The 144,179-nt window shown below is 36.0% G+C and overlaps 1 protein-coding gene across 1 annotated transcript; it reads right to left on the bottom strand.

Moving 5' to 3' along the window:
* Positions 1 to 89,309: 89,309 nt before the first annotated feature.
* GABRG1 (gamma-aminobutyric acid type A receptor subunit gamma1) lies at positions 89,310 to 141,564 on the bottom strand. Its single transcript, XM_010710219.3, has 9 exons — positions 140,823 to 141,564; positions 123,700 to 123,848; positions 114,394 to 114,461; positions 101,550 to 101,770; positions 99,290 to 99,372; positions 97,923 to 98,060; positions 97,674 to 97,826; positions 94,714 to 94,925; positions 89,310 to 92,291 (listed from the first exon to the last, which is right to left on the bottom strand). Exons 1-9 carry the CDS (start codon positions 141,113 to 141,115, stop codon positions 92,013 to 92,015), a joined length of 1,596 nt encoding a protein of 531 aa, XP_010708521.2. The 5' UTR covers positions 141,116 to 141,564; the 3' UTR covers positions 89,310 to 92,012.
* Positions 141,565 to 144,179: the final 2,615 nt, after the last annotated feature.

Genomic DNA, 144,179 nt, shown 5'->3' with positions numbered 1-144,179 from the left:
CTACTCTGTAGTGCTTTATGATGCAAGTAACAGCAACATCAGTGAACAAGGTTCTACGATAATAAGGGATAAATGAATATATCTGAGTGGCAAGCATTCAGGTTTTTGTTTTGCTTTCCTTTTATGTTCCCCATAATATTGGTTACTCTCCTATTGATGATTTTGAAAACCTAGTCAAGTGCAAATGATTGTGTGATCATTTCTTAATCAGACTAGAGATAGTCCCTCAATCAGTACTACTTAGTTTCAGTGATTTAGCACTCTTCTCATAGTTTGGATGTAAGCACTCCAGCTATTCAACAAATAGTGCAATCATCCATAATCTTCTTTCTGGATTCAGTAGATCCGGTATAAGTATAAATAATTCTGCTGGCTTCAATGAGACTATTTCAGAGCATTCTTACCTCTGTCATTGTGTGATCAACATTTTTCTGGCCACAAAGAAGCTTTTCAAACTTTTATATAAATCTTATATTTTAGTTCTACCTTAAGTGATCATTAAAAAAATTAAAATAAATAGGGAAAAAATTACTGTTCATATATTTGAGGAATAAAACTTGAAAGCATAGTTACAGAAAAGTTATTGTGTTCAACAGTGGGAAGATCCTTTTTAAGAAGAATAGACAGTGAGAACTTTCAAACTTTCACTTTGTCTTATGCTGGTTGGACACTCAAAAAAGCAGTTATGCTTATTTGTTTTTAATTCATTAATAATCATACAGTAATCAATAAGTATCTTAATCATATAAGGACAGTCTCAGAAGAGTTCACCATCTGTTGTCACGTAACTTTTGGCACTTCACAGAGGCAATTGATGCATAATATTTAAGGCCTCTAGTAGATATCTACATGGACAGCAAATCAAGTACCAAATTCCAAAATATTCTGAGTAGAGCTCACAAAATCCTTTTTAATAAGCTCTTAATCATTCCATGAAATAACTCAATTGACCATATGGCAAAAGACAGGAGGGAAAATCATGGCAGTAAAACAAGTTGTTATTTCAGTCAGAAAGGGAAGGTTTCACTCTCAGTCCTATCTTGAGTGCAATTTAATATAAAGCCAAAAAATATAAACATTAACTAGCACAGGAATTAAAGCTATCATTAATACTATTAACTAATAATCTGGAATCTGATCTTTTCCAAGTATTGGAGTCCCAAAGCTGTTGGGCAGAAATAATTCTCCCTCTTTTACTCATTCATTACAGCTTCGCGGATCATTAATATAATTAATTTTATCTTGTTTGCCTGCCTCTTTTTGACAATGGTCTTTAACCCTATGACAAACTTTAGGCATTTTGCATAATGTAGTTAAATGTTTTGTTCCACTACCACCACACTTTTGCTGCAGCAAACTTGAAAGCTAGTCTGAATCAACTCTATGGCTGCTAAGAACACAACCATACTTTATGTGGCGGTTATGTAATTTTTTATTTCAGAAGTTAGTTCCAGCAATTAGAAAAGATGTCTTAAAGGTTAAGACTAATCTGCAAAGAAAAACAAAGAAAGAAAAGAAAAAAGCTATATCTATAAAACCCAACTAAACCAAAGGCAAATCTGAACAGCTAGAGGACATTTTGTGTTATGAAAGTCTGCTGCCTATATTTGAATGCATGGACATTTGAGTCATATTCAATGCAAGATGGCATGTTTTACATATATACATATATATATAAATTATCAAAATACCCTTAACTTCTTTTCAGCCTTCTACTTATACTGCTTCCCTATGAATAAAAAGAAATATATGTAGGTCACTCTGAAAGCAACGCTTCCTATTTATATCCATAGTAACCACAAGAGATACAATGAATTTAATAATACTGCTTGATAGAGCAAATTCTCAATCAGAAAACAATATCTTTCAATGTAGTCATCACTACTAGCTATGCATTTTCACCTGCAATGTGCAAGAGCCTGCACGCAAACGATCATAAAAATCTACACAATGGGAGGTGACCCACTGTTGTCACTGCTGAAATGCACTACCCACCACCTTGCTGTGCTCACATTCACTATTTGGTCTCCATAAATGTTCAGCAAACATCAATGAATGTCAGTGGTTGCCATTATTTCTACATAAAGACATTCAACGATAAATTTTTACTTCATATGCATACTTCCATGTAGATGCCATTTTGTCAAACTGTCTCTCTGCTGCCATCTGTCTAACAGCAAGAAAATGTAATGAAATACTGGTGGGAAGTTTCAGCTTCTACTGCCATACTACAAACATTTGCCACTGACATTGAGGGCCAACATAATAAAACAGGAGGCATTACCTTTAGAGCAGATCCATACACGTATGTACATAACACATTTTACTTCACTTGTACAGGTTTTTCACAAATGTGTATTTTGAGGCCATAATGCTAACTATAGGGTTACTACACAGTGATTATCTGTTATCTTCATTTATTAAATGGTTGTACGAAACACAGATATGCACAGTCACGTTCCTGAACAAATACATTGATATGGAGGGAAAGGCCATTTCTAGCAGCAACGTCTCCACTTAAAAAGTTGGCCATATATTATCTAAGTTTTCGTTCTGTACTGCAGTCTGTAAACACCTAGTAGACACTTTTTGAATCTGTAGTCTTCTCTAACTGCCTTACTGAAAAATGCAAGACACAGTCATATTTGTTACCATCAGCTGTACAGATTCAGACACAAAAGCAGAGGAAGAAAATAATGGATATTTGTGTTTGGGTGCAGGGTTCAGTCATACAGGCCCCCACATTCATTCATGGTCAAAAAATTTATATATGTTTTGCAAAAGACCTACTGAAGTGGGAAGGTTTATGGTTGCTTCCTCAATATTATGTGCTGTTCTATGCAGTCAGTTTCAGCAGTAAGAATGAAGTTTCTTATTGTTGCTTTAAGATTTTTGCACATGAATAAGATTCTTTTATAGTCTGGAAACACTGATAATTATATTTTGTACACTTTGCAGCAAATCCATAGCACTCATTTGACACACAAATTCTTCCATAGTAGTAATGAAGAATAACCCGAGCCATGATGCATTGAGAGGGTCATTTTTTCATGAATTAGGAATTACTGACTCTCTGAAACTACGTGCAGTAGACATAATAGCAGTGACAACCATCCGTCTTGTGAATGACAGTGACAAGCCTTGCTCAAAGCTTTAAGTAACATGAATGTCAAAGAACACTCAATCTCCTAAGAAGTGGTCAGGAATCATGCAATGGGGTGCATATATGACCCTGGAATAATCAATCATCATTCAAATGTATTTCTTCTACACGCCAAAAAGTCATTGAGAAAGCATGAGGTATATTTACCCTCAGACAGAAATCTGACATAGCTGAATAAAAAGTATGAAATACCTGAACAAGCCTAGCCACGCTATGCCAACTTTTGAATTTTTGCAGAAGCTAAACTCTCATTAGGAATGAAACTACCATCACTTTTACCACTGGAATTAATACGTTGTTGTGAATGCTATAAATTGTGGGAAAGCTTTGAAGATGTGTCAGACAAACACATGGAGTTTTATCATGTTTAAAATATTTGGTTTCTGAAACTGAGACAGGATTCCAAGTTTTTTTTAAATTCTTAATGGAATGTTACAAAATTCTTTTTCTACCTTCTACCACATATATTAAACAAAACTAAATTGTTGTACTAGATTCCTTACCCATGCATCTGCTTACTAATGTGCTGCTACATGAAACTACTGTGCAAGCTCAGTGCCCTGCAAGGTCATAAATAACAAAGATATGAAAGAAAAAATTATTCTCTTAGCATCTAAAAATCATAAAATTAGCAGTCTGTATTTTTATTTTCTAAGCAAGCCTTCTGTTCCAATCTGTAATATAGAATGTCTTCCAACTTATAGGATATAAAACATGTTTACAGTATATCCAAATTTCTGAAAGTATTCAGACAAATTTTTCCTATTTATGTCATAGAGCTGTGTGTATTTAAGTTGGATTACTCACGTGCCTGGTCCCTCCTACTCTAAGCAGTGTATTGAGACACATTTTTTAATGAAGATAAACTGCCCATGGTTATTTTCTTCTACTAGCAAGTATTTACCAAGGGAAAATAATTTCAAAAATTTCAGGACTATATTCTACAACACCTACCCAAACTCATTATTATATATAAACGTACATATTTCTTTTTCCAAGTAAGGTAGCTTATAAGGAAACTCATTTACACTGACAATACATTTTCTTCTTCAGAATTTCAGCCCACTATTAAAGCCGAATATTTGCAGTGTTACTTGCTCCAATTTAGTATTATATAAGCCTGACAGAACTTTTGAGTGCAGATCAAAACTAAGGCAACTTCATAACATTCTGGCAATGATAAGTCTGAAAATGAATATGAATGTGATGTATCCACTTTATTCTGTCAGAGTGATATAAAGTGGTCTCAGCATAAATGAGAAATCCAACAGAATTTGAACATTTCTGTACATAGCAACTCAAAGGCCAGTAGTTAAGTATTTCTAAGCATATTAAAGTATTTATAAAACAAGTATCATTGTGATACAAAAAAAAGAATCTGTAGCAAGAGCTTACAGGGTTTTATCAACCATATATATTTAGAAGGATAGGTTTAATTATTTTTCACTAAATTATTCTTAGACAAAAAATACAGAACAAATAAATACATTTTGAATTTTTTTTTAATACTCCAAATTATCAAAGAAAAAAAATAGAGAAAATATTGAATCCTTCACAGTATAAACAAGTCATCTATTAAAATGCTTTTATTATGAAAATCTATCAGTTTCTGACAAACTAAAACTCAATTATTATGGTGAATACAACAAATCTGTCTTGAAATTAGCAAAATTCTTCAGAGCTCTCTAATTCACGGAAACACTTTAATTCATTATAATCTATATGAACAGTCTCATTTTATTTGGAGGTATCTACTCTTATTACTGTAAATTCATGCACATAGTCAGTCAGAAGTTGTTTTGAAACATCATTGTCAAATGTTAACTTTTAAAGTTTCCCAAATTATTTGGTCTAAGTGCAGCTTCATCTAACAATGTTTCATAAAATACCATGATACATTTAGTCTGTATATGTGCCTTATTAGCAAATATCCTGCAATATTACTTGTATTACATTAATATAGGCTATGTACCCTAAGTATTTTAAAGAAAAATCATTTAATTATTTGTTACTCAAAATGCTCCAAAATCTGTCATATATATCATGAAAGTTAGTCCAGCTTGAGGACATTCATCCATTACTAAACTTCCTTTTGTTTACAATATTAACATAAAGAAAAAAAAAATCTCAAGATAATTAGATTTCTGTGTACAAGGATTAGATACCACAAGCCTAGAAAACACTGAGTTGGATTATTGGTAAATCAGAGTGACACCCGAGGACTGCTCTTGGATCACAGGTGAAGGCTAAACATTTTCTTGTCCTCATTTTTATTTGGGGAAATTATAGGTGCCTCCATGCTCAGTAGGAAATGAACAATATTTATGTCTTTAAGCTCTCTGTGCCATGTATGCTGTGGTAGTTGGCAGGTTTACTAACTGATTCCGACAAGAGGAGACCTATTTAGCAAACATGTCAGATTTTCACAGCTTTCACCCTTAGGAAGTTCCAGTATGGCTTTGCCAAATATCTCTGCTGCTTCTGTAGCATTCCTTGCTTCAACAGAGCACAAAAAGTTATTCTCCAGCACACACTGCTGGATAGCAGCCCACACTGAGGGCACTCTCAGGATAGTGTGAATGTACAAATGTGCATAAGCGTTCCCAGAGACTGGCTGGAAACTCCTTTACAGCCCACTGCCCTAAGGGGCAGCACTCTCTTTTTATTAAGATGTGTTCTCTGTAGTCTACTAAGAATAATTCCCAGGTTTTAGCAACCACTACCTCATACTTCATTTTCATCTGATTCCAAACGACAAAAAAATCACAGAATATCCCAAGTTGAAGGGACACACAAGGATCACTGAGTCTAACTCTCAGCTCCACAGGGGACCACTCAAAAATCAAACTTTAAGTCTGAGAACAATGTCCAAACACTCTCTAAACTCCAGTAGCTTGGGGTTGTGACCACTGTCTTGCGGATCCTGTTCTCTGGTGAAGAACCTTTTCCTAACACTCAACTTGATCCTGACACATCTCCATGCCATTCCCTCAAGCCCTGTCACCGGAGAGCAAAGATCAGTGCTGCTCTTCCACGCCCTTTCAGAAGTTGTAGGCTGCCATGCCTCCCCTCAGCCTACTCTGCTCTGAGCTGAGCAAAGCATGTGTTCTCAGCAGCTCCTCATGCATCTTGCCCTCTGGATTTTTCACCATCTTCATAATCCCCCTGTGGACACTCTCTAATAGTTTTATGTCCTTCTTATACTGTGGCACACAAACTTGTACACAGTGCTCAAGATGAGGCCGTGCAGTGCAGAGCAGAGACAATCTCTTCTCTTGACTGGCTGCAGCAGTACTGGGCCAAAGTACCCTAGGGAGAGGTAGGCTTATTGGCTGCCACAGAACATTTGCCATCTACTAGAGCTCCCAACTTTGCAACAAAGAATATTGCAGTGGTGATTTGTTATCAGCCCTGCTCCTTGCATTACTGTGGGTCGCTCTATAGGAAGTTTCCTGCTGACTGTTGTGAACAGAAGGCAACAAAAAAAGAAAACTAACATAGTATTTTTTGACAGCTGTTATGTGACAAAATGGAATGAAGTATGTCACAAAGGGATTGTATGAATTAAACAGTTTTTCAGTTACCATGAAAGAAAATAAAAGAACTGAACATGTAAGCCAGAGAAGGGATGTGCTGACTTAATGACATCTTGCACTAGAGTTCTTCTCACAGAATCTGTCAATTAGCCTATCACAATTTTAAAGATATAAAAGTTACTTAAAAGAAACACATTATGTATGTAGCCATGTAGCAGTTATTATCAGATCAACTCTGAGTTTAATAAAGGTGTTTGAGGTTTTTGGGGGGAAATTCAGAGGATTTTTTTATTATGGTTTTTTTTTAATACCAAGATCAGTCTGTTTGAAAATGATGTCTGTTAAAAGTTGGAAACTACAACAAATCAAGGTAACTGCTTTTATTTCAAACTACAAACCTGTGACTACAACCTTTCTCTCTGACAGTTAAAAAAAAATGCCTCCAAAAACTGTCTCCAGATTAAGACCCCCATTGAACAGATGACAACTCCACAAAATGCTAAACTAATGAGATAGTAACTTTTTAGAAGGTGTGTATTACTGTCCATTTAAAATAGAACTACAAACATTCAGTGCATTCCCAATGAAAAGAAACCAGTTAAGATTTAACTCTCATCATAGAGTTATCCTGCTATTTGTAAAGAACTGGTGATAGAATAAAAGAGAAATGCTTTTAGAAGTTCAGCTACTATACTTCCATATTACTTCTTGAATCCTGTACTCTTTTCTGCTGCTGCAGTTAATTTGACATTCATTTTCTACTCAAATCCCACACCAACAAAGACTTATCACATGGAAATAATAATAATATAAAACAATATCTGGATGGATTAGTAAGCTGTCATTCTATTCATAATTACTGTGTTTTTCATTCCTTTTAGGCTTAATTCATAGTGAAGTCCCTTAACAAAGTTTGCTCTAAGAAACACTGCAGATTTTCAACTCCCTGCCAGCTGCACGTTTTCACAGAAATTAACCATTTAATCTGTCTTTTTTCCTTTCTCCTAATTAAAGCATTACTTTCCTTCTTTAAAAAATCATGGGAAGCAAGAGTTACTGATCTTTACTTAGTAGCACTCATAATTTTCTAGCTTAGCCAGTATTTCATTTAACTTTATTATAACAATAAAAATAATCTAGCATTTTCAGTGAATTTACCTTACAGTTCTTCAAACTTCTTCCTGAGCTTTTGCCTTTCCTGTTTCTTGAGTTCAAGGGTTAGAACCAGGAAACAACACCATAAGGTATTTTTTAAATATATTGATATTCCCAACAATGCAGCAGACAATGAGAAAAGCAGATACAGATCTTCAGTCTAATAGAGAGACTTGTACTCATTGGTGCTATAATATTTTTGTAATAACATGCAAGTAAAATGAGCTGTAACGAAACTACGCAGAAAGTAAGCTATTTACAAATATGTTTTTTTGTTGTTTCAACAATGAATTCAAGATTTCTTGGACTTAGAAATAGTATGGAATGAACAAATGAACAATGAAAGTACAGCATAAATATGTTGGTTAAAACAAAATATTATTCACTAGAGAAACTATGCTGATACTGTACTGATTTTCCTACACAATATAATTCAGTACATGTTAAGAAAACATTCATGACTGAATGCTCACTCCTACATAATTGACTTCCACTGTCAACTATCTTTTCTCCAACATCTATTTCTTTACCATATTCTGTAATGATTCTTTCCCTATATCTTAAAAAGTATACTAATTATTCTCAAGAAAAGTAGCTTCATCTTATCCTCCACCTAAATTTGTCATAGTTATCCCCGCCAAGGGATATTTGCCCTCTATTCACTGAGATGCTTCATACTCGTGCAGGTACATCAGACTGACACCATCCCACCCAGAGGCAACATCTGGAAGATCCCATTACTAAAAGCTGCTCTATCAGAACAAGAGAGCTCAGTCAGAGATTCAAGACAGTAGCTCTAAGCTATTTCTCATAAAGTATTTCACAAAGAGTGATATGTATGGTAGTATTTTTTCCTAAAATTTCACAGATCCTACAGCTCAGCAGACTTTAGTAGGCCATTGGTATTGCCTGGAAGCAAAGATTTCTCATTATTTTACTGATTGTTAAGGAACTATCTCAGTGAATATGTTTATTTTTTTGCCACTAGCTTAATCTAAGTCCTATTCACTATTGCTGTCCACAAATATATCTATTTTCATTCCTTGAATGAGAAGTATTTAAAACTAAGATAAAAGTATCAGACAGATTCTAGCACATTCTATTTGCTTTAATTCCAGGCAAAAGTTGACTTATTTCTCAAGTGAAAAAAATAAAAATATTAAAATGTATTGGTAAAATACAAACATGCTCATTATTTTTCTGGAAATTTCTGAGACACAGTAATAAGTAAAAATAGGTTTGCAGACTTCAAACCATAATTGCTAAAACATTCCCTTTATTATTTTTTAATTTCTCTCAACCTTCTGTGTCAGGCATGACAGCTACCCTTGAGCATTCATGCCTCTATTGTTTACTTCGAAGTATTCTTCACTGCATTGAAGAGCCATATGGAATTTCTTTGTTTGTTTGTTTTTAAATAAACTTATCAGTACCTCCACTCTTGTACTGCATGAAAAAAAAAAAAATTGATAAAAAAGTTTTTCATTTCTTTTCCTATTTTAAACATTGTTCAAGATTGACTAACCACAATAAAAACTTAGCTAAGGCATCAGAAGTATGATCTTAATCAGACAGAAGTATTTCTCTTCAGTTGTAAGCCAAGTAATTTTAAAGGAGCAGTTCAGATGCACACTGGAAGGAACATGGATCAAGCTTTTCTGCTTGACAGTACAGAAAATATACTACTGGCAGTCAGAAACTGGCAGAGTATTTAAATGTAACATGTTCTGAATAAAAATGTTTGTGAAATGACATTAATAAACTTAGATCACAGTCCTGAGAATTAGCAATAGAAATGCTTCAATGTGGATACCAGACTGAGAATTATCTAGATGTTCTTTAGGTTCTTGGGATTGTGGCTGGCTTTTGAACTCACTCTAGTTTCCACCCTTAAAGTCTGTATTCTGTCACATTGCTTTGACAGAATTCCTGCTCAGAGAGGATAGAAACACTGTAGGGTTTGAGCTCCAGTGTCACCAGTGCTTCCACAAGTCAAAGAGGAAGACCAATCAAATTGCTTCCCATAACCTTACTCTTATGGCTCTGATCTTGCTTATCAGTTCCTGCGTGCGTTTTAACAGCACCAAACTTGTTCTTCAGCCAGCTCACAAAAAGCTATTCTACACCAAAGGTTACATGCTCAGTGTGAGAACCCAAGGGAGAACCCAAAGCCTGACCAAAATTTCCAGAGTCAAGCTGGACAGGCTTCTTTCTGCTTTCACAGTGTATGCACTTGCACAACAGTTCCTATAGCAGAAAAGGAAAATACCCTTTTACAGGGTAACCGCTGTTACCCTGTAAAACAGACATTGCTAGTAAAAAGACATCAAAACTACATACTTAGATTAGAAAACCAAGTTACATTAAAAAACAAAAATAAAAGAATTCAGTGGGAGTACTTTACTGGATGAACTAGAACTTGAGTAACATGAATACCATATACAGAGCTATCAGATTTTTAATACAGATACACTGTTTTGTTAGTGTATTTTTCACAGAAGACCAGTGGAAAAGAGACTGTTCAGAAGCTGATATGGATTTTTCTGACAACAGGCAAGACATACTTCTGTTTTATTTAAAATAATTCCTTCAGTTTCTTTTTTTTCTTCTTTTTATTAGTTGTATTGTAGAATTGCTTCCTCATGCTTTGAGAAATTATTAATTGTATTTCTCAACCACAAAATCTGGCATAAGTGAGTCCAATTCTCTTTTTGAAAAAGCTCTAGTTGAAATGTTGTGTCTTTAGTAGAGAAAAAAAGAATTCTAATGACTCGGTAAGACTATCATCATTATAAAGCAAATACTTTCAGCATTTGTTGAACATATTTTTATCTCCATGGTGGATTTTTACAAGATCCGAGAAGCAACAGCAACTTCAGGCAGTTATTTGCAAAATGATACAGACACATATCCTAGTGCTTCAGAAGCCTGTCACGAGTTCACTAGTTCTCTGCTATATTGGATGGAATAGGTTTTCATATTGTTAAACCAGAAAACATTTACTTGAACTCTAAAGTCAATGTCTCTGTGCATGTAATACATTTCCCAGACATTTTGTACATAAAATTTTTATCAATATTTTAGTCAATCTTATTTTAAGAGGCTCATAGAATTCAGTGAATAATATCCATTGGGATATATCTATACTGATATATTTTAAAGTGTTACATAATGTATTAAAAACAACCACCAAAAAATTCCCTATTGAGAATAAAAGAACAAAGACCTAATTAACACAATTAGCCTGCTTCTCCAGGAGTCTTGGACCTTCTTCATTTATTAAATCTTATTAGAAAAGGATCTGATCATGTATGCTTCGATCTGCAGTTAAGAAAGGCTGAAAGACATCAGCCAGTGGGAAGACAAAGAAAGCATGCTGGTTACTGCAGTGGTCTTGGGAAAAGATAAATAAAAATATATAGGTACACACAAAATGAAAGAACCTCTCTTGCTAAAGGAAAAAACCCTTAAAGATCATCCTTTCCTGGATTTGGAAGGCAGGATGGTAGCATAAACAAATTATTGGGGAGAAGAAAAAAAAAATCACACTGACAAAGGACCCAAAATACAGCAACAACAAAGGGGGATATTTAGTGATCAAACTAGATGAATCTTTGTTTTATTCTAGCTGGAGGAGTAAGATTCAGAAGCCAGTAGTAGAAAGTGTTAAAGCAAACATGAGAGAAAGAGTCACTGCTCATCCCAGGAAGTTTTGTAGACAGTATAACAGTTTGTTAGTTATTATCATAATGTAACAAAAGCTATGAAATAACCTTGTCAACCTTGTCATTTCAATTTTTTATGCATCGGCTTTGTTTTCCTGGATATGTCAGTAAATTCTTCTATCCATAACATATTGCCATAGGCTAAAAGCGCGTAAAAGAGCTCTGCAACAAAAGTGTCACATGCAATAACATTATACAATAAACAACACTGATCTAAGTTATTTCTTGAGGTCTAGATTTTACAGGTATTGCAGCACATGAATTACTTTAGCCTAGCTCCAGCTATCCCACATAGTTTTCCCTACTTTGGTCCTTCAGTGATGAGCATTCCATCGACAATGTTACCTCGATGTCTGGCTTACAGATGCAAATGGAACTAGAAGAAAAGCAGAGGGGAGGAAAAACAAAACAAAACCAACCTGCTGGCCATACATGTCCACTCAAGGATTTGTTGTTGCCTTGAAGGTTGTACAGCCACAGCTCCTTGAAAAATAGTTAAGGTAGTTAAAGGTTGAGACCAGCTCAGCTCTGCATCTGGGAAGGAAGTTAAGGAAGATCCAAAAATATCTTTGGGGACCATTCAGTATTTCCAGCTGTTTGGGTGGCATTGCGTCTACCCTAGTGTTCCCAGTTGTTCTTTTCAATGCTTCCTTGATACTGCTTTTTGGATTCATTAAACACATAATCATTTACGTCCTCTATTTATCCACCCTTTCAATTTCTCTTATAAGATTTACTTATCTGAGTTTATTTAATATAATTTTAAATATATTATATAGTTTATTTAATATAATTTTAAATATATATTTTATATATATATAGTTTAAATATGCATATATTTAAATTAAATACCCTTCTTCATTTTAGGCAGGAAATTTATGTTCAGCTTTAAATACTAGTAGCCAGATAATGCTGCATGTTTCTAAGATCTCACACAAAAGAAGCATACAGTTTGTTTGAACGTTAACTTCAGTATATCATACATACACATCAGCATAACTTGGAGAGTAAAAAATAGTTTCAATTTTATTGAGCCTCCATTTTAAGAACTTAAATAAGGAGAAATAATTCACAGTTAATACAACAACTAAAAGCATTTAAAAGCTGTCTTAAAATAAGTTTAAAAGCTTCACAATGGCTGCTAAAGAGAGACAAAAGAAATAACAGAGTGGGAGCAGAAGGGGAAAAAAAATATATAAGAAAAGAAATCCACTATTCACAGCATCAGTGGAATGAGGAAGTTCCAGTTCATTGGAACTTCATGTTCTTCATGCTTCAAGGGCTTCTGGAATAACAAAAAATTGTGCATGCTTTCTTTGCCAAAGAGACTTGAAAGGACAGATGTTATCCTAACTCACAACCAGGATTTTGGCTGCCCATTTCAGCAGCATATTCTAGCCAATTAAAAACTGACATCTGTAGAAGGAAGTAGCAATAATACAAGCATGGGCCCGATGCTACTTCTAACTGTTAATTCTGTAATTTCTATTTTAAAATATACACAATTTTAATAACAAAGAAATGCTCCATCAGTGATACTCCAGAGGCTGCATTTTGAATAAAATCATGTTTTAAAGATTGACCACTATCACTCCTTAACCAAAACAGCAGAAAGATAGGCCTGATCCCATTGAAATTAATGCAAGGCTGTTACTGAAGCAATTTTGTCAGGGACAGCACTATCACTGGGAATTTCATTTTCTTTGTAATAGACAAATTCAACAGTCTTCCTTAACACATTCCTACTGAGCAATCATATGGGTGCATTTTACCTTTGTAAATGCTTGACCTTTATATTAAATGTTAAATAGTCCTTATCATCTTAGCCTTTTGGTTCACAGTGACTTTGAAAGTGTTCCCTCAGTTAAATTACAATTCTTGGAAAAGCTATCCAGTAAAAGCTGTACGCGTTACCTCTCCTCCAAAAGTGAAAGGGAGAAAGATATTCCACTCTTTCCTCCCACTGGAGCCCTACTTTTATTGTAGTTAACATTTGATATTTGACACTCTGGGCTTAAAAGGAAAATTCCTTGAGAATGCTATTAATCGAAAACTTTCTAGTAGAGAAAATCTCAACCCTAGGGAAAACCTATAACAAAGTTGGTGGTTCTAGACCAATGGATCAGTCATACCTGAAGCCACTTTTAAGCTAGCCAGTTTGAATGCTGTAAGGAGTACAGCAGTTTTAATGCAGAACAATGACAACAAAAAGAACTAATAACAAAAAATAAAATACACAAGATGCCCTCCAAGAAGCTGCATTAGGCTACTACTACACTTTGTCTGAAATACTTCATCCAACAATAGCTCCAGGGTGCACATATGAATTGTTGTCCCATCTGCTGATGGGGTATAAAGAGCTCCTGTACAATTTGTACCTGTGAAGACACATCTGTACTTTTGTTCCAGATCTTGAATGAAGTTCTTCTGCCTCCACTGCTTACCCCACCCCTGTTGTTATTTGTCAAAGACTGCACAGGTTAACAAGCTTGTCATTGTTTTTGGCATTTAAATTGCTGTTTTCATCTCCTTTCTCCCATCTAATGATCTTCTCCTTTTTTTTTATAGGATTTGACATTTTTCTGACTTTCCCTTTCTATTCCTTACAGAGATGCTTCCAGAATAAAAGTAAATAAATCAAAATTGATGATGACATGAATGTGACAGCTTCAAAAATTGCAACTATCATTTTCCATTTTCTTCTATTAGCCTAATAACTGTTTGATGTGGACACAGAAACAATGTGATTAAGACAAAGCAGCAGACTTAAACAGGAAGTAAGCAAATTTATTTAAAGTCTGTTAGCTGGCAAAGGACCATTTCAAAGAAGTGAGACAGGCTCTGAATCTGATAGTGAGTTAAAGGTTCTACCTTTAGGCCTCTCTAAATATCTATCAGTCAGCCATAACTCACTTGTCTTCTTGCTAGAAACAGTAGAATTGATGAGCAGTAGGATTAGAGGAAACAAACTACCACCAGACTGCCTGCCAGGACAAATGCTGAGAAAATGTACTATCTCCAAGTTCATGGTTTAATTCGCCTTATACCCTGACTATGCTGATGAATCTACGTTTCAGTCATTTTTGCCTTCATTCACTGCAGTCATTTAAACTGTAAAACCAGACATCCTTAATAAGGTACACAAACAAAGACATACAAAACAAACAAACAAACACACAAAGCAAAAATCCACTTTGGGGGAAATCTTTCTGAAGGCCCCACAAACTATTAATCAGGTGCTTTTCATGTCTGCAGAGACTTAACATGATTACCTGATAAAACTTGTCTGCCTAAAATAGCCAAAGCACTTATGAAACATATCAACAGAGGTACTTCCCAGTTCAACAAAATGACAAAGGGCAATTGTGGCTAGTCATAGATGTCATTGCTAGCCCTTATTAGCATCTGCTTGATCTGCAAGTATATAGAAAACTATGGAAGATGATCTCTCTAGTACATAATGAGAATCAGTAGTGAAATGGTTTGAGAAACAGACTAAAGAGATCTAAATAGTATATTCCTCCATTGTTCAGAGTAATTATTTCCTCCTGGCTTCCAACCATCATTTTATACTTTACAAATTTACTTTCCGCCCCTTGCCACCGCAAATTCTAACATGAAATCTGTTATTGATTAACTGGAGAAAGAGCTGTAGATCTCAATTACGCCAGTGTTTCCTCACTACGCTATTTCTTCTTAGTCCTATCAACTGCCTGACATTTCTGTGTTTTTTTAAGGATTTCACAATATCAAAGATGCAAACTCTCTTACCAATCAGTAAAACTTATTCAGTGATTTATTGAATATAGAGCATTCAGTAAAATCTTCAGTAAAATCTTCAGACTGTTGGAGGTGAAGCCCGAGCCTTATGCAATAGGTACTCAGCTCATCGCATAATCCCTTCACTAATAGCCTACTAGATGTTGAGGTAGAAAAAGAGCAATCTGTTATGTTAGAAAAAGATCAATTTTTCAGTGATTGCAGTTCACAGTAATATTTTATATCTGAAAAGATTGTTATGGTACTGTGGATGATTGTTCAATACTTGTTGAAACCAAAAATAAATCAGAGTACAAACGAAGATATTTAATTACATTTCTACAACCCAACTAAGCTAGCAAAAGAGCTGAGAAACTGAGAGAGTCCAGGCCAATGCACCCTGTACTTAGTACTGGGATGTAGGAATGAAAGATTTTTATTTAATTAAAGGTATACAAATTTAATTCCAGATCAAAACTAGTTAATTATTACATAAAATAATCTACAGGCTTATGATTCAGAAAGGATTAAAAACAATCCATTATTTAGATAGTACATGTGGAAATGTATATCTCCTGGTTTGCCAGAAACTCAAGCCAGAAACATCTCACCGAACATTTAACTAAGAGAATGCTGCAACAGTGCATCTCAGAATATCTCTTATATTCTTGGAGTCCTCAGCTGAGACTGGTCAGGGAAATTTAGGCTCGTAAAGCTCTCAGGGCCCTGACAAACAAGTTCATTTGTTGGATATCAAGGTGAGTCTCAAATCCGGTGAGTCTCAATCAGCTGAGATTTGCACAGATAGAAATTAGGAACGTATTCCTGGAACATGCTTTGAACCTTCTACTGTGTTTGGTTTCAGTCTTCCATCTCAAATCCTGTTTGAATACTAACCCTGATAAATTAAATTAATTGAATGAAAGCAACTACTTAAGCTGTAATATTTATGTGTTCCTGGTTTTAAGTTCTGGGGAACTTTTCCGGAAATATCCGACCATACTCAGTGCATTAATTACTTGACCTACTGTCTTGCTCTGATTTATAGTAGGAAGAGGAGGTTCTTTTAACATCTGTATACCCAGCGTGAGATTATGAAACAACGGTTCAAATGTTGGTCCAACCAGTTTATTACAAATCTTAATTAGGGAGATGGGGAAGGGGAGGACGGAAACTTGCTTCCTGAGGCATTTCTTGTGATAAGACTCTGATTGATTTGTTGAGGAGGCAAGTGATGGGTGCTACCATGTGACAATCAACATCACTTTGGGAACATTTGAAAGCACCTTCCTCCAGAGCTGCTTGCCTCCAGAAGAGAGTGCTCAGGAGTGTTTACTGGCGGAAGATCTGGCCTGTGACTGAATAGCTCCAGCTTTGTATGGGAAAACTGGGGAATGATACCATCATATCCTGTGAAAAACAGGATGTAGATGGGCATCCCTGCTCCCTCTTATCTGCTGACAAGGCCTGGAAGGTGGGAACAAAGGAGTTTCTGCTGAGATCCCAGAACCAGAAGCTGCCACTCCAAGGAGAGCTGACTGAATCACTTTGGATTTGAGTTGTCACTCGACCACTTTGAAAGCATTGAAAAGGGGCCATCATCGCCATGGTCACCGTCGTCTTTTCCTCTTTGTCGTTGTTGCTGTCCCCCCTTGTTTTCGTCAACAGAACAACAATGCCCGACGATCCACCAATACTGAAGATCAATGACTGAACTACGAACCACCCTGGATCCATGGTGGTGACTATCTCCCTCTTGCTTCCTATAAAGATTCCTTGCTTTTTCTTTCCTATCTTTTCTATCCTCCTCCTTCCCTTCCCCGGTAACCTAATTCATAACAATGTCCATCCTCCCTTTCCTTATCTCCCTAATAAAGATTATAATAAACTCATCGGATCAACATTTGAGCCATTATTTCTTAATCTCATGCTGGGTATATAATATTAAAAGAACCTCATCTCCCTCCTGTAAATCGGAGCGAGACATATATTCTTGATGCAATGCATATCAACCTTAATAAGGATGCAATTATCTTTGACATAGAAGGATGAATTTTCCAACTTCCTTAAAATATGAGTGTGTAACTGGAATGGATATCCTTAATGTTTGGATCTACCAGCTTTATTTTTCTAAAATGACACTCCATAAATTCCTTAACTTTTACATCTTAATCTTAGAGTCAATAGTTTGCTTCTTTTTCATTCTTATTCTTTTCTACTACTCCCTTTACAAGATGAGAAATCCATCTTTTTTCTTTTTCTTTTTTTTTTTCCTCTAAGAACATTCTGTTTTTTTTTAGCTTACTTTTATTCCTGACTAGTTTATATCCATTTAGATATCATTTGTACATTTGCTTAAATTTATATCAGAAATTTTCATTAGAATAAAAATCCTTCATGCAAATAGAAGTCCTTTTCATTACTACTTCATTAAAATCTGCTAGTACCACTACTACTTCATTCACTCTTACTGCATTCCTTTGTATCATCTGATTCTGTGTGCAATCATGTATGCTGGTCTTGTCTGGTTAATAAAATATATATTACCCGATACTTCCAGTAAATTTTTCCTGTTCTCTTTGTTGTCATTTGGATTTTGTTTAGCTTTTTTCTTTTTCCTGTGAGAATGAAAATATTGCCATGCTACTCTGCCATTTTGTTATTGAGATTAAACACTAGAAAACACTGATAACCACAGGATGAGGCTCATTTGGAGAGGTAAATTGCCTACCTATGCCTTAACCATAGCTGCACACGTGAGTTAGGCTACCTTGTTTCATTTAATCTTTTTTTCAAAACATTAAGATATTTGATTGATTCATGTTTCACGATCTTTACCTATATTCTGTGCAAGCTAAACACCGTCTGCAATATACATTTAGAAAGAAGCACTAGCTGATGACTGACACATGGAATAACTGGAATCCCTCCACAAAAAAAAACATGCCAAATGTTGCCTTCCCTTTATTATCATCAGCACTCTCCCTATAGAACACAATGACTCCTTGTATTAGTCAGCCAAGGGGAGAAATTCCTGTATATATTATTACAAACTACCTTGTATCATAGTCTGATGCATGTCTCGTCTCTAGCTGGCAGCATTTTTCTTGTCAGAATAGAAGCAGAGTTATAAGAATTAATCCTAGTGCTGTGCCATCCTTCCCCTGAAATTAGAGGGAAGCGTGAACTTGGAATACACAGCTCATATCTATCTGTCATTCTCTTCAGGAGAAAATTATTCCAGGCACTCCTTATTAGTACAGATGCATGTGATATGATTCACGTTACAACAGACTCTGCTCATTAAAGAAGGTGGTCAGCTGTGTGCTGTGTTGTGGGAGCCTATTTAGGGATTTATGCTGGACTACCTCTCTATTAGCAGAAAGTTTTCAGCTGATCTATGGATGTTACCAATATGCTGCCTGCACAAGCTGGCATGGAGTTGTACATCAGTCCCTTTACTATTCCACACAGCTGAATTCTTTAATTGATCACAGAGCTGTCTTGTCAGTCATCTGCTCTTTCTCGCTGTGGATATTAACTCAATATCTAGCTGAGCAACCTTTACAAAAAAACAAACAAACAAACAAAAAAACCACTGCTGCCAAGCATTCTACGGGATTTTCAAGAGTTCTTTTTATAGTTTCCAGAGGGAAATTGCTGATTTATGACAGTAATTAAAATTACATGTTTAATTTAAGCCAACAGCTAAAGCTGTAGTTAATAATAATAAAAAAAAGAGTACTCACCTCACCCTGAAATTGAAGTCAGGTGGGATGAACAAGCTGCCAGGGCTGCCCGCACTGAGCACAGAAGAAGCCAAGATTAACAGTAGACATCTAAAGTTTTAACAACTAAAACTAGGGCAAACTCCACTCAGTGCCAATCAATTTGAAAATATGTATATAGTAACCTCACAGTGTTTATATGCGATACATCATATCAAAGTGATGTAAATATATCCCTTAACTAAAGACCTCTAATGATACTATGATACTATACTGTACCAACATCACTGGATATTCAGGTGTTGATTTAGCAGAATGTACTTCACAAAGAGCTGTGTTTAATTGGCCTACATTTACTTTACATTCAACAAAATGAACAGAGAGGTTGAAAGCAGGTGAAAACAGGCAAGACTAATCACATATAAACATATCCTATTTTGGTACATAAGGGAATTTCACTTCATCTCTTCTTGAAATCTTACATATACTTCATTTTTAATACTTTTTTCTCATCTGGGACCACATCCCTGTCTCCCAGGTTTTTTTATTTTCTTCTGCAAACTGTTTTTGTTTGTTTGTTTGTTGTTTGTTTGTTTGCCTTCACTGCTCCTTCTTGCAACTCATTTCCATTTTCTTTCTCTTACATTACTTCTGCACCTTGGAATTTTCTGTTCTCAGAAAGACTTTTTCTATCTTTGTTACTCTCTTCCCCTCACTAAGAATCCAGCTATTTCCATTGAAAGCCACGCATTCAAATAAAAATATTTGGAATCTTGAGATGTCAAAGTATGATGGTAATTTTTCAGACATATTCCTTAATTTCTGTGATCTACATTTTCACTAACAAAATGCTGCCTATATATAAATATATTTTTATTCCTTAAACTACTGAGGGTTATTTTTTGAAGCACTAAACTTCTGTCTGTCTTAGCAAAATGTTTCATTATTATTTTATTGAACTTGTGTAGCAAAAATAAGCAGAAATTGACCTTCTATATTCACAGTAACAGCTATATATTTCAAATGAGTTTTTTTTGTTTTTTTTTTTCCCCCCTCAATTCATTTCCTAAACATAATAAATGCATATAAGGCTATTTTGTATGAAATAACTTGCTTATTCTCTGCATAGCCCTGAATAACATCAGTAATTTGTATTTTCCTTTCTTCTATACTCAAACTATTTTACTTCTGGTAAATTTTAAAAATAAACATATTTAATCCCCTTGAGCAAACCACAATAAGCAGCTGAAGTGTATAACATGCTGCTTTTAACTTGTAATACATGTGCTATTTTACATTTTCAATAATGAAAATTGGTCATGAATGTATATCTAGGGCTAAATATCCACGCATCTTTCAATAAGGTAGCATCAGATTTATTTTTGGTTCTGAATCATTGTGAAAAAAAGAAGTGCAGTCACTCGTGAGCATGCTTGCTTCAAGAACACTGCATTTCTACATGCTCAGAATAATTTTATATTCATTTTGATTAGAGCAAACCGCTTACTCTCAAGGGGTTGACAAACGTTAAAGATTTCCACTTTAGTGGTTTACAATGACATCAAAGTGGCCTTACATCTTTGAAAAGATCTGTTTCCTTGGCAACGTGAGGAAAGCTGTTCATTTCAGAGGTGCCTACAGAGATCAGATGAGGTTTTATTTTCATGTTAAATACCAAAACTTAATGCAGATAATGACATTGTACATAATATGCTACTGAGTTTAAAAGATGTTCGCTCTTCAAGTAAATCATACAAATAGCCACTTTTGATTATCAATAATTTCTAATTATATTTGGATGACTATTTATTGGAAGCCAAATTCGGATATATTTTCATGCCTATGAAATCAAGTTTAATTTAAAAAATAGTTTAATTACAAAAAAAAACCAACACACACACACACACAAAAAACAATCAAGCAGTGTAATAAATGTTTAAAACCACTCATATTTAGAAATATGTTATGGAAAATTATTCCCCAATAAAAAAATTTTAAAGAATTTGAAATAATTTCTCTGTCAGAATCACCTCTCTCTGCTACACACAAGCTTTGTGCACACAGCATTATGATGAAAAATAGGTTCAGTTTCATACAATCAATAAATGATTAAAACTTCTTACCTCTTCTCCATTTATTTATTACACTCTTTTGGTGTATCTTAACTTAGACCTTGAACTGGAAACACGTCTCAGCATGAGCTTAGCTTTGAAGCAATAAACATCCATATTGAAGTCTGATGAGCTTGTGAAGATTTGAAGAATAGACAAAACCTTTGAATTGCCATAAACACTGTAAAGTTATCACAGCTGAAATTATCACACCTGTATACATATAAATAAATGTACTTGTTCTGACAAAGCATCTAAATGTCTATCAGAACATTTCCACAAAGGAGACAAATGTAACAGTTAGGATAAATAATCTCTGATCTAAAGGGCTCATTATCAATGGAAAAACAATTAAACAGTTATCACTTTTTTGTTGATAGCACTGCAGATGGAAACTATAGTACTATACATTTCATTCATGAGAAAGAGGCAGGAAGATATTTCATGTAAAGTAGACACAGTAATTTAAACCATGAAAGACAGAAACTTTAACAAGATTCAAAATGGCTAGATACCCCGGACTATTTTCTACATAGAGAGCAGGGTAGCACAAGCAAAGATCAAATCTTAGTGAAGCTAGTACAGCTTAAAACTATAAAACTTTGTCAGCAAGGTGTTACCTTATCAAGGTGAATCTTTGCACAGGCATAAGTAACCATGAGAGGAAGCCCTACTTAACGGGTGATCTTGATGTGCAGCCAGTTGCCTGCCAGGAGATCTCAAAGAGATTCTTGGGCTGCTTGTTATTTATGGGGTAAGATGATTGACTTGAAGTCATAGTATTTAGTATTGGCATCTATTGATCCAGCTGTGTATAATCAGTTCTTTGACCAACCAGTCTGAGAATTGTGGTCATTACCTGTCTTGATGGACCTCCCAAGGGCAAGGTCTTTTGCAGCTCATTGAATGAGCAAGGCCTTGGGCATTACAGTGAGGGTAAAGGAGGAATAGGGAAGGGAAGCACACCATCACAGATGGAAAGAGAAAAAGCATGAGGAAGCAGAATATGTTCGGAGGGAGCAATGAGAAAGGAAATAGATCAGAATCCAGACAGAAAAGATTAATGGAGATAGAGAGAGCTTTCTGGAGACATGCTTTATAGTCAAGGAAATAGTAGACTATGTAGGAACAAAGTGCAATTTAAGAGTGATGAATAAAAACCTACTATCCATGAGGAGAAGGACTTGGGAGTCCAGGGTAACCAGAAGCTGGACGTGAGCCAGCAGTGTGCACCTGCAGCCCGGAAGGCCAACTGTGTTCTGGGCTGCATTAAAAAAGGGGTGTCCAACAAGGAGAGGGAGGTGATTGTCCCCCTCTACTCAGCTCTTGTGAGGCCCCACCTGGAGTACTGCATTCAAGCCTGGGACCACCAGTACAGGAAGGAGGTGGAGCTCTTGGAACAGATCCGGAGGAGGGCCATTAAGATGATCAGAGGGCTGGAGGACCTCTCCTATGAAGAAACGTAGAGGAAACTGGGATTACTTAGCTTGGAGAAGAGAAGGTTCTGGGGAGACCTCATTGTGGCCTTCCAATATTTGACAGGAGCATATAAACAGAAGAGGGAATGGCTGTCTGTGAGGGTGGATAGTGATAGGACAAGGGGCAGTATTTTTAAACTAAGACAGGGGAAGTTTAGGTTACATATTAGGAGGACAATTTTTCACACAGAAGGTGGTGACACACTGGAACAGGTTGCTCAGAGTGATTGTGGATGTCCCATCCCTGGAGGCATTCAAGGCCAGGCTGGATGTGGTTCTGGGCAGCCTGGTCTAGTGGTTGGTGATCCTGCACATAGCAGGGGGGTTGAAACTAGACGATCATTGTGGCCCTAATCAACCCAGGCCATTCTATGATTCTATGGTATGATTCTATATGCTCCTCAAAATTTTATCTTTTTTTTAAATGCTGGCATGTCTCTCTCATAACCTGTGATTATCTGGATGAGCCCTTTCGAATGGCCACATCATGTCAGCATTTATTACCTCACAAATCAAGCTGTAAACATACATAGTAACATCCTGAGACAAATTTTGTAGAGGTGAATTTAGTTCAAATAAATTATTTAGTGCACTTCTTCTAAAGAATAGGTTAGAGGATCAATTCCAAGAGTCTTCCCCACAACCAGTTTGGAATTTTACCAGATCACTGACAGGATACTATATTTAAAACTGAAATGTGCAATAAGGTCCTTATACTAGACTTGAGACACTTTCTTATAGGAAATGTCTTATTATAGGGGCTAACACAATATTATTATGCAATAATATCCACAATGGGGATAGAAAACATTATTTCCAGAGAGGCATTAGATCACTTTTATTTCTCTCACTAGTTTCCATGTAAATTTTTTGTTTTGTTTTGTTTGTTGTTTTCTGTGGTTTTTTTTTTTTTTTTTTATACATAAATCAAAAGTTATGATGAAGATCTTTAGATTCAGTTAAAACTTTAAGATAATGTTAAAACTTTATCTCAGGTGAAAACAGAAGATCCTTTTTGTGCAACACTGTGGTGGAAACAAAATGATTGAACAATTTGCCACATTATTTAGGAAAAGGCAAAGCATTTTGTTTTGGCCTTTCTGAAACACTGCCAAAGATCTCTAATATAAGCATGGATGCTTCAGAACACAGCCCTTACATTTGAGATGAAGTTTTTCATTATCTTTCAGTCTCTGGAGGACAATGTTGTCTTGGATCAAAACTTCATAAATATTGTGTCTTTTTGTCTTTTTTTTTTTTAATGATGAATCAATGCAGATATTAATATGAATATAAATGTCTGATTACAATCATCTATTTATATAATTATATGCATGATACACAAACTATTGGAATAATAAGCTCAAGTTGAGTGAAACTCTTTTCAATCGTGTTACTGATTGCCTCTGGTGTGGATCCATTTTCTAAGATAGAGTAACCCAGCATGATATTACCTGTTTTACTCCATTTCAGTTGAAAGATTTATAAACGAGTAATGGATAGGGTCCAGACTGGACTTGAGGTTATAGTACAAAAGCTACTTAAACTGCCTACAATTTCCATTGTCAAATATTGATTCATTTTGTCAGACTATTTTTTTATTTATATTTGTTTTTGTTGGAGTAAGTTAGTTTTGCAACACATTTGTCTACTGGCCAAAGCATCTACCATACAATGTAGTCTTCACTATTCTCAGGTCTTAACCTATAACAGTACATACTGTCATTAATTACTACAACTGTGAAGAAAAATAAGCACCAAAAGGTGAAATGTTATTTAACAATGTGTTACATAAGAAACAGGGACAGCATAGGATCATCCAGCAAGAAAAAAAGAAAAGAAAAAAAAAAAACAACACCTTCCTTCAAAGTAGAGTTGCAATCATGGAAAATATGATGCTTGTTTGGCAAAAGGAGTCACCAAGAAATAATTTGAGATGCTGGATAACGCAGACATGAGGAGATATCCACTCACACATCTGTGAAATCCATTAAACATAACACGATACAAGTCCTGACCTTAGTATAACAGTGGAAAATTTGCAATAAACAGCACTCATGTTTCTGCTCAACTTTTCCCAAGGTAGATGACCTTGAGAAAAAAAATTAAAATATTATTTTACCAAATATTTGCATTTGTTAACATTTTCTATTTCATGCATTCTGAAGGAAAAACAACAACAACAAGAACAGCCAAAAAACATGATTATTTGGAAATTAAAAGGCAGACTCCCAGAGATTTATTTAGCCTATTCCAGAAACATCCATGAGGGACAACCAAGGTTAGTTATCTATGTGTGGTACCAGTGTTATCAACTTGTCTAACTATAATAAAAGGACAGATTTCTCAGAAGCTTCTGTGCCCTGAACCTGGCTTCTTAGCTCATGGGCTTCACACAATTCTTGCTGATTTACAGTTCAAACAATTCCTTCTATGGGTTTTTTTGTCAATTAACTGACACATTAATATTATTCACTCATGGTTTCAGACTTAAGTCAGGAATCAGAACTGTAATAGAGTTTGTATAATGCTTCCATGTTTAACATGAAAGGAAACAGAATTCCCCTCTCTGAGAGAGTAGGTTGGGGTAGAGACCTTACCCATGAGCTGAACAGAAACAGTATGAACTCTGCTCAGTGGCATGGAGTAGTTTACTGGTAGCATCTGGATAAAGGACACCGTTTGGCAACAAAATTTATCATCACAGGCAAAGACCTTGGTCATCTGGTCATCTGTTATAAAAATGCCATCTTCAGAACTTTTAATTTTATGTATTCTGCAGAAATTGAGTAGCTTATATGGCATGATTGCAGCAATGGTGATGGATATTCAAAACAACACTTATAACAAGTAGAAAGTTAAATTTCCAGTATAGTCTATCAATAATGTTTCCTTTGAAATTGTCTAAACATCAGCAGGAGGCCACAATATCATTTTCTCTTTACAGGTAAACACAGTTTTTTTAAACAGTACTTTTTCTAGTGGGAGATTAATAAGAAAATGACATCTTAACAAGCAATTTTGTAGGAGCACAAGATTTTGCAAACATTTAACAAACGTGATTACAGTACATAGAACCACAACTTTGCAAAACAAGGATTTAGAAGACAAAAACTTTAGAATTTTTGTGTGCAAATAACACCTAATCATACATGAGTTTAAAAAGAAATCAATAATGCAGATACAATTTTTACTGATCAGTAGGGGAAAAATAATTTAGTCTAAAAGAGATTACAACATTAAATAATTATGAAATGTAATAGAAAATTAAAAAGAAACAACTGTTCAGAAACCATCCATAAACAGAATGTAAGAACCTTGAGTCATGTTATTATTATTCTTTTAATGGGAGTCGTAGCTGAGTAAAAGTCAAAGCAAAGGTTTAATTGTGTGTTTTCTGCAATTCTTTTTTTTTTTTTTTAAACTAGCTTATAATCCCTTTGAGTACTTCATTGGTTAATGAATGCATTTAACTTCAATATTTTTCTTCCTTATACTCTTTTACCTTATCTTTATGTAGTGATATTTTCCCAGTTTTTTCTTAAATAGAAGTATTGCTAAATAAAATGTCCTGTATAGACAGTTTTGTCCTTTCAAAACCACGGAGAAACTTACCATTTGAAAGCAAAAAAGCCACAGTAGCAAGCAGAATGATTTACTAGAAGTCAAATCCATAAAACGTCACTATTAGACCTCTGAGACTTTAATCTTTAGTGTCATGTAGTCGATTTGCACACAACTACCTACCTGTTCATGCATGTTTATTTTATTTTATGTTGGCTGCTTGTGCAGTTGCAATATATTTCATTTTGTTATTGAGAAATGTTGTAAAACAACTCCACAGTAATACTAACATACTATTTTCTGAGTAGCATACAACACACACACACATCATTGAACAATATTGCCAACAGGGTGTTTCAAAGCTTGCACTGCACCCTCAGCTCAATTTCTGGTAACACAAGTTGTTTGCCAAGAAGGCTATTGTCCAGCTTAATTTCTTTCCATCTGGAAAATATTAGTTCCCTTGTAGGGATTCTATGAAAATAAAATGCCTTGATAACCTTATAAATGCTGTATAAATATATCTTTGCTATTGGATATTTTGTCTTTTCCTTTCAGTCTATTACACTGTTTTTCAGCACAATTAATCATTTGAACCTCTGTGCAGCATTTTTGAAGGCATAGCACTGGGAATTCAGTATCTTTTTGCAGACATGCCAAGTGGCAGAAGAAAGATTCTGTCACAAACACAAAACATTTTTTTCTTCTAGATTTTTTACTCCAATACTCTTAGAACATTTTTTTAAAAAAAAAACTTTTTAATTTCTTTATTTTCCCTCTTCATAAAGAAATGACACCAAGCATTTTGTGTAGTTGCCTGCTTGCTCTGCACATCTGATAGCATCTCTGCTGAGGTCTTTATGTTAGAAGATTTCCTCTCACTTGAAGCTACTTACATCTTCAATTATTCTTTTTCTGCCAAATCCCAGAATGCTTCAGGAATTTTGAACTCATCACTGCCTCTTGAGCAGCAGTTTTCTGCCTCTATGTCCAAATTCTTACTGAAAATTCAGAATTCAAAGTCCTTCTTTTTATTCTTCCTTCTTGCTTCTTTTGTTCCAGCTCTACATTTCCTTGATACAATGCAATAACCACTTCTCTGTTCCTGTCATCCCTTACACATCCCTTACAAGGCTCTAAGAATGCATACTAAAGGAGGAAATTTTAAGGTTTTTGTCCTAACGGTCTGAACTGAGTTACCTGGTTAGTTCAGGTTAACTGAAAAAAAGTGTCAAACAAGTCAGTTTCAGTGTTTGTCAGGTCTCATGTACTAATTCTGGAAAATCCTTTATTTGTGAATCCTGTGCTTTAAGATTCTGAGTTAACAGTGGTAATAATTGTGATATTAAACTGTGGCTTGTGTTTATGTATGCACATTTTCCTATATAAAATACAATCATGCAGATGCAAATAACACCTAGAAGAGTTTCCAATTTCAGCTTCTGTGTAAAAGCATCTAAACAAATCACTGTTTGCCTTCTTTGGAATTTCAATCTAAGCATGTAATGGCTAGGTTAACAATATAACAACATAACTCGGCAATATACAATAATGCTAAAGTGATTTATATAGAATGCATTCTACATGTTAAATGTATCATCACTGCCGATAAAGTGATAATACCCTAGAATTGCTAATGAAAACTTAATTAGCCCTTAAATAAGCATATTATGGTTATGATGTGTGACATAAAGAGCAGTGATGAAGAAAATTAAGCAGTCTCCTAGCTCCAGAATCTGTATCAAAACTTTGTAGTTTCAAGTGGAAAGAGTAATCCTGGCTATATGCATTTAATGACTGTCTTGAGAATTTGTCCCTTATCAACAAATCAAGACAGGGAAGAGTTGCAAAATGCAAAGTGGATGTTCACATCTTAACCAAATTATAATATTTCATTAGTTTGTTTACTGAATGATCACATTAATCATATGAACTTGGAAAAAATCCTCAGTGTTATGCAAAATAATCGGCTTCAACAAATTTAAATAGTTCTGAACAAAATCACTGTCAGTAAGTAAATCAGACAAAGCATACTATGATGTTGCACTATGAAAATCCCTTCTCTCTGAGGATGAAAACTGAGAGCAGAGAACACAGGCTTTGGTCTTCAGGAGAGAGAAACACAGCTTTCTTCTAGAGCTGATGAAGACCATGCACTGCTAACGGCATTCACCACTGATGAGGGCTGTAGAATCTGAGGATATGTTGTGCTCTAACCCAGCAAATAACTAAGCATCACACAGTCATTCACTCTCAACACTCATCCCACTGGGATGATGGAGAGAACTTGGAAAAAATAACAAGGCAGAATTCATGAGTTGAGATAAAAAATATTCACTTAGACAGAAAAGGAAGAGGAAAAAAGATAATAGTAATTGTAATTTTACTATGAAGGAAAAATAAACTTTGCCCCAGCTGAAAACAGAACAGCATGAAAGCATGATGCAGCCCAACTCTGTCGATGTGTCCAAGACAGAATTTCTCTAGCCCGTGAAGAGAACAAGTATGACAGACTTCTTTCATTTTCCATGGGGCCATAGTTTAATGTTTGAGTAGGTAGAAGAATCACAGTTTATATGTTCCCAAGAAGATCGTAGCTGATGGCCTCCATTAATAAGAGAAAGAGCATGCTTTTAAATACAATTTCCCCTTCACTGGGCCCCTACCTCAGAACACATCACAGTAAACCTTAAATCTTTCCGGGTTAATGACTTACCATAAATACAAGTAGAAAAGGAAATGCTAGAATTAAACAGCATTGAAAACTGAGTAACAGAGTACAAGACAAAATTTAATCAGACACTTATACCAAGGTAATACATATACTGATGTGGGCTGGGCAAAGGAACACAATATAGCTAGAAAAAAAATAATTCAATAAACTCAAGCCTGTTGCCACTCTGAAAGGGTTGCCTACCTTCATGCTTGTTTTTAATTATAATAATTAATGGCATACACGCATTCACCCATTCAGAATTTTGTGTCAAGTATTTTTATTAAATATAGATTAGTATAAGACCCACATTGAAAGATATATCTTGAGTTATCAAAGATGGAGACTTGTCCCTCCAGAGAGAAAAGGCTGTCGTACATGGGAAATGACATCTAGTCTCTCAAGAAAACATTCACATCTTTGAGAATATGAACTAGCACTAATTAAAAGGAATGGTAAGACTGTCTTTTGACTAAGAGATATTTTCATGGAGGAAGATAAATTTACCTGAATGGATTGTGAGAATTGAAATTATTTAAGAGCTAGAATGTTCTTAAATAATAATAATAATAATAAATTATTATTAATAATAATTAATAATAAATAATAATAATAATTTTTAATAAGTTCTCTATTGCATAGAATCTGAGATCACAGGCTTGCAGAAAGAGTTCTTCTGATGAAGGAAATATCAGAAAAAAATCTTTAGGAAGCCACATGCATAAAGAAGGACTGAGAATTTTCATTTTATCATCTGTTTTTTGTAAACCCTCATAGCAAGATTGCCTATTCAGCTATTGTGAGTAAGTACTTCTTAGATGCATCCTTAGATGCATTTTACCTTGAGTCAGTTTGAATGAAGAGTGATTTCAAGGTAACTGAATAACAAAAAGACTTTTGTCTCCTGGAGATGATATGACACATCAGTTTGCCAAAGTATTAAAAACATCTTCAAAAAATAAAATAATTTTTAAAATACCTAGTTCGCAAAGTCTTGAAAGATAAAAACAATGCACAGCCTGAGCGCTGGATGGGCAGCTGACCTCTCTACACTCAGGAAATTAATATCTTACACTTTTACTGGAAAAAAAAAAATCTTTATTCCAGAAAGCCTTTATTTTTTCTCCTTAGTACCTCATACCATGGCACTGAAAACAAACTCAAATTACAGGTCAGCAAAATCATGGAACATGACAAGACTAAACTGACTACAACAATTTTCTTGTTAATATTGCGTATAATGGATGGACCAGGCTTCCCAAAGCTTGCATGATCTGCGGAAAAGTATCTCAGTCCTGGCTTATTCACAAAAAACAAAACAAAACAAAACAAAACAAAAAAAAAAAAACACAACCACCCAAAAACAACCTACTAGGCAAGTTCTACTATGAAATATGTTTCTGAATTATTTGAAGGCATGTAAAAGGGTATATTTGTTTTTAGTAACTTGTGAACTCAGATTTAACGTATTCTGATCATTCATAAATATGACATGTTTTTCACTTCATGAGCTGTTTTGATGGATGCTCACACTTTGGCCTACATCTCTGAAGTCATATGATTTTGTAAGGTGTATAGAAAAGAAATCAGAATTCCATTGCTCTGGTCCTGGAACATGCTTTTTTTCTATCGCAGGCCAGATTAAAACAATTTCTTCTGAAAAAAACTTTTATAACACAGCACAATGAAAAAAACAAAACACAACTTTTCATTCACATGAAGATGACTTGCAAGAGACTCCTCTACTTTCCAGCGGCAGCTATATCATGTACTCACAGAGTATGTAGAATTTGCAGCTTGTGCCCTTCCTTTTATTTTCCAAGCAATGACTTAATGCTACAGATCTTGAGACTAAAACATCTGAAGTATTAACAACTTTAATATTTTTCCATATCTACACTACCAAGAGACAGTAACGAATATACCAGTTAAGAATAATTTTATGCTGGTATTCTTCCAAATATATCTGAAAAGAAAGATAACAGACTATTTAGCATTACACAACAGATATCCCTCAGAATACTCCAGGGTCAGTAAGACGTTGCCTCTCACTCCATCAAGTTCCAGTCATGTCTGGACTACTTCCAGCCTACTTTTGTTCAGATCTGTGAGCAATACTACCTTCTTGTTACTCTGAAATAAATGGACAGCCTTGGTATATTTGGTGTCTAAGCACAATATTAGCCAATACCACAGTTTCTTGACCTAAATAAAGCATTATATGACTACAGTTCAACTGCTACTACCTCACTACTCCTACTGAGATCTAACTATAGCATACTACCAGACAATTTTGCTTTGTGCAGTAAACACGTGCCCTCAGTGTGCACAGCAAGTATCCAAGGAGAGTATCAATCTGAGATTGCTTTTGTGCTTAGAGGTGCTGGAATAGCTAGGCAAGCTGCCAAGAGAAACTCAGTTCCATAGAGAATATTTCTTTGCATGCCAGCTCTTAATGACTGTAAAATACAGAGCATTCCAACACTGAACTGTTTCCAACTTGCTAGCTGTTCTAGATGCATAGTCATTAATGAGGTTTAACCTAATTCTAGCTCTATAAAACTGCTTTGTAGAAAACAAAGATAAAAGCTAAGGAAATGTCCAAAAAAAAAAAAAAAAGCCAACTCTGTAGAGAAGGATGAATTGAAGACTTCATTTAGAGGTAATATTTTCCTCTAAAAGACTTAAATGTTTCTGATCAATCCACCTTCAGGAAGAAAGGTCTTCAGTACTGAAGTCCTAATTGAGTCAACTGAGTGAATGACTTGGATTTGAAGGGAACTCAAGAATCAACAAGTTTCAATCTCCCTGCCACAGGCAGGGTTGCCAGCCACCAGATCCTGTACTAGATCAGACTGCCCAGGGCCCCATCCAACCTGACACAATAGATTTAAAATTTATCTTCCTCAGATTTATGTATAAAAGTTTCACTAAACATGATGATCCTATGAAGATACACTTGTGTTCTTATTTCTTCAGCTCCAAGTTGTATTTTTTTGTTTGTTTGTTTTTACAATTATATTTAGTCTTGAAGATGAACAATTCATGATGGACATTCATAGGCATACATCCTGCTTATCCTGTTTTCACTGGTATTCCACATCATGACATCATGCCGCAAGCTATTAGTATCAGAATACAGTACTGGGGAACTGCACATCCTGGGTCTCCACTATTCTTACATGTGTTCTGTCTCTCCAAGAGGAAGATACATTGAGAAAAGAGAGACTACAATTCCCAGTACTCCCCATATGATTTCTGATTCTGGGCAAAAGAGGTAGAATAACATGGCAAAAGGAAAAAACATTCTCTTCCATTTCCAGGCAGCGTGGTAAGTAGCATGATCAGAAATCCCTTCTCCCCCATTTGTTTGATTTATTACCCATAATTCCCTTTTATATCCTATTATCTTATGTTCTTTTACCATTTGCAATAAATTAGCTATCTCTCCTTATCTCAATCAAGTAAACTTTACCTCTTTTTCCCAAAAATAGAGGAGAAAAGGGGTTAAAAAAAAAAAAAGAGGCCTCTGTTGTTTGTGATAATATCAAATAACAATGACAGCATGTTAATTTGAAGGACTGATCTTAACAAAATCTTGCTAGTGCAAGGACCTGAATGTCATGAAAATTTTTGTTAACTGACCTGAAAAAATCTGTGTACTAAATAATCTGAGAACACAGCTTGTTCCGAGTTTTCAGTCAAGTAGAGTGCTGAAGTACTTAAAGTTCACACAGATGATTTTAACAGAGATTCAGAACAGAAATTCACAAAGATCAGTAAATTAATTTTTATAAACTACATTTTCTGGGAAAAATGAAACCAAGTGTAAAAGAAAAGGAAGGGCATTTCATGGTCTTCCTTTACATTCAATAAATCATAGCTCAGGAGTTGAAAAATAAGAAGTAACATAAAATAAACATATATATTTCTTCTGTTGCTGCTTGAACTGCACTGTTAACTCTGGAGTGTACAAACATGTTGAGTGACAAAGGTACTGAGTAAATATAATATGAGCTTTCAGAAAGTTATCAAAACTTTATTATTTCTGCTCTCCCTGAAGTCAGTATCACTTTGAAACTATGCTGCCAGTGCCTGAGGTGACTATCCTAATGATTAAGAGAGCATAGATATTGGATGAATTCTTCACCCTTTTTTCCTTTGTAAGTATCAAATTTGCCATCCATCTCTCATTATTAATGTGAATCAAATCAATTAACTAATAAATATGTTCAAGGCATTTATTACTATGAGCCTACAAGATGACTTACAACTTCAGAGTTCAGAGTCCAGGATTACTTAAAGATCTCTCGGAGCTTAGGTTACTAAAGTTGTTAGGTAGACTGAAGTAATCTAACAATTATGGAGCCTCCTTCCCAAGACTTTTCAAGGTTGTAGGATAAATTCTTGCATGAAATAAAAGTGCACCACAAGTTTTCCATTTTTTAAATTTTTTTTTAATTCAAAGATTGAACCAGTGGTTTTTACCTTGCTCCAGATTATAAACCGATGAAATAGAGAATATCTTTTTACACTAACTAAAAAAAAACAAAAAAACAAAAAAAAAAACAAACAACATTAACAAAACAGTCTGCTGACAGTATTGTTTTATTTCTTCTAGAAAGTTGAGAGAAACAAAGAAGAAATTCTATGAGACTGGTATTAGGCACGGAGACATAAAACTACTGAAAAATATTCATATTTTTAATTATCTTTAAGAGCAGCACTTTCCTTTGTAGAAAAGAATAATATCCTGGGAAAAGTAAATGAAATCCAGAAAATTGTTTTGAAAGATTTTTAGGTTCTGCAATGAATCACAGTCTAGCTTCCAAAGGAGATATGTCAACACTATCCATGATTTGTATGATAATGTTATTGAATCTGTTATTAAAAAAAAAAAGTACTTGATTGCTAGAATCTTGAGTAGAAATTATGTAAGAAAATCATCTCTTGCACCGCTGCCACTGAAGTCAGTTAACTACATTATATCACTGCAGGGTTTTATGCTCTTCCACAGAGCAAAACTCATTGAAGCAATTTCACAGAAAAACTGAATGGCCCGGGTTGGAAGGAACCTCAAGGATCATGAATCTCCAACCCACCTGCCACATGCAGGGCCACCAACCTCCACATTTAATAGCAGACCAGGCTGCCCAGGGTCCCCATCCAATCTGGCCTTGAACACCTCCAGGGATGGTGCATCCACAACATCTCTGGGCAGCCTGTTCTAGCACCTCACCACTCTCTGCAAAGAACTTCCCCCTGACATCCAACCTAAGTCTTTCCTCCAAAACCATTTCCCCTTGTCCTACAGTTATCAACCCTTTCAAAGAGTTGACCCCCCTCCTGTCACCCTGCAGCCGCCTTTTCTTTAGGCTGAATAAGCCCAGCTCCCTCAGCCTGTCTTTGTAGGGGAGGTGCTCTAGCCCCCGATCATCTTCATGGCTCTCCTCTGGACCCTCTCCAATAGCTCTCTGTCTTTCTTGTACTGGGGCTCCAGACCTGGACACAGTACTCCAGATGGGGCCTCACAAGAGCAGAGCAGAGAAGGACAATCAACTCCCTATCCCTGCTGGCCACACCTCTTCTGATGGAGCCCAGGATACCATTTGCTGCAAGAACGCACTGCTGGCTCATGTTCAGTTTTTCATCCATCGGGACCCCCAGGTCCTTCTCTGCAGTGCTGCTCTCAAGGATTGCTCCTTCCAGTCTGTATAAATGCCTGGGATTCCTCCAGCCCAAGCTCAAAAATTTGCACTTTGCTGTGTTGAACCTCACTAGGTTCACCTGGGCCCACCTTTCAAGTCTGCTGATTCAGTAAGATGATGATCTAGCAGTTTTCAACATGCAGAGAATAATCAAAAACCACTATTAACTGGTGAATATGAGTTACAACACAGCTTTTAACCAACCAAACCAAAGACTATTCTTGATAAAAGAAGTCTCTTCCCCTCTTCCTCATTAACAGAGGTTAGAAACATGCCAGTCTTCAGCAGACAACAGTAGTGTAGAAAAGCTAACCTTTACCACTAAGCTAGATATTGAGAAGTACTAGTAACAACGCAAAAACATAAAAAAAAATAGATTAAAAATATTGAAGGACTACATGAGATAAAAACTAGCAGTCATAGATACATCGTGGTCTGTATCTCTAAAATATTAGCAAATGCTCAACAGCGTTCTTTATCCACATTTTGGAAAAATAACTATGCATATAATTTCTAATCAATTCTAGGAAGAAGCATGAAAAGAGAGAATTAGTCAGCACTGGACTTGACCTGCCTATTAGCATGATTAATAACATGTTGAGAAGATGTTGACTAGTTCTTCAAAGCTTTCAAATCGAGTTGCAAGAGTGTAAAGAAATATTTCAACTGAATTTTTATTTTTATTTTTTTTTTTCAGTAAAATTAATGTTGAACCTGACATCTTTGATGGGAAAAAGTGAACATTTCTGTGATAATCTCATAAAAAACTGGGCATACAATTTTGCATACAATTTAGTGGACGGTCACAGAGCCCAGAAAAGCCAAAGCCTGTGTGTTAATAATAGATCAGTTGCTGTTCAGTATAAGAAAGAGAATTTTTCCCCTTTCCCTAGGAGAAATGTATTTCTAGCTATGTACTTGGAAACCGTCCCTATCCTGTCTGTTGTGGAAATTAAAAAAAGGCTAGGAAATTCAATTCTATTGTCTGCTACCACCTTAAGCCATAGAGTTTCAAAATTATTTTCAAGATTTGTTATTGAAAATTTTGAAAATGTCATATCATGTTATTTTTTTTAAAAGAACAGAAAATAGTAATCACATTAAGAAAAGGAAAATGTAGGTTAAAAATAAATGGTTTGAACTTTTGCAAAGAGTCATTGGTTCCAAAAAAAGTGGACACATTGTTCCAATCCAGAGGAGGATTATTTTACTTCTAACTAGTTTTCCACCAAACAATCTCTTTTACACAGCAAAGTACATTCACCTAACATTATAATATTCTCTGGAAAATCAAGTCTCTTGTTACAGAATCGCTTTTTATCAGCCAAAATTTAAAAAAAAATTCAAACTATATCATTTATGCTAACATAGAATGGGCAATCTGTCTAGATGACTCTTTGTAATTTGTTGACAATTGGGTATTTTCCAGTAATTAGAAGTTATAGTTGAGGGTCCACATAATTTCAAAGTCCACATAAAATTTTGCAATTTTGCTTAGGTATTATGGGTACAAGAAATAACACTTCTGAAAATAGGTATTTATTATACAGTAATCTCACAGTTACGACAATCTAATCTAATTCAGAATGAAATGGAGGGAAAAATGCATTCATACAATGGCAAACAAAAGCTCAGAAATAGAGAGGCATTCTCTGTTCATAAACATTCTCCATTCCCCAAAACTAATTGTAATGAATAAAAAAAAAAATAAATCAAGAAGTCCTTAATAGATGCACATTAAGTCTTAGACTTGCTATCTTGATTTAAGAAAAATGGAATACTTTCATCAGTTTTAACCATCTCTGATCAAAAACAATAAAAAAGAAAAACAACCAGCTTTTCAATAAACATTTCAGTCTTAAATTTAGAACAAAGATTAAATACAAGTTGGTTTTGAGAAAGAGTTATTAAATTGTTGGCTCTTCTAGAAGAATTCTGGTATAATACTGTCTTTAAATCTGGTTTTCATACTATTTTAAAATAAATATTCAAAGACATTTATGTCCACTACTATCTCAAATGCAATTTTAGAAAGAATATTTTCTTTGTTTAAACAGCAGTAGACAGCTTTCTAAATATTGACTTTGCTAAAGAAAGCTTTAGAAGATCATTTTCTTTTACACTGTACATGCTTGCTTTTTAAAACCTGATAGATATTAAAGCTAATCATAGATGTCTCTTCAAACAATAAACTGTTGTTTATGATAATCAAATTCAGCATTTGAAGGAAAAGCTTATACTTGATAGAAAACTAAATGATGCATTAGGCACTTATTCGAAAGCATGATTCAGAAGGGATACACTGTGAATTCTCTTATTCCTGTTTATCCTCTTTCCAATATAAATTAACAGTCACATACACAGGATGAAGACAACCGGGGTTTAGTTCAAATGATTCTTATATATCCAAACAAGCTATTGACATTTCTCCTGCCTGACGATAGGAATCTATATTCAACCTACAAAAGGACTCCCTTACCTTTGATTTGTTTATTTATTTTAAAGGAAAGGAGTACCTATATTTCCACAACAGTACTTTGAATATATTCATTAGCTCAATTAAAGTTAACTAGGTCTTTGGTTTCCTGACGTAAGGAAAGTCACACAGAACTCACATGAAATTCAAAGTTGTTTCAACATTTGCATCACATCAAGCACACTAATGAAAATCAATAAAAAAAAAAAAAGAAAAGAAGTAAGAAAAGATTTTAAAACAAATATCATTGTGGTTCAGCAAGAAGCTCAGCACCACGTTTGCTCACTCCACCCCCAAATAGGTAGAAGAAGGAAACTAGAAAAAAAATAAAACTTGTGGTCTGAGATAAAAACTGTTTACAGAGACAGAAAAGGAGAGAGAACAAAATCACAATAATAAATATTTGTGTATATAAAGCTATATAAAGACAACTGGATACTTATCTCTACAATACAATTACTCACCAACATCCTGTTAGTAGTATACTTTCTCACTACTTGCCAACCACAGCTTTATGGCCTTCTGCACAATGTCAGGTGGTATGAAAGAACCCCTGGCCTAATTCAGGGCACCTGTCCTCGTCCTGCCCCACCCCATCATGGTGGTGGCTCTTCCATACCAAGTGGCCCAGGCCTTGGCACAAACCCACGGCTCAGCAACGACCAATACTTTGGTGTGCTACTAACACTCTTTCAGCTGAAAGCAGGACATGACTACTGAAATTCAGTGGAAGATCCTCAAACTAGTTTAACATAAAACTTGAATTTTGGACAGTCTAAGACTGGTAAGTTCAACAAATCTTCCTCTAATTTAATATTACGAATTACAATTCTTGTTTACCAGAGCGTGAGTGAAATAAGAATCAAATACTGACTCAAGCTAAAGAAATTACTTACTGTTTCAAGTGAAAAAAAAAGAAATCAGAGGAGAACAGGGAGAAAAACATGCAACACAGAAAACACTTTCACGTGTTCTTGCATTTGCTTACCCAGAGTTAACCAAGCACTCTGCTTCCTCCATCTCTTAGCATTATAGCTTTCCTAAGCTAAAAGAAGAAAGGATTTAGCTGAATAAAACAGTAGCAAAAAAAAAAAGAAAGAGAAGGAAGGAGTCATGCTAGAAAACAGCTTCTTCAAGAGCCTGCAAAAAAGCTGGTTAGCGAATACTCTTGCCTTTACTGACACTCTCCTGTAACACTACAATAAACAAATTGATCTCATATCAGTGAGCAACAGCACCTAAGAAGTTACTTGAAGCTGAGTAACACTGGTTTCTTTACTGATTGTGTTAACCGCAGATTTCTCCCAACCCAAAGGGCTCTCCTTTATCTCTTCAGTTTCACAAAATTCCGATTTATTAGTGGAGATTAATTGGATTAGGGCATGACTCGCTGCACATGAGTTGTTGCTTTTTTTTTTTCTTTGGTTTTGTTATTTTGTTTTTCCATGTATGATAAACTCAAGAGGCATAATTTCCTCAGGTAATTAGATAAAAAATAAATCAGACTGGTAGCGTGGAGTACTTCTGGTAGGTAGGAATGAGATGGCTATTACTAAGCCGGTGCAATCTTAAGCCTAGTACCTGTGGGAACTTTTGCTTACGTAGAAAAAAGGGCTGGCTCTGAAAGGTGGGTCAGTGTGGGGAGAGGAAACTGAGAAGTCCTGAAACCACAAATTCTTTTGCCTGCAAATGTTTCACCCTCTTAAAAAATGAATCTTGTCGCTGTGTTTGAAGTACAATCAACACCTCAGTGAATTAATTGAACAATCATTCCAGACAAACTATGAGGATAAAATAAAGATTGTAGGATCATAATAGCAGTAGAGACAGTGCAAAAACAAAAAAGCAGTGCAATATTCCTGCAGTGATAATTAGGGCTCATTCACACTGAAAATTTTTTTCAAGCACAAACAGAACTACACATATTCCAAATGAGATGTTGAATATGTGCTGAAAAAAAAAGCCAAAAGTACATACTTCTTAAACATTTTTATATGCTTTTGAAAGCAGAAGTAGAATCGTGGAATCATAGAATCCAAAGAGTTGGAAGGGCCCTCTGAAGGCCATCTAGTCCAACTCCCCTTCACTGAGCAGAGACATCCACAGCTAGATCATGTTGCCCAAGGCTTTATTCAGCTTCACCTTGAAAGTCTCCAGGGTGAGGAGAAATATAACTAGGATTACTGAGTAAGAACCGGAAAGTGATTTTCATTTCTCCTTATAGCATGATAAGACCAACAGAGGCATAATGAGTAGCAATGGGGGTTCATGCAACACAAAAACATTACTGCAAAATCACAAAGGGTGCAGAAAAGTATTCAAAGGCTAAAGAAAAAGCTTTCCTGTGGTAGATTTAAAGAATTCAATCACAACAATTTATGCAAAAGAAAGGTAATGACAGTGGCTTCACACTATTGTATAGAGAAAATTTCTGTTATTAAAGCACTTGGTGAGCTATAAGAGAAAAGAAAGGCAAAAACTGATGTCTTGCAGCTAAAACCAGACAAATCCAATATGAAAAGGCACATAGTTTTAATAGTGATTAATGAGTGGAAAAACAGCTATCAAAGGAACTGATAGATTTTCTTTCTTTTTTCACTTCTTTCCATTAAGACTGAGTGGATTTCTACAAATTCAGCTTTAGCCAAATCCAACTAACAAGCTCAGGAAAAACAAGATGCATAACCATTTACTGATCTTTTTCAGACTTAGACATTTTGAATCCTTAGACACACCTTAAATATGGGAGTTTAGAAGAGGGCATTCACTAGGACATGCTTTGCTGGTCTTTGGAAGAAGGAAAGAGAGTAAATTTCTCCCACTATCTGACAAAGAGCTTTCCTTAGTGGAGTCCTGCTGCCCATCATTTTATTTCAAAGCAGCAGGCAGCTGTAGTGCTCTTGTGTTTGACAAGAAAAAAGATTCACTTTGAAAATAATAACAGTATGGGAAAAGTTACTGTACTTTAGATGTGGAGTTCAGCACACCATTTCACAAAGGAGGAAGAAGCCCATGTCTTGTAAGCCTGAACTTTATATGGCTATAACAGAGACAATAATTATTTCTAGTTTTCTTTCTTCTAGAGTTAGCACAAGGTCCTTTAATTTGTAAGAAGTTTTATGTGGGTATGGACACATGAATTGTAAAAAGTATGTTTGTTTTTTTTTTTTTCTGAGAATTATGCCTAAGCAGAATGACCCATCTCTGGGTTCTAGAGCCTCAGATATCTGGGGCGCAGGTAACCAGATCATAATTAAGGACAAGAGGTGTTGTAATCATGATTACCTTTGTATTATCCATCTTAGAAAAGATGGATATGTGTTGCCTCTAATGCTGCCAAGTGATATCTTGATCTAATCTGGGCTTACTTGGAATACAAGCTGATCTGGGCCTGTGTTTCAGGATAAGCTTCTTTTGAGAGGCAGAGAAATGGGAGGGAGTAGTGGATTTTCTTCATACTATTTGTAAAAGTAGCTGCAGCAAGTTAGACTGTCAGAAAGAGTTTAAAAATACTCTGTTTACTAACCATTCTGCTGATTGTGTATTAGAGAACTACATGACTGGGAGTTTTCTAAGGAATGAAAAGAAACACTATAAAGCTAATGATAGAGAGCACCTGCCCTTATAATGGACTTCAAGGGCTTGAAAAGTTGATTTTTTACAATGTAGTTAACATAAAACACTAAAAATTAACATTTTAATAGTTGCTGTCTATCTTATTACTGATTTAATTGATTATACTCTCTGAGATATGAGAGGCATTTCAGCTGACAGAGTTCATGATAAATTCAGCTGCTGACAATGTGAGTATCCAGTCATTGATTCACATGTATGTATCTAAATAGTAAGATTTCAGTGTTTTTACAGATGTAGTAGCTAACTTTGTCTCATCCTTATATGGAGATATCAATGTTTCTTTTCATCTGTTTACTTATTTTACTCGAGATAATGATTGCGTGATAACTGAACTTTGTAAAATAGGAAAACTACATTCCTAAAATATGTTGTAGTACTGAAGAGTGGAAATTGGAGCAACTTGCGCTTTAAAATCATGCAACGATTAGGAGCAAAGGACAAATTTGTGTATTAACTATCAGGGTTTCTAGGAAAATAGCATATGAAATTGCTGGCATAATCAGTGGGGAGGAGGAGGGGGAGAGGGGGGGTGAAGGGGGGGGAAGTCAATTTGAATTTCACCAGTTATTTTTAAATATACATTTGCATTTTCAGATGAAAATAGAGAATAGACTTGTAAGTGCTTGCCTGCATGGGGTAGTTAGCACAGTGTTCTTACACTGCAGTGATTTATTTACACTGTCTCCCTGCCTGTACAATACTGTTTTATGTTTAATTCTGATCTGAATCACTCTCTTGAAAAAGCTACAGCCTTTCTCCAAGTATAAAAGAAGCCTCAGGAGTTTAGCCTTTCTAGGCTAAAGTTAACCTTTGTGGATTTAATATAGAAGTGCTTATGTGCTGTAATTTAGTAACTACCCATGAAGAAAATAATGCTATTTCTTTCATTTACTGTGAATTAACTAGTCTATGAAGATAAACTACGTCACCTATGTACCTTTGAAATCTATACTCACATTTTTAGCTTCACAGAACATCTACTTCCTCATCATAGTCAAACATAATAACAAAAAATTTGACTTCTATCAGAGTCTAGAAAGCAGCAGCTACTCAAAAGAAGTCCTTATATTACTCAATTTCATTTCATTTCATTTCTAACACTGCTTTAGTGTTGCTCTCCAGACTAAGACAACAGTGAATGTAATTCTAATCCATTATATATAGTGAAGTGTATATACATAATGAAGGCTTCTGGTCCAAGTACAGACAGAATCATAGAATCACAGAATTGTAGGGGTTGAAAGGGACCTCTAGAGATCATTGAGACCAACCCCCCTGCCAAAGCAGGTTCCCTACACCAGGTCGCACAGGTAGGCGTCCAGGCGAGACTTGAATATCTCCAGAGAAGGAGACTCCACAACCTCCCTGGGCAGCCTGTTCCAGTGCTCCGTCACCCTCACCGTGAAGAAGTTCTTACGCCCATTCGTGCGAAACTTCCTATGCTGCAGCTTATGTCCGTTTCCCCTTGTCCTGTCTCCACGTACCACTGAAAAGAGACTGGCCTCACCACTATGGCCGCCACACCTCAGATATTTATAAACCTGGATCAGGTCCCCTCTCAGTCGTCTTTTCTCAAGGCTAAACAGACCCAGTTCACTCAGCCTTTCTTCATAGGAGAGATGCTCCAGGCCCTTCACCATCTTTGTGGTCCTCCACTGGACTCTTTCCAAGAGATCCCTGTCTTTTTTGTACTGGGGAGCCCAGAACTGGACACAGTACTCCAGATGAGGCCTTACCAGGGCAGAGTAGAGGGGGAGGATCACCTCCCTCGACCTGCTGGACACACTCTTTTTAATGCACCCCAGAATGCCATTGGCCTTTTTGGCCACGAGGGCATACTGCTGGCTCATGGCCAACCTGTCGTCCACCAGGACGCCCAGGTCCCTCTCTGCAGAGCTCCTCTCCAGCAGCTCATCCCCCAGCCTGTATTGGTGCATGCAATTATTCCTCCCTAGGTGTAAGACCCTACACTTGCTTTTGTTGAACCTCATCTGGTTTCTTACTGCCCAGCTCTCCAGCCTGTCCAGGTCTCGCTGAATGGCAGCACAGCCTTCAGGCGTGTCAGCCAATCCTCCCAACTTCGTATCATCAGCAAACTTGCTGAGGGTGGCCACTATCCCCTCATCAAGGTCATTGATGAAGATGTTGAACAAGACCGGACCCAGCACAGACCCCTGGGGGACACCACTGGTTACAGGTCTCCAGCCAGACTCTGCACCACCAACAACGACCCTCTGCGCTCTGCCAGTCAGCCAGTTCTCAACCCACCTCACTGTCCACTCGTCTATCCCACACTTCCTCAGCTTTGTTATAAGGATGTCGTGGGAGACAGTATCAAACGCCTTTCTAAAATCAAGGTAGACTACACCTACCGCTCTTCCCCCATCCACCCAGCATGTGACAGCATCATAGAAGGCCACCAAGCACGACCTCCCCTTGGTGAACCCATGCTTACTACTCCTGATAACCTCCTTTTCTCCGAGTTGTCTGGAGATGGTATCCAGCACAAGCTGTTCCATCACCTTTCCAGGGACGGAGGTGAGGTTGACAGGCCTATAATTACTCAAATCTTCCTTCTTGCCCTTTTTGAAGACCGGATTGACATTGGCTATCCTCCAGTCTTCAGGGACCTCCCCTGTTATCCAAGATCTCTCAAAAATGACGGAGAGCGGTTTGGCAATGACCTCCGCCAGCTCCCTCAGCACACATGGATGCATCCCATCAGGTCCCATGGACTTGTGGACCTTAGTACTGCCTAGGCGCTCACGCACGTCCTCTTTCCTGACTAAAGGGAAGTCTCCCATTCCTCAGACCCTCTCACTAACCTCCAGGCTGTGGGAAACCTGAGGGAGAGCTTTTTCACTGAACACGGAAGTGCTTCCTTCTCAGCATCCCCCGTTACCAGAACCCCCCTCTCACTTAGTAAGGGGCCCACATTCTCTCTAGTTTTCCTTTTGCTGTTAACATACTTGAAGAAGCCTTTTTTATTATCCTTTATCACTTTAGCTAGATTCAATTCCAGACGGGCTTTAGCCTTCCTCGTCACATCCCTGCAGGCCCTGACTACATTCCTATATTCTTCCCAAGTGGTCAGACCCTTTTTCCACATTTCATGGACCTTCTTCTTTCCTTTGAGCTTGCGCATGAGCTCCTTGCTCATCCACACAGGTCTCCTGCCACCTTTTCCCAATTTCTTGCTCACAGGGACACACCGATCCCGAGCTTGGAAGAAGACTTTTCATTGGGAAGGTTAAGGATACTTTATTTGAACCATACATCTGATGCTGATTTGTTATGTGATAATTCTGAGTTTACCAGTCCTGTGGAAGCTTTACATAAAATCTGATAATTTATAAAGGGATGGAGGAGAGTGAAGGCAGACAAAAATAAGATGACCCACTCATCACAGTTATTATGTGTTATTATGTTATTATTCTGTCAAACTTATGGCTCCAGGTCTGAAGCTTAGAAAACTTCATAAGCTTACTGCTATCCCTATGGACTTCTGAATTAAGATGTGTAAGATAGAAGCAAATGCAATTCTTCAACAATTACCATAGCAACACTATTAATGTTAGATAAGACTGCTGTGATAGTTCTACTTTAAAAACAAACATACGAACAAATAAAACAACAGCAGTGTTCCCTCCTCTTTAGTAGTTCATGGAAAACAGAAAAAATACTGGATTCTGTCTTCTCTATTCTGGATAATGTCTTTTTCACAATGAAAGATTATCATCTCATGTAATGTTCCATCATTGCTGACATAGCATAGAAATTTTAGTGGTTGATTATGTGTTTTAGAGAGATTTAACATCCTAAAATAAGATATACAAATATTTGTGTTACATCTGATCTACAAACAATAATGAAAATTCCAATGAGTCTTGTCATTTGGAGCATAAATTCAGCATACTTTTCACCCATTCCTTCAATCTCTACTGTACACATGCACAGTGAATTTGCTAGGTAGAATTTCTAGTATTTGTCACAAATTACTTCAGCCTACAATTTAGGTACATCAGTATTTACTGCCTTCATAACAGCAGGACTCACAGAACAGCACTTTTAATTACTGTTTGCAGTTACTCAGATGTAACCAATGTGATCTTATTTCTGTATATGCTGTTTATTTCTGTATATATTATGTTCAGTAATGCATGACAGTTATATTTTCTCCTTATTCTGTTTTTTTTTTTTTTTAATAACTTTTCAGATGCTCCCTAGTATTGATACTTTCTTTCACTGGTAAATTATATATTTAAATATAAATCTATATTCTTTAATCATGAAAAGAGCAAGAGGAGAAATTCATTACTCAGGAGATTGCTTGGGGGCAGGAGAAATTCATATGCTCTTCTGAATCCTTTGTCTTTTCAGTATTACATCAACATTTTAAATAGGTGAAAAATTAATTTACATTAGAATAATATGCTAAAGGATAGTTAGACGACAACTTGGTACTAGAAAACAAGCAGAGCTCACAGTGAATTACAATCACAGTTCCTCATAGTGCTCTCATCTGCACAGTGCTTGGATAACTTTCTGTTGCAGATAACTGTTTGGGGTACTTACTATGGAAACTTCAGTGAGAGAAATAAATTCCCATAAAGCTGCTGTGTCAGCCAGAATCATTGGCACATTGTATGTGTTTCTCTTCTTCTTCTCTGTATCTTCTTCATCCTAGGAGGCATTTGGGGCTGCAAAGGGATTTAAAGCGAGCTACCATGTGTAATCAGCCAAGAATCCTCGGGAAAAAAAAAAAAAAAAATTCTATTTGAACTGCAAAAAGTGTCCATTTTGGAGAAATTTATTGTAGTCAGCTTGAAAGATGCCAAAATCTTCATTTGTGAAATAACTCCACATTTTCAACTAGTGATCTTTTTGCTGTACTAAGGTTTTAATCTACATGCTCTCATTTGAAATAGCGCTAGTTCTAAGTGTGTCCAAATTTTCAGAGTTTGAAAAAACACCCAAAAGTGAATTTAGTATTTGTTGCTTGGAAATAATCAGATGTCAAATTGATAGAAGTTGTTAATCCAGACTAGTGGTGTTTCTGTGAATGAGAGATATCAGCAGGGATGAACTGTACCAGAAAAGGTAAAATTCACCATTAGACAGCAAGAGACTATATAACTGAAATTTTAAAAGTAAAGAGTGAATCATGCTCTTTGTCCTAAAAAGTTAGAGTACCATGAAGCTTTCAAAGGAAAAAAAAAAGAAGAAAGAAAGAAAAAGGCTGCCTAACAGAATATTATCCAGGCTGCTTAGGTGATCTAGCAGGCCACCTCAGAGTTATAAAGTGCTCAGTAAGCACTGACCTTCTGAAAACAAATGTTGTCTTTTAAACTTTCAGTGACTGCACATGGAAGAGGTGTAAACAAATACGTTTGGAGGTTTTAGTTCTTTAATGGTAGTGAAAAGATGACTTCCCTCCCAATTCTATTTTCAGAGATGTTCTAAACTGATATATTTCAGAAAGCAATGCTGTATTTTTAGTCGTATACATTTGGTTTAAGCATGTTCCTCATTCCCTATAAGGCAGAAATATATATTCCTAATTTATAGGACTCATATATATATACATATATGTATGTACATATATGTACGTATATACATATATATATATGTATATATATATGAGTCCTATAAATTACCTGAAGTAGTAAATTGTTAATAATTACTCCTCAGCTGTAATTAGGAACTTAAGAGAGCTGCTGGATTACCATATTCAGTCTGATAGCCCATTTTCAATTTCCTTTCAGAAGTGCAAGTGTCACAGTAGGTAGCCAATTAAGCATGCAGTAACTTGGCACACTGATAGGGATACTGAGGCAGTGTTCCTGAGGCTTCTGCTATCTTAGTTTTTGTTTTGTTTTGTTTAAAGTTTCCTTATTCCAAAAATCATTCTTGCAACAGAATTAACCTCTTTACAGTGGAATGACTGTCTTGGGTCAGAACAAAGGACCCCACATTTCTTATTCTCAAAGATGATGAAGAGCAGATGCTGAGAGAAGTGTGTTTGAATGGGACAATCAGGCAATAAAGTTTTCTCAGAATACTCTTCTAGCCTTCAATATTTTAAAGCTCAAGGATTTTTCTTCCAAAATCAATACACTTACTTTATAATCCTTATAGATTGCACTGATTTACCCAATTGGTTTTTGAACCTATGTAAATGTTAGCAATCACAACATGTTATGGCAAGCAGATCATAGCTCAATTATTGATCATGGATAGATGTTCTTCCTTTTGTTTATCTTGCTTTAGTCTGTTGACAGTTTCATGTAATGTCTCAGTCATGTACCTCCTGTCCAGGATGATTGTGTTTTATATATACTGTTACAATGCTTCTCCACTTTCTTTATTAAGGAAGAAATACTAGTCTACCCATTTATTATTTGTTGAAAATGATTTCATTTCTTGGATCATCCTTGTTGCAACTCTGAACTTTTTCTAACTTCACCACAGCATTTTTGCAAAAGGAGGGGCATGGGAGAGGCTATACACATTACCCAAGATATAGAAGGACATCAGATTTATACAGTAGGATAAAATATTTTCCTTGAAGGAAAATATTCACTTCAGAGATTTCACTTCAGAGTATTTGTAGCCAGCTTGCAGCACAGTACATTTTAAATTTTAGCTCATCCCCTTGCCAGAAATGAAATCTAAATTCTATTTTTTTACTCTCAGAGAGCACTATAGCAATTAAGTTTTCTTACACGATTCTGGAGCCTTGTGTGGACAGTCTGCAATAGATAATGTTTGATGTTTTTAGTAATATCTCCCTGAGCTTTATGCTACCTACTACTCAGTCAAGAAGAAGGAATAATTGTTCCAACTGTTCACACGTCAAAGTTATCAGTGATATAACTTCATTGAATCCAACAACAACTTGAAAAGATAAACCACATGTAAAGGAAATATTAGCTTCTTGTGGGGAAAATAGAGCTTCTGCTCAGCATGTAAAGGCTTTCACATTATTTCAGATTTATTTCCTTTTGTAAAGCGTACATACCCCCTGATTATCTACTGCATTTTCTGCTTAATTTAACTTGCTTATGTCACACAGTCCTATTGGTTTAAACATTTTATGTTCTGAAGGGGTGTGCCTCAAACAATGAACTGTTTGTTTATATTTATTTGAGTGCAATAAATTTTAATCATAATATATAATGGCTATGAGGAGGTGTTACTTTCTGCCTCAAATATTAAGCAGCTAGAAGTCAGAGCTCACACACTGACTCACTATCATTCCTAATGATATTCCTTTACAAATTATTCTCTTCCTTGGATCAGTCAATAGTCAAAAATAAGCTCAACAAAAGCTGCCAAGCTTAACAAAATAAATTTTCCTTTCTGTCCAAAATATGTTTAAAATCAAACTGGATGAGCCTGTAAACCAAAACTACGTGTAGTTTCAAGCACAGGAGTGGGACATCACTCTTCTCATATCCTGTTGAACTGCCTATTTCCAGGTATTTCCCATGGTGACTGGTGCTCTACATAGTCTATTTATCATATTTTAGTGGTGCGGTTCACCATAAATTCAACGAAGTTCAGAATGGCTTACAAAATCACATTTTGCTGTTCTGCATTTATCATCTCACAATGCCTTCCAGCTCAATTTTCTCAATTGCAATATAATTTCCCCTGACTGGAAGCCCAGTAAACACATGCAAAGATGCATAGGTCACTATATAGCCATGTACTTGAAAATGCACTCAAATAGCACTGAACAAGGCAAGTTGCAACCCTTATAACTGCCTTCACACTTTTAAGGAACTCAGCCTTCATGATTATTTTTCCCTGATTAATACTAAATGTAATTCAATATGTTGGAATATTAATGTTATTTATAACAGTGTGACACCACGAAGGAAGACATTTGAATAAAAATACCTTTTCTCTTAGTTTGAATTATCATTTTAAAATACCATTGTAGACAACCATAAAGCTAAACAGTGGCACCTTACTGCATAATTTGTATTTTTCAGACAAAGACTTGGGTTGCAGGTAGGAGCAGTTAAAACCCTACTGAAGAAAGAATGCTTTAAGAACAAGTATTGTACCTGAAGATGATAACTTTTCCATTAGGCTAAGTAAGTTAAATAATCTTCTTTTCATCTTACAAACATTTATAAGTCATAATTACTCAAACTTTGAGGCAGATTCTGCTGTAGAATTGAATTGAAAAAGACAAGTCACTGGGCAAAAGTACATTCATGGGAATAGCTGTTGTGTTTATTTCACCTAAAATCCTAAAATATCTTTTTTTTTTTTTTTTCCAAACAAATGATAATTCCATTCAACAAATTTAAGTACCAGCAGTCAAATAATATTTACATGATTTGTAATGTAGTCTAGGTTTTATGATTTTTTTACAGTACAAAAACTAAGAAGTTGTAATTATCATTTTTGTCTAAAAACAATCTGATTTTACCAGTGTTACCCAGTGTACAATTAACAGCAAAAACTGAGCTAAATTTCTGTGTCATTTATCAACTTTAGTTGGCAGCTCAAGAAAAAAAATAAAGCTAAGACCTTGTTACTCAAATTTTGAAACAGAACAGTAGTTTGTGGTTCTGGATGCTCCTTGGGAGAATGAACAAAATAATTGGAATGATTATGCTTTAAATCCTATGAAAAGTATACTCAGCATATAAAGAATTCTGACAGTAACACCAGCAATAAGACTCCATTCAAAATTCCACACTTCTTACACCCCAGAACAACAGCTGAACACCGCTGCTGCTCTGGGACATAGCTAACTGAGTGAGTTAACAAGCTGCTTTGAATTGTTTCTTTTTTCCCTTTCTCTTGTTAATACATTACTTACTTTTTAATCCTTCTGCCAACTTATGTAAGCAGTAATATTACCCTGGTCCCAGGAGCTAGGGGATGGTTACAAACCACCTAAATTCACTCACAGCATCTACTTCAAGGAAAAATTGGGAAGAAAAAAAAAAATTGGAGTAGGAGGAAATGCACATTAATTTTTAGAAACAAACGTTTTTTGAGTATAAGAAAATACACATTCATTTTCTTTTTCTGGAAGGTAAAAAAGCATTTCAGGATAATCCTGAAAAACATTTTAGCTGATACTCTCAGTTATGACAATCAGAACAACAAATGCTTCTGAACAGTACCATTCTTCCATATGTTACTCACGGAGTCATAGAATGGTTTGGGTTGGAAGTGACCTTTAAGATCATCTAGTTCCATCCCCTCTGCTATAGGCAGAGGCACCTTCCACTAGACCAGGTTGCTCAAAGCCCCAGCCAGCCTGGCCTTGAACGTCTCCAAGATGAGGGCATCCACAACCTCCTCTCTGGGCAACATGTTGTAGTGTCTCACCACTCTCACAGTAAAGAATTTCTTCCTAATATCTAGTCTAAATCTACCCTCTTCCAGTTTAAAATCATTTCTCCTCATCCTGTTGGTACATGCCCTTATAAAGACTCCTTCTCCAGCCTTCCTGTAGGCCCCCTTCAGGTGCGGGAGGGCTGCTATAAGGTCCCTCTGGAGTCTTCTGCAAGCTGAAGAGCCCCAACTCTCTCAGCCGGTACTCGCAGTGGAGGTGCTCCAGCCCTCTGATCATCTTTGTGGCTCTCCTCTGGACCTGCTCCAACAGCTCAATGCCCTTCTTATGTTGGAGGCCCAAGAACTGAACACAGTACTCTAGCAAGTCTGTAGGGTAGAGAGGAAGAGTCACCTCCCTTGATCTGCTGGTCAGTCACACTTCTCTTGATGAAAACCAGGTTGGCCTTCTGGGCTGCAAGTGCACATTGCCAGCTCATGTTGAGTCTTTCATCAGCTCACATCCCCTTCTCCTCAGGGCTGCTCTCAAGCCATGTTCTGACAGTAGTGGGTTGGAAATTCACAAATTATGAAAGATATTGTACTACTTTCTATGTGAGAAAGCACTGGCTAGTTTTACACCCAACATGGTAACAATTTTTGTGCCAGTCTCCATTCCAAGTTTCTTCTGTAGTTTTGCTTTAGCAAGCATAAAAACACATCTGAATTCAGTTTCACATCAGATCCTCATGAGAGCATGAATTCTAAGGACAAGATAATCATTACTCTTTTCTGGAAAGTTCTCATCTCTTCAACTTTTTCCTCAAGAATACAAACCTCTTTTCACATCCAGTTTCCTTAGTCAGCTATTTCTGATAGAGTGGAATCGCAGTGAATCTCAGTCACCAACAAAATCCTTCATAATCAAGTTAGAGGAAGCAACTATATTCCCATCCAAAAACAGGTGAAAGAAAGTGACTTTTGGACTATTCTTTTACTCTCTCACTGGACCTGAAGACTCAAAGATTGTTATCACTTTAAAATTTCGGAATTGGAGCCATGCAGTCAAATGTGATATACTCTTAAAGTTAACATCAGAGAAAAGAGTTTGTGAGGAACAAAACTGCTCAAGTTTTAGACTACCTCAAGGCTCTTTGAACATCTGCAGAATACAGCATCTGCTTTTTCTTAAATGTCAACTTAAAAATTCTTTCAATTCTTTCAAATAATTTCCATACATTAAGTTTAAATTTGTCATGGATTCACCAGGAAAGGAAAGTGAGAAACAGAAACGTACTTGAAGTAGAAGACTAGAAGGGTAGTTATTTGATCTATCAAATAACTCTTGAATAATATAAAGTCATAGAGAGCAGCCCATAAACCCATAACTCATTCTGACTTAGTACATTAGAAGTATGATGGGACAGAAGATTGGACATTTCAGAGAAGTGCTGATTATTTACACTTCCTACCATCTTCCCCTTTCAAATTCAGAGAAAAAAAAAATAAAGAAATGAAATAATGATTATGAGTAGAACAAAGACAAAATGAAATCAGTAGTGTTACGCATTATAAATGTTTGTTAGCACCTTCAGTACCCTTTAGAGAGTTACCTTTATCAGAGATTATACAATAAGAGAGCAAGTCATTTTCAACATATTCAGTGGAAACACATTAACATATGTACACTCAGGTCTAATGATTTGTGCACATAAAAGTAAAATTATATGATTTTTCATGAACTGTGCAAAAATATAGATGAAAAAGTCTGGGAATTTTAAGTCTTTAAAAATGCTTAAGCTGCCCAAATGAAGACTATGCAATTTGCTGGAAGCTAAATTAATTCTGAGTCATCCTTCAGCTGTCTAATAGCAAAGACAATGCACCATACTGGGGTTAGTCTGGCTAACACACATGTTTCTTTGACATTTCTAGGCCTCGAGACAGAATGCTGAATGTCAAAGTATATCTGTTAGGAGACACTTTCACTAAGAAAACAATCAAAATGTAAATCAATAATAACAAGTATTATAAAAGAAAAGGAAAGAGAAAAAGAAAAGGAGAAGAGGAAGGGGAAAAGAAAGGAAAAGGAAAAGGAAAAGGAAAAGGAAAAGGAAAAGGAAAAGGAAAAGGAAAAGGAAAAGGAAAAGGAAAAGGAAAAGGAAAAGGAAAAGGAAAAGGAAAAGGAAAAGGAAAAGAACAATCTTGCTCCATTATTAGACTTATTTGAAAATTAGATATATTATCCATTTCAGAAAGACAAGCAGAAAGCCCTTTGTAATGGTGTGAGATACACGCACCTCTTGAGAATGAGAAATTCCAACAACTGTAATAGTGGCTTTTTATGATGAAGCTTTCAATTTAAACTGGAAATAATCTTACTCTTCTCTTTAGAGCTGCTCTGATTGTCACCATCCTGGTGAATTATCAGCTGTTAAGCCGGAGGGCAGTGGGATACACTGGGGAAAGGGAGTAGTTTTTGCATTGTATCTGATGGAGATTAGAGTTGTTATTCCATGATATCAGCAAAAACATAAGCCCTATATACTGCAAACTGGCAAGGCCAGAATCCTATCTGAAAACTGCTTAATTCGAACTAGATAGCAGATAGGATTACGAATCTTTTTCTGGGAATCAGATAAAATAGATGAGCTTAAATTTGACTGTGACAGTTCCAAGGAAATGATGAAGCATTAGCCACAGTTTTGCTGTCTTAACTCATGTTAGTTATTATACAATGCTTGATCATTTTTTACTGAAGTGTTGGTCTTAGAAACTATGAATTAGTTGTCTGCTATTTAAAGGAAATGTCAGATCCCATCTTGATTTCAACTACACTTTCAATAAACATTGTTTTTCCCAATTTACATCTTCATTTTTTTAAGCTACCTTAACAAAGAATCTGATCACTGAGGCAATCAGAAAACAGAAATAACTTTCAAAAAATTATTTGGATTACCCATATGGAGTCCTTTTCTGATTTAAATGATTTTTTATTATATAAATTATGTATTATATAAACTATATATTATATAAATTATGGGTTCGCTTACACATACATTGAATGAATGAGGAGGAAAGCAAAACAGAGCCAGAAGTCACTACAGAAAGCAGACAATTTTTATACCAAAAAAAGTAGCCTGCCCTATTATAGAGAGTAATCTTTGTTTTGTGAAGAAAACAAAACCTTCCATTTTTCTGGGGCCATTTTCAAGTGTTGCTTACCAACAAATACAAGTTGGTTGGGGTTTCTTTAGGTTCTTGTTAACCACAGTATCACTGAGGTAAGAGTATGATACTATTATTTTCTAAGATATTATGACTATTTTTCAGTGATAATGGACTGTCTGAAGAATGGGTATCCTTGCATACCACATACTGATGACTGAGCAAGTTATTCAGCTTCCAGTAGATTAATTGTCTGCTTCTGCAGTTAAAAGTCAGGAGCAAATCAAGTTTGTATATCAATTGGACTGTACCACCTCTTACTTATCTTTCAGTGGAACAGAAATCTTGATCTTTCATGAGCTTACTTATGATCAAGTGGATGAACAATCTTGGCAGCCCTGACAACAACTTCTCAGCTCTCCACATCACCACCCACCTCGTCCCCCAAATTTTTCAGTTTACAGAGTTATAGAATCAGCAAGGGAGTAAATTTCAAAACAGACACTTTATGAATATATATTTTATGTCTATTTTAAAGAACGATATACATTCTCATGAAAATGTTCTTCTGCATCAAATACACACCAGACTGTAGCAGTTCTTGGCATATTTCTGTGCAACAAGAGTATCTCCTTTATCATCTAAAGCCATCTAATTCTTTCTCAGCTCCAGACTGTAAATGTGTAGCCTTCAATTACTGAAAAGGCACTTAGCAACTAACATCCGAGTGAAGAAGACAAACATTTATCAAGTCTCAGCTAACATCAGACTCCCTGTTCTAAAAGGCTTCCTCTGCACAATGAGTGTTTGAGTTAATGAGAAGCACACCTCAAATTACGCAAATAGCAAAGTGACACTTCACAGACTGTAGACTATTTTTGAAAATCCCAAGGTATTCTGAAATGGTTAGGTGGTATAACTCATACATCAAACACACACTGCTATAAACTTCACTGTGGAACCTTTAATCTTTCATAGGATTCAAATAAAGAAAATTGATTTTTTGCAGGAAAAGTCTTACTTTAAATGAATAATTGAAGTGTGACTTATTCAAGCTTACATGGAAAAATTTTAACTGCACATATCTGACATCTCCACACAACTCTAAGTGAAAGCAAAGCCTCTAACACAGACATAGAATTTCTGTTACTTGTCTCTACTTCACCAAAACAACTAAGTTTAGTAGACTTCTTTATTCCAGTTTCATTCTGCCCACTATTAGAATGAAATATTAACAAGAGCCTCATTTTTGCAGTTAAATTTAAAAATCTACATTTATTAATTTACCTGGAAGTAAAGAATTTCAAATTAGCACTCACTTAACAGGGAATCTGAATGACAATTACATGTGTGGGTACACTGAAAAATAGACCATGAGAATTTTCATTTTTCTTCTTTGACTTCATCTGAAGCCTTTGTCCATGTTTATAAATGCACTTAAGCAGATCTTCAGACAATATGAACGAGTGCACTTTCACCAAAGACAGGCAAATGTGCTCACTTGCCATCAACTGCAGATCCAACTCACTGTCCTGTTTTTGTCTGGGATAGAATTTAACTTTCTTCATAGCATATGGTATGGAGCCGTGTTATGGACTCAGAAGGAAAACAGTGTGGATAGCGCACTAATGTTTTAGTTGTTGCTGAGGACTGGTTATATTTTCAGGGACTTTTCAGCTTCTCATGCTGCCCTATCAGTGAGTAGTTACAAGAACTGGAACAGCACTAGGACAGCTGCCCCAAGCTGGCCAAAGGGATGTCCCATACAATGGGGCATCGTGCTGAAAAATAAGACAGGTGGAACTGGTGACAGGGACTGCCACCGCTCGAGGATCAGCTGGCTGTTTGTTGGTGAATAGTGAGCAATTGCATTTTCATCACTTTAACTATTATTACTATTATTATTACTATTATTGTTATTATTAATTTTCCTTTTCTGTCTCAACCAAAAACGTTTTACAGTTTTTCTAATTTTGTCCATCATGCTGCTGGGGAAAACCTTGTGAATGACTGTGTGGTACTTAACTACCTGCTAGGTTAAACCACAACACCCATAATTCACAGTTCTGCTGTGATTTATTTTGCTTTACTACAATATAATGAAGCAAGTAAATAAAATGTTTACCTTTGTGCTTAAAACTAGGCTTTGGCCATCAACAGAAACAGAACTTATGCCAAGCCCTCTGCAAACCACAGGAATGTATTTTAACTCCTCTAGATCCTTCTTCTGGAATACAAACTGGGATATTTTCCACTACGCCTCTTGAGCTTTTCTGCAGCTAATATGGGACATAAAAAAATTAAATTTACCCTCAGACACAGAAGCAATACACCCAGTAGGTACTAATAGTGCATATCTTAATCCTAGAACAATAATTTTAGGGTTAAAAATGTTTGACAAACATTGAATCTTAATGGAGGGCAAGTTTTCCACAATGGAACAGGGCAAATTCATTTTTTCTGGTTTAAGTAGTCTTCAGCCTTGTCCTTGGCCTTTCTGCTCTCACTAATATCAGTGAATCCTACATCAACTGACTTGTAGGAAGTGCCAGAAGATGTCTGCATGAGGAGCCGTACCATATTGTGCAGCTACAGCTTATGGAAAGACAGTCTATTTTGCCTATTGTTCGTTATTAAGATGCAACTATCATTCAACTGCTTACAAAACATAATTTTTCTCATCTAAACTGATATATTCCAGGTCATGAATCCTGATTTATACTTTGGCTTTGGCATCCCATGCATTTGTCTTTAGAATCCAGTTTCATCAATTCAATAGTCAATTTTTTTTTTTTTTTTCCAGGAGATCTTCAGGTACTTTATAAATAAAACCAAATAAACTCAAGTTAATAAAAGTCTTAGTCAAGATCAGGCTTGCCTCACTATGCTAATAGTAATGACCCAAGAAAACATTTCTCTAGTGAATTTCAATAGTCATTCACACAATCAAAGAACTGTTTCCATTTCTAATCAAAAGGTAATATTAGCATCCATTTCCGTAACTGTGGACAACAGGCTGATAGCTGCTGATAATAGTATTTACATATCTCAATGCAATTAATTTCACTGAGAAGTTGTCAGACTGATTACCAGCTCATAGTTCTCCTGTTTACTGTAATTATTACTGTGGTAGCACCTCAGAATCCAATTTACAGCTAAACTTCCATAATATCTATTTTTGCATGTAAAAAAAACAAAAAACAAAACACAAAAAGACCAGAAAGAACTCTTGTATGCTCTGCAGTACTCAATTTAAGATTTAGACAGTGTGTAATAGTAAAACCAAAACCAAAAGAAAACAAAACAAAAACTACTTCATGACCTATTTACTCTTCTCTCCATTATTTTCCCTTCTTATTTTCATTTGCACAGCTCCATTCAATAGAGGCAACATGGAAAACCAGATTGTTTTGGATTATTTTGCAAATTGACCATATACTGTTGCATGTTTTTCGTAATGTAGTAAGCAGTTTTAGATGGACCAGAAACATTATTTGTGTAAAGGACTTGCATTACTACTAATGGTTCCAAAAGGGAAAAGATTTGACTTCAACAGTATCTTTTATAATGTATTATTATAGAAAACATGAATATCTATAAATTATAGCTATTCCAAGTTTGCATAGTGCAAGACCTTTGAGATAAGGTACCTTTGTTATGTTCGTGGAGTACAGCTACCAACTCTGGAATCCAGTGTAAAATACTGACTTCTGTGCATTAAGCAATGTTCATGTTAAAATCTCTAATTAGTATATAGATGACAGAGAAAATGAAGTACAAATGGAAATATACAGATATAATGAATAGACAGAAGCCAGTTTTACAAGTTTCCAATGGAATGGATAATCTATTACATCTTTGGTAAGCAAGAATCCATTTTATTGCCTTTTTGAGGTAAAATTATCTAGCTTTATAACAAGTGTTTTGTGGTTTGATGTACTCATTGTGTTTGTTTCCAGTTGAATGTGTTTGCATCATTAAATTAAAAACACCGTAAGTCATTTTCTCCCCCAATATTCAACCTTACTAAGATTTTAAATAACTGATAGGCACAACTGGTCAGAGCTGTCTGGTTTATCTTATGGAAATGAATGAAGAAATGATACAAACTCATATAAAATTTTCTGGAACTCTCCACAGATGAGTTTTGCCCCAGTCTTGAGTTTTAGCAGCCAAAGTACACCACTAAGAGAGATAAAACAAAGAAGCTATAACTATTCTCCATATACTTATGTGTCTACTTATATATATTTATGTACATAGTATAAACCTTAACAATTATATCATTTGTAGTAGCTTAGATGAATTAGCTGCTAGCTTGATGGAATTTTGTGTAAATTGGAATTATATCAAATCAATCTTGCCTGGTTCATCAAAACAATAGTAAGTCTAGCTTTTAATATGTTTAATAGTCAGAAATGGAAAACAACAGTAAAAATGTACATCAATATTGCTATTTATATTGCAGTACTGTAGTAAGACTCCACATAAATATTTATTTGCTATTTCTTGAGAATATGTTACTAACTTAGATAATAGCAAAAAGAATGGAAACTTGTGCATGAGAACAGTGAATATAGCACATTAATATACTTTTCACTGCATCTACTTGCCAAGACAGCCTACACAAAAAAAAAAAAAAAAATTAAGAAAGTTTTAAAATAAAAATTTGAGTTTATATATACCTGTTTTCATACACTGAACATGAAATACATATTCCTAATTTGGGTTGCTTTGTTTGTTTATTTGCTTTTAATTGCCAGCTGAATTTTCTGGGTGTAGATGAGGCCTCTTGAGACATCACAGTAAATGGGACTGGCACAGACTCAAGTATGCTGAGCCAGAAAGACATAATTCTTTCCAAAAAATGTCGGAAGGCTTTCAGCATGAGAACTATTTGTTTACAATCTTATGTGTAAAAAGCAACTTCTAGCATTTGCCTGAGACTTTAAGAAAGCATTCTACTCTGCCTAGAACGAAGTAGAATTTTCAAGAAGGAAGGTTTGTCTTGTTTCGGTTTGGTTTTGAATAAAAGGAGAAAAGAGCAAATTCTCCTACCTTAAGAAAGTCTTTTGACAGTCTCCTAATATCCTGATATTCAAAGGTCTAAGCATATCTATGATTACATCTTTGTAAATTCATAGCCAATGATAGAATTTTGCTGTCTGTAAATTTAATTTATGGTCACATTTGCATATAATAAAAATGATCTGGGGTTTGGTATCTGTTCTGCCTGTCTGTCTGTCCTAGCAAGAAGAAATATCTTTGCTTTTTGTTGATTGCTACACACACAGGTGATATATAGAATATATCTATTATGTTGTAGAATTATAGATTATAGAATAAACATATTATAGAATCAGTCAATGTCCATTTTAAGCATGTTGGCAAATAAATAGAAACTGGAAGATGAACCACGATATAGTAATACCTGCAAGAACTACTGTTCTTATTTTGCTGTAGAGAGGGTGTAAAAATTTCGTCCCGGAAACTTCTTGAGGTCCAGGTGAAAAGGCATCCATATAATTTACTGAAAGAAGAAAAATTCTCAAATTGTGTATGGAACAGTCACAGCAACTACTTTGAAAGTTATTATTATCAACAACAGTGTAACACATACTCTTAACCAGATTCACAGATCCTAGTTAGATCCAAGGGATAAGCAAAGCTCTGAGTGATTATATACCCACATTATATATATAAACTACAGATAATCAAAGTTTGAGATACTATTTCTGGCACAGTTCTATTTATTTCAGTTTATTTTATGTTCTTTTCAGTTACTCAATAAAGTTTTGTTTTCTAGAGGAAAAACTGAACTTCATTGGGTTTTCTTTGATTAAAGGTTTAACAAAAGGACTTACCATAAAATCATAAAAAGATTAGTAACATCTTCTGGTACATGAACACCCATGTCTCCCAAGGGAACAGAGCAGAAATGGTTAGATCCAGCCAGCACACTCTACAAAAATAATCACAGGGTGCAGCCATACTGACATTTCAGTGAGACTGAGGATCTCGACTTGGAACCAAACCTTATGCTTACTACCACCTACTCTGCTTTGGTTGGCATAGTGGAGTGGCCCAAAAATGCCCTCACCACACTTATTTTGTATGATACTAAACTGGGAGACAGCCCAGGAGCTATTTTGCAGTTAAATCCCTAAGATAACAATTTTATTGCTGTCTGGTTCTCAAAGGCAAATGTTTCTCACTACAGACCACTTCTATTTACCTGCACTACCTGCTAATAGAGACATAACCTCAAAGAACTCATCTTTTTCCCTAAATACATTACTTTATTCCATGGAGAGATCTCTTATACTCTCACCCCTCCTGTGAATTGAGCTGTCATCTGTTCCACCTCATATGAAGACCTACAGCTGCTGTTAAAGCACTTGTCAGAGCTAAGTAACTGTTTCTGTTACATTCTGCTATAACTTTTCTTCAAGGAAGAGCATACAGCTTCTACCTCAGACCTGAAAAGTAAACCACTGCTCTGTGAAGAATAACTCTCACATGAAGAATCAGAATGAATCATTTTTATCTTAAGTTTCAAATCCCCATTGTAGATGTTCATAAAGAAAAGGTCATTTTGCATTCACAGGCCTCATATCTTTCAACAAAGGAAGGACATTCTCAAGTATTATGAAGAAAAATTTGCATTTGCTTTTAGAAAGAGGTTTTGCTTTATCTGTTATTTTTATTCTTTTCAAGACAACATCTCTTAAAGTTATCTTATGAATGCACAATGTTTAAATACATATATTTGTGAAGGGAGAGGATAAGAATGAAAAAATGCTATGTATTTTGTATATAATGGCAATCCATGCTCATGCTACAATAACCTGAACAATACAGTCCAATATCACTGCAGGTACAAAAAATAAGAATTCAGAAATACTTTGTTTCTTTCTACAGAATCTCAGGATGGCTGAGGTTGGCAGAGACTTCTGGGTCCACCCCTGCTCTGGCAGAGACACCAGAGCAAGGTGCCCAGGCCCACGTACAGGCAGATAATGAAGATCACCAACAAAGAGAGTCCACAGCCTCTGGGCAGCCTGCGCCAGTGTTCTGTCACCTGCAGAAAGATGGAGAGTTCCAATCTATTAATTGCAAGTCTTCCATCATTTACAAGCCTTGAAGAGAGGAAGCCATTTCTCCATTCCCTGAAGGTTTTTGAGGTTGAAAATAAGATTTTGTTCTGCACAAAAATTAATCCTAAACCCTCTGAGTTCCCATTCCCCTCACTAATCCAAGGAAAAATCCATGTTAGAAAAAAAAAAAAAAAGAAAGAAAGAAACAACAGCAACAACAACAAAAAAAGCACCTCCACCATCATCATACTACAAAAGTAATCACTTCCAGAAAATAAGAAGAAGCTCGAGTTAACTGATTTTATTTATTTATAGAATATCTTCTTTCTCTGAGAGTTGCAAAACAAAAAATAAGTTTAAGGTTCTCTTTTCATCCACACTTACAAATTCCACTAGTTACTTCTATTGGTACCTCTTTCTGTTTATTTTTTACAAGTAGTTACCACACTGATCACAAGTTCTAAACACATTTGTAACTTTAATTTGACTCTCTGAAATATCTCATATCTATTTATTTGAAGTTCTGTTTTTTTTTCCTCTGAAGTTCTTTTGACCCAAAACTTCAGATTTTTATTCATTTTCATCAGGTATGAAATTCTCCCTGTTCTTTTCCTTAGTTACCTAAACAATGTCATGTAAATAACCTGGGAGAACTTTATTCCAAAGTACGTAATAGAAAGAGAATCAACTACGGCTCTCTGTGTTTCCTGCAGATGCTTAATTACATCCACTGTCTTTATGTTTTAGCTTTATTTTCTCCTCTTATTGTAAAATATTATTCAAAACAGTAAAAAAATTGTCCATGAAGTTTGCACATAGATGTGATTTCTCTTCAAAGCGGAGATGACGGATGAAATAACCAAGTTTCCTTGCATAGAAAAGCTGAGAACATCTCCATACTTATAAATTCCCAGAAATTACCACAATCTGCTCACCGCTGTACATTCTACTTATCTTAATGAGGTGCCACCTTGTTCGTGCCAAAGGATATGAAAGAGGTTGTTGAAATGTCATCCCTCATAATCTCCAGGCAGTGAAACTGAAATGGAGTAAGAGTTTTAGGAAAGCCATTTTTGGTGACTATTATTAGATCTATCTCCATTTAAATGACTTGTGTGTTGGAAAATTATTATCACTACACTAAATATGTCGTGTTCTTTCCACAAACCACAAAATATACTACCATATAATGAAATAGTTTAAATCTACCTCATTTAATTGTCCCTGCTTGTATTACATAATTGCCGGTGTGTAGTAATTAGAATATGCTCACCTAAAACAGGCATATTGTTTCACCCAAAATTCTTTCCTTTTCAGCCTGAACTACCCTCTAGATGGTAATATGACCCATATTGTAAAGGATAGTGTTGAAGACTAAAAGATTTTGTTTAACTGACCCTTTATCCTTTATAAAGTATAGAAAAGTAAAAATATGTTTCAATTTATCTAACTTCCATGAGTTGTTTAAATAGAAGTAAAAGTATATTTTGGCCTGTATGTGTACACTGACAGTATCACCTTATGAATATATAAAGGATCACACCTTGTATCAATAAATCAACTACCATATTTGTTAAGATTTTCATTATTAGATATATCCAAGCACCCAAAAGTCTCTGAATCTTAAGAGGACTTCATTCTTAAGTTTTGGTTCTGTTAAGGGCTCTGAGTATTCACACCAATATTTTTGGAATGAAAAAATAAAGATAGAAAAAGTATAGGAGTTATCTAGAAATCTACATACGAAGGCAACAATTTGAATGGAAACCTCAAATTTTCAGGCTACTATCCAATCCACTGGACTATTCATATTTTATGTATTCTTAACCAACACATTATTCTTATTTTGCACACTCTGAAATACAAAGTGAAGTTTAAAAAGTCTACGTTCTCTTGTAATTTAAGATTGCAGTAAACATAACAACTTACATTGCAGTCCTTTCTCTTGATAGGATCTGTTTCCTAGAGTACTGCAAGTATGATATCCACTTTTGAAAATGATCAAATGAATTTACCCACCATCATAAGTAGTAGTCAGCTTTTAGACTCCATTACAACAGAAGCTTAATTTCACGGGTTAACTCCTGAACTTTTCACAGGCATAAAGACCAACCACATTTACATTTATAATTATTATAATTGTTAGCATAATTGAATGTAAATTGCAAATAGTTTTTCTATAATTCAGGTTATATTCATAACAGTGAAACATTGAATTCACAAATTGTAGGAATTGTAGGAACTCATGAGAGTTAGCAGCAAATTCCAAGAAAGCCAGGAAGTGTGCAGCACTGCCTGCAACAACTTTATATTTACTACATTTGAGGAATTTTAGATATACTTTTTCTCTCAGAATTCATGGCATACAAAATGACTTTATGAAAATTGAATCAGAGATAATGCATTTCACAGAATTACACAGATCTTGGCATAACTCTATCTAGCTGCTAGTAAGCTAGCTTCAATCAGGTTAATATTTATAGAGAAATCTTTAATTAGTCATTTCATGCAACGGATAACATGTAATTAAAATAAATACACCTTACAATGAGCAGCCTGATTAGTCATAAATAAGCCATACGGTAATGCTGAGGGTAATAGATGGATGGCTGTATTTCACTGGTACCAATGCTTATTGACTTGAATAGCTCATGATGATGACATTGTTTTAATGAACTGGAGCTGCCAAGGCAAAATAGAGGGCAGTTTGTGTCATAAGGCTATAGCCCCAACATTTTAGATAATGAGCATAGACTAATTTAAGAGGACACAAAATAACCTGATTGCAACAATTCATTGTGTTTGGGCAAAAAGAAATATGCAAACAGATGAGTAAGTGCAATTGGAGTTAGACTGTAAATATTTTTGCAGAATAACCACGATTATACACACAGATCTGATTTGTCACATTCTTCCAAGGGAAGAATTCTTTCATTATTATCAAACTGATTATATATTTATAATGTTATCTGACAGACAGAAACTGGAAGTGAAATTCTGTTTCTTATTCCAGAGGAGTATGTTTGTGCCATATGAAGAACTACATTAAATAGAGCTTGGGATAAATAAGTAAATTGTTGTGAAGGCAACCTTTTATATAGGGCTGCTGAAGATTTCTCTTTGTTTAATAGTTACATGTAAATATATACTTATGTAATAATTATTTATTTATAATATTTATGTAGTAACTCATGTGTATGCACTGCACACAGACACATGTCTACACTCTTGAAAACAGCAGGTTTTAATTCTTAAGAGCTGGTGAGCACTTGGATATGAAATTTATAAAATAAAAGCAACAGTTACAATCTTTAAAACTCAGCAGATTTATTACCCAAATCTTCTCACTGTGACAAAATAGTTTGCTCTAACAAAGGCTAGAGGGGAACTAGAGTGGAAATGTGGAATTCTAGATAAGAAAATGCTACAGGTTATAGACTGTATGAAAATTTTAACTCAAAAGGCACTCAAGTAATTAACAAATGCGAATAAGATCCAAAAATGAACATGTTTGGACATATCAATTAATTATGGACATTTTTTTTGTGGTTGGCTGCTTGCAAATTGTCAATATGAATGAATAATTTTGAGATCTTTAACATGGATATAACACAAATAACAGATGTACAACAGAAAGAAAAAGAGGCAAATTTTGTATAAATTTTACCTTTGTCTGTAAACTTTTATCTTCAGGACTCCTTTAGCTTTTGTTTTTTTTCTGCGATGTTTTCTGCAGACAGCCATGAAGAAGGTAATAATCGTTCTTGTTTGAGAAAAGGTGAGTTGATCAAGGCATGATGAGATCATATTTTGAGCTTTTGGTGGAATTTAATTTTGTGTTCCTGAAGATGAAACAAGAAAAATACCCAAGAAGAACAGTGGAGGTAAAAAGAATTATAATAAAAATGCTAGTGTACAGTATTTTTAATAGCATCTCTCCTGTATAATGTAATTTGGGAAATTTTGGACATTTTTATGCATTTCAGAGGACTAAGAAAAAACATTTTTTCATTAATCTTTAGCAGTGAGAAGAGAACCAAGATTTGCTAGATTTTTTTTTTTTTTTTTAATTATTCCTAGCTTTTAACAAAGTACTTTCTATAATTCTCTTTTGGCATCTTGTTCATTTTACTGAGTTTCAAATAATTATTTCATCTAACTTTATGAAGGTCTTTTTATTTTTCAATGGCTTTTCAGAAAATAAATTAATTATATAAATTATATAGATGGGTGACTCTGTAGTCATCCATTCATCCCAGTTAAGGATTTCTTTCCCAGTAAGCACAAAGAGAATTGAGAATTATTCTAACATTTGGTATAAGAAAGCTTAATATTGATGAAGAACCCAAGAAGAAAACAAAAGTAGGACATGGATTCGCAACACATCCAAATTCATCTGAGTTCAGCCTTTACCAGCTGTTCATTCATGAGCTAAATTATTATGTGCTGTATGCCATTTTGCTAGCAACTGTGGGGTCATGTGATGGAGACCAAGACTTACCATGAGCTATTTGGAGATTACTGCTTTCCTATCATGCACAGTCTGCCCATCTCTGCTAGTCACTCTATATGAATTCTGAAAAGTGATTGAGAAAAATTATAGTGATTCTAGAATTAGGAAAATGTGTACTGTTTCTGATCACTGCTCTCATCTGTAGAATCTGAAAAATGTACCTTTCACTATCTCACCTCAGCATTGCAATCCACAGCAATTTCTTCAAGCAATAAATCAGTGATTTCATGGTAGTTCTCTGAAAGAATTGTGAAGATAAAATTTAGTCACTGATACAGATGCAAAAAATTAAAGGGAGAAGAATTAGTTGTGATGGGAGCAAATTAAAATGAGTGACTGGATTTAAAATACTCTTTCTTTTAATAGTTATATTAGCTATTTTTCTTTTCCACAATTATCTCAAAAAATGAATTTATTCATTATAAAAGAATGTCACACCATGGTCATAATTATGTTGGGGAAAACAAACGACAAACATAAAAAATCACAACATAAAACTCTCTTCTTGAACCTCTCTGTTGAATTCCAGTAGGTCAGTTACTGTCACTCATCACTATAGTTTGCCAAAGCAAATAAGGAACTGGTTACACCCAAAGCCCATTTTATAAAATTCTGTAATAACAGCTGAGGACAGCTATTGGCTTTACTGATCTTTCAGTAATTCATAAAGCTTTAAAGACATCCTACCTAGCAGCATTTCTGAGGAAAGTAGTCTGCTCAGTCAGCTGTGCAGTAACCACTGTTTATGGCTTCTGGAACATGCATAGGATGATATATATTAATCCATGATAGTTTGTTTCTCCTCATCATCTTGCTAAAAATCTGAATTCTAAGATTATGTAGGAGAGTAAGAGTTGATTTAATTTCACAGTTTAAGTACCATAGCACAATATATATGCCACATACAAAGTGCATTATCTTTTTTTCAGCATTTTTTTAGAAGAATGTTATAAAAATATTATAAAGTTTTCCTAGCATGATAGCTTTACTAGATTTCATAGTGTCAAACTATTAAATAATGTAATTTCATCTATCATGATTTATTAGAGCTTATTACTAAGTTTTCTGCTTTCTCTCTGTAAATACCATGGGGAATAAAATTGCAGGTACTGAACTCACTAATATTTGCAGACTAAATCTGACTTACTAAAAGCCAAAAGCTTTATTCTTGTTTTAAATTAAATGCAGAAGACATATTTTTTTACCAATTACTAGATCGTAAAAATTACAAATCCATCCTGTAATAGTTTTATTTCTCCATTCTACAGCTCCCAGTGAAGCATACAGAATTTTACTTTTTTTTTTTTTTTTTTTTTTTTCCCAAGCTACTTTTCTACTAAGGTTACATATATGTAAAGTACAGAGGAAAAGTTCTAAACAGGAAGCAGTACGAAAGCACTTAGATATATAGTAGTTGATGTTATATTGTTGAAAGTTGTATACCTCTCAGACGAAGGCATTCCAAAAAGTGCTAACACTCACATGCAGACAAATTTACTACAGGACAGAGTCGATATGGTAGGCCAAATTCTCAGTCATTTTTTGATGCAGTCTGGTCATCAGCGGACACAGTAAATAGGCAGTACTGATTTCAGCGTCATGAAAAGACGGTGTAAAAGTGTTGACCATTTCACTGAGGGACTTAAATGCTAGCCTCATTGATGAAAAGTGTGCTATCTTCACAGGAAAAGCAATTATACTTTAAAAAATTAAATTTCCTTTCTTCCTTTAGTACAGGATATGCAACTCTTCTCTACATCTTATCAAAGTTTTTGGATTCTTTGGTAATTTTAATATTTTAATCAGCACTTTATTATCATCTTTTCCTACATTAAATTTCTGGAAATTATTTGCCATATACTTTGAAATCATGGTCCAAATTTTGACAACAGACCCTTCTTTAACAGCAATCAATTATTTTCTACTACCATTTACAAATAAATTTCCTTTTTCTTGTTTGAATCAGGTTTTAGCTTGAGCTTACAAGTTATCATGCTGCTGAATGCTCATCTGTTCCATTTTTTCATGATACCTAAAAAGCATAAGAAGACTTCTACTGCCGTGAGATCATTGGGAGTATTACTTAAAAATACCGTTGTCATTCTAGCAGTTTTCATCTTTTAATCATTATATTCAATCACCAAAAACAAGCAAGTGCGCAGAAATTGGCATTTAAACGCAGTCTGTTTTTCTTATCTTTCTACCAGCTGTCTTTATCTGTAAGCTGTCGCATAGACACTTACAAATGAGTCTGTTTGGAAGCAATTGATCTTTGACTGATGTTCAGATGCAGCAAAGATGCTCCAGTATAATCAGAGAGAAAATACTTTTGCTCTCCCAGCCTTTCAACACGCAAAGAAAATTCATAACTGAGGGGAGTTAAAAACAGATCTTCTTAGAGAAATCTCTGTGGACCTATGGGTTGACCTGTGGACCTATGACATTCCAATTTTTGAAAACACATCTGGGAACAAGATTTGTGGAACAACATACCAATCTAAGAATTGATTTTGTAATGACATAAAATTAAGTTTTGGTGATTTCAGACAGCTTCAAGATTGAGAAGATACAATCTGAGGTCATATATTTTAGCAGTAAATGATGGCATGAGAAGTGCTTCAGGAATCTTAATGGTCTACGACATCTTCTTCATAATCTTGTTAGCCTTGCCAAGCCCTGGCAAACTTGTGTCATTGTGAGAATAACTGCGATGATTCTTTTTTCCAACTTTCTAGTCAGAAAAGTACAGAATTTTTGTTAAAGAAAGTCTACGTTAGTCTGCCATCCAAACAGTCATCATAATGAAAAGAGAGACATAAAAAATAAATGTGGTTGGATGTGGTTGGGAAGGAAAAGAAGTAACAAGAAGGGAAAAGAATAGAAAGTAGCAATAATAAACATTAAAATTTAATTTTATAATGATCAGTTTTGGAAATTCCTTTCTGTACTTATTTTGGTCAAGAATATCTGAATGAGGCTGATGAAAGTCTAGTGAGATGGGGACAGTTGCAGCTAGAAAGACAAAAGTCAATGTATTGAGTTCCTGTAACACTACCATCAGGTGAAGAAGTAGAAAGCCTATTACGTTTTTCACAATTCAGTTTATCACAAGATTTCTGTTGTTTTGTAGTGCCTGTTCTTCGTTACCTGACATAATCCCTAATGGGCAAATTTAGTCATCTTTAAACTGTTGCTGAGTGTCAACTTCTCTCTGTTGAGTTAAGCTGAAATTTTTTGCCTGGGACAATTCACCAAACTTCTTATTTTTGAACATATATCACTGAGTACACGAGCTATTACAGAGCATTACATGGGATTTTATGCAGCTCATGCTAGAGCCTCTTAAATATCTTTCAAAGAATAAGTGGAGAGACAATTTTAAAAAAGGGGACCTGTTCAGTTTGAAAGCTAGCTGGAAGGAGGCAAGCTTCCCTAGACACAAAAGAGCAAGATAAAAATAGATTATCAACTTCCACTAGATTGTTAAGACTAATGGAAGTCAGAACATGAAAATATGGACAGAGGTCAGCTGGAACTCCATGGGTAGTATTTTTGGTTTAGATTAGTCTGACAGCTGAGGAAAAAAGCAAACTACAAAAGAAGGTGCTGGTTCATTTGAGACGTTTTTATAACTGCAATTGTAGAGGTTTTTTAGGACATAACAGTTTGTCTATGCATGCAAAAAGCCCTCAGTCAGATTTAATCAACTTGAACACCTCAGGAAGTAGCTCTGGGGCCTTGGCTAAATTAAAGAGAACATTTCTTGTTTTGAAATGGTGTATTTCGGTCTTTATAGACCAAATTCCCTTTATCCCTCCTGCAGCAGCAGTGCTAAACCTCAAAGGCCTTTTCTAAACCACATATCTCACTTGGAGCTCCTATTTTAAATTGTCTAGTCTACCTACATAGCTTACTATTCCTCCAGATCATATCACTGCTTAATGTAATGTGATACGATGCAAATGTCAGCTTGAATAACGGTTGAAAACAAATGACGCTTTCTGGGGCAGGTTAAGAATTAGAAAGGGGATACAAATATTCTGTTGTTAGCATATCTCTGCATCAGGCTGATCAACAGACTGGCCTTTTCCTTTTGGTGGACTATGAGCAGCAGCAACTTTGCTTTTGTGTTTTAATAATACCGGCAAACAGAATTAAGTGGAACAGGATTTTGAAGTGGTGAAAATTCAGTCCCATGAAAGAGTTTCTTGTTGGATAAAAAGAGGAAAAATATCCAGCATATAGAAAAACAACTCAACATGATGTTGTCTGAAAAATTATTTAGGTTATATAAACACTGTTATTTTTGCCAAAGGAAAATATAATTGGTTATTGGACTACATTGCAATGTTTTGATAGCAGCAGTTTTACCTTAGTATCACCATTCTTAATATCACTCAACTAGTTAGCTTAATATAATACTACTAAAAATGTAAATAAATTGACCAGAGGTATGTGGCTTACTGTCAAAAACTGCCTATAAGGTATTAAGTTTGCTTGGGAATCTGCAACTTATCATCAATTTAAATCAATGGGTCTGCACTGGGACTCAGTGAAGATGAACTATGTTATGATCAATAGGTACATTTTTAGACTGCAACTCTTGTTCATGAAGACAAATGACTGAATTTTAACCTCCTGTGACAAACAATGCCTTGCTTGTACAACCACCCCTGTGTCCTGTAGGACTTCAAGAAGGAGGATGGTTTTCCCAGTATGGTCTTGCTGTATTATATTTCTCTCAAAACTATTTCATTTTACAAGATAAAACACTTTTACATATTTCTGAAAATAAATTTTAGGCATAGATAGACATTTGTACAATACTGCAAATTTTCCCTGAAAATTCATAATTCGTTTGATTAATTAAAACAACTCATTCAAAGGGTGAATCACAGAATCATAGAATATCCTAAGCTGGAAGGGACACCAAAGGACAACCCCTTCCTTCACCCAGCTGCCAATGTTATATCTGATGCACACCAAGGTATCATTTACCCCTGTGGCTGCCAGGGGACACTGCTGACTCACATCCAATATTCTGTCAATCAGAGCCTCAAAATCCCCTTCTCTGGGACTACTCTACAGTCTCTGGTCTCCCACCCTGTACATGTATTTAGAATTGCCTTGTCCCAGGTACAGGAAACAGCTCTTACTCTTGAGATATAGCATTGTTGCAGATGGTAAGACAATTATGATAAGCTAAGAAAAAGAAAACTTATACAAAGCGATTCACATAATAATTGCTGTTCATTCCTTAGAGAAAGCTAAGCTACAACAGATGTTTGAAATGTTTGATGCACTGTTGAGTGTACCTGTTGAGTGAGATGTTGGCAGCAAGACGTAGGCTGCAAGCTAAGCCTCTCCAACAAGAAGCCAGGGTGCAATGGTCCCACCACAGAACAGCTGATGGCATCTCTGTGAAAACTTATTTTTTAAAAAGTGGGGACACCATGTTCACAACAAGAGAAAGAAGTACTCTGTGCAAACGTTCCTGAAGGACTGCAGTCCATGGAAACCCACATCAGAGCATAGGAACAGTGCAAAGAGAAAGGAGAAGCAGAAGAGAACAGCAGTGTCCTGCTGTACCTCACCATTCCACACCCACCTGTGTTTCTTGATAGAGGGTTGTATAGGAGTCTGGAGGGAAGGAGTAAACTAAAACTGGGGAAAGAGGAAGGAAATTTTTTCTTTAAATGTTTGTCTGTTTTCTCCTATCATAATCATTCACTATATATTTGTGTTAATTAGCAATAAATTAATTTTCCTCCAGTCTGTTTTACTCACACTAGCTGGCAGATAGCAAATTATCTCCCTGTCCTTCTTTTGGCCCCAAAGCTTTATCATTCTTTTCCTATTTTCTCTCTCCCAGCCAAGGAGGAGTAGAGTGATCAAATGTCTGTTTGAGAGCTGGCAAAGACAGGCACACAATTTTTCAAAGGCTCTAAAAATAGACAGGCACATTTTACCTTCCCTCCAAGAAATAGCCATCTATTTCGTCACAGCTCTTTAGAGGGACTTCTTTAGAAGCATTTCCGAAATTCATGTACCAGAAAAATCATGTCAGGAAGTCCCTTTTGAAGATACAGCAATGATAAGAGCTGGTGTGTTTTAAAGCAATGCCCTCACAGCTTGATTCACTTGCATAAATATCACAGATGTCGTAAATGTCACTGGGTCTAAATTTCTGTGGTTTGTGATTTGTTTGGATTTTTTTTTTTTCCTTCAGTCTTATAAAAATTCATGACAGAGATACGGGAACAATCTTCTAATGTCAGATGTCTTTATAATAAGATTGCAGAAATTCTCTAAACTTTCAGTTTCCAGATGTACAGAATATTCTTTATTATACCTCAGAAAGAGCAAGATCGCAATTCTAGTACAGCTCAAAAAACTGGATGCAGGTTCTTCTCCAGAAGATGCTCTTGCTTAGAAGCATCTTTTGCTGACCACAGGGTAATTCACTAAAAAGGATGTGACTCAGCCATCCTGTCTCCTGAGAAGGAGCAGTCCCAAACAGCTGTAATCTCCTTTGTCTCATGTGAAAGGAAGACCTACTATTAGAATTGAGAAAAAAAAAAAAAAAGTTTATTAAGGTGCTTCACTTGAATTCCATAAACTGTCTTTCAATAACTTCTACACCGCCAGCAGTGTGCCCAGGTGGCCAAGAAGGCCAATGGCATCTGGGCTTGTATCAGGAGTGGTGTAGTGAGCAGGGCTAGGGAAGTCATCCTGCCCCTGTACTTGGCATTGGTGAGGCCTCACTTCAAGAACTGTGATCAGCTTTGGGCACCTCAGTACAGAAAGGACATTGAGGTGCTGGAGCAGGTCCAAAGAAGAGCAGCAAGGCTTGTGAAGGGCTTGGAGAATATGCCCTAAGAGGAGAGACTGACGGAACTGGGGCTGTTTAGTCTGGGGAAAAGGAGGCTGAGGGGAGAACTTATTGCTCTCTTCCAATATCTGAAAGGTGTTTAGCAAGAGCACGGTTGGTCTCTTCTCACTGGTGACAGGTGACAGGACAAGGGGAAATGGCCTTAAGTTGCACCAGGGTAAGTTTAGGTTGGATATCAGGAAACACTTCTTTACAGAAAGGGTGGTTAAGCACTGGAATAGGCTCCCCAGGGAGGTGGTTGAGTCACCATCTCTGGCTGTGTTTAAAAACCATTTGGATGTGGTGCTTGGGACATGATTTAGAGGAGGGTTGTTAGAGTTAGGATAGTATGGTTAGGTTGTGGATGGACTCTATGATCTTTAAGGTCTTTTCCAACCTGAGCAATTCTGTGGTTCTATGATTCTTACCACAGAGCTGCAAATAATGTTCACTGTAACAGATTCTGTGCAAAGAAGCCTCAAGAGCAGCTGAGATTCTTTCCCTCAGCTGTGCTTTTAACAAACTTCTTTACTCTCCCAAAAATTTAAGCAGTCAGACCAGAAAAAAAGTAATATATATGTATATGATTTGATCCAAACACAGCTCAAATCACTTGGTAATATTCAGTAAAACTATATACAAAATTACCCAAGTCCCATAGATTCAACCGCAAAGCAACTATTACTTGCAAATATTTCTATTATATAGTCACAGTTTCACTTTTCTGTTTGCTCTGCAATCTGCATCATTAAAAATAAAATAAGATAAATCATCTAGCATCTCCAAAAAGGCTGTGATTCATTTTAAGTTCACAGCAAGCTATGTAAGATCCAAAACAGCTCTCCCAGATTATTTTTTATTCTCTTAGATTAAGTCAAAGGCCTATTCTAGCTGATCTTTTAATTAAAGTTCTACACAATGGAGTCCAGCTTTCTAATTAGTTCTACAAATGTTCCTGTATCAGATTTAAGCTAAACTATTGCCTAGCAGCACAGATCCAAACAAAAGCTGGTAATTCTGGATGAGCTTATCTTTCCACAAAGGCACAGGTTTTCTGAATATTCAACGGTGTATATCCTCCAAGACCATGCTTCTTGGAGGTGAGATCTGAGGAAGAACAAGTTGCCATTTCAAAGCCGATTCAAGTACATCACCTCCAGTTTTCCCTGTTGTAACTTCTACAACAGGATCCATGTAGACAGAACCCAAGACTCTCAAGTTCCCAGACCTTTTGTGAAAATCTCTCTTAAAAACGTACATTTTCGGTCAGCAGCTACCTACATAGTAGACAAAGTTTCCAGGATACTTCCTACAAAGGAGAAATCTGATACATTTGTAATTTGTCCATTTCAGATCTACCCCGCCCCTAGAAGATAACCACACCCAGCATTATAGGAAAAGATATATTTCAGTGACTAACATCAGTACTTATCTCCGGCCCTTAGCTCTGTCCCAAAAACAGATTATAAGCAAAGATAAATCAATGGGAGTGCTGTGAAGCTACTCATCATGGAAGTCTCTTGAAAAAAAAAACACAGAAGTAACATGGAATGCCATATCAAAGGTAAGTCATATGTTAAGAGGGGCAGAATATGCTATATTCTTCCATGGAATAAAGTGACTATACAGATTACTAAAAGTCATCCAGAAGTGCGTACTGTTCATTTAAAGTCACCAATTTTCTATTCAAATCAAGGATGTATTGATTACTGAAAAGTTAGAACTAAGATATCATTGCAATTATAGCTCATAACAGGAAAATTGTTCCCATAGAGCAGTATGAAAGACAGAAAGCTGTTTCTTTCTACTATTTTTTTTCCCTTCAATAGCATTCAAAACCAAAATTTGACAATCACATGTATAATGTTGACGGGTTACCAACAAGGTTTAGACAATCTGCAGAGAACCTAACAGAAGTGAACTATTATCTTTCTTCTGTGAGGACTACCACAGTTACAGGTATGGTATTTCATTCACAGGAACATGCATACCACAGACTTAAAAATAAGAAAGTAAAAAAATTAAAAATTACAATTGAAATAGAAATAAAAATGCAGTCAAACTCTGCATTATGTGTAGCTCTCACATTTTATCATTATATTTCCTTCCATTTTAATGTTTTTAAGTCATTTTAAGCTTCCTGGATGTGAAGAAGGAAAATAAAAACAGAGGGGAAATGGAAAAAGGGAGGAGAAGGGGAAGGGGAAGGAAAAAGCAGTGAGGATAGCTGATCTCTTCTTTACATTATCGAGTTAAAGAGTAGCATCCTCTTATTCTTAGTTTTTAAATCATGAGCAATCACCTTTATGAAATCTTGTTGCAGCCAGACTCATGGTTTTCAGCTTCCATATTTTCTGCAAATCGTATGAAATGATCCAATTTGTGATAAACGATATGTCACACCAGATAAACTCCTGGAACCTTGTCAGGAATCAGACTGAAACAAAGAATAATAAATTTTCTGCAAATAAATATATAAAGAACATAAACTTTTCAACAACATTAGCTATTTCTCTCTTAAATGAAAGAGTGTCTGACTAGTTGTTTACCTGTGATGGTAACTGATCATAGATTTTATCTCCTTAGTGCATCTTTATTAAGCAACTTCCCGGTTGCCCAGGCATGGTGACTATGTATTTAAATGAGTGATGCTGTGAAAAAGAAAAAAATGTTTTTTGTAAGAGAAAAAAAACAAAACATGTAAACTGGGGGGAAAAAAAATAGCTCACTCTTCTTACAAAGAAAGTTAGAGAGTTCATCTTACAAACAAGTCATGTCTTTACTTTTGAACTGAATCAGAAAGAATAAATGGATGACTCTCATTTCTATACCTCGAAATCTCTCCTCTTTAGGTTAGGCCAAAATGTTATTTCTTCAAGATTCTTCACAGCTTTGAAGTGGAGGATCCTGGCTATGGCTTCTGAATCCTCAGTTTACAGTTTGACAGTCATTTTCAGAAGGAAAATCATCACTTGCAGAAGGAGCCTATACAGAAGCTTGTTGATAAATTGAACTGTGTACATACTCGACACTGTGACATACTTGATCACTTGTGTATTCTTCATAAAGCGCATACGACTGTGAGAGTTCTGAGCTGACTTTGCTTGAGCAAATACTCCTTCTCTGAGTAAAACAAATAATGGCTGCCCCACAGACAGCACAGTACTAGACAAACCTAATCAGTTCTGACACAGGGCTTTCACCTTACCTCCAGTTTTGGTGTGGTGTCTACAGTAGTTCAGGGGTCTGCATGCTGTGTACACCTACTAACACCATCTATAACTGAAACTAGTGAGAGTCTAACTAAATACTGAGATCAATATTTATCAATAATTAAAATTCATATTTGAGAGTTTTCTGACTTCAAAAAAAAATTCTAAACAAAACAGAAATACAGAACTTTTAAAAATGTCTAGAATTTGTCAGCAATAAAATTTTTAAAACTAGCTTCATCTATAATGAGTAGTTCTGAAGATAATTTGGCTTTTTTTTCCCACTTCCACCCTTCCTTGCCTTCTGTCTGCCTTCCTTTTCTTTCACTTACTTTTTTTCTCTTCCCTTCCCTTGCCCTCCATTCGCTTCCCATCACGTCCCTTCCTTCTTTTACCTTCTTTTTGTTTGCTGCCAGCTGGAAAGCAAATATTTGAAACATTTCCCAAGAAAATTATTTTCTGTGAAACTCTTTCACTGTCCCCAGAGAAGATCTGAGCAGTTCCTCTCTAAGATTTAAATTGTTCAACTAACAATTTAAAGTAACTATTCAGTTTCTTAGGCTGTAAGAAGCACCTTCCTTAAGTCTTTGCATCTGAAATACTCCTCCTTTCCTTCTATAACCTTGTCTTCATTTTTCTTTTAACATAGCTTTCTATGCTCTGTTCCTCCTTAGTTTCAGAAAACATTCCTGTGCTATTTATAGGCTTTTTCACAGGCTTCATAGGCTTCTTCATATGACTTTCCTGCTTATATAGTTTTGACTTTTTCCCAAGTCCATGCAGAGAAATTCAAAACAAATTTCTGCTTCTACTCATTCTCCTGAGGAATTCAGTTCTTGAAAGGAGAAGGCTTTGATATGTACCTAGATTTTTCAGTCACTGTCTGGGTATTCTTAAAAGCAAAAGCAGTAAACTGTCTCATTCTCTCTTCTCTCTGTAACGGAATTGTTCACATCTCATACCGTTATTATACTTCCTAAAACTACTATATCAGACATTCTTCCATAAGTAATCCCTTGCACTAAGACTCTGCTGGCCATACAGTTCACAAAGGGGTTAACACAAAAAGAAAAATCCAATTAAAATGTTTAGATTTACATTTCTGGCAATAAATGTTCCAGATTAGAGATATTTCATATGATTTGAATTTCTTACTAAATCAGGAAAATAAAAAAGTCACAGACTCAAATGTTATTTTCCATAATATTCAAGATCGACATTATCTCAGACTTTCTGAACGGGCTTTTGTTTCATTGATCCCAACAACATTTGACATTTGTGCCTGTGGATAGAGTACCCAGCAGCTAATTGTATCCTTCTCAAACTTTTATCCCTTGAAAAGCAAAGCATCTGGTGATGTAATGAAAACTACAGTGTCTTCTAATAGCATTTGAAATTTTGTTTAGCTCCTTCTCTCCTTTGATCTTTCTGCTTTCACCTTCTAGGGAAATGTCCCTAGGCTGGGATGCTGTGGAGAGACTATTCCCAGAAAACTATCTGGAGAGCAAAATAGAGTGAGTAGGCATTATCTCTCAATGAGGATATCTCAATGTAAAAATGTTGCCTCCACATGGTCTCCATCAAGGGAATAATAACTATTAGAATGAAGCATTGGTTTGTGCACAGAAAACTATCATTTCTCTGTTGGACTATGAATAATGAATTAGTGGCTTATTTTCTGTCTAAATTATCAGCTAATTATTATTTCTCAGACAAGCAATAATCCCTTTCATGAGAGAAAGCCTTCAAAGGGAATATTTTCAATCAAGAACACAAAGAGCTCAGAAATGTAAAGCAAAGAAAGGTTAATCTTGGTTTGGTGCAAGCCTTCCCACTTCTCTAATCTTTTCAGAGCTGGAAAGGCCTCAAATAAAGAGACTTTCATTTATCACTCTTCTAAAATCCATTTAAAAATCTGTATCTGTGAACCTGATCCATTTGTATTTTTAGGGGAAGAATCAGAACATTAAATGGTGACAGGAAAGATAAAACAGAAAGACAGAGACATGGCAATGCTGTGCCAACTAGACCTGGAAAAACATCAATAGGGACTGATGGGTTGGGTGGAGAAAGAAGAAAAGCCAGTTCCTTTCTCCTCCTAAGCCACAAATCTGAGCAGAAGGCACCACTGCCTTTGTCCCAGAAAGCAGGAAAATGCAGTGATGCTTGAAAGTCCTTCTGTTGGATCATAGAATCATAGAATCACAAAGGTTGGAAAAGACCTCCAGGATCATCCATTCCAACCATCCACTGATCACCAATATTTCCCACTAACTTATGTTCTTCCTGGCTTCCTGTTGAATCAAACAGAAATGCTGGAAATTCTCATGCTAAATAAGAACATGAATTCACCAGGGTAATGTGTGTGACATGGGACAGACATGTCTGCAGCACACTGCCATCTTTGGGCCGGATACTTATGTTCTGCCAGGCCCCCTACCCACAGAAATCAACTCACAAGCAATAGGGTTTGTTTGGGTCCCATCACGCTCTCCCTTGCCTGTCTGATCCCAGGACTGAGTCAGGAAAACATATTAGCATAACTGTTCCAGGCATAGCTGAGCTCAGAAAGGCACATCTGAGCAGAAAAGGACATAGAATTCTCAATGAGGCTAAAAGGTCACAGGAATTCACATCAGTTCCCCTTTTGTTCTTTCCATTGCAGTTAGATCAGCTGCAATTCCAGTCTCTTAACAGAAATTACAATGCTGCTTTTAATCAAATTCTGAGAATAATGTCTGGCAAAGTGACTGCAGTCATCTTTCCTAAGGCAGGTATTTTGAGCATAGTGTGGTACGCTGTGCTAATAGATATTAAGAGGTCTGCTCCCAGAGATGCAACTGAAATGCTTCAGAACACAAAGGCAGCAGAGTGCACAGAAAGCTGATGGGTTTTAGAGGAACTGTACACTAAGGAAATAATAATTCTTACCGAATGAATCATGTTCTATGTAGTCAACACAACCTAATATCGTCTACTTCTACTTATCTTCACAATGTCAGCATGATTAGTGGCTATATCACAGGACACTGGCTGAATTTGCTGCCCAGCTATTACACACTAATCACAGATAATCTAGAGAACAAGTCAATTTTGATTCATAACTTTGCTTAATGTGCTTTATAGAATACAGAGACAATAACACATGCACATTCATCTTCATTGTTATTGCTGCAAAATTTTGAAGGGTGTCTATAACAAGCTTTTCCCGTCTAGATAAATGACCCTGTCAGGATTTTAAAGCACTTAGTGTTGTCAGAAGGTAGCAACAAATCTCTAACCTAAGAAACATTATGTGAAATAAGAAAATAATTTGCTAAATAATAGCTAACAGCCTTCTACTGCAAACTGCTGTAGGACTCCAAATACAGAGAATCAATCCCAGACATGACCCTAATGTTGAGAAACGTAAGTACACGATGCAACCAACTGCACAGATTAAATAGCAGCAGCTATGGATGAGACCAGTGCTGAACATTGACAGTCTGAACAATGACAGTGATTTCACTAGTTTGCTATGTGCTGAGAGTGCTGTAATTCCAAAACCATTACTTCTTTTCAAAACACTTGTACTATTTCTCACCCAAGTCAGAACATACAGCTTTTAGTTATAAAATAATTTGGATTATGCAAAGTTGCAGCTGTAAATCAGTGCAATTCCATTGATTTCAGAGGACCACACACTGATATTCTGGTCCTGTCAGCTTTTAAATAAACTTAGAGCAGCAGTTAGAATTCTCAATGCAGAAATTAAACTTTGCTATTAGCTTTATATTTTTTCAGACTATTTTTAATCATCTGCTCATTCTGTACTAAAGCAGCACTGAGTTGTATGCATGACTAGCTTAAGGTAATGCAACTATGAATGTCTTATGGTCTTCCAATGCTGTCTGTACGACAAACTACAAATAAAGCTAATACTGATACAGTGTGTTGGTATCAGTAACAGTCCTGAAACAGGAAACAGATAAGCAGGATAAAAATTGCTTTTATGAACTGTAATTAATAAAATCTGAAATATATCATTCTAACTGGTTTCACATAATTTTCAGAGAGTTTTTTGTTCCAAGGTTTCTCTCCTGATAATTCTGCTTCTTGTCACTTCTTGAGGTAAGACCTAATCTCTAAATTATTCTGAGGATCATAGAATCATTTGAGTTGGAAGGGACCATTAAAGTTCATCTAGTCCAACTCCCCTGCAAGGAACAGCAACACCTACAGTTCGATTAGGTTGCTCAGAGCGCTGTTCAGCTTGACCTTGAATGTCTCCAGGGACGGGTACCCACTACCTCTCTGGGCAAACAGATCCACTGCTTCACTTTCACAGTAAAGTGCTTCTTCTTTACATTTAATCTAAATCTCCCCTCTTTAAGCTGGAAAATTGATTCCCCTTGTCCCAACTGATCCTGCTGAAGAATATGTCCCATTCTTTCTTATAGCCCCTCCCTAATACGGAAAGACCTTTAACACATCTACCCAGATCCTTCTCTTCTCCAGGCTGAACAGCCCCAGCTTTCTCAGCCTGTCAGATGTTCCACTCCTTGGATAATTTGTGCGGCCTTCCCCTGGATGCACTCCAACTAGTCTAACTTTCTCCACATCTTGATGCAGTACTCCAGCTGAGGTCTCACCAGCACAGAGGGACAGGATCACTTCCCCGGCCTACTGGCCCTCTCCTTTTGATGCAGTGCAGGATATGGTTGGCTCTCCAACCCAATTAGCTTTGAAGAATTTCCTGCTGAGAGCTCACCGATCTTGACAGAAGGTCCTATGTAGGAACAAAAATAATTTTCAGGGATGTTTGGTCCCTTTCAACTTTTAGCATCCTTAAAAGACTGCTAGGAAAGATCTGTTGCTTATTTACTGTTTTATATGAAATGACTACAGAGCAGACAGAAGTCTCTTTTGGGCTACTTCAGACGACAGGATTCTGATGTACTACACCATCAGACTGCTGGTGGCGTACAGAAAGGAAAGGTCTCATTTCTGAGGTCAGCAACACTTTCACAGTTATTATCTCTCACCTTCCATAATTCTTTCCTGTGAATGTGTGAATTAACCCAAGACTGAACAGAAAATTAGAACATGAAGGTGCGGAAGCAGGTGAAAGGATGGACAGCGCAATGAAAATTTAGGAAGACACAATCATTTCTAAGGCAAGGAAATGAACCAGGTATCATATTTGCTGAGAAAAGTTAGTACAGCAAGGATCAAGATGGTAGGAGGAAGTCATAAAGAAGGAGAAAGGTGGGTGAAACCTAAAGCAGTATTTACTTACTAATTTTAGTAATTCTTCTACTAATTACTACAAAATAATCATTATGATTAGAAATCAGTAGGAGAAAGAAGTTGGGAACTCCTTTAAAAATGTATTGCCTTGTTCTAACTCTGCATTGACATTTAGTAAATTTAATCAGCAGAGCTTGTCCTCACTCAAATCTTTGCAGTCTAATATTTGTAGAAAATAATATATTTCAGTCTGTCAATGAGAAGTAAATTATTACCTCTCACGGGTATGTATTGTGGAAGTTCACTCTGTTGACAGTGATAATGAAAAATGTTTACCTTAAAAACATAAATGACAGAATTTACTTTGAAGTCTGCACTTAAGAGCTTTGCTTAATTCCCTCATTCATCAGCTGCTTTGGTAGAGATTTGACTTTTTTTTTTAACTAGAAAGCTATTCAAACCATTATGTTCACAGAGATTTGTTATTATGCAATACCACACTTCACTGAATTGCTCATGTAACAGAGAGAATGTCAACAATCTTAAATAAAAATATAAATAAATGCTATTATAGCTTAAGCAACTTTAAAACTTAAGTAACACTTTGGAAGTTGTAATAATGGAGATAGTTACCAGAGAAAGAAGAACATATAGCACAGCAAAGAACCTAGATAACGCTGATATTAATGTTTTTAATCTAAATGTACAAGAGGCTGCAGAGATCTATTTCACTATCCAAAACTCTGAGTGCCTAAAGTGGCTTAGAGCATCTTTGACTTCTTTCCCAGAATTTTTATTTTGAATGTATCTTCCTATCATCACCTTTCCACACTCTATGTAGAGTGACTTAAAAATATTTCCTGGGACTGATCACAAGAGGAATCTAATACTCACAGGCAGATCCTCCAATGAGCACCCAGACCAGAGAAAAAAGCATGTGAGGGAAATAATTTCCCCAGGCATCTGTATTCAGCATGGACTCTGCTCCTTGCCTGCTGGCCATGTAATTGAAAAATACAACCTTTTCTAAAATAACAAGACAAGGAAGATGAAACCACACATCATAGACAAAAAGGATTATGGAAGGGGAAGGAGAGTGGGATTAGCCAAGTTCTAGAGCAGGACCTTTTGTCAGAAGCAAGCAGGATATCTTTCACTAGCTCTGTGATGTAAAACTGGTCCAAAACAAAACAGGATTTGGGTTCCAGACTTTTGACCCAGGCCAAAGTCTTCTATACATCATTATTTAAGCAAGAAAAGAGGGGAAGAGATGAGAGGAGTAAAATGAAGAAAAATATGAGCAAGGAAAGGTATTACTCTTGATCAGAGCAGTGTGTGAGTTTATTTTCACCAGGACAATAATAGTTTGTGTTCAGTTCTAAAGAGAAAAGAATGTATGCCACATAGAAAATAAATATAATAAAGTAAGTAGCCAGGCACTATTTAATTGCTTTTACAGTTTAACCAACTTCACAACAGATAAAACAGTAAAAACAATGCATTACAACTTTTTTTTTTTTTTTTTTTTTTTACAAAGTTTGGAGTTGAAACTCTTGATTCTTATCAGTTTAGGAGACATCAGAGCACAAACATCTAACTAAATGTGTCATTTTGCACAAAACACATGGTTTTCAATGGAATTTTTCTTTTTTTTTTTCTTTCATTTTTAAGACTAAGTCTTTCAGAGTTCTACATTAAAAAGATTGCAAGCCATGACACAGAGACACCTGTATGAACCATATGCCAGAGTGCAAGCACATTTCCTTTCAACACACAAGGACAAGTGCAACATTTATATGAAGATTTAGTAGACATTAACAATCACTGTACAGTCATGAGCTATAAAACCTATTATTCAAATTAACATTAGTCTTCTCTTGCCAAGAGGCTTCTGAGATTTTTTTTCCTAGAAGTTCTTCTAAACCAGTTTTTTTTTTTTCCCCCATAACCTTACTATAGAATTTCTGTTTTCAAAGCCTAGAGCATCTGAGAACCTTCTGATAATGAAGGCCACAAGTACATCCTTTCTGAGCTTGTTCGTATTACTCCCATCATCAGTGTCAAAGGAGTCAAATCAGCTTTTAGCAACGGATGTATTATTTTGCATGAGGTATAACATTGTCAGAAAACCATGGTGAAATGCCTCCATTTGCTTTCATTTCTCCACAGACCTCGTAAAATAAAATAATACAGCAGACAAGATAGAACAAAATACAAGAGCTATATTTGAACATTTTGTAACATACTACGGAAATCTAAATATAGTATTTATTTAAAACAATCAGTGATACCTGGTTCATATGAGTCCCTTGCTTTTGGAATACTTTAAACAAAATAAAATAGAAAGGGCTAAATACTCTCCAAAAGTCAGATCTTAAACTGTATACTGAAAAATAAGGCATCCAAAAACAAAGAGCATACTAAAACATTAAAAAACTATTCAATCTTTTATTTTGGTAGAATTGAATTCTGACAGAGAAGAATCCATCTACTCTGTGAATGCAGTCACAGTAGCTTCCTCAGTACTAAAGAAATTCTTTCCTCAAATTTTCATGTTTAGCTTCAGTGATGCTTATCTACAGTCAGACTAACTATGTTCTCCATTGTTTTTAGTAAAAATGAAACAAATCCACAAAATCCATTAAATAAATCAAATAAAGTAATAATTATTTATAAACTTCTGAATCTCTTCTGCATTTTAACTCTACAAATCTAAAAAAAAAAAAAGAATCCTTTTTATCTCATGAGTAAAAAGCTTCATAAAATGACAGTTGAGGCTTTTTTTTTTTTTTTAGATCTTGCTCTTTAGTCTGCATATGGAAATGTCTTTGCCATTGCCAAAATCATTTCTACTGTGTTCCCAAAGTCTCTGTCACATGTGATTTATACTAGAGCATCATCAGCTTGTTATCTCTGAAGATTTCTGGTTTATTTATGATCATTAATAATGCTGTCAAATATTAAAATGATGATATCAATATTTTGTACTAACCTGGCAGACAGACTTTATCAAAGTGGAGAAACAAATAATGTTCAATTTAATACCTGGAATTGCTTTAGTTTTGGCATTGCACACAAAATACAAAAGTACTTTAAGAGGGACTGGAGAAGTCATGGTTTAATTACATTAAAAGCCTGCGAAGATACCTTGATGTTTCTGGGTAATTTAATATAATAATGAATGATTGCATACCAAGGTTTTTGGAGAGGTACCAAATAACTGAGTAGAACTGTAAATATCAGCACGCTTAAAATATTAGCCCAACTGAGGAGGCTTCTGAAAGGAAAATTGAGAAAGGAGAATAAATCTTTACCAATATGATGTGTTTCATGTATACTCCACAGAGGAACTGCTGAAAGTTATGCAATTTATCTCAATGTTCTTTATTTTTGTTCAGTAAGTTACAAGGGCTTTCATATGTAATTTTACAAGGAATGTTGATTCACAATATTGCAACATTATGCATTGGTTCCAACACGCTGTCAAATCAAACACATGGCTTGAATGTTCAATTAAGCTATTAAAAATTCTAGATTTTTTAAAAACAATATTCTTTTAAAGGAAGCATTAGTAAGGGACAAACAGTGAATCAGAGAAACATAACATGGACTATAGATGTTGGGACAGAGAATTGCAATAAGAGTGTATGTGCAGTTAAATCAGAAAGAATAATGAAACTTCAGTATAATAGACTCACAATATAATAAGTTAATGTGCTATTTTGGAATGGTATTTCTGTAAACTTACTCTTTAGATCAAACACTGTAACATAAACTGTAAAAACAAACAAACAAACAAACAAAAAAACCAACCACCTGCATGTAAAATTTCACTATAGAGAAATATTAATTATAGTGTTATTATTTAATTAATTAGACCCTGAGATTATAAAAAGGCAGTGTATTTTTTCAAGACAGGCATCACCATAAGATTATTGGATTTTGAACTCGGTGTCATTTAAAGGAGAATTTATGTTCTATTGTATTTAAATTGTAAATAAAGGTATAGTAATGCAACGCTTGATATCCATGAAAATTCATGCTGGGAAACAACTGGAAAAACAAAAAATGCTTTGAAGACACAGCAATCATTAAGATTTCACAGATCATAAAAACATAAATAGTTGTATATTTATGCTGGGCCTATGAATATATAGGTGTCCACTTTTACCTGCCTTGGAAATCTGGAAGCATCATGCAGGTCCCTTTATTGTTCCTGTTCCTATATCTTCACTGGGGAAAGGGAAAAACGTGACTGTATCTATTTAAAATAACTCAGACTTTCTTTCTGCAGATTTCACAGGTCCAAAAGGTTCCTATTTCTTGTCTTTGTCAGGAGAAAAAACAATTCAAGGTGAAATAGGTTTCTGAAGTGAAACAGACTCTCCTTCCACCCATGGTAATCAGTTTGGGTTTTAGTATCTAAATATTGAGTTGACAAAAGTAATTCTCCTTAGGGACAGTACTGGTCATTCCTTCTAGCAGTACTAACATTTTCAAGTGACAAATGACAAATTACTCTTAGTGCCACTGTATAGAGACAGTCTGCATACTTAGCTGTGTCCGTAGAAAATTTTTCCAGTATTTACTATCTATACCTTTCACACTTTTCGTTCCTAGCCAAGGAAACTTGAAGAGGAAATCTTTCCTTCGAAGTCAGCAAGACTCAAACCAAGATTATAAACATCATTCTGTGAAACCAGAAATACAAAAGAATTACTTAATACAAAAGAATTACTTCCAGCCTGGATAATCTTTAAGTTTCAGGTAGGCATACAGAGATGTACAGAAAAGCAGCTATTACAAAGAATTATAAAAGAGAGGCCTTACTACTGTGAGCAGACTCCTGTCTCTCTTGATCATGTCAGTGATTGGAACTCAAATCCTGTTGTCAGTGGCAAGCTTGTCCTCATTTACACATGCTCTATGCTTTCTACTCTTCTGATATTCTCTCCTTGACTAAGAAATGGGATGGAGGAAAAGAACTACGTATAATAGTTTCCTGGTCTTACATCCTCTTTGTCTCACTCAGACAGCTCAAATTATGTTGACCTACCACACATAAAATCAGCAGGTAAAGCAAGACTTAGGAAAGAAAAATGAGATTGTATGGCAATTTTACATAAATTTTATTTCTTCCTTAAAATATCATCTTAAGGGCTTTGTATGGGAAAAAAAAAAAAAAAAAAAAAAAAAAAGTAGATTTTCTAGTGGGCAACATCTGCCCATAGATAAAAGGCATAGATCCTCCAGTCTATTACAGTTTTAGATAGCTGCCTAGCTCAAATAGCTCTAACTTCTCACTAACATCATACCAGATCCAAACCAGAATGCACAATTTATCTGTGATCAATTTTGGACACTTTGCCCAGGAGAGCAATCTAAATTCTCCTACTGTATCATACAGGGAACACCTCAGAGCCTTGTAACATTACATCAGCTCCATGAGAATGTACCTGGGCAGAGATAAAGTCCTGTACCTTTCATGTTTTCCTATCATTTTGGAAGTCACAGCTCAGATTCACCTGCTGTAGAAAAGTAGGCAGTTTCAAATCATAGTCTAGCAGGCAGAAATCTCTCATTGTTTTAACAAGAAACTGCTACCAGCATTCTTGTAGAACAGTGGATATACAGGATCCCACCTGATGTGATTATAATCAACCTTCCCACTCCCTGAAGGAGAAAGGGACTCAGTGGTCTAATTCAGGGTCAGGTTTACGTTCCAAAATTTTGTAGCCCTCAAGGGCTACAGCACTTGTAAACACATTGAGTGCTAGCTCTCAGTGTCTTTTAAAATTAATACTCAAACATTTTTATAACCTTTTTTCAAATTTAACCTGATTTTTTATTTTCTATCTAATATGCTATTCAACAGTCACTCAAGATAACTGTCTGTTTCTCATTTAGTCAGTAGTGAATGTACAGGAAATACACTTTAATAGTAATTACACAGAATCACAGAATCGTAGGGGTTGGAAGGGACCTCCAGAGATCATTGAGTCCAACCCCCCTGCCAAAGCAGGTTCCCTACAGCAGATCACACAAACAGGTGTCCAGGCGGGTCTTGAATATCTCCAGAGAAGGAGACTCCACAACCTCCCTGGGCAGCCTGTTCCACTGCTCCATCAGCCTCACCGTAAAGAAGTTCTTGTGCACATTTGTGCGGAACTTCCTATGCTGCAGTTTCTGGCCGTTTCCCCTTGTCCTGTCTCCACACACAGCTGAAAAGAATCTGCCCCCACGCCTTAAATAGACCTGGATCAGGTCCCCTCTCAGCCTTCTTTTCTCAAGGCTAAATAGACCCTATTCACTTAGCCTTTCTTCACAGGGGAGATGCTCCAGGCCCTTCACCATCTTTGTGGCCCTCCGCTAGACTCTTTCCAAGAGATCCCTGTCTTTTTTGTACTGGGGAGCCCAGAACTGGACACAGTACTCCAGATGAGGTCTTACCAGGGCAGAGTAGAGGGGGAGGATCACCTCCCTCGACCTGCTGACCATGCTCTTTTTAGTGCACCCCAGAATGCCATTGGCCTTTTTGGCCACGAGGGCACACTGCTGGCTCATGGCCAACCTGTCGTCCACCAGGACACCCAGGTCCCTCTCTGCAGAGCTCCTCTCCAGCAGGTCATCTCCCAGCCTGTACCGGTGCATGCAATTATTCCTCCCTAGATGCAAGACTCTACACTTGCTTTTGTTAAACCTCATCTGGTTTCTTATAATACAATAATTATGTAGCAGGAAAATCTTGAGCAGTCACAAATACCATTGAGAAATAGATTAACTAAATATAAGTCATTCATAGAATCATAGAATTTCTCAGGTTGGAAAAGACCTTAAAGATCATAGAGTCCAACCACAACCTAACCATACTACCCTAACAACCCTCCACTAAATAATGTCCCAAGCACCACATCCAAATACAGCCAGAGATGGTGACTCAACCACCTCCCTGGGGAGCCTATTCCAGTGCTCAACCACCCTTTCTGTAAAGAAGTGTTTCCTGATATCCAACCTAAACTTACCCTGGTGCAACTTAAGGCCATTTCCCCTTGTCCTGTCACCTGTCACCAGTGAGAAGAGACCAACCGTGCTCTTGCTAAACACCTTTCAGATATTGGAAGAGAGCAATAAGTTCTCCCCTCAGCCTCCTTTTCCCCAGACTAAACAGCCCCAGTTCCGTCAGTCTCTCCTCTTAGGGCATATTCTCCAAGCCCTTCACAAGCCTTGCTGCTCTTCTTTGGACCTGCTCCAGCACCTCAATGTCCTTTCTGTACTGAGGTGCCCAAAGCTGATCACAGTTCTTGAAGTGAGGCCTCACCAATGCCGAGTACAGGGGCAGGATGACTTCCCTAGTCAGATCCATAGAACTGGATTCTGGAATCACCTCCATCCCAATTTTTTTTTCCCCACTATCTTCACAGCAGTTCTCAACTGAATGAAATACGTCCATCACAAGAAGTCATCCTTTCTGCCTCCATCTACAAGCTTCAACCACTTGTCTTGGAGGAGAACAAATGATCGAGTGTATCAGCAATCAGATGAGCCTATCCATCTGACTGAAATATTAACATAGGGAAAAGTACAATAAAACATATTTTTTCAAGTTTGGCTCATCTAAAACAAGGCTTTACAATTGCTTTTGCTGGCACAAGTGAGACAGAAGAGACCACTGAAGAACAGATTGATCATTTCTTGACTTAAACCACTTGGGAAACAAGCTTCTGCTCTGAAAAAATGGATAGGTCTTTTCTACACCCTGCCTAACATTTTGTCTTTCTCAGTGAGACAGTCTTCCCTGTGCCTTGTTCAGAGGGCCACATGGACTTTCACTGAGTTTTTTCAGAAATAAAAGCATAGTTGTTCTTTCTAATTCCTGGTTTCAGATTCTAATAAGCTGTAGTCTTGCTGAGGAATTCTATTTTGATTACTATTTTCAGTACTATAGTCACCACAAAATACAATTATACTTAAGAAAAAATGAAATGATGAACACTTAATATAACTGAGGAGAACTGCAATGACTTTAAAACAAAATTATAAAAATGATTTTTTTTAATGTAAATTGCATGTATTTGCATTAATCCTCAGTTATGTGGAAACAGTAAACAGAAATGGTGATTGATAAAATTAAATAAAATATATCTTACATTATGCAGATAAATATTGAAATCCAGACTCCTGTTGGGCTTTCAATTGAAAGGCCAAGGGTGCTTACAGATTGCAGAGTTCAGATACCAATTTTAAACAAATCCTTTACTAGCATATTAAATAAATCACAAAATTATAAGAACTCTGTTGGAGGTGATTCTCCTTCAAAGTCTTACACAAACGTGTGTATCTGAATGCCAGAAAACTGGATAAGGTTAAAGCCTTTGAAGCACATCAGTGTGTGAATATAAAATATGCTACCCAGAGCTCATGCTTTGGTTGCACCGCCACTGTTAGTACATTAAGCAGATGCACTCAGACACATAAGACATGCACTGAAAATCAGTGAGAACAGTCATAGACAAAAACTTACCAAAAACAACACACTGAGCTGTACTCACTACTAAAACAGACAAGTGGGGAACACAAAAATAGAAATATCAAGGAAACAACTTCTTTTTTTTTTTTTTTTTTTTTAAGAATACATTTCAGGAGATGCTGGCAATTTGTGCAGTATAAAATTTCTCCAGACTTGTTTCTCCCCTCTCTACCTTTCTGGAAATTTTTCCTCTATGTCCTTTTCTTTCAATGAGAAAATATTTTACTGAAGAGGCTCTGGTTCCCATCCTTGATGCTCAATCATTTGAGCTACTGAACACCCATTACTGAAATTAATGTAAATTAAGCATGCGTTAATGGCATCAATTCAGGATAAGATCAGTCTCTATGACATGACATAAACACATGCGTTTCTGAATTCTAGCTGTATTACAATATTGACTAGGAATAGGTTTAAGGACGTCCTTAACACAGTAGTGGTCAGAATAATATGACCCAAATATTGTAATCCCAGTTATCAGTAAATGAAATTTTATTCAAGTAGGTTTGAAAAATGGTTGCAGCATCCAAGCCTAAGTAACCACAGTCTCTGTTTCTTGCTTTTTTTTTTTTTTTTTTAAATCACTTTGATTTCTTGGAATTGTTTACCTGCAGACTACAAAGAAAACACATAGGACTAAAACAGCACATTTATTACATGCCAAGTTACAGTTCACTGCATTCCCATTTCAATTTGCACTCACAATACTATGGGAAAGTGAAATGATATAATCAGAAACAAATGAAATACAAAGAAAAGTTTATCAACAGACAGAAGCAAGTTTATCTCTAAACTAAACAGCCACAACATTCAATACCTTTAATAATCTAATACATTGTTTAATAGAAATTTGTGATGAAAGACTTCTTATCCATCCCTTGCCAATTTGGGATATTTTCTGTTTTCCAGTTAAATCATTGGAGGCTGATTGGTAACTGACAACCAGATGAATAGAAAGAACTAACTGGATGTGCTGTGAAATTTGTATTTCCCTTGTAAAGTGCCAAGCTCTTTCAAATTCCCTTTGTTTAAAGGTGAATTAATGAAAGTCAGGAGCTCAAAAAAATTGGATCCTGTATTGCGTAGCAAGTAGATTGCCTTTCAAGTACACTGCCTTTCAAGTACACATTCAACATACTGCTACTGAAGCCACCTTCATCCTTCCTACAAAGGAATGTGTTTAGTGTGCTGTCAAAAAGCATCACACTGCGCTACGGAATTAAAACTGGCATATTTCCATTGTACTGAACATTTTCTGAAAATGAGACTATAAAGAAACAATAAGTTATTGCATCAGCATTGTTAGTGTTGTTGCACTTCTACTCTCAGACTAACAGTCAGAAGAAGTTGCTGCTCAGCAAGGTCATGCAACAAATAACATCTGCCAACCTCAACAGCAGACATTCAGACTCTCTCAACCACTTTCATATTTTGTTTGCTAAATAATGAAATAAAGCTTGCATTAAAATGGGATCTTCTCAGTAACACTTGCCTCCAGAATCACTGCAGATAATTTTGCATTCTTTATTAAACTTTGGAACTGAACAGTGCAGCAACATTTCACTTTTGTCATATCTTTTTATGTTTGTATCAATTTATATATGATAATACTCTAGTTCTTTTTCTGAGAAAAAAATCAGGAGGGAGCACATTTAACAGAAATAATTTGTGTGTGAGAGTGTATGTGGGGAGGGTGTACTTCCACGTATCATTTTCTATCATTAACCATTAATCATATATTTATCTCCAAACATCTTCATCTACAGCCAAATTTTAATCCCATTAATCCTCTTTAAAGATCTGTAAGGTCTTCTGTGTAATTCTGACTTTTAGTTAACACATATCTTAATTTTACAGGGATTTTTGCAAGCTCACTTGAGACTGGTTTCTTTCTGAGGAAGGAGGAAAGATCACATTTTTCCACAAAAATAGAAATGAGATACTAAATGCTGCAAGTCAGCAATAGTCAACACAGAGAAGTCCACCCAGAAAGACTACTACTACCAAAATATTCCTACCAAAGCAAACAGGAACTCTCATTACAGACTGGAGAAACAATTCTATGTTTTTGAGGGGATATATCCCATTATGGAGGAAGATCTGCAATACATAGGAATTATTGCGTGATCCCTGTAAAAGGGCTTTTCCTTTAGAAATATACTACTTTTTTTTTTTTTTTTTTTCTGATGGAATTGTATATGTCAAGGAGGTAATTATACAGCAATCCAGAACACAGTATCAGTAAATCTGACTTGACTTGGTTCAATGAGTAACATACGCAGTAACAAGCAGAACATACAAAACTGTACTGTATGCAAAGCATACCAGGTCACAAATTTTACCCTTAGGGATGGAGATTTAGCACAGTGGATTTTAACACAAGCCTGTAGCACTGTCAAAGGATTCTTCCTAATTCTGATGATACAAAGTCTGTTGAGCATAATTCCTTCTCTGTCCCTGAGTATGAATTAGACAAAGGAGAGGGAAATGGAGAGGATGTGAAAAGATTATCTGAATGGCCATAATCAATTATCCAACATTTGGCTTCCATGAAATTAGAGCAATGGCAAATAGGTAGGAATTTTTAAAGTTGTAGCCTTCTTGGAGAACTTTGAGGAACACACCACAGTGATATAACAGCAGATGGAGCACAGACATAAATGTCATAAATGTCATAATCAAAGGCTGAAAGCCAAAAGCTTACATCAATAGCCAGGATAAGACAAGCTCAGAAATACCTCTGTGGGCTTTTTGGTGATAAAACCATTTGTTGCTCTCATCTCTGCACTTTGTGTAAATATGAATGAGATTAACTATGATATCATTCTTTTTAACATACTGCAGAGAGTAAAAGTCTAGTTGAAAAATAGAAGTGTTTTTAACTTTTATCAGCTATTTAAAAATCAAGAATTAATAAAAATTATCATCTTATACATGAAATGGATGAGAATAACTAGTCCCATTTTATTAAGGCTTTCTATGTTAAACTGTAAGAGATGCTACAAAATTTATCAGTATTGTCATTTAGAATTAAAATTTAAAGATTTGACTGTCCAGTTCAACAACTTAGTCTCTCATCTGTGTATTTTGTTAGACCTGGACAAAAGTAGCTGTGTGTATAGATAAGTTAAATTTTAAGAGTTAATTTTTCAATTTTCATGTCAAAATACTGATATCATTTCTATTGTTAATCACAAGAGGGAGACTATATCAACATCTTGTTTCAAATTTTAAAAATATCTAATTTTAGTAATTTTAGATCAGATCTAAACTTTGACCATTCTCTGAAAAACATTAATGTCTGTTCAGTTCTTTTCTGAGTTTGTCTAGCCAGTAAAATTTATAGATAAAGATACCCAATCCAATAAACGAGATTAAACAATGCAAAGGCAGTTGGAAAGAAGATTCGAGAATAGGAGTCAATTTTTGCAACACGAATGTGTATTCTTCCTTCTCTCCAAGATCCTGTGCGGCAGTCTTCAAAACAACAAAAGAAGCTAGCACAGTCTTTCCCTTCTAGGCACTCATATCCATAATCATCATCACGTTCAGGGAGATGATTAATGTTATTAATTGAAATTAGTGTTGATCCAGGTCGAACAGCAATTGCAGATGGTTTCTTAAGAAAAAAAAAGAAAAAAAAGGAAAAACGTGTTTTTGTTTTACCTTCAAATTAAATAATCCCATACAATTCCACAGCAAGGGCCAATGTAAGCAGATTCTTCAGTACAATATACAGAAATTCAAATGTTAGAGGAAAATAACATGAGGAGTTTTGCAAATTCTGAACTAGTCTATGCAATTAGCTCATGCGGGCAGAAGATCATGAATGCTTCCCACCTGCCATGGTGAAAACTGGGTTGTGCTGGAGATTGGGAATACTAGATAATTAGTTATACAGACAGGGTTAGATGATCCCATCTACATGACACAAAAGAACATTTTGAAGTAAGTCAAAGCTTGACAATTGGGTCATAAATAAGTGTTTAGGAAGGATATAATTATCACTACCAAGGGAATGATAGCTTTCCCATCATTTGGAATCTGTAGTATCAGATTGGATGTTTTTCTAGAAAATAAAATTTCACTAAGGCAAGCTAGTGGCATTAGGACAAAATCTCTGGTGAAGTTTTAGAGACTGATCCACAGGCCCTACACAGGCCTAACCCTCTGAGGGTAAATCGCTAAACAATATGCCCAGCCCATACATTAATACATAAAACACCTTAGGAGAATGCCATGAAAGTCAGTAAAAATCATTATTTTAGCTCTTAATTCTTGCTTCTACATTCCATGTGCGTAACAACCTCCTGAAATTCAGTTCAAACTGATTGAAATAGGTGCTAACGTTCATAAATAATTTTCACAGAAATATTTTGGGTTCGTTATTGCCTAGTACATAAACTACTTGCTTTCACCTTTCTCATGACTTTTTGCCTTCCCTTTTCCTGCATTATCACTGCCCATCTTTCCTCCTTTTATTATTTTGTTTCTTTGTGGATCTTTATACATCATCCCTGTTTTCCCAAGTATTCAAAAATATATTCTGTTTCCTTATTTATCCTTGTTTTAAATTCTAAACCCCAGAGCCTTTTTAGACTACTCTATTATCCTCTTGTACTATCATTTTTCCAGTCCCTTTTCACCTTTGACATCTTTTCTAAAATTTTCAGACTAAAATATGGTAGTTACATTAATACTACTCTTACATTTTCTCCTCTCTTTTCTTGAATCTCCATATTTTGCCATGTAATGAATAAAAACATTTAGAAATGATGCAGTCAGAGGAAGTAAGGAAGTGAGTTTACAGTGAAATAATTAACAAATCTTGCTACTGGAGTTTAGAAAATAATTTCTCATATAATTATACATGATAGACAAAGAAAAATATATAAAAAGCAAGAAGCCATATCATTTCAATCCTTGTATGTTTTAGGGACCAGTTGTCCCACTTCTAGGGAATTACTTTGACCAGTATGCAGATCTCTAGTAAAGGAATAACTTTATTCCTGTGGGGAAATTTACCACCAAATCTTGAGGAGATGGTGTTACAGCTGTGCAGTATCCACCATATTTTTTAATAGTCTAACTTCCTTTAATAAGTATTTTTACCAGAGGAAAATTCACACACTCTGCTGTTTCAACACTTCTTAGACATGATGACCTAGGGAGTTAATTATCGTCCTAAAGGGCCTCATTATTCTTTTCAGTCATGATAAAATACTGACAATACTAACAGCTGCTGTATTTGAGACATTACAAACAGGTCTTGTTTTTACATAACATAAAATTTCAGATGAAATTTGTTTTGAATTTACAAACTCATTGCTTTTAAGTAGATGCCTATTTGTTATTTTATTTCATCATCTGCTTGATTGTATATTGGCAACATTCAGCCCTCACCCAGGAAAGTCAACTAATATGATTTAATTATACAACTTCTTAGTTGATGAAATGATCTGGAAAAAGGGCTTTACAGCATTGGTCCTTCCTCTTATTCTTTCCCAAAGAAGATTACTATCAAGCCTCTAGTTTTCCAATGAAAAACCTATTTAACGCCTTTTTCTAAATGCTTTAATAATATAAACATGAATTTTAAATATTCATGCTGACAGATTCTTCAGAAATTCCAGTATTCTTACTGCATGTAGAGAAAATCTCTTAGATGGAATATTTATTCCTAGGATTTGTGAGGATTCATACCATACAAAGCTCAAATTGTGAACAAAGGAGGATCATTTTACTAGAAACATTAGAGCAAACGAACAAAAAAGATTTTTCAGAAACATTAAGCCCAAATAGTACTACCTTTACTGACACATGCTCCACAAACAGCTCAAGAAGCACCAAGGGCTTGGGAACAGCATGGAAAATTATCTATAAAGACTCTCTAAATTAGGCTCATATATTTTAATTCACTTATGAATGTAATGATCCAGAAATTTTGCAAGTTAATAGTCTTACAGAAAGTGAATATAAACTCCCAACCAATAAAGAACAAATTTCATGTTTTTGGTTCTTAATCATTTGACTAAACTTACTGATGGCTTAGGTTTTGCCTTCTTATCTTTTCCTTTGTCCCCTTTCCTGTTGCTAGTAAAGTAATGCAAGGTGCCATATTCCATCAAGGCAGCAAACACAAAAATGAAGCAAACTGAGACAAAAAGATCCATTGCTGTCACATAGGAGACTTTTGGAAGTGACTTCCTGGCAATTGTGCTCAATGTTGTCATGGTCAGCACCGTTGTAATACCTATTTAACAAGGAAAGTAGGAGACAGAGGGGGAAAAGGAGAGTATATTAATAATTCAAACATATTTTCACAGACAAAAAAAATCCTCATTAGTCAATAGCTCATTCATAAGGCATACAAGAACTGAGGCACAACAGAATTCACTTTAGATCACATCCACAGACAGCAGTGCTATTGCAAGAAGCCATCCCTATGGATCCAGAGGCCACTGTTAGATCATACAGAAGGTGGCTGGTTGTGTAACCCAGCATGGGGTGCGTCCCTGGGCTGCTGGCAAGCTTCAGGAAGCTCAAGAAGTGAAGTTGTCCATCATGACATCTTTGTAAACACCAACTTGTTAGGTAGCTACCTACTGTAGGAAGCTATGCTGTGGGGTTGGACTAGATGGCCTTCAGAGGTTCCTTCCTGCCTTATAATTCTGTGACTGTGACACATTAAGTTTAACACTTTAGTTTAAATTCCTTTAATTTTCAGCACACCCTGAAGAAATCAAGACACTGATAAAGTTTTTGTAATTTTATAAAACTTTTAAAGAAAGCATACATACAACAGATACAATAGACAAACTGGCACAAATAAACACATACATTTTATAAACAGATAAAAGACCTCTGGCTCTTGAAAGTTTAAAATATACGAAACCACACAAACAGAAAAAGATTTATTATATATAAATAACTTTAAAAACTAATTTTAAAAGTATTAGAAAAAGGAATAATTTTCTCAACTCTTTGCTTATGACACGTAGTAGGTCAAATTAAATGAATTTCATGGCCTTTCGTGTCTCATTCTCTAAATTATTAAATATATTTTTAATGTTGTGCCTTAATTCACATACAAGTTAATTAAATGAACAAGCTGGCCTTATTGGCATCATGTTTAGTGTCTTAACTGTACCACTCTTCACTGGTTTAATATTTAGAAGATGTTAATGCTTCCTTCTTGTAAGCTATGCTGTAGGCTTTTTTTCCTAGTAGTTCAAAATTAGGATGTGACCTTTCCTTTGGAGTGCAATACTTGAACACAAAAATAATAATTTTACTTATATGTCTAGGCTTACTGGAAAAAAAAAAGTGAAGTGTGACAATAGTCTATGGCTATGTCTTTCCAGTCAAAGCATGGAATCGGGAGTTGCTATTAGCTTATAGTACAGTAGGAAAACACTGGTGATTTTGCAACAGATTTCTCAAAGAAACTAAGAAAAAGGGCATGCAGATAATCACAGAGTTTTTTTAAATGCTTTTCTCCCACTAGATCCTTTTGAGAATCACTTAGGTATTTCTTTGCATACTCAGATATTAAAATGCATTTAATCACCTTATACATTGGAAAGCCAATCTACCAGGATCCTTCAACATGCACGCAAGAAAAATTATCAAGAATTTTCAGTATACCAGGCTTCAACACAGTCTCCAGGTTGGAGGTGATACCCACCGTACTGAATTCTGTTCCAAGAAAAGGAAAGATGACATGGACTTTCCCAGTCCTCTTTATTTTGTAGATGGGAGAAAAACTTGAATTAACACAACTTCTAGCTTAAATTAATGTTGGCTTTCTTCTCTTAATCTCTCAGTCTTTCCCCCATCCTCTAAAATCACATCTTTTTGACTGGTAAATTCTTTTTTCTGTACTAGAAAATCTGCATGTGAGAATAGTTACCCTATAATTTGCCAAACACTGACTTTTGAGCATTTACACATAAAAAAATCAGAAAACTGTCACTACTACTCTGAGAGTTGATTGTGTGCATCCTATGCCCTTCACACGTCTCTATCTGACACTTCGCCAAGGCAATACATGATTCCCAAGTGGTCAAACATAGGAGGCCAGAGCCACAGTAATCAGGTCAGCCAAGTTTGACAGTAACACTGAATTATAGAACAGAAGAACTTGCAAGATTAAAATAATATCTGTAATAAAAACAAGGTCCTGAAGGACAGCAATTTAAGCTTTTATAAGTTACATGCCTAACTCCTTGAAGTTCAACTTCAGTTGCAAATATTCTTTCTTGTCCTTAAAAGAGCAAAATAATTTACTTCATTTAAAAAAAAAAAGGCACAAACAAAAATCACACTAAAATTTTAAAGCAACAGTAACAGAACAAAAACAATACACATCTTCATAATTTTCCCCTGTGTAGTATGCTCCATAATGCTAAGTGAAGTTTAATCATACTTCTCAGACTAATCATTGCCATATTGCCATCCCTGGAGATGACAGAAATATAACATAGAAGAAAAAATATAAATATTTACGTAAGAAATAGTGAATCCACAAGGCTTGGATCACAGAATCCTTAAAGTTGGAAGAGATCTTTAAAGGTCATCTAGACCAACATCCCTGCAAGGAACAGGGAAATCCACAGCTAGATCCAGTTTCCCAGACCCCTGTCCAGCCTGGCCTTGAAATGCTCCAGGGATGAGGCATCCACCACATCTCTGGGCAACCTATTCCAGTGCCTCATCACTCTTGCTGTAAATCTTACCTAAACCTACTCTCTTTAAGCATGAAAATTTTCCCCTTGTCTTATATCACCACAGAAGCCTAAGATTTCCAGGCTCCTATTATAAACACTCCCTCCCTTAAATTCTCTTGTGACACCACAGCATGATTCTCCTACTCTTAACCTAGTAACTCAATAGAAAGGATGACCAATGGTCACAATCATTTAATTCAATTAATCCAGTGCTCACTGCAAATTTGTATTCCTGTTCCAGAACCCTCAAGGGTGACAACAAGCATCCTTACCCAGAGATGTCCTTGCAGGAACTGCATCCTTGTTAATCCAAAATGACACCCATGAAAGAACAACTGTGAGTATACAAGGAATGTACGTCTGGATAGTAAAATATCCCATACGTCTGCTGAGATCAAAGAAGATTGTCATAATAATATAATCACCTATGAATTAAGAAAACAATAATAATCTTGGATTATATCTGTTAGTTTTGTTGCACATAGATAATAAATGCCAAAATGCATAACACTTTGCCTTACCAGATAGGGTATGAGAAATCTCAGTTGTATTTCGCAGCCCTACAAACGCAAATTGGTACAATCTCCAGTATTTCGGATCTGCCACTTCAACAGAGGTTTTCTTCCATTTGTATTCAATTTCATTTCTGGGATATCCATCTAGAATAAAACAACAAATCAAGACTCTAGCCACAGCAAATTTCAAAGCATATATTGTGATCTCTGAAGTTGTTTGGAAATGAAACAATGGCTGTATATAAAGGGAATCGCAGAGCAAGAAAATCTATAATCCACTGTATCTATCTAAAATTTAATAGCAAAATAACTAGCCTCAATTTTAAGCCTCACTGTTAAGATCAGCCTAAAGTTTTGTAAATACAATTGTTTAGGAAATATCTGCACAATATTCTAGAATTAAGAATGAAAAAACAACTCAGAATCACCACTATGCATTAATGCGTGAATGCAATATACTTTAGCTTTAAAAAAAACACAAAGAGCTTAAAAGTACATATACTTCCGAGTATACAATATGACAAAATTTCTATTCCTCAGTATGGATTTTTGTGACCCGATTCATTGTTCAGTAATCCATCTGGAATTACAGCCTTCTTGATTTTTGTGTGCCTCACATGTTGAACCACATTATCTAGCACAAAAACAGGAATGAAATCAAGTAAAGCTCACTTGTATTTAATTGACAGACCTACGAAAGTTCATTTAGCATTCAGGAAGGAAGCATTAAATAAAATATTCATTTAAGAAGATTCACTCAAGTTTGATTTCATTGCCTTTTAGGTTTCACATTTAAGAATAAATTGTTTAGCTATGTTCAGTTGGTTTGGGATTCTTTTGCTAGCAAAAGCACAATACTCTTAGGAACAGTATTTTATTTTTAATATATTAAAAAAAATAAGCCTGAAAGTTATGTTTCTTGCTTGCAAAAATACATCCCACTGAAAGGAGAAGGCATGTTCATACTGAGCATTTACAAGATCAAGCTGAAGAAGGCAGATCTTAATTTTCCTCATAGTATAACACATGGAACCAATTCAAAGCTGGCAAGTCTGACAGGCATAAAAAATAAAGTTCTTCCAAGGCAATAGATTCCTAAGATTCCTATTAACTGGAATGAGTGTTGCATCACGCCCCTTAGCAATACAATGGTTTTTAAAGTTGCAACTAAATGAAATGCATGTAATTCAACTCATTCATTATTGCATTTAATTATGCAATAAATAACGCAATAAATCAAAGCAAAATATAAATAGATCTTTTCCTTCACTTCAAGGCTTCAAAAAGTAATTACTTGCTCTCTTGTTGCTGTATTTTAAGGAAATTTAAAGCCTGGTTGTAAAGAGAAAAAAAAAACAAAGCATTGTACTTACAGCTTGAAAATTCCAGTGGACAGGAGTGCTCATCCATAGGAAAGTTATGAAGCTGAAGATAACACTCAGCATTAATTGTCAGTCTAATTAGAAAATAAGAACAAAATAAAGATTATATTCATGCATCTAGACACTTCAGACTAGATAATAAACACATGCACAGAAATCAGTTTTGCCAATTAATGGATGTTATGCATATCCAATTGTGTATCAGCAAAGGGTATCCAACGTCATCTCCACAGAACAAAATTATCAAATGCAACCTGATGACTTGTGTCATTTCAATTGCCATATCAAGTCATTTAAAAAAATGCTAATTGATTGGTAATCTCTTAATTTTCTACCAGAAAAAGTAAAAGGGAAAGGTTAAAGGCAGGACAAGGAGGGAAGACAAACACAGCAATAAAATTAAGTTTTTTAAAGAATGTTTTGCAAAGTCTCATGGCATTTGACATCCTTATATCTGATGGCTATATACGAACTTATATAAATATATATGCATCCATATATATACATAAATGGTAACATGAGGCCTGCTCTATATTTGTGTAAGAAGAAAAACAATGAAGAACAATCTTGACATTTCTGCTCATTCAATGTCTAATATCAAACAGATCTTTCAAGTAGATAGCATATATTTTAGAAAAAGTCTAGAACTAGTCTAGCATTTAAATAACAGAAAAAATCAGTTGTATCTTTTGAAAATACTATCACAGACTTCCAAAGTGTTTCTAAACAAGGTGGATTTTAAAGAAAACTGTAGTTCTCGCCATACATTGGGAAAGAAAAAAAGCCCCAAGTCCAAGCAAGACACTTGCATCCTTCTGGGAGTGCCCTTCAAATTTTCCAAATTTCCAAATTTCCCAATATATGCACATATTGTCTTAGTTTTCCATTTTCAATCTTTGGATGGTCAAACTCTTAAAGAAAAAGAAAACAAAGCCTAGCTTTTATTATAGGCGGTGCAACCAGATTTGGAATCTCTGATGAGTGCAATAGAAAAATCAAGGTCTAACCTCACAATAGACTCAGCGGGCCTACTGAGCGTACTGAACCTACTGAGCAGCTGAACATAAAAGAATCATCATGTCTTCTCCCTCAAGTAACAATGGGGAAAGAGTGGTAGTACATAGGAACCAAAGAACTTGGAGCACTGTCAAATCCAGTTATTTTTTCTTCAGTCACCAACATATGAACTCAGTGTTATTCCAATATGAACTCTGAATGTTATTCCACCTTAGGCTGAATTCAGATCATATCTTCATCTACACAGATGTTTGCATGTTGCAGTGCCAGGTGAATATCCAGTTTTGCTGTTTCATTTCCAGCTCACTGCAATTCAAAGCTGAAACTTCAGCACAATAATTCTTAGTTATTCTGTTGAGAGAGCATCACACTGCTCATACAGTGCTACTAGTCTGTAGATGAAAGCAGTGTAAGTAACTAAATGTAAGTAACTAAAAAGTTGCTACTGTTTGATTTTTTAAAAAGGTCAGATATATGTCATCTTTTGCACATGCTACTTGTCTATCAGCTTCTAATTTATTTCAAGATTTCTTAGATGTGCTTAATAAGAAAAACTGAAAGATTATCCTAAAATGCTTTCTGTAGACTACAGCTATTCAAGAACTGTTTGTTAAGTGACTCAGAGATCAGTGCAGATAGCCTAGATGGTATATTTAAAATTAACCCAAGCATCCGTCATTTGCCAAGCAGAATTACTACCAACATGTTTGCTCAAGCCTAATTTGGAGGAACAGATTTGTAGATTTTAATAACTTGTAAGAGTAAACATGGAAAGTAGTATATGCAGAACTTGGACCTTAGCTTTAATCAAGCTCTTTTATTATTTTTATTGCTTGAAGTATTCCTCTTTTACTTACAGAATATAATTTGGTGAAAATTAGACAATTAACTGCTTAAAATAGAAAGTCTTTGAAACAATTTATGACTCGGGTTTGTGACATCTTAGTTACAGAATACAACTCCGTTGGTATTTTTTTCCTTAAACCTTGTTTATGCCTAAAAAGGGATTAAAATTTGCTACTGTATTTAATCAGTATTCTGGGCAATATATTTCAATATTTCAATAATATTTATTTAATACTTTTCATTATCAAATCATTTTTTTCCATCTTAGCAAACTCTCTGCAAACTCCTGTGGTCAACAACAAAGGAAATTTCAGATACTCGATTCATATTTATTTTTGTATTCACACATACCACTTCTATCTTTTCTACTTAGTTAATAAGGACCCACCTTAGAGTGTATAATACTCTTCCATCACTCCAGATTCGAAGTAAGCGATTTGGAGTTGTAATCCAGTGGGCATCAGATTTCCTTGAGTTCCGGAAGAAAGTGTCTGGAATCCAAATTTTTCCAACCATATTGCTATTAAGCATAAGGACTTTCATTGAGCTGTTAAATTTCAGACGACTGTCATACCAAGTCTGGGCAAATATAATATCTATGGTGTATTCCTAAAAACAGAGAAGCAATATCTATGTACACATTTACCAAAGCCTGCAAGCCAGAAATTTTCAACTCAGGTATAAATCAAAGGCTATCTCTTCTATTCTCTTTATTATTATTTATATTGCACTCAGCAGCCTGTAGTAGACTAAGGAAAGGCACATATAGCCTTCTGCCTCTATCTCCACTCTCCTGAGACATGCTGTTTAGCCGAAGAGGAGGCCTGATAGGATCTTGTTGTAACTTTGCAGTCCTCACACAATCACACTGGGGGAAATAGACGCAGATTTAACAACCTTCGTTCTTCTAGGCTAGGCCAAGTTTCTAGAGACATAGATTTATCATCTCTTCAAAAGCAAATAAAATTCATTTCTTATATTTTCCCCCTTGAATTTCACAACATGCATCTGTAGATCCTTCAAGAAAGCTATAATCATCTTCAACATTGCCCATCTGTATTTTGACAAAAATGAAACACACCCACTGACTAAATTTCAGACTTTGAAAAATTCATGTATATGCAAGAAGTAAATATCACTGCTTGCAGAAATAACTTGACCATCAACCTCACATATTCACCGGAAAGTACACAAAAGTATACACAGTCAGAAGGGAAATTTCCCTAATGCAATTTCACTTCACTTATTAGAGGCTGAGGAAAATTATTTTCTGATACAAAGTCAGTATATTCCTCAGTATATTTCATGGTCAAAATAGTGGCAAATCAAAGATTTTAATGAGACCGTTAAAGACAAAGGAGTTAAACACTGAAAAACAATATTTCATCTCATCTGCAAAGAATCCAACATTTGTTGCTCAGTATAGGAGCAAAATAAGGGAGCAAAGCAGCAAACTAAACTCTGTAGCATTTGTCTCAGCTCCGGATCATGACTGATGTTAAGAGAAACAGCCACTCTGTATGGTGGCAGATCTCTCCTACATGGCTATCACATGAAACCTCCTATGAGCAACTCAGTATCTTCTCTGAGAACTCAGTCCACAGGGAAAAAAAAAAAATCACTGAAGGCCAGACTTACACACCTTGCATTGGTTGCTCCCTGTCACCTGTGAGGGGAGAAGAGAGAGGGAGACAGTGCTGGTGTGAGCCAAAGGATGCATTACTAGTTAATTTGGACAATAAAAATGCACACTGCAGATAGCCAATTCTGACTTTTAATGCAATTAATGTAGATGCAATGAAATTAGAATGCAATTAAAGTAAAAGGGTTTGCTGATTGGATTAGTGTTTATTGCTCATTTTATTTTTAAATAGCCACAGTATGCAGCTATATGAGTTATAGGTACCTCTCTCATTTCTGCAAATATTAGCAGCTATCTCCCAGGAAATTTGTGAAATTTCCATCCTTCAGAAGTGCAAAGGCAGATATACCAGGACTGCTTAAATCTCTCTCCATTTTCTCACTTATCTGGGTGTGAAAAGAAAAGATATGGAATATAATAGATATGCAAGAGTAAGGCTTGCCTCTGCTCTCTCTTTCACACAAACTATCATAACTCAATGACTTGCAAAGAAAATATAGTGGGTGTATCAGGCAAACAGCAGTAAGACAAGGGAACAAAAGGACTAATCAAAAATGCATCCTGGAGATAACTTCATTCTAAAACTTTGCTTACTCCTTGACAGACTTTGTCATCAAGAGAAGTTTCTGCGGGTCAAAACAAGTCCTTGATTATTTTATTTGCATAAAAATATCTTCAAGACACCAGTGAAAACCCAGAGCATGTTTATCCTCAACATCTTCCTTTCTGTATTCATCTGCAGGTTACAACTGGAAAGGAAATTTGCCTTAGTCTTTTGTAAATGAATACACAAGACAGTGTGCTAAAGAAGTAATTTAATAGACTTAAATGAAGCAACATGAACAAAGATTTACTTGTTGCCTTAACAATAAGAAAATAGGAGAGAAAATCAGTGAGTGATATCAACAGAAACAACCAAATGTATGATAAGAGCAGGCTGTCTGAAGGTGCTACTCTAGGCAGCAAATTCACAGTGGCACTGCATTGTCTGAGAAAAAGAAATATATCAAAGTGTCATTACAGTCAAATACACCCAGGGCAAGAAAACTCAGGCTACCACAGAATACCAACAACCCTATCAAATAAAGATAAAAAAGGAAGAAGAGCTTGATGATTTTGAATGAGCAAAGCAAAGGAACAGCCCCAGTAGACCCAAATGCTTGGATTCTCTTACCTTTCAGTATTAAATGTGCAAGCTGTTATCAGAACCATGTATTAAAAGTTGTTTAAATAACATTTTAAAGGAAAAAAAAAAAAACACAAAGAAAACAGGAAATGTTAAAATCCTTCATTAACCATTTTTCTATGCTCCAAAAAATAATCTGATACATAATAATTCGATATCATAATATTAATAACTAGTCTTTTCCTATGCTGAATGCATAACAATAGGTCCAATTGCTAGCCTTGTATCAACAGAGATACGACTCTGGAATGGTCTTCCATTTCTAAGTTGAAAAAAGCACGTAGACCCTCTTCCCTCAGAGTTCACCCAGTAAAAGGCATAATCCTACTCATTCATCCCACCTGAAAGACTCAAAACTTCTGGCTCTCTGATTTCACTCAAGAGCAATTATTCTACTTCTAATATCTACATTACTGGACATAACTATCTACTTTTTCAGCATACCTACTTGTCCTATGCCTTGCTGAGACTTTGCTGTCTTTGAGGATCCCTAGTACATCCTTTAGTCAGCATATATCCTTTGCCTAACTATCTCACACTCTTGGCTCATTTCATCTATACTATCATTCACTCAAGTGAACTTGAGCATAAACATCAAGCATATGCATGTTGTTATCACATGTAGACATTCAAGACATGAGGATGGGACTCAGATTCCTTTCTCAACAAAAGTTCCTTCACAAAGAGGAACAGGTGTTATGGGTCCAAACAGACCTTGTACAGCATCCAAGCACTGGTACACATTACAGGATGATCGGGAAAATGAGGCTTAAGTAAGTCGTAAGTCTGTCAGCATGCAGCCATGGCAGTGTAGATACCTGAGAGCAAAAATCTGAAAAGGGAATAATTAAGAAAGCTGTATGCTTTTTGAAGATCAAGTTTTGAAATGGACCTGAAGCTTTAAGGTTTAATGGATTTATACAATAAATTCCCTTAAATCTGCAGCTCCTAAAAAACAATTCATATTTTCTAATAAAAAGGGAAAATCTGGACTCTGAAAATTTGTTCAAAATGTGGTAGAAAAATGACTACACTAAGGAAGTATTTTGTCTCCAAAACTAGATGAACAAAAGCATTATCTTTGTTTACACACCATATTAACAAGAACAACAGCACATCAGAAAATACAATTTTCTTCTGTCTTTCTGAGCAACTGTTTTGCTTTTCTCATTTTCTTAGAAAAAGTTAAATTTAACACTTATCACTACTTTTATTAGTCTTATAAAGCTCACCATTCAATCGCATTCCGTAACCATAAAAATTGGTTTACTAATCTCTCTTTCAAATGAAACTAATCATAAAACATCCATGCAGAATAAAATGAAATCAATCTATGGGTGCATTAGTCACAGCCAGAGCAAAATGTGTGCTTATTCATATTCAGCCTCACAGGGTTCAATAAACATTGCACATGTTAGCTCATATTTGGCATCTGATTAGATCACCGAACTCTTTTGCACAGCTGGCATAAAGAGCCCACCTGCCTAATTATTTCCAGATAACTGCAATCCTCCTTCATCTCTGTCCTCTCTAAAAGTTAATAACAAACTCCAAAGGCTGAGAACGCAGTGACTAATCAGAGAATGACATTAAGGGGACAGGCAGTGAACAGTCAGTGAATATTGACAAGCAGGTGTATAGTCTCAGAGAGAAAGAATTAATAAGGAAAAGCAATTATATCAAATAGAGCAGGAACAGTTACTGTATGAAATACACCAAATTCTCAACTTTAGTTTCTCAAAAGGATGAGTACAGTTCAGTAACAGTCAAATATTAGATAGGCCACTAGATTTTTTGTTTTATTGGAAAGCTGTGAAAGGAAGGGAGGCAGATATCATTCTATGAGGTTACATCTCAGTGCACCTACAACACTCCAGTTCCAACATAAAATCAAAAGGACGGAAAAATTGCACAAAGTAGAAAACCATTTTTTTTGGATATTTGTTTAGCATTCCCACAGCTGATTTGATATTTCACAGCAAAACCGTGGAGAAGGAGTAGGTTAGTTGCTGCCTGGTTCTTTTTAACTGCAGTACATTTGTACAACAGGAAAAAGTGACCCAGTTTTCTCAGGCTAAACACAAATGCAATGAGTTTCTCCAACACCAAAATCAGAGTTGAAATACTACCCAGCTACAGTTCTATGATATAGATCATTACCAGTGAATTGCAGAGGTTAAAAAAAAAACAAAACAAAACAACAAAAACATCCTCTTCTTCCTCCTTCTTTGGCCAGAAACCTACGGTTGCTTCTCCATAAGAGCCGATCCACACCTTAAGTTTCCTGGAATGCAACAGACTAATTCAGAAATTTGTTTCACAGGGAGGCCCTGAATTCATTTCAATTACAAATTGTGCAGTGACTTTATCTTATTCAGTTACACAAGATCTATAATATTTTCCCCATCCTTCTTCATTCTATTCAATCTTCTAATTTCTAAAACAGAAATGTAATGAGAGTAAGACAGAATTCTGCAGGAGGAAAAAAAGAAAAGAAAAAAGAAAAAAAAAAAAAAAGCTAGAGAAAACATTATACAAACCATGTTTTTATATTAAGATATGCAATTTAATATCAAGGACTCAGATAAGTATGATGATTAAAAGGTTTAGACAGCAAAGACATTCATAAACAATCACTGTTATCCACATGCTCTCCCAAAAGAACAGAACCAAGTAAACTACCAAGCCAATTTATCTTCATCTTGCCAGAAAGCTGCCAACAGGCTCTCATAACCTTTACCTTCTCCCATATCCAAATATCTCTGGACACCAATGTAGTGCTTTTAAGTACTTTACTAAAATACTTAGCTATCTTTGATATGTGGCTTCTTTTAACAAAAACTTAAAAATGTTTGTTTTACTTCATGGGTTACTTTAAAAGTTCTTAATTTTTTTTTTTAATTATTATTATTATTATTATTTTTGAGCCTCATTAGGCTCAGCCAGGATTTCAGAACTTGATCCCCGTGGTTGAGACCAAAGTAAAAATAAAATTTCTTGGTTTAGTAAACAATTTTAGTTTGTTCACTCGTGGACCCTACAGTGAGATCAAAAATATCTGATGAATCTCAATGATTCTGATAAGAACATCTGTATTAGATTAATAATCCTATAGTAGTGAAAGAAGTGGGGGTTGCCAGAAATATGGTGAATATAGCATCTGCTCCCAGAATCTTTTAAGCAGTCAGATTATTATAGTTGAGCAGAAAATCACACTGGAATATGCCATAAAAATATATACACAGGGTAAGCGGAAATACAACAAATCATATCCAGAGAAGGTGAGTACAGAGACCTACATAATCATAATACAGAAGAAATCCACTGTTCTTCACACCATAATTTAGCATCTGTGCTTATCCGGTCCTCATTCTGAATGTGAAGTGACAGATGCAAACCACAATATGAATAAAAGGCAAGATTTACTTAAATGCTTTGTAGATTAGAAACAATAATAAAAATCTTGCTAACTAGTAAAAAAATTAGCTAGATAAGTAAGTAAAGCACTTCAGTAAAATCTCTGCTGATAAGCTACGATTATGGCTATTTGAAGAGAGCATAAAAAGTGGAAGTAAATATTATATATACATTTGCACATTGAAAACAGTACAAAAAGGGATGCTTTTTCAGTTTTTCTTTTTTGCTTTTTCAATTGAAATTTGAACATTTCAGTCACTGCTATTCATAAAAAAATATTTAAGTACAGAAAGAACCGAAACTCAGAAATGAAAAATGAGACAAAAATACTACTTATATGTTGAAAACACAGCAGCGAATACTGACAAGGAGTAGGGCTTTGGCTTTGAGGCTGTCAAGAGTGATTTATCAACTCAATTAACTGTACTTTCTAAATTCTGGACCTACATCTACCTTCTTGTAACAAGAGAGACTCAAGCAGTCAAAATTAATCCCACACAAAATTTCTGCAACAAAGCTGAGCAGCACTCAAGCATACACGGTTTTCTACAATTTCATCTCACAAACAAGTTGCAAAGTCTGAAAAACAAGGTTTCACCATTCAGTACTGTAGAACCGCTTTAAAGCCAGATCAATTGCAGTTATTCAGTTAAAGTTTTTTGGTCTTTTGCTTCCCTGGTTTTCCTGCCATATCCCAAAATCCCAACATTGGTGATAAAACCAGGAGAGACAATTACCTGGGTTTGGTTCTCACCTGTAGTGAGTTCCTACGTGAAATAGCACTTCTAAACAGCTTTCTGGTTGCTGAAGCAGTCAGGAACCTTCAAATACCTATGTGCTACAATGAAGGTAGAAGAACATGGCAACTGCTAAGAACTTCGTCAAAGTGCCTCTTGAATTACTGGCCCCAGGGAAAAGTGCGTAATGCCTTGTGGGAATAAATCACTGCAAGAGACAATACTCTTCTTCAAGAGAATGAAATCTCACACAGCACTTACTGTATGCCACTGAATAACACATTCTAAAATAGTCCAACAAGAAGTGTTTTAGATGCAGATTTTCCATAGTGGTTGAAATAAGCAGGAATAACGTGACCAAATTTATAATTATACAACAGAATAAAAAAAAAAAATTAAAACCAAGATCAGCAGGTAGCAAAGTTACACTCACTTAGCAGCAAAAGAGCATTGCATTTCCTAGCTGCTATTTTATCTACTCACTCACACATATATCAGCAAAGGAGCAGGACAATAACTTCTTCCAAAAATGGGTTTACTTCGTTGGTAAAAATCCTAGGGGTCTTGCTGTAGGAAAGGGCATCCAGACAGTTCCACCACTTGACAAACTGGACTTCCCAGAACATATGAACAGAAAAATCCTGGTCATGAGATTTGCTCATGAGATTGCTCAGCTTTTTACAGAGGGTAAGTTTTCATAGAGTCAGCCCAGATCCTGGCACCGGCCAAGGCAGTAGCTTTCCTCTAGAGTGCAGTAGAGAAGGAAGAAATAATATTCTATGTTGTAGGAGCCATTGCAAGGACTGTTTCTAGATGACGTTCAAGCAGTTCTAACAGTCAAAGCGCAACCTTTACCTTTCTTTCCAAAACTGCAAATCTAGGCCAATAGAATAAGTAAAAAAATTTGAATACAGCCTCCCACATTTCCATATGGACAGAAGAATTAGGCATTAATAACAAAGAACAATCAAACAATGCTCTCCTAAGTATAAAAGGTACAAGACAAATAACTAAATGTGTCTTGTCTCAGCTACAGACACAAGAGACAACCACAACAGAAGCTGACAGGAAGGGTTTGGAGCGATATTAAGGTATCAGAAATAACAATAAACTGTACAACAGAGCAGTCAAGCAGTCTGTGCAGTTGAGGGGGGAAAGCAAGAGAAAAGTACTGACTGGTTTAGCTTTAGTTCCAGTTGATACCTTCCATCTTTTTAGTGAAGATCTGGAAAGACAATGAGGGCAAAAACTGCAGGAAATAGAGAACCTAATACCAGTAGGAACTGTTAGTAGCACAACAAAAGTTTAAATGTTCACATTTTGTAGCCTCCACAGAGAGAGAGAAAAGAAAGTTTAAGCAGGAACATGATGAGAAACAGTAAAAAAGCTTTACAGACATTTATAGAAAGTGTATTTGAAGTATAAGGGGCAGACTGGGAGAAAGCATATGGTATACCAAGTTGAAAAGTTGAAAGGATGTGAACAGAAACTGTTGAGATCTCAGGTAGGAATTGGCCTCTTAGGGGAGAAAAAAAAAAAAAAAAAAAGGCTGTGAATAGGCTTTGAAGTGTCTTGAAGGAAACAGTTTGTATGTGAGATCCAGTGTAAGAGAAGCCTGAGGAGGAACATGAGCAAGAGATGATTCAGTAGAAATAGAGGAAAATTTTCTCAATAGGACATCTATAAGTAATATAACTGGAGCAAGATGGCAATTGCAATAAAAAAATTTATCATCAGAATAATGCAAATGTGGACAAGAGATTCACTATGATAAATGGATTAAGAATAAATAAAAATAAAACCCCTGAAAGCTGCTTTACAGTCAGAATTTGCAAGACTGAGACCTTGCTCCAGGCTCTAGGATCCATCACGACATAGAAAAATATTAGATTTCAATGCCACACAGAATATCCACAGCAATGGAGAGTGAGGAAGGGTAAAAAAAAAAAAAAAAAAAAAAAAAAGAGAGAGAGAGAGAGAGAGAGAAGATTTAAAGTCATGATTTAGCCACATTGAGGTATCTAAAGATCTGTTAACAGATGTGAAGTACATGAGGCAGTATTTCATATGGGACAGAATGAGGCACAAAGAGTTACAGACAACAGAAAGGCAGCTAAATTTGTATATGAAGCTATCAAGAAGTAGCTGACAGCAGAAAACTACCATGGAAGATACTCTGGTCAGAAATACTGAAGGAAGAGTTTTAAAAATTACATTCACATCTACAATGAAATAGATAAAGTACTGGAACCATAAGAAATCAAAGTGCTTGTTCCCAACACTCCGATCACAAAGAGAAAGGAAAATATTTCAAGCAACTTTTTCTTGCCCCAGCCATCTCAGCCATCTCAGCGCTTCTGCTATTTCCTTTAACAAATTAGCCTTATGCAAATACAGAACAGTGGCATCTGAAATCTCAAATACTTCACAGAGCGATTGCTCTGGATGTTTATCTGTGAGATCTGAGATTATCTAAAATGGATTTCAACCAGTGTATGCTGGTATACTCTAATGAAGTCAAGGGAGTTAATGTAGGTTTTCTCATAGTTTATAGTTAAACCATGTCTGCTGTGGCTTAAGTGATACAATGGATCTACACAAAAAGCTATCTGCTGAAAAACACAAAATTTGAGAATGACAACAGAACAAGAAGTCTGCAGCTCAGATTGAATTGCTCCTGAACAGCACACACAAATTAAGGCACATTTTACAGAAATGAGCACAGATTTTCTGATGCTTTGTGTGGGACCTTAACTACCTATTCTGACTTTGTATCTATGGAGAGTCAACAGGTAAACTGCAGTTGAAATACCAACAAGTACTGAATGCTGTCTAAAGCAAGGGTTGAAAAGATTGCTCTGCTTTGGTTTGCTTTCAGAAAAGATACTGCAATATTTCTCAGCCATACAAAGGCTGGCTTTTCTCTCATCCCTTGTCATTCCTTTCAAAATGATCAGAGAAATTGTGAGTGACATCGGAACTGTTGTGCTTTGCCAGTATGAGCAGGATATTTCTTGTACTTGGCTGATTCCCCTGAAACCAGATGGGATAAGCTTAGAGCTACCTTGCAACTGCAATAGGCAAGCTCACTGCCAGCAACAGCCAGACTAATCAACTTAAGCTCTTTTCTTTTTTACCATGAAAAGCAGAGAACACATACAAAATTTTATTTATGAATTATTACTCAAGTTCCTATAGCTGGCAAAATAAGTCATACTAATAGACATGTTTTTTAATACTTAAGTATATTTCATAATGAAGAAAAAGCAAAATTCAAAATTACTGAAGGAATATTTACTCAGCTGCTATAAAAAACACAGTCTCCAAACACTCATGTAGTTAATGGCTAAATCAAAGGCTTGCTGATACTTCTGTTCTGTTTTCCAAAGAACTGTTCCGGCCACATGAAAGAAAATGGAACCCATTCTCATAAAATTCACATACTGGACTCTCCAAAAATCTGCAGGGCTTGCATGCTGGACCCACACAGAGTTATACAATTTCATAAATTTTCAAAAGTGATAAAAAGCAGTCATGGTATTCCTCTGACTCATTAATCACAAAGCTCATAGAGACAATGATTCTCTTCTGAACATATTTCTCTTCTTTGAACATGAAAGGAATTCCAACCAGAACTGCCAGATCATGAAAGCTGAGGTGCTGGCATGGTTTTGCCACAGGCAGCAGCAGAGGACATCTGTAAATAAACTGGTGTATCAAAGCACAAAACACCAATGAACACAGAAGGACTGGGTGATGAACACAGGGCAGAGAAAGATCATGAGGTCCATAGGCAGCATGGATGGACATCATTTACACACAAGGGCCATATATCAGGCTGTACTACCTGCACCTCGAGAGTGGTTTTTGTTTTGTTTGGTTTTGTTGTTGTTGTTTGTTTCTTTTGTTGTTTGTTGGTGGTCTTTTTTTTTTTTTTTTTTAATGTTAGTCCTAGCTTGAAAGAAAAAAGTAAGAGTACATTTGCATTAAGTGCTCAACAGAATGAGCTTCCACATAGAGAAAAAACCAGGCTCAAAATATTCATCATATGTCTAAATTCCATTAAGAAAATTCCAGACTACTGCAGAGCTTTTGGGGATCAAGACTTTGACCATAAAAATGCACTTAAATGGTAGTTTATATGACTGCTGCAGGATGCATGGTGCAGGATAGCTTTAAAAAATAAATTCAAATATCTTTAGGCTTAATGAGTATTAGAAACCTAAATACTTCACTGATCTAGACACTTGTTAAGAATATTTACTCAGGCTGCAAATGCCTAGAGAGACCACACGCTGCAGGAAGACATCTTTTATGCATGCGGTGTCTATAGCATCTAGAATTTTATGTAGATCTTTGTTAAATTAAATAATGAAACCCAGACTCCAAGAAAATTTAAAAATAAATTCTAATGAATGTCATACATATACTTAAAATCTCTGTTTTATGAAAGTGAAAGAGTCTATTATATAGCAAGAGGAAAATAGAATGTATTAGAAAAAGTAAGTCAGTTTCCTCTCATAATGAGTACCTTTTAAATCTTTCATAGGAACTTATTCCCCTGATATCATGCTACAAACTTATATTTCAAAAAAAAACAAACCAAAACAAAAAAAAAACACACCCTCTCTATGTCGTGCCATTTTGTTTCTAAACTAAAAAGTTAAAGGTTATCATTTGATAGAGTGAATTAACATATCTGGGAAATAATTAATCCAAAGGGGAATCACAGATAAGGGTTTTCACATAAAGTAATAAAATGAGGGCTAAGGACAGCCATTGAAACTGAAGCAAATGTTGGAATATTGGGTAACAATCACAAACAATATTAACGCAAGGAAAGTGCCTCCTTAATGAAACAGCTTACATAAAGAGAGCTTACAAGGTCACATCTGTAATTATTTTTTGCTGAGAATGTTGTTTCCTAGATTAAAGACATTTTTGTGGGAAGCTTTAATAAATTTGCATATATATACATATATATATATTTAATGATTTTTTAGTGATATTAGATGCTTATACAATCCAGGTTCCTAGAGTCCAAGCTTAGAGAAAGCAATTGCTAGCTTATAAAGGAAACTTCTACTGTTTGCTATGTCTCTTTAGAAGTAGAAACCTGTCCACACATTTTGCTCCCACTATAACTTCCATCAGAGGGGATACAATGGGGAGAAGTAAAGAAAAGATGGAGTAGGAAAACAGATGAAGCCAGAGGATGCATTTTTAACACCTTTACCCCTACTAAGTACCATCAGTCTTTTTTATTTGATATCTCATCTCTGAAAGATGATATCCGCCACCTGAGCATGATGACACATGTGCAACTCACACATTTTTAATATACTTCTGGAAATAGCATCATTTTGCCAAATGCTCAGAAGTTCCCTCCACTGGCCTACTCTAGCATACTTGGACTGGAAGAAAAGGCTGAGCAATTCTTTAGGGAGGTAAAAATGAAAAAGACAGGATGGGGCTGAGCACAAACTCATCCAAGTGCCAGTCCCAGACACATTCCTTCTGCTTCTGAGCTACTTAGAGCCTCTGTACTGTCCAAGAGAAGTCATGCAGCCAGGCCTCTAACACGTCGAACTCTGACAGAAATGAAAAAAAATTCTAGGCGATTTCAGGAAAGGCCACAGACTCAATTTCTTCATAAGTGCTATTCACAGTTTGTATCAAACAATGAGATCTAGCCTCAGCAGATCTCCCCAGAAATTAGATGAATTGTACTGTTTAACTTTTGAAGAAATCAGCTACACATACACACTGACCCATAGTAGTAAATAATTCATGAAAGAAGGAATACAATTGAGTTTATTTCCATTTTTTTTTCTTCCCAGTGAAATAAATAAATAAATAAATGCACTGAAAATAGTTACATTCATAAATGTTGGGTCAAACATTATTTTTCCAAATCCCTAAGGAGCAACTCTGGGAAATACTGCATGCTGAACCAGAGGTAAACCAAGTATAGATAAATACAGGGAAAATGTTTAACATGTGCCAAAACAAGCTCCCAAAGAATGCCTTCTGTATGATCTCATTTTTAAAAACAAGTTTATTGAAATAACTAAAACAATTTCAAACAGCTATTCTAAATTTGATTTTGCAATAATCACAATTATATCAAACAGCATAAGAATACATACTAAGAAATAAAAAAGCTTATCTGAATGACATTAGAATTACTTCATGATGCTAGCCCACAGCATCTCTCTGATAATGTTTCCTGTCAATAATCTGAACTTACCATATTGATTGGGTCAACTGGGCCAATGCTGTTAACATAGACATCTGTTTCAATTACAGTAGTTCTCACTAAAAGAAAAAAAATCAGCAACCTTAATAATTATGTATTCAATTTATTCTCTACATTGATAATGTATTTTATTAAAGTAATAATAAATCTGATATTCTTTTATTAGATTCAGAAAGATTACATCTCTAGTTTGTGCATTCTGTGAAGAATAATATATGACATGGCTACTTTATTCCATATGGATTAAGCTAAATTGTCAAGATGAATTTTTTGTATCTTAAGGCACATTCCATCTATACTTTGTGAATAGGTATAAGATATATACATAAAGTATCAAAAGTAAAGGAAGTGGGGAGAAAAACAGATTATCCCAGCATAAAAAAAGTAACACAAATAGAAAAAAATGTTCAGAAAATGAGCATTTGTACAATAAAACCAGAAGGTCTGGGAGCAGATGTTTACCAGCTGCAAGAAATCAATATGCAGCATTTCCTACTGAAGATATCTAACAAAAATAAAATAACTTTTAATCACATATTTCTTCACACAATTACATTACACCTATGGATTGTCAATATACTTTCATCAATATATTGCTCCACAAAACTAACTGAAAGATCTCCAAGAAATTCCAGTAAAATTATTGCTTCTGAGCTGACAAAGTTAATTGTTTTAGAAATATATTTTTAATGCATTTACAGAAAGACACAAAGTCTAAGCAAATTTCCATTAAAGTCACATCTGATGTGTATGTCACTGATAATTTTGTTGTTATCTCCAGGATGCTTTGTAGAGGAAAAAAGATACAAATGGAAGAGGTCAGGATGTGGTATTGGAGAGGTCTGCATTTAAACAACACCAATTTACTAAGCACTTTTTTTCCAGCTTGTATGACAGATGGAATGGCAATGAATGAACACAAGAGGGTTAATTCTGAAGCTCTGCTGGTCTTTCTCCCATGATCTAGCACGTTAAAATGAAGTCCCTCTGTTCATTTGTAGACAGAAGGGGAGAAGGTACAAGAAAAATATACTTCTATTTTATAGAAGAGGGATTCTCCATCACCAGATTTGATTTCTTCACATGGCATGCCATACCAAGCCGTTTATAAGAGATATAAAATCTTAAGTAACACAGGATTTTTCAAACCTCAAAGACCTAGAACTCAAACACACAGAAAGAAATAGGGTATCATAACAACCCTGCCAGCTATGATAACAGGCAAGATACATTTCCTAATTATCCACAGATACTTTTCCCCTGCCAATCTCACTTGACAGGAAATTCTCCCTGATCCCAAATCCGATTACTGATTCCCTGATCTTGTGACTAAGACACACCAGTCAGGCTGCACAAAGGGTTTTCTGTACAACCACAGAATGCCGAGTCACTTGATCACTCTCCTGTCTCCAGTGTTCTCCACAGAAAGTTTAAATGGACTCTGGAAATCAATTTTGTTTCCTGAGGAAAAAAAAAAAAAAATACTCCCTGAGCTGCAAATGGCTTCAATATCTGCAGGGCTCATAAAGGAAGTGGGAGAGCACAATAACTCATATGCTCAGACTGAGATATTAAAAAAAAAGTATGTGTATGTATTTGTACACATATGTATAATGTAACACATACTTTACACATGTAACATATACTTTACACATCTCACGAATACATATCCACTGCTTTGATTTTGCGAATTTATTTATCAACGTAACAGAAAAACTCTTCAATTTTGTCACTGCCAGACTAGAACACAAGGGGCTGGATCAAAGCAGATCTTTCCTCACCGCTCAAGCAATGATGAATCCAGTATTTCTCCCCCACATTTGTAGGAAATATCTAGTTCTCCTTAATGCTAGGAAACTGTGTTTTGTTTGGAGGTTCAGTTCTTTGACTAACTTTCAGCATTACTTAGCCACATACTAAACCTGTTCCTCAGACACAAGTACCTGTACAGAATGATTGAGGTCATCTCTCAGACTTGGATATGATGAGCAGCTCATATCACAAATTGAAAATGCAACTCATGGTTTATCTATTCAGCTTTACTCATCTTGAAATTTCACAGAATCACAGGGTTGGAAGCGACCTCAAGGATCATGAATCTCCAACCCCCCTGCCACAGGCAGGGCCACCAACCTCCACATTTAATACTAGACCAGCCTGCCCAGGGCCCCATTCAATCTGGCCTTGAACACCTCCAGGAATAGGGCATCCACAACCTCTCTAGGCAGCCTGTTCCAGCACCTCACCACTCTCTCTGTAAAGAATTTCCCCCTGACATCCAACCTAAACCTCCCCTCCCTCAACTTAAAATCATTCCCCCTTGTCCTGCAGTTTTCAACTCTTTCAAAGAGTTGATTCCCCTCCTCTTTGTAGGCTCCCTTTAGGTATTGAAATGCTGCAATGAGGTCATCCCACAGCTTTCTTTTCTCCAGGCTGAACAAGCCCAGCTCCCTCAGCCTGTCTTCGTAGGGGAGATGCTCCAGTCCCCTGATCATCTTCTCTGATCATTTGGACACCAGAACTGGCATTCTTTCTAAACAGTACTATCAGTGCCTCGTGAACACTTCTAGTTTTCTACTTAAAAGGTCTCTTTTCAAAAGAGACTTACCTCAGAATAGTCCTCTGGGAGATATCTACCTAAGAACTCACTACACAAAATGATTAAATTTTCTCCTAAATCACCACTTTTCTGTGAAGAACCTCTCACATTGAAATATAAGCCCCGGCCTTTCTTTCCACACTGTTATCTCACTTTTTTTTCCCCCTACAATTAGCCTTTGTCTGTAGCTCTGATTTTACTGAAGGAGGGGATTATTCTGCAGATGCAACTTCTCTCTTGACAACAGTCTTTGTGCCATCTGCCAAATTTACTACAAAAATTCATTGGTGAAATCATTCAAGATATCATTATTCTTGATTGAGTCATGCTTGTGAGACCCAACAATAGACAACGCTACCATTGATATTTCCTTATAATATGTCCTTATTAACAATTAAATTTTGAGATCAGTGAGCCAGTTTTTAATATGGGCTGTGTCAATTTTATGAAATTTCAGCGTGCAGGAAGCAGTACTTGATCTGCCCCAAAGGCTCTCTTATAATGTGTCATCGAGTTCAATTTGCCTTTTCTATACTGCTCTGAGTAAGATTATTAGAACTATCAAGAGCCAGTGAAGGGTCTGAAAATCCATCTCTGTTGAAATTATTTTAATTGACCCAAATGATACAGAGCGACAGATTCAGAGCAATAAGATTGGAAGGGGCTGTTTTGTTTCCTTAGTTCTGTGCAGAACTGATCCCAGTCCTTCTGTGAATTAGAAGAATTCATTCTACTTGTGTTTGTGAGCTAGAAGTAATATGAACCTGTGAAAATGATAAAAGCTGGAAGAAAACACAATCTTGATACTAATTTGACCTCCAAATAATTACTGTGGCTCATCTGCTTTCCACAAAGAGCTAACAGCAATAGATGTTTGGAAAGATATTTCTCCTTATTTTATTTAGGAAATGTAGTAACAGTTTTGAAAAAAAACTATGAGTAAGAAGAAGGCTATTTTACAAACCCTGAGTGCAAAGCGGTACAGTAGACCCTATAACTTTCTAAAGAAGAGGAGAAAATGATAGCCCACTTTAAATATTTGCACAGAAAGAGGTAAGAGTAAAGCAAGAAGGTGAGAGAACAGTAGTTCCCCCTGCATATTAGATAGGTTGAGTGAAGAGCATCACTCAGCTGTCCCCAAGAGAGAGTTCATCAACTCCCAAAGTAGCTGATGCATGCAAGGAACTCATACACTATGTCTGATATGAATACACTCATACTTCTGATTTCCCATTTTGTCACATTTTCTTCACTGGAATCATAGAATCATTTCAGCTGGAAGGGACCTTTAAAAGTCACCTAGTCCAATTCCTCTGAAAGGAACATGGACACATACAGCTAGGTCAGACTGCTAATAGCCCAGTCCAGTCTGACATCCATAGAATGTCTCCAGGAACAGAGCATCCACCACCTCTCTGGACAACATGTTCCAGTACTTCACTACCTTTACTGTAAAAAGCTTCTTCCTTATATCCAACCTAAATCTTCCCTTTTCTAGTTTGAAATCACATCCCCTTGTCCTATCACCACAGACTCTGCTAAAGAGTCTATCCCTTTCTTATAGCCTCCCTCTAGATACTGAAAGGTAAGTATTACAGGTCTCCCTGAAACCTTCTCTCTCCAGGCTGATCAGTTTTCTGAGTCTGTCCACACAGGGGAGACGTTCCTTCTCTTGGATCATTTCTGTGGCCCTCCTTTGGATACACTCCAATAAGTCTGTGTTTCTCCTGTACTGAGGACTCTATATCTGGACACAGATATGACTCCAGCTGAAGACTCACTGGTGCAGAGCAGAGGGGCAGGATTACCTCCCTCACCCTGCTGATGTACTTTTTTTGCTGACCTTTTTTTGATTTTTTTGATGCAACCCAGGATACTGAGGACAAATTACTGGCTCACGTCCAGCCTACCATGCCATCCACTCCGGGTCCTTTTTTGCAGGGCTTTGCTCAATCCTTTTGTGCTCCAGCTTGTATTGATAGAGAAAAGGTCTCTTCTTTAGGAAATTTAACTAGTATTTGATTGGTTTTGAGTATCATTTAACACAAGCATGTAGCTAAGGACAGTCTTAATCTCTGGAAAGAAGTGACTCTTATGCTTGAAGTTTAAGAGTGAGAATAAATCTCCCCACAAGCAAGACATGGAAAGAAGTGTTTCTTGGAAGACATGACCACTGCTTCCTTAGCAAACAATGATGCTGAAATCCCTAGGCATATTCTGAACACCAATTTGGGGTCAAAATCTGTATTTTGGAAAATTTTAATTACGGATTAGAAAAATCACACTGATACATATCCACCTCAATCCCTGACAAATAATTTTAGCAATTGCTCTTCCTATTGAAAATGCCTCTTTTTTAGCCTATATATAAGCAGGTCCAATTTTCAGCCACTGATATTTGAAATCTCTCTGCTTGCTATGTGGAAGACCTCTCTTTATCCTGACAAAAACTATAGTCTTGATTTTTTAAAAGCACAGAATATTGCCCTTTTTATTGCTGATATTTTCTCCATTTTCATTAATCTAGTCCTTAACATTACCTGATAGCACATTAGTGAATCTAAATTCACTAATTTTTCTCATTTTATTTATCAAAAACATGCATTTTAGAATGAAAGTCTAACACCTATCTTTATTTATCACGATTTTTTAATTTAAACAAATTTAATTAATTTCACCCGAGCTTTTTTTTTTTTTTTTTTGAGCAAGCTTTCTGTAACTCCTCAATAATTGCTTAAAGTAATCAGTGATAAAGCAGCTATTCAGCAAATAAATTAGGTGATGACCACATTCAAGAATAGCAGGGTCTTCAATGCTTCAATACTACTTCAATAGTATTTAATATAACAATAAAATTCTGACAATAATTTATCTAAGAGTATTATTTATACAACTATCTGTATTAAAACTCAGCTTCAAATGTCTACAGCAGGCTTCCAGCTCTATCTCTAAAGAATTTTTTCAAAGTGGTTTTAATGAAAGTAGAACCCTGTTCTTCACTCTTAGTCTTATACCTTTTTTGATTTAAAAAGAAGCCCATCTCTAGGCCACCATTTTTTTTCCCCCATCATTTACTATGCAGGGCACACAACAAGTACTTTTAAAATTCACTGCAGATGCTCTTCTATGCTTCTTTTATTTATATTTCCTTCAATTCAATTTCCTTCATGTAAAATATTGAAAAAATATTGTAAAATATTGTAAAATATTGTACTCTTATGAGAGTACATCCCTAGTTTTACCTGCTGTTTTTGTGCTTAAATGAGTTTATTATTTTCCTACTTACATCGTTATTTTGTTTATGCTATACTAAAAGCACCAGTTCAAGACAATATCCCCTAATATCTTTTCAGAATTTGCACTTCTATCAGTCACTTGAAAGTTCACTTTTTGTTCTTGCAGTTTTTAATACCTCTGAGTACATAACTTTTCACATTACTGCACTGAGATGCAATTATTTGTCCATCTCTTGCTAACAGAACAATTACAACTATTCAGATTTCACTAGGTATGATTTTCTCTTATGCTTATGAGCTATCATCCTCATCATTCTTAAAAATTGCATCAATAATTTCTTTCTTCAAGTTAATGATTGAAAATGCTACATTAGAGAATTAATGTGATTACTCCTATTTCTAACTGAACTTTCAGACTATCAGTTGTGTTTCACTCATGTAATACATGACATTGGACATGAGACATAGCTGGAAAAAGTATAAATTGATAGACTAACATTAATATGCTAGTATCCCTAAGTTGTGAGAGATAAGTGAGCAGAGAGAGTTCTTTCTCTTAAAAAGAGAGTTTAAAACTGCTGACTTGATCGAGGACTGAAGCTAAAACAATGTGGTTATAAGTTATATACATATGTATATATATTCTTACCTTACAGTAAGTATAATATTGTTTTGTTAATATATCAACACATCAAAGTTGTATCAGTAATTAAAAGGATTTATACTACAGATCAGAAACTCCAGGTGGTAACTGCCACTATTTCATACTGAGCAGAATGTACTTTAATAATAGTATCTTTGTGCTCCATACATATAAAATATGTTGCATATAGTGAGTTGAAGTCTAATAAGTGTAATAAACATAGGAAAGAGTAGCAATTAACAAATCAATACAACTCACGGATATTAGTATCCATATAGTATATTAGAGCCACACAAAATGACACAGTGTGGTTTTCTGAAATTTCAGTATTGCAAAGGATTTTTTAATTTTCATTTGGCTCTCCTTTATCACGTCACTCTGCGTATTCAACAATGAAACCCCTTTTCCTACTCTGACATGCTGTGTCAACATGAAGAGGAAAATTAAATTTGACTCTGTTATTCAAACCCAAAAAGCCTGGGCTCAAAAATATACAAAACTCTTGCTATTTTAACTGAGCTTTGTAATTCAGTAATAACATTGCATGGGAAATTATTACCTTGAAAGATAATTATAATTCCAGTCAATAACCTCGTTGTAGAAGTACTGGCATGCTCCGAAGATGTGTAATCTGACACTAGATTTTATCCACATAATTTACACAGAATAAGATGAATGTGCCACAGCATGATTTTATTTTTCTATGTTAAATATCTGCTGTTAAATATCTCAAACAGCTGGACAGAATGTGATACCTGTATTTAAAGCTGTCATTTCATCTCATTGTTGCCAAAACTCCACAACTTTCTCTCTATACAAAAAGAGAGCCAGACTTCACATTTGCTCTCCTGGCAACAAAATGTCTCCTGTTCTCATTACTCTAGCCTTTTAGTGTTTGGACAGAGGCAGGTCCCGAATAGAAAAGGTCAAAAACTTAGCATCAGGAAAGTGAAGAAGAAAAAGTAAGGGAGCATATATGTGAGAGCAGCTAGAAGCTAGAAAGTGCTTTCTTTCAGAAACAATAATTCTACCAATAATTGAAATCCAGAAAGCTGTACATTGAAGTACTCAAAAAGAGACTTAAGTTTTTGCTCAACCAAGACTCAGTGCATAATCAACAAAGCAAAGGTAAGGATAACATCAAAAATTTTTTGTGTCCCTCTAAATCCATTGGACATCTAAGAATGAACTCCTCTTCCTTTATTGTCCCTTTTTTTATTTCAAAGTTTTAAGGGGAGAGAAAAGTATTCACATTACTTTCATTCCTGCATACCAGCTAATTATTAGAAGGAATCCTAGTGGAGAATATTTATTCCCTCATAATTCTTTTGTTGTCCACTGCATCATACAATCTGAAAGAAAAAAAAGTGATACTATACATATTTTATAAGTTGATAAATTAAGAAAAAATATGCTGGAAGATGTTTTTTATTGTCTGTTCACAGTAATTATCTTAAATGGAGGTGAAGGAAAAGACAAGGGAGGGCCTTTTTGTAACAGCTGGTTGCAACAGGGCAAGGGGAAATGGCTTTAAACTGGAAGAGGGTAGATTTAGCCTAGATATTAGGAAGCAGTTATTTACTGTGAGGATAATGAGGCACTGTAAAATGTTGCCCAGAGAGAATATGGATGCCCCTTCCCTGTAGGCATTCATGGTCAGGCTGGATGGGACTTTGAGCAACATGGTCTAGAGGGAAGCGTCTTGTCTGTAGCAGGGGGTTTGGAACTAGGTGAACTTAAAGGTCCCCTCCAACCCAAACTGTTCTATGATTCTGTGATTATCTTCATGAGATTCCATATTGTGACAGGAAAAGAAAAATTTCCGTTCAGTATCTTCAGGGTAATAGTCAACAATAAAATAGAACAAAGAAACTTAGGGAGGGAAAGAATTTTTCAGAAGCTTTCAAAAGAAAATACTTAATCTGAGATTGCATCTCTTTGTTCTCCTACCTAAATGAAAAAGGTTAAGATTGCTCTACTGTTTATTGTATAAGCAGCTTATAGATTTATACTGCATTCCTTTCATAGGGAACACCAGGCATTAAGCAAATAATTTTGTCTTCCACCTCTCTTTGTGGCTCAGAAAACAAACTTGAGGAAAACATTTTTCTTAGTTTGATCCAGCAAGCACATGGTAGATGACAGCTGGTGACGTTTTCATGTATTCCAGGATTTCAACATGAATACTTTCAAATATTAACAGTTGTATTTAAATTGACGTTTTGATTCATGAAAGACAAAATTAATTTACTACTAGCTGCAAAGTTTAAACTACAGTAATGCAGTCTTCCATCCTATAATTCTCTAGAAAGGCTACTGCTCTAAACTGACTTTGTAAACTTTTTAAGTTTTTCAAAATTTGAGCTAAGGAAAAATGAGTGCTGAATTGAGTTATATCTCTATAAAATATACACATAGTGCATTTTCTAAAGAGAGAGAGAAAATGTCTAGGAATAATACTTTAAACTCCTGCAGACTCAATTTTTTTTCCAAAATTGAGATAATTCATATATACACTAATATTTGTCAGAAGATCTTAGAGTAACAAGACAATACATAACTATCTTTTAATGATGTATTACATACATTGCTCATTTTCCTCTCAAAAAAATACATAAGGAAATGATTATAAATATAGCACAAAAATTCTGCTTATGGACAGATCATGATTTTTACAAGTTTTAGAAAAACACTGCATTTTATTGATGTTATACTTAGATTACTATTTTAATTTAAAAAAATTAATTTGTCATCGCTGGCAAAACATAAGTGAACTTTGCTTCACATCTTCTACTTAGTGAATTATTTAAAGTGCTTACCCCCAATATCTGGCCGAAGCTTATTGTCATATCCTTGAAGTAAGGAGTCCAGTATATGAGTCACATCCCCGCCATGAATCTTTGGTGCTAGGACCCATGTTTTATTCACGGTTAAGTCTTCGTCATCTTCATCTTCTGCTTTATCAGCTCTAACAGTGATTGAATTGAAGAGGAAAAAAAAAAAAAAAAAAAAAACAAGCTTAGAAAAAAACAGTGAATCAAAATAATGAAGAGATGAAGAAGAAACTGCAAAATACCAAGCACTTATAATGCATCCTGATGCCAACAGAAAGAGGCAAGCCCTTATTTCAAACATCAACATTTAGTTATATGACTGTAGAAAATATAAACTAATAAACTCATCTAGAGAGGGTTTGACATATCACGCATACAGAGAAACTCACACCATAAGTCAAACACATAAAATTGTACCCTTACTCTCAGCATTTTCCTGTCTTAAAATGCAAAAAGGAATTTCCAAGCTTTCCCCAATACATGCCCCATTTTCAAGTCATGGCACTAGTATTTCTAAGAGATCCCTATTCATCATAATAGATGGTGTTAACAACATTAATAGATTTCTTTCTTCATAGCCTCTTGCTTTAGCTATTATATAAAGAATTAAACCTCACATAACCTCTCTCAACTCTTTCCAAACATTAGGAAAGCAAACAAATACTGCATCCATGTGCTATGACTAAACAGCTGAAGTCATGTGTCAGTAAAGCACACACATGTAGATGTGGTATAGTTAAAATCTTGTATCACTCCTTTAACTTAATCTTATTTGTTAACTATCTCCTTTATCAGGATAGCACAATTGCACAAGAAAAACATTCATGTTCATTTACTGCCTATCTTTTAATTAGATAAGCAGCAATATATATTTTATCACTAAGTCATTAGAAAAATGGCAGTACCTTAATTATGTCTGCAGATTCACTCAGATATCACCAAAAGGTCAAAGAATGCCTGGAAGTAGTTTTCTTTCCATTTGAATCAAATGAGTGTGGACTTAAATATTCCTCCAGTGCTAAAGTTTGCAAACTACATTACTCACCCAGCATATTTCAGGGAACTGCTATGGGCTTCAAGTCAAACAAAGTGCATCAGACTGATAGCAGTAACTCTGACAGTCACACAAGTATCTTCACAAATGGACAGTAGCAATTATTACTGAGAGTATGCAATTCATATAAATCAGTTCCAATGTTAGCATAAGCTTAGCTATTCCAGTAAAGAAATTAAAGTACTGTTCTTGTAGCAATTTGTATTGTACACTGAATCTAAAAATATTACTGATAAATTATTAGAGAGGGATTTTCAGGAGTTTTTAAATAACAGTGATACACTGCCTTCAAGATTAACGGTAACTTTTCAGTGAATCTTCTACAGAAGTGAAGACCACAGGGTGTTCCATGGGAATACAACACTAAATTTACAAGAGTAAAGGACAGAAAAAGGCCAGAAAAAAGGACAGAGATGGAACAGTCATGCCTGGCTGTTACTGTAGCCCTTAGTGGGAATGGACCAAAACAGTCTGTGTTTATAATTCTTTGCACCACCTCTCAGATAACACTATTGAGTTTCACTGAAACTCAAGATTATCACCAGTGTGAAAACTGCTCTGTGTTTTCTGCATGCCTGGATGATTTGGGAAGTGCATTTGGGAGCTTGCCACAACTCAGTGAGTTTCCAGAGGGTGAACAAAAGGCACTGCTTATATATCAGGGCTTTTATACCTAGCTTGCTGCAAACAATTCACAAGGGTCTACCATACCTAAAAGTGATGTGCAGTCTAAATACGAGGTTCACAATCAGCTTCCCCTGTAAAGGTCTAAAAAGTGTTTTCATTCTTTTAAATTGAAATGTGTTGTGTAATACTGAATATGTTTACTGCACAACATACACATTATAGAAATGTCAGATATTAAATATTTAACATCTCCTATTAGCAGGATTCTGCAAATGTGAGCACTAAAGAAGTAGAAAGCAATGTTTTTAAGTATGTACACCGCATCACGCAAAGCTATCTATTGCCATCGCTTTCGTGTTTCATTGCCAAACTGCTTTTTTTTCTTCTTATTTTTGGCCCCGTTGTATCGTATGCCATCTCTAATTGCTATGTAAATTTGCTTAAGGTTGCTAAGAGTGCAGAGGCAATCCCTGCTCCCCTGAGGCATTAAAATGATGAGGAATAAAACTTAACTTATAAGCAGCTCTCTGAGAAAGGAAATGTTCACTACAAAACTGATTTTTCTCCCTCACTCTTTCTGTTCCCCAGTCTTTAAACAGCAGAAAGTACAGAGAAACTACCTAAGATCTGAGATCTCTGTACAGAGTGATGCAGAATGACAAGCATGCAATTTTGTCCCTCTTTTGTCTTCCTTTTGCATCATTATTAATAACAGCCTAGATTCAGTCCAAATGAAATGTACAAGACATAATGCCAAAGGCCCATGCCCACCATTGGAGAGTGGCCTCGCAGACTAGGATCTGGGTGTTCTGGCTGATGGAAAGTTGTATTTGAGTCAGCAGTGTGCCCTGGCAGCCAGAGGAGCTAACTTCACCCTGAGGTGCCTCAGGCCTAGCACTGCCAGCCAGGTGAGGGATCGGATAGTCCTGCTCTGCATGACCTCATTTGGAGAACTGTGTGCAGTTTTGGGCACTACATATAAGTAGGACATCGAGCTATTAGAGAGCATCCAATGAAAGGTAACAAAGACTGTGACCAGTCCAGAGGGCAAGATGTATGAGGAGTGGCTGAGGTCCTTGAGTTTGCTCAGCCCAGAGCAGAGGAGCTGAGGGGGGCCCCATGGCAGCTTACAGCTCCCCACAGAAAGTGCAGGGGCAGAGGTGAGCTCTGCTCTCTGGTAATAGCAACAGGGTTCAAGGGAAGAGCATGGAGCTGTGTCACAGGAGAATCAGGCTGGGTGTTAAGGAAGGGTTCTTCACCAGAGGGTGATGGGGATGGAACAGGCTCCTAGGGCAATTACCCTGAGGTGCTGGAGTTCAAGGGGTGTTTGGACACTGGTCTCAGACATAAGGCTTGATTTTTGGGTGGTCAGGAGTTGGACTTTATGGTTCTTATACATCCCTTCCAACTCAGGATGTTCTATGATTCTAAATTAAGAAAAAATAAAAGAAAAATGTAAGTACATTTCAGGTTTTCACTTCCTATTTTATCTAATGAGAAACCTCTGATCCTCCAATTTTAAAACTCTGAACTAAAAATCGGTACATAGATGAGAACACTAATAGCTTACTGAAAACTATTAATAATGCAACATCAGAGGTGGAGGAAAGAGTTCCATCCCAACATCCAGCTGCTTTTTCCAGTCACTACTAAAAATATCTATTCAAAGAGGTACTTCTACCATAAACAGTTTTTTAATTCCATACCAGCATGCTACCTTGCAACTCACTAATCCATTAGCTAAACCAGTAAAGAAAATATTGCAAATCTGAAACTAATATAATCAAATATGGAGGAAATAGGCTCACACCATAAAATAAGCTAGTCTCACTTTCTCTACTCCTATCGTACTGGCCTTTTCAGAGATGACACTGACACCTTGCTACCAGAATACCATCTTTTTTCTTGAACTCTACTTTAAAATGTGACCAAAATCAAGCAAGTAATAAAGGCATTTGTCGGCGGCTAGCTCTGCACTTCTGATTCAAAAGCCATAGCCACTGATGTGCAGTCACATAACAGAGATAAGACAGAAATGAGTCTGGCTGAAAAAAGGAAGTGACCAGAATATATAGGATGTCTTCTGTATGCCTTCCAGTGAAGCGGAGCATATAGCACCTGTCAACCTGAGTTCTCCATTCAGAGTTTTTTGGTGAAGTTATATAAAGCAGCTAGCTCCCAAACAAAGCACACAGAAACATGAATGCAATATGCCAGACAGTGGGTACACATTCATTTCTTGGAATCAGAATTACTTTTGTCATGCTACATTCACTGACCAATGCATTTCAAAGGTAGAAAATCCTTCAGAATAAGAAGCCATGAGGATTTGCTGAGATGCTGTTACCAGAATCAAACTGAGGTTGCTAGACCATATTCTTTAAATAAATATTCACTTTAGAGAGCAAGTTGATCCAAAACTGTTTACCTTTCAACTAATTCTCTGTACTTCTCAATCCACTTTTCAAAGTCCAGCTTTTTCCCCCAGAGTTTGGAATGGGATAAAAGATAGGAAATAAATTAAAAAAAAATTCAGGCTGAACTGGTAAACAAAATGTTACATTTAGAAGCAACAGTTAACTCTGGCATCTTTTTATTCCTGTGTAGTTGAAATAAGTTGGAATAAGATTAATACTGATCAACACCATCCTAAACTTAAGAGTAGCACCTTCCTCTCTCTCTCAGAACTCTGAGAGGAAAGGCAAACTTAATTAAAGAGGAATTCTTTTCCTTTCCAACCTCTTGTAAAGTTTATTTCACTATACACAGACTTTCACATTTGATTCTCTTCCCATTTACTGTAAACTGTAACTCTTTCAACAGAGTTCACTCAGTAGGTCTTTTGCAGGAAGGAGAAGTCAGGGCAAAAATATGATGTCAGTACAATGAAACACTTCTTTTTCATGGCACAATGCTATTTTACAGCGATTATTAACTATATTAATCCTAATTTTAATAACCCTATAAGTATGAAAGACTTTGTTTCTAACATGCTTGTTGTTAACACTTCAGCTAGCCTCACAAACTCAGGAGTAACTAAACTAAAAGTATACAGTGAACAGTAATTGGCACAAAGTGCCATAATTATGCTCTCTGTCCTTCAACTAATTGGAGACATTACCATGACTAATAAATCCCTGAGTACAGGCAACTAATGACTGAATAAGCCTTTTCAACATCAGACAGTGTGATCTTCAGACATTTATATCATAGGTCTTTGTTGTACTTTAAATATGACAAAAACCAATCACGTGAGCTTTAAGCTGAGATTAACATCTGTCAGGTTATATAATGAACTGAAAAAAAAAAAAAAAAAGAAAAACATATGGATATAGTTAGTACTGCTACTGGCATTTGCATCACGCGTATCAAAGCATTATACATGGAACCACAAGTATACTAGAAATGGTGTATTCAATTTTGTTTTCTTTTCCTAGGCTCCTGTTCCTATACAACACACAAAAGGGTTCCCAGTTCTCCTGGGAAAGTTATCTATGAGGAACCCATAGACTTCAGGAGAAGTACTAGAGACTGGCCAGAAAACCTTAGTTATCTCTATTGACTTTTCATGCTTGTGCACAAGCAATATCAAGCTCTCAGAGGCCATGCGGTTTAAACAGTAATGCACAGTAGCTTTGTCTATTTGGAGATAGTGTTCTTTTTTTACATAGAACATTCTCTATGTTTGAGCACTTAAAGTAAATATAAATGCATACTTTATTTCATATATTTATGCGCATATACAGTGTTTCAGATAAATTCTATACTGAAAGAGCTGAAAGGAACAATGTCATTTTTCATTGTGCCTTACACACATCAATGAAATCCACAAGAATATTTGTGTTAGCCCATTTTGCTGAGGAACTTCTCCAATAGCAGTCAAAAAGCAAGTACTCTGTGAATTTTACCAATACATGGTCAGTGACTATGACACTTCTCCAGCATACTCACTCAAGTCCGAAAAACAAAAAAAAACACAATCAGATCTCTCATCTGAATAAAATCAGCTTAATTGTATTTTACTCCAGAAGAACTACTAACTTTCTCTGCTTTTAGTAAGTTAAGCAACCCACTGCCTTGCATAGGGCATCTCACACATCTGACCTCTCAAGATAGGCTAAAAGAACAAATACCAAAACAGAAGACAAAAGTGAAAGCTCTTTTTAATGACTAGATGTTGGAATATTTGAATTACTAGAAGGCCATCTCAGTTCTGCTCTTCTGCCCAATGAGTGAACTGGTTCAGCAGCTAAAGATGCAAGTAGAGCCTTTACAAAGGAAAGGAGAGGCTAAGAGGAGGGAATCTGCTCTTCACTTGCCACAGCCAATTAACAAAAGGCTCTCATCAGATACACTGAGTAGGACTTCAGAGAGAAAGCACCACAAATAAGTCTGCACCTAGCACATGCCACCTACCCAGCTTTTAAACACTTGTATAATGACAGAGCACAGCAGAAATGGGAAGATCACATCTTGGCCACATTCACAAGAATAAAATCCACAAGAGAAATTTTGGAAAATAAAGAGACTCCACGATCAATATACTCTGCTTCTTTTTATAGCTAAGATCCTAGCAGTCCATATGCTTTTCTCATGTTACACACATGAATCAACTAGTTAATTATAAAACATGCTAAAAACAGTGTTATTCACTTGTGCGTCCCACAAGTTAGTTTAGTAATTAGTTTTGCAACCTTCACAACTATACAATTTAATTTTTGTTTTTTGAGTATTCATTTAAAAACTTTTATTCAATTCCAACATTTCTTGGAAAGTAATATCTTCAAACTGCAAAAATGGGAAAATATATTGTTAGTAAAAACACCATTTCAGAAGTTGGTCAAAATACATCATTTAACCATACAATATTTTATAATAAGTCAGTCCAGACAGATAAATTTTGCAGGGAAGGCTTCCAGCAGGTCAGACACCTAACCAGACATAATCTTGCTCCATGTCACCAAGCATGATAAGGCTGCACTGAGGATGTGTGTTTCATTGCACCACCAATAAGAACTTGGAATCGGAGGACCCAGCCAAGTCCCACACATGAAAAAGACCTGAAGCATTTTTGAAAAACAAGACATGGGAACTCTCAAGATTTATTTTCAAAACTTGATGACCAACTTCACACTTATCTGTTTTAGGAAATTTCAGTGGAAATAAACTCTATTATGGATTTCTTCATCTTCTTTACTGGTATGCTTTATTCATCACTGAAAATTTCTGGAAAAATATCATAGCTGCAAACAAAGAAATGCAGCTATTTAAAACATGTTTTCAGAGTGTTACTAGCTCTTTCCAGTGTTATGGGATAGAGTTGACATATTTCTTCTTTATTCTTCCTAAACTGGTTTGACACTGATGAAAATATCTCTTTTCTCCCCATCCATTTCATCTCAGGTGCTTTTTTTAATTTATTCTCCCCTCTCCCCCTTTTTGCTTTGCTTTGCCAGAGTCTGGCATCTTTTTTTATGTATAAAAATAACTTTCTTTATCTCCCTGAAGTAATCGTAGTATTTATTCCCTACATATTTTTTTTCGGTGTATCTACCACACACCATACCACTGGGTTGATTCTTCTTCCATATAACCAACTCTCTTATGCTCTTTTCCTTCCCTAATCTCATTCTTCTCAGACTACTCACAATTTTCTATCCTCTTTCCTCTTTCCTTACTTCTTTCCATGTTTTTACTGAATAAATGAATCTGGACCTTAAGTCAGCAAAAAAAAAAAAATAATCAGAGAAAAGTGTGAAAAAACTTTTAAAAAAATCTAAGATTCCTATCATAGAGAAAGAAACAAACCATTTTTAGGATAAATAGTATCAAATACGTAGTTTTGTTAAAAAAAAATAAAATAAAATCACAGCCCTAACATAATAAAAGATGGTATCTCCCTGTAAAGAGAAATGTGACTCCACAAATCAGAACATGAAAACTATCAGACTTGTGCATCGTAATGAATATCATAAGTATCAGGTGATTGAGCTCTTCCAGGTCATTACAGCTTTGAATTACATCTCTGTAAGACATGAAACTTTTCTCCCACACTCAATAAGTTTAGTGCAATTAATTTTAGTCGCAGCAAGATCATAATTTAAAAGCATTATCACATTTCTTATAAAAAGGTTATCTGTGATACTAATGCAAAAAAACTAAGAACAATTCTACCAGACTTAATTATGATCACTTAATAAAGGCACAATCTGACCGCAAATAATGTTTATAGAAATGTGAATTTTTGATATTTATAACAACAGGTATTATGAAAGATACTTTACAGAAAAAATATTTCAAGACCAATGCAAATTTCTGTCCTCCTATGTCAACTTTCATTAAATGCTCTGTAACACTTGAAATGACACTTGTCAAATTTGTTCTTATTAGTTCAAATAGCTTCAAAAATCTCCCAGAAATTATCATCTGGAATCAAAGCATCACAGTGATTCTTTATCCACCAGTCCTCTCATACAATATTGAGTTAATTTTCACTTGAAAATTCATGCAAATATTGATGTGCTCAACCTGGTATAACTGCCACCACTATTGCTATCAAGTCACAGTCCAAGAACCAACTGAAAATTTTCTTTACATCTGCCTATCTGCAGAGCCTAATCCAGTTGACTCTTTGAAAATTAGAGCAACAGAGATCCCACAGCCTCACTGGACATCCTGATCCACTGCTTAGCTATCCTCACAGTGATTATTTTTTCCTTTATACTTTATTGGGACTTCCCCTGTTGCAATTCATCATCATTGTTCCTCATTCTCTTACCACGCAGCACTGTGAAGAGACTATGTCTTCTCAGTTGCCTCCCTGTAAGTACTGGGGGCTGCAGTTGGGTCCCCTCACGGCTATCTCCAGGCTGAACTCTCAGGCCCAGTCTCATAGCCCCTCCTCACAAGTCAAAGGTCTGACTATCTTGGTGGTCTTCTGCTAAATCCTCCAATTTAGACTCAAAACTGAGTGCAGTATCTACACATGGTTTAACGGGAGCTGAGCAGAGGGGACCAATCACTTTCCTCAGCCTCCTGAGTGTGTGCCTGTTCACAAAGCCCTGACCTGCTCTGCTGGCAAAGCACCCTGCTGCCCAACACAGCCTCTATCCGACAGGGCAGCTCCCCAGCTGCCAGGAGTCTTCCTGCACAACTTCACATTCAGACTTTATGAAATTCATAATGTTCCTCACAGCCTCTCCAGGTCTCTCTGAATGGCAGCCCTACCATCAAATTTATGAACTTGGTATAAGCAGTCTCTCAATAGGTTGAACAATATAAATTATCTTCAGTAAAAACTATGCTAACTTTATTACTCCAGAGTAGTCTTTTTTTCTGCCCTAGCTAAGTGAGGAAAGAAGAACACACTTCTCACTTGTCCTGTTCCTTCACACCAATTACTCAATGCTCTGAAATGCTCTGCAAACTTGCAGAACGTGTCATGTATTTTGTTTTGGCTAACAAAGCTTGGTAACTTATTGATTGTAACACCCACAGTCACAGTGAAAGTACTCCTCCTATTCTCAGAAAATCATTACTACAATATCTTAAGGCTGTTCTGTGTCTAAAGAAGTACTTGAAAGTGCCCATTATCTTCAGTAAGTTGGTACTTTTTTAGTACAAATATTTCTAATTCTAGCTGAGAAGTTAGCAGAACCCTTATGCTATCTCTACTTTAATCTTACTGATCAAGATATTTTGCCTTTTAAAATTTTTAAAATTTTTAGACAAATAGATTGACCTTCCTCTACCAGATGTTCCTCCAAAGAGAGATTTCCCACCACTGTATATAACAGAAAATAAAATTTATCAGGAAGATAAAGTAGGTCTAAAGAAAATCTGTATATTCTTGGCCAAAACTGAAGAGTAAATGAACCAAAAGTCTTTGGGAGACTCTTTTCAGATGGATTTCAATGAAACCTCACAATGTAGATTTGTAAGTCATACCTTCTCAATTGGTCTTATCTTCCTTGTGAGTTTTGGTCAGACCATACAAACAAGTACTTAAAATGTAAACAGTGTAAACAGCCATATTCCACTGCTCAGTCAGATCAAATATTGGGGAAGAAGTTGAGATTCGGAGAACAGAAGAAAAAAGGACAACCATAGCAAATTATAAAGCTTAAGTAGATATAAATGAATAGAGACAAATGGTATTAAATACTAAATAAAGTACAAAACATGCCCAAACTACTAAGGAAGGACATGAGGTTGAATAGGCATCACGCTTCTGAATAAATGAAAAAATTACTAAGCACAGTAGTAACAGATCTCCTAAGAGTGTCAGACTAGGATCATCACACAAACACGTGTAAATCCATGTGCTGCAAATCTGCAAATCACAACTCAGTTCAAAAGATGGCAGATTTTTTATCTGCAGTTGACTGATGAAAGTTTAATTATCATCAAGCTCAAAATGAACTGATGTATTGTTGGCAGGCTAAGTGTTTTGATTAAAGAAACATTTTCAGGAATAGACCTAGACCTAAACCAAAACTAATATAAATGAATACTGAGATATAGAACCTCAAAAAAAAAAAAAATTATCCTAATTTAATTTAATTACATCCTACGGCACTACAGAATTCTTCAAATCTCAAAGTCTACTTTGTTAGATTTTTAACTTTAAAATTTCATCTACATCACAAGAAATGGATAAGATAATCTCTTTTGGGTATTTTTAATTATTTCAACTGCTGGTATTTCTACATACTCATGTGAACGTTTTTTGTAACAGAATTCACTGCATATTTCCTGCAAAATCTTCAGGTAACTGGGAATCTACTACAGAAATATCAAAACAGAAATGAAACAAGCTTATTCAGAATGCTTCCAAGTTCTGGCACACACCTGAGCAGGTAACAGACTAAGAAATATATATGGACTGAAGCAATAATAGAAACAGTCTTGCACTGAACAGCATACCATAATTGCAGTATATAGATGAAACTGGTTTAATATAGAAAAAACAAACAACCATAATAACCAGACAATTACAACATATTTCTAAGAGAAATACAGTTAAGAGGGTCTACTAACATTTTAGTGTAATTGCTGTTTGGCAATTGTGGACCAATGTGAACATTAGGAATTAATGAATAATACCACAAATAGGTAAATATACTCAGTAAGGACTAATGCAAGTTCTTAAACTATGCAGTAAAAAGCTTGCTGTCACTCTGAAAGCAAAATTTTCTCCATTGTACTATATAGTGTATATATTTTACAAGAACACTCTCGTTCCACTTCTCGTCAGATGATAAATAAAATGTATGGCTGTAAGAGTAGTTCCCTACAGGATGCAATCTGCAGGCCATTGTATGGATGGTCTTCACTGAAAAAGCAAAATGCTAGGATCTACCTCCACAGCTCACCGGTAGCAGACATGACAAAATCTGGTACACATTGAAAGGTTGTGAACTAGTGAGGTCAAATACCTTTCTCCCTCAAGGAAAACTTTGAGGCTACTTTATTTTTAAAAACACCTACATAATTTATTCTAGCATGTAAATGTGACATTGCACAATGGTGATAAAAAATTATCAGTGACAGAGTTAGCAGCGTAAATTAATACTTAATATACAACTTTTCCTAATATAAATTTCATCCAACTGAACTTTGTTCTAGAAGACAAATTGGACTATAATATTAAATTATTAATAATAAGACTTAATGCCTCGTGGTACACTGCTTAAATAGGAAGAAAACCGTATTAAATGGATTAACCATCAGCAACTCTATAAAACCTTGAATAATTTAATCCAGAGGGAATGTATCTCATGTTACCTCAGATCCTTCCTATCTACAGTTTCTGTCTGTCTTCTTGAAAACAAGAAAAATGACTGCCTGTAATTTAGGAACCCAGAAAGATATTCACACCCTACCACAAATGAGGATCAAGGCAGAAAGTAAAAGGAACACAAGGTACTCCAGGGCAGTACTGGAGCTAATCCCATATATTATCTCAGGAATATTAAGGAGTAGGGAAGTAATATTCTGTGTGTATATACCATCAGTGATGCTAATATTTGCATAATCTGCCCATTTTTGAGGTCTGCTCTTCAAATAAAAATTGCAAAGGGTTTATAAAATGGCTAAACTAATAATTCAATATTTGCTGAAGAATTTTAAGTAGCTTGGTTTCTCCGAGAGAAAAACGTAAGCTGCTGTCAAGTTGTCTCTTCAACTATATATGCCAAGGAAATACTTCCAACAGTAGACTGTAGCTTGGGTATATCCAATTCAATGGAAAATTTTCCTCTGCTCTGAAAATCCCTGACTGCAACATATTTACATAAAACTTTCGTTTTGGACTAGATCATTCATCCCACAAGAACTGAAAGGCATGTAACTACACAGTAGTTTCTCAGCACTGAGAGGTGAGGAAATTTCTCCAACCAGGGAAGTAACCTGCAAGATGCCATGAAAAACCATGCTGAAAACAGAATATGGAATGTTTTCTAACCAAAAAAGAGATTTCCTTAGAATTTTCAGGATGAATTTGAGGTTCTCTGACAGTTCTCTTCTAGGCAAAACTTGACCAAGGCACATTGGACAAGAACGAGGTTTTATAACTGCTTTTTTCTGATGAAAAGCAGCTTGTGCAGACCACTCCCCCATTCTTAAATAGCAACTGCAGCCATAGGTCTGCACTAATATTTTGCCATACAGAACCAGAGGTATGAACAGGGTCATAGACTTCATTAGAAATGGACCAAAGCACATGGGATCCAGTAGCTGGGCCAGCTGTAGCATATGGCACAGGGTAAACAACAACGATGGCTTTAGCAGCTAGCAGAAGAAAGCAGAAGATCCAGTGGATGGAAACTAGAAAAACCTCAGATTAGAAATGCCTTCAAATATTTTAGGCTCCTCATCAGATCTATACGCAGGGACATAGAATAATTATACTGAAGCAACAAAGCTGATGCAGATGTCAGATGAAGATTTGCAGCTTAGTTTATTCTGATGTTGGACCAAATTATCACAGCAGCTCCTGCAGGTATAAACATCCATTAGTGAAAGCATATTTCAGAAAGTATCTCTTTTCATCTTTGCTGTATCACTGAGATTCCCCTCTTCTTCAAAGTAAATTCTTTTCTGACCAATTCTTGGTGACTTTTCTAGTCTGCAGTCAGCTCTATCACAACATCTCCAGTGTCACTGCATGATTTAACATTTTAAGTTTAAATATGCAGAACTGGGCTTTTACATAGGCCAGTAGGCCACTGAACACATTACATTATTTTCAGCCTTCTTAATAAAAGCATTCACATAAGTAAAATTGAAAAAATCAGGACTTCCCTGTCACCTTCAGCTTAATTCAATTGCATCTGAGTTACTCCTCCTTACAAATTGTTACTGTTAAGTTGTTAAGAAATAAAACATAGTGTCACTGTCATCCACCACCGTTTGAAATGCTCCTGTCAGTGTGCTGCCATTTATAACTATAATTTATCTCTGTTACTTTTTACCAAATGTGTTATGATATTACTATTTTTTCCAAGTGCTTGCTCAATTTAGTATGCTGTGCAAGAAAAGACTACGCAGATAATTAAAAAAAAAAACAAGGCACAATCCTCTCATAAATATTACTATAAAAAAATGGCTCTTTTCTTATCTTGGGAGATATTCACCTTTTTTTCCCCATATGTTCAAGATACACAACTTCTTCAGTATATATATGACAGCACATACCAGGGCAACTCATTTCATCACAGAGTATATGCAAAGAGACTCAGTTATCTCCATTTAAGTAGTCCTGCCTACTTGCCATAGAATCTAGATCCTGCATTTCAACCCAGATTGTTACAGTTCCTCTACAACTTAAAAAAAAAATAAATACACAGGTCCTTCTATCTCTTGTGATTCACTGTGATCAGACTCATGTATTCGTGAAAAAGCTGACCAAAGTCAGTGAGTCCCCACCTATAATATTTTCTACCCAACTTAGTAAGACTTACCTTAGAAGCAAGGATGTTCTTATTTAAAAAAACAATATTTAACAAACAGGAAGTTAAAACCAATACAAAATATTGTTTGAGAACTTTTTTTCTGATTGCCATGGTTCAAAGATTTTCTTTAAATCCCTTACAAGAAAAGAAAACTATGCACAAAATTACTAATTCTTGGTATTTAACTATTTCTACTTTGGAAATGAATAAACTGTTAATAAATTGTATTTTAAACAACTGACTGTTCTAAGTAACAAGTTCTTCATGAACAAAGAGTAACGAATAAATATCACGTGTTCAAATGAAATACTAAATTGCTATTATCAAACATTAAGAAACCAATGTTGTTATGGCAGGTTTTACTCCGATTCAGAAATTTATCCATAAGCTGTATTATGCATAAGTTGCTCTGAAAGTAATGCCTCGTATTTATTTCCATTGAAACTAGCACAGATTCAGAGAGTAAAATAACACTGTTTGTTATAGCAAACTTTTTAACAATCACTAGCATTACCTATGCATTTTCACCAGAGAAATAAGAGCCTATATGCCACACTCGTAAATATCTGCATAGACATCCAGAACGTGGCTTGTCTTCCATATCACTGTTACCACTGCTGAAATGCACCACTCACCACCTCACTGTTCTCACCATTTGGTTTCCATACATGTTCAACAAGTGTTGTTGAATGTCAATGGGTTTCATTTTCTCTGCATGGAAGAATTCAGTGACACACTTTTGCTTCATATGCTTTTCCAAGTGAGATGCCATTTTGTCAGACTGCCCCTCTGCTGTCATATGTTGCACAGTAACAAAATGTAATGGAATATTGGCAGGAAGGTTCAACCTCTAACTGCCGTAACACCAACATTTGCCTCTGGCATCTTGGGCCAGCATAATAAAATAAGAGTCATTAGTTTCAGAGCAACTCTCACCTAAGTATTTTCCTAACAGATACCAGGAAGTGGAAAAGAAAATGTTAGTTGACATTTGCTCCTCTGCCAGTCAGATAGTGATGGAACATTTATAAGTGTTTTTCAGAACATCCAGGTAAAAAATCTAAAGAGAAGATATGGGAAAATTAAGTAAATCTGAAAATACACTCTTACAAAAGCTGACCAACACATATAATTAGAACAGTAAAGGCATTTGGAGGATGCCCTCACTAATATGCTCTAACTTTCACTTAGCCCTGAAGTGGCCAGGCAGTTGGATTTGATATTTGAAAGTCCCTTCCAACTGAGCTATTCCTTTCTATTCTGTAGAAATTAAAAGAAATATTGCAGTGCATCTGTACCTGTATACTAAGACCTAAGCAATATTAATTATATTGTCAACCCTCATGGTCTCCCCATTTGTTTGAGTTCAATAAGAATAATGGGTGTGCTGAATGTGTAAGACTGCAGTGGAAGGAGGAAATACTCATTTCTAAAGCACATCCACTGGAAAGGCTCACAGCCCTAATTATCCTACAAAAGAGGTGTAGCTACTGAAAACATCCCTCTGCAATGTACTGGCTCTTAAGTCCTGGTCTGTTTGTACCATGTGTACAGAATCATGGGAAAACAACTGCTTTATGGAACAGAGTTCAACTGCTGCAAATTCCTTCAGTGAAGGAAGTTTGATCTAATGATACACTATGGTTTTGGGAGTAATACACTAAAAGGGATAAAGTCTTGGTTGACTTCTGATTTTTTCACTTAGGCTTTAGCTTCACATGTTATAACTAAAATAATTTCTACCCAGCCTCATCACAAAATATTTGGTGTCCCTTCCAACCCAAACCATTCTATGATTCTGTGAAATGCACAGGAAAACATCTGCAATTTGCAACCTTTTAAAAGTACATCTTGAAAGATGAGTTAGCTCCCTCAGAATGATTTTTGGAAAACCAGCTAGAATTGGCACAGCCCAGCTATTCTTGAGAGAGTTGCTTCTATATGTGTTTGCTTGAACTTCAAGGAAAAGCTCTAGCTGAAACTACAGAAAGGAATCCAAAGCAGAACGGTGTTTCCATCCTACTTTGTGGCAGGCTGCTAAAGGGCGTAGAAGCTCCTGAGCTCTCTGCAAATGCCCAGAGTTGTAATGCAGCTCACATCAGAGAACCAGGATCTGAAAAGCATGTCCATTTGCAGCCACTTAAAATAATAACAACGGAAATCTCTCAATAGTCACCATTTTCCTCTATAGCTTCTGAATGAAAGGCAAGGCTGAAAAGTGTTCATTCAGATATACGCATATTTATACTAAAGGTTACATTTCATTTGAGATGTTTGAAGCACAGAATAAAATAATGTGTACAAATCACCTCTTTTTCTCACTGAAAACTTCTCATCAACTTCTGCATAACTGCTACTATTAATGAGATGTATACATAACAATGTGCACTTAGTCCTGTAATCACAACCACTTTGACAAAAGAAAAAGTAACTTTTTTTTTTTCAGCCCTCCTCCCTGACTTTGAACTGATCAATTAGCATGCAGATTCTTTTCTCTCAAACCGCTTGATAATTATTTCATACCTGAGGTACAAGTACAATATGTTCATTAAGAAGCATTCTGAAATGCACAGCTGCACTGGTATAATTTCCATCAATGCTTTTGAAAAATATTTCCATAATATGACAAGGTTTTAAAAGACAGAATAAGAAAAGTATAATCACTGGTGTCTCTAACTGGGATAACACAGCAACCTTCTAGAGATGCTATGAGATCAACATACTTCACAGAGATTGATACAAGATCAGTCAGTTTGAGAAAGGGATCTACATTCTAGTAGGCTTGTGGGGAAAAAAAAAAAAAAAATTGTTTATAGATTTATTTTTTGCCACATATGCTTTAGCCTCTTGGAATGACAATTTGATGTTCCTTCAAAAAGACTGAGCGACAGCCACAGCAAACTGCCGCGTGATTGTTATGAGTATAACCTGTGGAACGATGCACATTATCACTGAATTATTAATAGAGTTGAAAAATCAGATCTCTCTCGTGGATACTAATAACACATTTACACAACAGCACCCAACTGTTGTGCCTTCAGCACTTCAATTTAACAACTTCCCCTCCGCCCCAAGCGATCGTCACCAACTCCACGGAGCCGGTCACGAATGGGCCCGATCCCTCTACTGGGGCCGTGCACGACCGGGGCCGGCAGCCCCCGACCACGCACTGCCCACTCTCTCGCCCGCAGCCGCCGCTCGCAGCCCCGCAGCGCGGAGCCAGAACCTCCGCAGAAACGCGGCTGCAGGGCGGCGGAGGCAGCTTGTTGCACGGGGAGAGCGGTGCGAAACTCTCCCCGCGAACAAGTGGGATGCGGCAGAAGTTTTACTTCGCCGGTTCCCTCTTCTCCCGCAGCCTATCGGAGAACCTTTTTAATTATTCTTATTTCCATTATTTGGCTTCATTTTTCACTTTCGCAGCACACCCTCTCCTCCCTTCTCAAAGCAACCCCCATCCGGCGCCCCGCACTCACCCGCTCCCCAGGCGCAAGGTGAGCAGCAACAGCAGCAGCTGAGCCCCGCGGCACCGACTCCAACGGGATGCGGGCACCCCCCACGCGTCCATGGGCGTGCGGGCGCTCTCCCGTCCCCGACTTTGTTCCGGAGAGGCTGGGGAACAGCGACCCTGCCGATCCCACCACCCCCCCCCAAGCGGCACACAGGGGGGAAAGGGAGGAGGGGGGAGGGGAATAAATAAATAAATAAAACACCCAAACAGGTAGGAACCCACTCTACAAGGACGGAGCAATTCGCCCAATAGGCTCATCAGGTTGCTCCATAAATTATCCTAAAAACTGCCGGGCGAATCAATCCCTAGCAGAGGTGGAGCCTACTTTACTAGAAGGGAAACATGCTTGAGGGGAAAGGGTGGTATTGATTTGCTATTTTCTCCAAAGAGGGAAATAAAACAGACCTTTAGTATCTATAAATGCGGAATGTATAAAATATTAAATGTGCATTTAAAGCCACATGCATATATTTAGCTTTTTTCTTCCATACTCAGAGGACAGGAGCATTGCGAGAGCACCCTCGGCCCCGCCGCCGGGAAGAGAGCCCTGGAGAGTGACATGCGCGGAGCCCAGCGGGAACTGCGCGGCCCAGCAGATCTGGGGGGAGGGCGGCAGCAATCTCGGGGATGGAGGAGCCCCTACTCCCAGCTCGTCTCAAGGGGTCCTCCCCTCCGCTTCCCCTGCCGCACCACTGGATGCTGGCCACTCGCTCGGCGCGTAAGGGTGAGTGCGGAATCTGCGCGCAGCCGGGAAAGGAGAGCTGCGCAGGCTCGGAGGCTGCTGCTAGCTCTGCGCGGCCGCGGAGCGCCCCCGGGGGGGAAGCGGAGGATGCGCGGAAAACGCAGAACGCCCCCTTTTTTCCCTCCTTTTTTTTTTTTTTTTTTTTTCTCCCTATTTTCCCCTTCTTTTATTTCTCTTTTCTTGTTTTTCTCCCTCTCCTTATTCCTTCTCCTCCCTCTTTTAGGAGACCTGAGGGGAAAAGTAGTCGAATAATAATTCTGAACCTTGCAAATCCGCACGATGATGCAGTAGCAGAAACTCTGCGGCTGTTCCTCACCCGCAGAAGCCTCCGGCGGTGGAGAACGGGTGATTACATCTCGGCGGCACCAGGGCATAGATAACGCATATTTTTTCGCATGGCTTTTTTTTTTTTGGGGGGGGGGGGGAGAGCGGCCCCTGCATCTCCTCCCCAAACTTCCCTGGACCCGGAGGAGTCCCAGCATTCAGCTCTCAATTGGGCACTCCTGGAGCAACCAGCTCTGCGGGAAGAACAACCTGTTTTATAGTTGTAGTCATCTTTCAAGTCAAAAACGCAGCTGTATCTCATTGTAAATAATCCCCCATTCAGTGATTATTCTGATGGAGGGTAGGGTTTTGAGTTGGATTCTTCTCCTCGATGCACCATCATCCCTTTACTGTTTTAGCCATACAGTTTACGGCTGCGCTAATGGTTAACAAAATTCGCCACACTTCAGAGAGCTGCAGTACATTAAGTGAAAATTCAACGACTTGAAAATTAATAGCCAGTCCTGGGGGTGCTGGCAGAAGGTAAAAACACACATTTCTACATGACCCGAGGTCTCTTTATTGGTGTATTAACGCAGCATCCTGGCATGATAGCAGAGGCATGAGCTCAGAGGAGCATTTGTTGCAGTGAGCACAGAAGCAGCCCTGCTGCAGCTGGTGGTAGTGGCTCTGCTTTGTACTCATTGCTGGGGGAATCTCAGCCCCTCTCCAGGTCTTCCTCTCTCTGTGAAGTCCTTCCACCCTATAAACAGCTGTGGTCTTTAGGTTTGTTGTGGATTGATCCTTCAAATCAGCTATGCTTCACAAAACAACCAGTGAACTAACCCTCTGCCTTCGATTCCAAAGTTTATGGAGCCATTTCAACTCTTACCACTCTATAAAATTTAATCTCATCATTAAGATGTTGCATAATTAATGTGACTACTTGGAAAGTATTACATAGCTAGTACTCTGGAATAAAAAAAAAAAAAAAAAAAAAAAAAAAAAAAAAAACCAACTTCTTTCTATGTGAGAGGTTTTGAACAAAGATTTAAAGATACTCAATTTCCCTCCTGTACAGGTCCAGCAGCCTCCTAGTACCAAAGGAATAGATAGAGGATTAGAGCTAAAATGGCATGTAACTTGATAGTGCAAAAGAAGAAAAAAAATATATATCATTAGCTCTCCGAGATTAGAATGCTAAGGAGAATAAAAGTGCCATTAAAAATAGTTTGAAATAAAATCAGTACCAATGAGGTTTCTCAAATGACGGGAGAACAGTGATGTAGAGGTGACATAGAACATGCTGGTTTTGGATAGTCCCAAATCTGAATTTTTATGTTACCTTAGTATAAACAAGAGAAATCTATCTGAAATTAAAGGAAAAGAAAATTTTCCATCAATAAAATACTGGCTGAAAAAATAGGTTCAAACACTTGGAAGGTTAAGAACTGAATAATGGCAATAATTAAATCAATCTTAAACTTTGAGAAGAAAACATGAGGATGAAAAAAATCTTCACAGATATTCTCCATTTTTTGTAGAACAACGACAACAAAAACAACAACAACAACAAATACACGAGTGTCAAAAGGAGACACTGAGACACTGATAAATAAACTAAAGGACAATTATTTATCCGGACCTGCTGATACTCATCACCCATTTGATTCTGGAGCAGCTACTTAACAACGGTGTTTAAATTCTTATTTGCAATCATATTCTCAGCTGAGAGTGGTAGGGCAGTATTCAAACTATCCAATAAAAAAATTAAAAAAACAACCTAGAAACCACCAGAGGGGTCACCAATGCAATTTCAGACCTATTAGGCAACACTTCAGAAAATGAATGATGCTAATGTTCAAGCAAAATTGCAGGATTCAGATCACTGTTGTTATTAAAGAGGAACAAACCAGAATGGCTTCCGCAAGGGAAAAACAGTGTCTCTCTAACTTCTCCAGTCATTTTTAATGAGACCATAAAAAGAAGAACAGGACCTTTCAAAACCTTTGTAAGTCTATTTCTTAATACTTAAAAAAAAAAAAAAAAAAAGTGTATTTTGCATCTGGGAGCCCTCAGCCTAATATTGAAAAGCATTTCGAGTCCTCAAAGTTTCATTGTTCAAAAACACTGAAGAAACTGAAAGTTCTCATATGTGATAGTTCATAGCTATATCACACTTTTACTGTATTTCTCTGGGACATATCCACTTTCCTGACAGAAATGGGTGGCCCATCCGCATTCACTGTGCTTAAGGAAAGTTGGTGGCTTTGTCCATAAGGACTCTTGTCCTTATATAAGAAACACCCTGCTGAA

This window comes from Meleagris gallopavo, chromosome 4 (assembly GCF_905368555.1).
Source record: "Meleagris gallopavo chromosome 4, MGAL_WU_HG_1.1, whole genome shotgun sequence".
Taxonomy (NCBI): domain Eukaryota; kingdom Metazoa; phylum Chordata; class Aves; order Galliformes; family Phasianidae; genus Meleagris; species Meleagris gallopavo.
This window is presented reverse-complemented; position numbering and strand designations above follow the sequence as displayed.

What these genes read in the sequence shown, in the direction of transcription:
- GABRG1 (XM_010710219.3), bottom strand. Translation starts at nt 141,115, where the DNA reads ATGAGCCTATTGGGCGAATTGCTCCGTCCTTGTAGAGTGGGTTCCTAC. An exon ending in ACCTTGCGCCTGGGGAGCGG is followed by an intron (nt 123,849 to 140,822) that starts GTGAGTGCGGGG and finishes AATCACTGTTAG; the next exon opens with AGCTGATAAAGCAGAAGATG. An exon ending in GATTTCTCATACCCTATCTG is followed by an intron (nt 97,827 to 97,922) that starts GTAAGGCAAAGT and finishes CTTAATTCATAG; the next exon opens with GTGATTATATTATTATGACA.